At 41.8% G+C, this 123,566-nt stretch overlaps 9 protein-coding genes across 9 annotated transcripts; 2 read left to right on the top strand and 7 right to left on the bottom strand.

Annotated features, from left to right (window-relative positions):
* Positions 1–47,651: 47,651 nt before the first annotated feature.
* On the bottom strand, positions 47,652–54,886 carry api5 (apoptosis inhibitor 5). Its single transcript, XM_083916041.1, has 14 exons — positions 54,597–54,886; positions 53,157–53,318; positions 52,881–52,974; positions 52,695–52,760; positions 52,265–52,416; positions 51,581–51,787; positions 51,319–51,423; positions 50,407–50,496; positions 49,642–49,823; positions 49,381–49,474; positions 49,193–49,249; positions 48,669–48,748; positions 48,420–48,562; positions 47,652–47,900 (listed from the first exon to the last, which is right to left on the bottom strand). The coding sequence occupies exons 1-14, from the start codon at positions 54,666–54,668 to the stop codon at positions 47,821–47,823; spliced, it is 1,584 nt and encodes a 527-aa protein (XP_083772167.1). The 5' UTR covers positions 54,669–54,886; the 3' UTR covers positions 47,652–47,820.
* Positions 54,887–56,508: 1,622 nt separating this feature from the next.
* samm50 (SAMM50 sorting and assembly machinery component) lies at positions 56,509–64,941 on the bottom strand. Its single transcript, XM_083916211.1, has 15 exons — positions 64,803–64,941; positions 63,400–63,510; positions 63,064–63,165; positions 62,889–62,976; positions 62,637–62,743; positions 61,881–62,011; positions 61,100–61,187; positions 60,655–60,783; positions 59,988–60,059; positions 59,815–59,901; positions 58,633–58,703; positions 58,296–58,363; positions 58,057–58,203; positions 57,683–57,824; positions 56,509–56,655 (listed from the first exon to the last, which is right to left on the bottom strand). Exons 1-15 carry the CDS (start codon positions 64,821–64,823, stop codon positions 56,610–56,612), a joined length of 1,410 nt encoding a protein of 469 aa, XP_083772337.1. The 5' UTR covers positions 64,824–64,941; the 3' UTR covers positions 56,509–56,609.
* Positions 64,942–65,919: 978 nt separating this feature from the next.
* efcab10 (EF-hand calcium binding domain 10) lies at positions 65,920–68,095 on the bottom strand (the record flags this gene model as incomplete). The annotated part of the gene is made up of 4 exons (XM_083917393.1): positions 65,920–65,959; positions 66,069–66,159; positions 66,343–66,507; positions 67,993–68,095. The coding sequence occupies 4 exons, from the start codon at positions 68,093–68,095 to the stop codon at positions 65,920–65,922; spliced, it is 399 nt and encodes a 132-aa protein (XP_083773519.1).
* Positions 68,096–69,473: 1,378 nt separating this feature from the next.
* Positions 69,474–72,231, bottom strand: uqcc6 (ubiquinol-cytochrome c reductase complex assembly factor 6). The gene is made up of 3 exons (XM_083917529.1): positions 72,119–72,231; positions 70,448–70,567; positions 69,474–69,972 (listed from the first exon to the last, which is right to left on the bottom strand). The coding sequence occupies exons 2-3, from the start codon at positions 70,553–70,555 to the stop codon at positions 69,850–69,852; spliced, it is 231 nt and encodes a 76-aa protein (XP_083773655.1). The 5' UTR covers positions 70,556–70,567; positions 72,119–72,231; the 3' UTR covers positions 69,474–69,849.
* A 1,603-nt stretch (positions 72,232–73,834) lies between these two features.
* On the top strand, positions 73,835–86,449 carry LOC310949063 (uncharacterized protein). Its single transcript, XM_083916396.1, has 19 exons — positions 73,835–74,222; positions 75,233–75,558; positions 75,644–75,843; positions 76,035–76,104; positions 77,031–77,166; positions 77,707–77,789; positions 77,894–77,988; positions 78,066–78,237; positions 78,333–78,423; positions 82,217–82,288; positions 83,273–83,439; positions 83,769–84,097; positions 84,192–84,261; positions 84,420–84,555; positions 84,783–84,865; positions 84,963–85,057; positions 85,357–85,528; positions 85,710–85,862; positions 86,300–86,449. The coding sequence occupies exons 1-19, from the start codon at positions 74,113–74,115 to the stop codon at positions 86,422–86,424; spliced, it is 2,685 nt and encodes an 894-aa protein (XP_083772522.1). The 5' UTR covers positions 73,835–74,112; the 3' UTR covers positions 86,425–86,449.
* A 2,692-nt stretch (positions 86,450–89,141) lies between these two features.
* Positions 89,142–94,562, bottom strand: LOC310949915 (patatin-like phospholipase domain-containing protein 2). The gene is made up of 9 exons (XM_083917528.1): positions 94,268–94,562; positions 91,988–92,220; positions 91,787–91,852; positions 90,837–91,046; positions 90,094–90,154; positions 89,804–90,007; positions 89,574–89,688; positions 89,416–89,473; positions 89,142–89,279 (listed from the first exon to the last, which is right to left on the bottom strand). Exons 1-9 carry the CDS (start codon positions 94,473–94,475, stop codon positions 89,241–89,243), a joined length of 1,194 nt encoding a protein of 397 aa, XP_083773654.1. The 5' UTR covers positions 94,476–94,562; the 3' UTR covers positions 89,142–89,240.
* A 1,033-nt stretch (positions 94,563–95,595) lies between these two features.
* On the bottom strand, positions 95,596–101,894 carry LOC310949062 (patatin-like phospholipase domain-containing protein 2; the record flags this gene model as incomplete). The annotated part of the gene is made up of 9 exons (XM_083916395.1): positions 95,596–95,947; positions 96,154–96,234; positions 96,371–96,494; positions 96,603–96,773; positions 96,853–96,913; positions 98,022–98,231; positions 99,328–99,393; positions 99,610–99,842; positions 101,708–101,894. The coding sequence occupies 9 exons, from the start codon at positions 101,892–101,894 to the stop codon at positions 95,596–95,598; spliced, it is 1,485 nt and encodes a 494-aa protein (XP_083772521.1).
* Positions 101,895–103,150: 1,256 nt separating this feature from the next.
* LOC310949819 (uncharacterized protein) lies at positions 103,151–110,889 on the top strand. The gene is made up of 7 exons (XM_083917379.1): positions 103,151–103,311; positions 105,003–105,127; positions 105,199–105,265; positions 105,403–105,550; positions 108,803–108,945; positions 109,078–109,188; positions 109,760–110,889. Exons 1-7 carry the CDS (start codon positions 103,159–103,161, stop codon positions 109,937–109,939), a joined length of 927 nt encoding a protein of 308 aa, XP_083773505.1. The 5' UTR covers positions 103,151–103,158; the 3' UTR covers positions 109,940–110,889.
* Positions 110,890–110,958: 69 nt separating this feature from the next.
* On the bottom strand, positions 110,959–120,834 carry LOC310949677 (nucleobindin-2-like). Its single transcript, XM_083917187.1, has 13 exons — positions 120,732–120,834; positions 119,827–119,964; positions 118,674–118,781; positions 118,452–118,584; positions 117,473–117,576; positions 116,303–116,488; positions 115,829–115,919; positions 114,858–114,916; positions 114,675–114,767; positions 113,637–113,726; positions 113,285–113,455; positions 112,375–112,414; positions 110,959–111,801 (listed from the first exon to the last, which is right to left on the bottom strand). Exons 2-13 carry the CDS (start codon positions 119,962–119,964, stop codon positions 111,689–111,691), a joined length of 1,326 nt encoding a protein of 441 aa, XP_083773313.1. The 5' UTR covers positions 120,732–120,834; the 3' UTR covers positions 110,959–111,688.
* Between the last annotated feature and the right edge of the window lie 2,732 nt (positions 120,835–123,566).

The raw sequence follows: 123,566 nt of genomic DNA, 5'->3' as shown, positions 1-123,566 counted from the left end.
GAAGGCATGTTTGGGGAAAGTTTGAACGAGATTGTGTTGATTAACAACTGAACCGTGTGTGGTGTGTGTGTGGTGTGTGTGTGTGTGTGTGTGTGTGCGTGTGTGTGTGTGTGTGTGTGTGTGTGCGACAGTCAGTAAAGAGAGATCAAAGAAAAGAAAAAGTGTGAGTGTGAGTCAGTAAGTGTCAGCAAGAGTGCGTCAGCATACAAGTGAGAATTTACTTGTGAAAGTGTGTATTCCTGACATATGCAAGTGTTTGTGAGATTCTCTCTCTATCTCTCTCTATACTCAATATATATGTGTGTGTGTGTGTGTGTGTGTGTTTGTGTGTGTGTGTGTGTGTGTGTGTGTGTGTGTGTGTGTGTGTGTGTGCGTGCTTGTATGTGTGTGTGTGTCTGTGTGAGTCAATTACCTGTAAAGACAACGTGAGAAGTTTGTAATCACTTTGGATTTAACCCGTTCATGAAAGGCTCTTGTTGTTAAAAAAAAATTAAAAATAAAGGAAAAAAGAAGAGAAATGCTAATGGACTAATTCAATGAATGTGTAACAAATTGTTAGTTTTTCTTAATAGTTGGAATTAAAAATCAACCTAATTCAAAACTGTTTTGTGCCAACGACATTTCAGAAGTCCGTGAACTTGAAGTAACAGCCGAAGAAACTATTATTAGTCCCACATGTACTTGTGCACGTGCATGTATGTGTGCCTGTGTGTGTGTGTGTGTGTGTGTGTGTGTGTGTGTGTGTGTGTGTGTGTGTGTGTGTGTGTGTGTGTGTGTGTGTGTGTGTCTGTGTTTATATGTGTATTCATGTGAGCCTGTCTGTTGATGTTTTGACCAAAAGGAAATAAATTTAAAAACCGGACATGTGTGCGCAAATATGATGAATGTGAAAATATTGTCTATTTATATGCATTTGTGAGTGTGTGTGTGTGTGTGTGTGTGTGTGTGTGTGTGTGTGTGTGTGTGTGTGTGTGTGTGTGTGCTAAATGGACTGTATGCTGTGATGCTTCATTCACCTACGTCTACGGAGCCGCAGAGGCAGCTCTCACAGCAGTGATGACGTCCGGACATGCACTGCTGTCTGTGTTTTTGTCTGTGTAAGTGTGTCTGTGTGTGTGTGTGTGTGTGTGTGTGTCTGTGTGTGTGTGTGTGTGTATCTGTGTGTGTGTTCCTACATAAGGGGCCACAGTGTTACCTCTTAATTCACTTCCCTCCTTCCAACTTTGCTGAATCATTTTCCACCACCACCTATGGGATGAGCCGGCTGCTTTCTTTTGACTCACACACCTAAAAAGTGTGTGTGTGGGTGGGTGTGTGTGTGTGTGTGTGTGTGTGTGTGTGCGTTTTCGTTTGTGTGTGTCGCTTAGAGATCAAATGACAGGTACAAGGGTCAGATTCAAAGTCATATACTGCATCTGGGGTGAAAGTACGGAGAGATGCTGCTATAACCAGGAGGGTGGAGCCAGCTACAGGACATCCTGGCAGAGAACAGGAACCCCGGATCCAAACTGACATGGCATTTTACCCTCGGTAGCAGCACACACACACACACACTGCACACACACACACACACACACACACACACACTGCACCACACTTCCGTCTGTAAATGTGCCCCCACCCCGCCACACCACACCTCTTTATATTTTGGTGCATAGCTTAAAAAGATAACAGGTATGTCTGTTTACACGCTACATTTTAAAATATCAAAACAAACCAAAATAACATAAAAGATAAGCATCACTTCCTGAATCTGAATCAATAATTAAAGCTGCAATTGTCAAAAAAAGATATTATATCCACCATAATAATAATAATAATAATAATACAGTTTAGATAACTTTATCTAGTGCGGTTACTGTTATAGTGTATTTGTTCATTAATACTTTGGGGTGTTAAGAAAAACATTTTTTACAGCAAGTGTCCCAGAAGGAAAAACATTGTTTGCATGAACATCAGGGTCGGGCGATACGGCTAAAATCTTCTATCACGATAACGGTCATTTCACATCCCCATACGTCACAATATAGCATTAAGTTTAATAGTATATAGTTTTCTGGTAACTCAACAAATAAAGAGTCTCTTTGAAATAACCAAACACTAAATCCTATGTTGTATACTCCTGTGTGAATTCAACATAATGTCATCAACAGGTTTGTATGAAGTCTTATGCAAAGTTATGCACAAAAATTGTCAAATAAGATATAATATCCACCACAATGATAATAATAATACAGTTTAGATAACTGTATCCAGTGCGGTTAATTGTCAAAGTTAATATCATGCCACGGTAGTTCAGGAAAATTCTGAACGGAAAGATTTGAGTTGTATTAATATGGAAACTGAAGAGTTTGGGTAATCGATGAAAACTTCCAATTCAGAGTGTAGACTTCTTGAATTCAGCATTATTGATGTAAACGAACAGAATCAGAAAATATTAGTAAACCGGATTTATGCTCATACACCAGAAGACTTTGAAAAGACCAAACTCTTGAACCCTCTAGAGATAATGTGAGTATTTTGAAACAGTGGTTCTCAAACGTACCACCTCAGAAAATATCAGGCTCTCTCAAGTCCCACCACTAAGACCAATGTTCAAACACAGCAGCGTAGGCCGACACTATTCAGATACAGACAGGAAATGGTTAAAACATACATATTATTGCCTTCACCGTGCTTCCCCGAGCTAATCAGTGTTAGCCACATCAGGCTGTTAGCGACTCTCCTGGATTTCTCTGTTTATAGTTGTTACATGAAAAAAACTGTCTTGATGAATTATTTGATGTGTGTACGTGCCGAAGAAGACCCTGGGATGATGCGTGGGAATTACACTTTAATGCCTGCTTTAGTTGTCTGCCATTTCCTGTGTTAAAACACCTGTCAGTCAGCTTCAGAGGGTCAAATGTTAAGTTGTGATTTTTTGCGATTAACATGTGGATTCTGCAACTTGTATTAGGGGTAGGGGGGATATCTCCACAAAACTGCTTCACATGAGCAGCAACTGTGCAGAGCAATACCTGAGAATATGGATCTGCACTGTTTCCTGCACTGCAACGTAAAGAGTATTCACAGTAACTGGAAACTAATTCATAAAAGAGCTTCTGGATGTGAGCATGACAGTATTTGGGACTTCATTTGTTCTTTTCCACTCATAAGAAACCATAAAACAGAGAGGCACCCAACTACCAAACCAAATGGCAGTTCAGCAATATCAGACTAAAACAATATAGAAAAAATGTTTACAATAGATTTATTTTATATTGATTTGATGATATTTATCTGGGACCCGACTTTGGGATATGATTCATTGTTCAGATGATATTCCCTCAGGTATTTCAGATAACATTTTCTGAGAAGTTTGAGTTGATGTGCTAGTAATCAAAGTAACTGTTAATAACAATCAACAATCTCTCGATATATGATTTCATCACGATACGATTCCACTGAAAGACGATAAATGATCATATCGACTTATCGCCCGACCCTACGAAGACAATATTTTGTTACCTGCCATTTAAGCTTCTAACTCATGGTTGCGCATGAAACTCTCTTAGCTGAAGAAGAAGAAACACGGAGCACCTGAATTTAAAACATGTGATTAATTGATAAAAAGTCACCGGTCCGGGAGAAGAAACATTAGGTGAGATCTAATGCATGTCCCAAAGCAGCTGTGCAGTAGGAAACACAGTTACGACTGAATACCGTGCATTCAGCAGTCTAATGTATTTTCTGATTATCAATCGATTTTGCTGCAAGAAGGATTTTGAATATGTTACAACGACTAATGAGGCTCAGAGGTATTGCATTTTTGAGTACAGTGATGTGGGGTTTTCTTTTTTAAATCAGATTGGATCATCTATAGGAGACTCCCATCCTTCTGTGATGAGTAGCATTGCGTTTTTTTCTTAAAAGTAGTCGTTGTAAAAGAAAATTAGCAGTCTTCGCCCTGTTTGTTACTGCGTTGATGACTACATATTGGTGTTTCCTGTCATACATGTAGCTCCACTGTCATCATAGATCTGTTGGGCTAGGAAGCTCATTTCTATTTTTGTTGTAAGTTATAAAGAAGGATAAGGGGTGGGAGTCTGTAAGTTTAACTTCTTCTCACTCCTTATTGATATTTATTTCATGCTGAATGCGATTACTGTTGTAGATATGTATTCGCATACATGTGTATGTACATATATGTTTGTATTATTATTCTTTAGGAGAAATATTTGAAATAAACGCAACAAGCAAACAAACAATACCTGCAGTCATGGTATAAACAGACCACTAAGCGCAGCCGTTGCTTCAGTGCTGTGGGGTTGCACACACCGAGTCCTAAAACAAACAAAAACATAAGGAATTAAATGAAAATGTGGAAATAATTAAGCTATTTTTGCTTGATTGAAATGTCTAATTTCCTGTACATATTATCAACTCCTACCAATTTTAAAATCCTTTTTTTTTTTTTTTTTTTGCAGAATGGTAAATGGACTTTTTCTCTGTCTTCTTACTATTTAAAGCATTTTGACACAACTCATCCCATTTCATACGCTGGTGAAGCCAAGGGCGAGATGTCTTGACATGTTTTCTTGTCTTGGTTTCGTTTGCAGTTGTGACGTTTTGTGTTTTTGTGATTCATCGTCTGCTTTACGTGTAACTGAGAGTCCTTTCACAAAGTTGCCAATGCTTTGCTATAGCAGTGCAGACACATTCAACCTTTATATTCAGCGCCCCCCAGTTTGGGAACCTCTGATCTAATCAAACTAATCATTCAAACCACATTCACACACCCATGCACAACACGGGGAGGCCAAAGACACTTCCACAGGAGGACCGGAGGACAGGAGGAGGCTTATTTCCTTATTATTCTGGCTTAAAAATGGTCTCACACCTATTGTAAATAATCAAGGAATGCCATAATAAATAAGTCAGAATTCAGTCAGAATCGAACATGCAGCTGCATATCTACTTATTTTCCATTAGTGTGACAAAATGAACCTCTTAGTGTTTGTTTGGGCAGGAACTGGACATGGACACAGAGAAAATTAAGCTAAGTGTCTTTTGAATGGTTAAATCTCCATAGGGTCGTGTGTGTACATGTGGGTCACTAAATAAAGACGCACTGAGACCGGGTCTATCTGCCCAGCTCAACGTGCTTCAGTAACACAGAAGAGTTCAATCACAGCGTGAGCGTCAGTGAAACGTGCTGCTGATGTTTGTGAATAAAACAGATTAACGAGGGGATGAGCCAACTCACGAGAACATAGATCTTTGTATTCATTTGCTATAGTTACTTCCTAAAGTGGAAAAACTGCCAACTCCATTTCATGAAACACAGTATTTTTAAAATCATCCTGCTTAAATACATTATATATGTTTTACTTTAAAATATATAATGCCTACTAAAGACATGCAGCATATCTACTTAAAGAGAGGAAACCCACAAATTGAAAGATGCCACTCAGACACAAAGGACCAAAATCTGACCAGGTCTGCTCGACCTGAAACCCCGAACCTGCTCAACAAGTATTGGATTCGTCTCATAAGTGTCTGACGAGTCAAATGAAGAAGTTTGTCTCTAAAATAAGACACAACGCTAATTCTTACAAATAAATTAAGACCACATTTTAGATCTAAGATTAAAAAAAAGACATTTTAAAAGCTGTCTTTAAAAAAAAAAACCTGCAAAAGCCTGGTGTAAACACACACTAACAACACAACAACAAGTCACATAAATAAAATAATAGTAATTCCCACATGGTGAAAAAATAGGGCTCTAGTGTACTAAAGTCACACCATCTCAATTTAACACTTGAGGTAGTTTAGTCACCTGCATCAGCCCTCTGAGTGAAGACAAAACTCCCTGTTTTACACGTGTTAAATACTAAAACACTACATTTGTTGTTCTGAAAGTGTCCATGTATTTTCTGACTATATGAAAAAAGTCCTGGCGGGGCCTGACAGTGTCAGCGACCCGTGGCATGCAACTGTTGCCAGCTTGCTTCCTCAGCACACAGCACTTATGTGTCCATTTATTTAACCTCCATTCAGTCCTCACCGTCGAGTACCTGGTGCTCCTTTGAAGGAGCTGCTTTTGTGTAGTGTGTTTTTATGTAAATGTGATGTGATGTGTTTTAATGTACCCTTTTTAAAAGCAGATTTTGCACATGCAAACCGAAGACAAAATTCTACCATTTGCACGCAGAAACATAACAAATAAAAGCAATTTTATATTCTTTTCTTTGAGCAAAGTTCATATAATTTCATGCACGTCTTTACAAAGCCGTCATTCCACTGTCTTTAATGCTGCGTCTGTTGGTTGTGTGTTTTTTCATCGCCCCAATTTTGCTTTTAACATCTTTGTGACTCTTTTCTGGCTAAATTGTTCTATGAAACAAAATGTGTTGGTTTTTTTGAAGTTTAATTAAAGGTATATGTGGTTACCAAAGCTATATGATTCTTTATGATGCTTTTACTTAAAAGATAGAACTAAAAGTGTTTGTGTCACATTTGGTCAGCCACGTCACGTGCATGTCTAAGTGTGGATGTACCTTAATCCAACAGCATGAGCGGGGGAGATTGAGAGGGAGACAATGCACAGGTTGGAGAGAAGGAGAAGGGGATGAAGAAGAAGAAGGGGATGAAGAAGAAGAAGAAGAAGAAGAAGAAGAAGAAGAAGAAGAAGAAGAAGAAGAAGAAGAAGAAGACAGAGAAGGTGCTCAAGCTGGAGAGAAGGAAGGGGCACACACTGAAGAAGGAGGAGGAAGAGAAAAACTCATCAGCCGGGTTTCAGTCAGTCAGGATTTCCCCTCTGTCAATCCTCACCTCAGGCCCCTGAGAGAGACTGAGTGAACGAGAGAGGAGGATAAAGACAGAGAGACAGAGAGAGAGAGAGGGGGGGTAGAATCACAAGTGAGACAGGAAAAAAGACAAGGGACGAGGAGGAAAATGCACAAATAATTAGGGGGAAAAGAACGAAAGAAAGCATTTAAAAGCAGGGAAGATGGTGATGAACATAAATGGAACAGATGCACGATGTAGTTTGTGTTAGATGAGAGATCTTCTTCTACATCATCCCGTCAGCTCTTTGCATGTTACATGTTTCTGCAATAGCCATTCAATATATTTGCATTCTCTACGTCCCAATAAAGTAGTTTTTATGGTAGTGGCGGAGTCCTGCATTCACACACGAGATACTGATTATCTGTAAACAAGGGAATCACAGGAAGGAAGGAAGTGCAGCTGACGTGTATCTCACTGATCTCAACCTCCTGATCACTCTTCACAGCATGTCAGAGCTTACTTAACTAATCATTTAATATGATTTAATATTATTTTATTTATTGTTTATTGTTTTTACTTTACTTTCAAGTAGGGCTGCAGCTATCAAATCTTTTTGTAATGGACTATTCTACCGATTATTCCATCGATCAATTGAGTAATATTAAAAAAATCAATTGCATAAAAATGTATTATAATTTGTGTTATTTTGAAAAAAAAACCCAACATATTATGTCTGGGGTAGGCCTCTTTGGTGTGGTTACCTAACAGGGGTGTGTGTGCGTGTGTGTGTGTGTGTGTGTGTGTGTGTGTGTGTGTGTGTGTGTGTGTGTGTGTGTGTGTGTGTGTGTGTGTGTGTGTGTGTGTGTGTGTGTGTGTGTGTGTGTGTGTGTGTGTGTGTGTGTTGAAGGCAATACACTCCCAGTTTACCATGATTAAGTTACTATTTAAACAATTCAAAGTGGTGCATAAAATTCTCTGTGACGCACGTGTGTTTACTCAAACAGGTTTCAAAGACAAAGAGATTTAATTAGAAGATGAATTAGAGATAGATCTTATCAGGAAGAGCGGGTCGCTCTCTTCCTGTTTACTGTAACAACAAGCAACAAACAAAACTCCACTGACACATTTACTCAAACAAAACTCTAAAGACTGATCCTGTACGTGACGTTGTGTTGAACATTCATGAAAAACATTCACGAGGACAGCTAACGGCAGAGATTTTGCCTCAACACATGTTTGTAATCGAGTCTCAAGTTACTCGAGTAATTGTTTCAGCCCTACTTTCAAGCGAAACAAAATGGTGGTATTTGTCAACGCACCCTCATACAATGGTTCATTCTGCATTATCTTATGAATGTCCAGCAAAACAGGTCATCAGTGCGCCTGTGCAAGCCCACAGTAAAGAAGCACTTTGTGTTGAAAAGATTGTGGTTTGAAGAAGAAGAAGAATTCCTTTATTAGTCCTGCAACGGGGAAATTCAATTTTTTCACTCTATTTTTGTTATTCACGCTGACCTGGGAACGCCTCGGGATCCCCCAGTTAGAGCTGGTTAATGTGGCCCGGGAAAGGGAAGTTTGGGGTCCCCTGCTAAAGCTGCTGTCCCCGCGACCCGACCCCGGATAAGAGGCTGAAGATGAGATGAGAGATGAGAGATGAGATGAGATGTTACACACACACAGGCCCGAAATACACACACATGCACAAACAGGACCTATATACATGCAATTAATGGTTACTGCCCCGTTTGGATTAAAGTAAGTTTGTTTGTGTAACGTACTCACAGTACGCAATGTTAGTTAATCATTTGCATCATTTGTATATCAACTACACATGACATGTGACCTTGAGCTCTTGCAGAAAAATTGCTTTAAGTCATATTATTCGATTTTTATATTTTAAATTGTAAACTGTACGTTCCTGTAAATAAATACAAATATTTCGTGCATAAAAAATCCACCTGAATGCAGGAAACTTAGGTGTTGATAAGAAATCTGCGCCCTTGAATCCGACATGAACTAAACATGAGTAACTAGTTGAAGTAAAGTGATTTGCTGCGTGGTTTCAAAACGCACAAAAACTATTTGACCACAACAAGTGACTTGGTGATTTTTTTTAAATTGAGGAGAGTCTGAACCGTTCTGCGTAGCACATTTTATTTCGATGACGGCTCAGATCAAACAAACACATGCTTGATTTAAACAACTGAAAAAAACAGGTGTGAATTTGCAAATATAATCTTTAAATTTGAGCAGGTTAATGACAAAATTCTGAACTGGTCTGCGCCTCTTTACACAAGCTTCAGATAGCTCGGCAGGGTGTCCCATTTCACATATCTTCATTATGATCGTACTTGTATTTCAACGGTTTTATGGATAATTGTGGATAAAAGTATGGACACAGCCTAAAGCCCACTAAGCACTAATTTGGTGATCTACAGATCAAACATTATTTAGAAATCTACTGCTACTCTTATAATCTATCACCTTAGCTGTGCTTGTTTCTACTATTCTGCTGTATTAACCGCCATAACATATGAGTCATATTCACATTACTATAGATATTATTATAGCTACTGGAAGTGCGTCTCTCTCTGTCCATCTGTCCGTCTTTTCGCTCTTTCTCTCTCCTTTTCTTCCTCTCTCCGGTGCAGACAGATGTGCGTCCTCCACAGAGCTTGGTCTGTCTGACGTTCCTGTCTCTGTAAATCATAAATAAGTCATAAAGTGTGGTCTTTACCTACTCTGTAAAGTGTCCTGAGATAACTGTTGTTATGATTTGGCACTGTAAATAAAATTGAATTGAACTACTGTAGCTCTCATATGACAGTTGTTGTTTATTTATTTAATGACTGTATTTCAATGTGAAGCCAAAAAAAATAATCCTGGTTTTAACCGAGACATGAATACCTCTAACCTGCAAACCACCAAATTGTATCCTTACCACCAGCAGCAGCCTACGACTTCAATCGGAAAAAATGCTTCGGTCTTTTCAGTCTTTTAGTTTGTTCCTTACTTGAAGTCACATTCATGTAATTCACTTCAGCTCTTTGCACGTTGGGCCCTGACAACTTAAAAATACCTTTAAAGCAAAACTGCAAATACTCATCACCAAATATTATCCTGTGTCAACCAAACTCCAGTGTCTGAAACAGTTGAAATAAGTCAGTAAACGCCTCATCTTCATATCTGCAGACAACGCAAAGAGACACACACACACACACACACACACACACACACACACACACATACAGTGACAAAAAAATGTGAACATGGGTGTGTATGACGGAAAAAGTGTATTTGATTGCAATGACTGACGACCAAAAACTGTATAAAAGAAATAAGAGCGTGTGGACGAACAGAAGTCTGTTCTGCATCGTGTGAGCGTGCGTGTGTGTGTGTGTGTGTGTGTGTGTGTGTGTGTGTGTGTGTGTGTGTGTGTGTGTGTGTGTGTGTGTGTGTGTGTGTGTGTGTGTGTGTGTGCGTGCGTGCGTGCGTGCATGTGAGTGTGTGTGTGTGTGTGTGTGTGTGTCATCTAGTGCCGGGCCTACAGTTCGGGCATGTAAAACGTTGCTCAGCTAAAAATAAATAAAGGGCTCAGGAGAGGAGCGAAAAGCATTGTGCACTGTGAGTCACGACCAGGAGTGGTGGTAACGATACACCCCTCCACCACCACCACCACCACACACACACTCACACTCACACCTTCTCCTCCCCATTCAAATGGTGACAGGGAGAGTACCGGTTCTCAACACCAAGAGATCAAGACCTCCAGGAACTCCAAAAGACTCACATGACAAACAGTAAACCAAGAAATATATTTATAATGTCTTTTGATTTTTAACATCTGAATTTACAGAAAATCATTTCTTCCTGTGTTTCCCCCTGTAAATTAAATCTTACACCGCTTTAATGCTACTTAACATGATTTAAAACATACTTTTTAAATCACACAGATATATATACCAGGCAAAATAACTGTATAAACTCTATTCATTAATATGTGTCTGCTCTCCACGACATGTCTGTGTTCTCCCTGTTTACAGGCAGACTTGACTCATGCCCAAAATTATTAGAAAATACAAATTATATTACTCCTACAAAGGGATGAGTCATATTCAATGCATCCATCTACTGCAAGACAATATATGCTTTCAAACTAAACGTGCAATTATTCGGATATATATTGCAATTCACAGCGTTGTCATTAAAGATATATTCCACCACGTTTTTTTTTTTACATTTTTTTAATCAATTACTGTTTTTAATTCAACTTGTCTCTATTGCCAATTAATATAACGCTGTATTGGTTGCTGATAGCCAGTTAATGAGTCATTTTACATCAACAGACAGGTACGTCTTTCCTGGGACAAGCATCACAACATAATATGAAAAAGGGACAAACCGCCAACACACAGATTATGCTCCGTGGACAAGACCAAGTGTGAAGAAGTGAATTGAACACTTCCTTACATGGCTTGATACTTTCAGGCTGGAGAAGTGAACCTGTTTGGTTATGGTTATTATTTAGTCACAACTGCTCGGGCTGGGTATTGTTGGAAAATTACAATAACAGACCCCTTAAAGTGATACCAATGCAGCACATAATTAAATACCTTTTTTCTACCTTCATAGTGTTACTCATATTCAAAGTCTCGTCATCACCAGACGAATCCAAATGCATTTAAGTCTGAGCCCTCGCAATGCTTCTGGGTGTAATTGGATACACCTACAACCAATCTGCACCATGAAACATGACCTACAACTAATCAGAGCAACGTAACGTGACCTACAACCAATCACAGCAACGTAACGTGACCTACAACCAATCACAGAAACGTAACGTGACCTACAACCGATCACAGAAACGTAACGTGACCTACAACCAATCAGAGCAATGTAACGTAACCTACAACCAATCACAGCAACGAAACGTGACCTACAACCAATCAGAGCAATGAAATGTAAACTAAAACCAATCAGAGCGAAGAAACATGACCTACAACCAATCAGAGCAAAGAAACATGACCAACAACCAATCACAGCAACATAACGAAGTCTACAACCAATCACAGCAACGAAACGTAAACTACAACCACTCACAGCAACGAAACGTCAACTACAACCAATCAGAGCAACGAAATGTAAACTACAACCAATCACAGCAACCGAAAGTAAACTACAACCAATCACAGCAACTAAACATAACCTACAACCAATCAGAGCAACGTAACGTCAACTACAACCAGTCACAGCAACGAAATGTAAACTAAAACCAATCAGAGCGAAGAAACATGACCTACAACCAATCACAGCAAAGTAACATGACCTACAACCAATCAGAGCAACGAAACGTCAACTACAACCAATCACAGCAACGAAACGTAAACTACAACCAATCAGAGCAACGAAACGTCAACTACAACCAATCACAGCAACAAAATGTAAACTACAACTAATCACAGTAACGAAACGTAAACTACAACCAATCACAGCAACGAAACGTAAACTACAACTAATCACAGTAACGAAACGTAAACTACAACTAATCACAGCAACGTAACGTGACCTACAACCAATCACAGCAACATAACGTGACTTACAACCAATCACAGCAACGTAACGTGACCTACAACCAATCACAGCAACGAAACGTAAACTACAACCGATCAGAGCAACGAAACGTAAACTACAACCAGTCACAGCAACGAAACGTGACCTACAACCAGTCACAGAAACGTAACATGACCTACAACCAATCACAGCAACGAAACGTAAACTACAACCAATCACAGCAACAAAACGTAACTTAGAACCAATCAGAGCATTAAAATGTAAACTACAACCAATCAGGGCAACGAAACGTCAACTACAACCAATCACAGCAACGAAATATAATATAAATCCAATCACAGCAACGTAACGTGACCTACAACTAATCACAGCAACGTAACAGCGGTGTTTGCGGCAGGTGGGTCGCACATGCTTTCAAACTACAGCTACACAGCACATTAAAATGTGTTTTCTGAAGACATTTTATGCGAGAAGGCAACACAGTGACTCATATTTGATCAGAAATATATATTTTCTTAAGCCTGAAAAAAGACGCTGTCAGTCATCACGAGATAAATGGTTGGGATTGGTCCGTTCAATGTCAAGGCGCGGGAAATCTACTCGTATGGGAGAAGAGACAGAACAAATGCAACATGAGCAGACTTGTCTCTTTTTCAGGTATTTATTCCCAGTTTTTCCTGAAATAATCCTTCCATATTTTATGCATGTATTTGTATAAGACATCACAGACGTGCGTCACATAGCCAAACTTTACGGCATTACGGCAAACTGACCAGACGACTCCGTTGAATGCACCGCGCTCAACTTCACCACGCCTCAGACTGTACGGACAGTAGCAGCTGAGGCAGTGGGCCAATCACACCTCACATTAAATCAAAGAACTAGGGGCGACACGGTGATGTAGTGGTTAGCATTGTCGCCGTTCTCTGGTTTCCTCCCACAATCCAAAGACATGCCCGTGTTCGGTTCATTGATGACTCTACAATCACCCGTAGGTGTGAATGGTTGTCTGTCTCTGTTTGTCTCTATGTGCCCTGTGATAGACTGGCGTCCTGTCCAGGGTGGACACCGCCTAACGCCCAATGTCAGCTGGGATCGGCTCCAGCCCCCCGCGACCCCTACAGGGACAAGCGGTTGAAGATGAATGAATGAATGAATGAATGAATGAACTCTCGCAGTGATTGGCTGCAACAAAACTATACAAACAGTCGTTTTCTTTGAGCTTTGGGTACAAAAAGAAACAAATGCAGGTATCGTCTGACTGGAGAAGTTTCGATAACACTTGGTACTGGGTGATTTTGGTTGACACAAGCCCTGATGACTGCACAAGGAAAATGTTTGATAATGAGAACTTCAGCAGAGCAATAGCGTCTGTTCCCTCTGCTCCTAGTAGTGAACTGTATCCTGTATCTTTACCTTAAGCCAGAAAGCCATGTAGGGGAGAGCTGCCATTTTGTTTTTCCCCTGTTTCCTCCTGTTTTACTACTGGTAGGCTTAGACTTAGTATGTTTCTTTTTGTGTGTCAGATGGATATTTGTTCATAATTAGGGGTGGTTTTTGGTTGTTCTGTTGGTCTGTGTTTCTCCCTGAAGATAAATGAAACTTCCAAGACTTGAAATAAACATACATAACTGGACCACGTGACTCCTGCCATTTCTAACCTGTTTTAAGTCACTCCCTTTCATACTTGACCGATTTGGGGACGTAACACAATGTGATGGTTTTGGGGATGTAAACGCACCTTACTTACTTTCCATCAATATTTTTAAAAGTGAGGCATTTGTGTATTTTTTAAACATTTAACGAGAACAATCAGGTGATGTTGCGTTACTCCCTGGAAAGAGAGAACTTGCTGTTACCTCGACTGACTAAAATCTCTATTTGCCCCGGGTTTGGTTAATGTCAGACTCATGAAAAAATGTCAAGCTCTGTGACTAAAACCCTCCACTCCAGAGCTTGTCCTTCTCCAGTTTTCAAAGTACTCATTCTGTGATTTTATAGGGAAATACCACTTGCATGAAGAACTCATTTATTACTCAGTTATCCCCGTGCTCTCGGACAGATAAATCTATATTTTTCAGCGTGCACATCTCAAAACCAGAAAACACCAGTGTGATCAGGACTTTTTGCTTTTTCATTTTTCATCCTTTAATGTAATTTATCCCAATTTCTGCACGCGTGTAAACATTTTTAATGTCAGTTTGGGGAAACCACTTGAATCTTCTGCAGTATCTCTGTTATTCTCTCCAAAATAAAACTTTGAACGCCAACGACTAAACTAAAAAAAGAAGCCTCCACCCGCTACAGTCTGACAAAATACACACTCACTTAAAATTTCAATCAAACACTAAACACAAACAACACCTCTAGTATATGTCTGTTAAATTCAACAAAGCACTGACTACATTGCAACTAAAGTGATGTTTACACCTATATAGAAACAATTTTTTATCTTCTCAAAGGTGCCATTTTTATTCAGTTTTCACTTGACTTTACTCACAAAAAACAACACTCTTTCTCTTCTTGCCAAATAACTTTTGTTACAAACTGAATTTAATTAGTTCAACTGAATGAATTCTAGGACTGTTCACATTCTGACATGGCCGACATCAGCACCCTGTCCAATTCGAAGGACACAAATCTGCTGAGTGGTGGATTTTCAGTCCAACAGCTTAATGAGGTAGCCAATCAGGAGTGAGTCCAGATGTGATGCATTCACAACTGCTACAGCCCCAACACACGGAGACAATCTCACAAAAAATAACAGAAAATCATGCCAACAAATCGCAAACACCCAGAGTCCCGTATGTTCTGTACCTGCGAAACCCAATCTAGAAAATCTAAAAAGACAAACACATGTACAAGCAGATTGTCAACCCAAGGCTGCACAGATGAAACAACAGAGAAGAAAGTGTGTGTTTAGTGATTTGGTTGTATTTTACCTATTTTGTGTACCACAGACTTTTTCTATTTGCCTTGGTAGTTTTTTTTTTTTAATGCTAGTCGTGTATCTGTTTCATTTAACTTTATATATGTAAGGAGGCTGCACTGCTGAGAGTTCAGTTGTGTGTAGACTTGCAAAAAAAACATCAGTTTGTCAAAGTCAGTCATATTTTTCATTTACGTTTGGCGTGCGACTTTGACAGAAACGCTGCATTAAAAAAAACATTGAGTAGTTTTGATATTTTCTTTAAAAAGGTAAAGGATTGAGTTCCTACACTATGGACCCTTTGTGTGTTTTATGAGTCTTTTAAGTTCATCAAAGGTCATTCACAATAATAAGAATATATTCTCCTTTGCTCCTGTTATAATTGCTACTGCTGTTAAAGAGTTTTATCATTTAAAACATATGTGTTTATGTGTTTTGGGACACTTGCTGAACGACTGATGCTGTCCTTCTTAGGATCGTCTTGATGTAACAGCATGAACCTCAGCATAAGTTAACCCCTGCTGGTAAACCTTTGTCTTGTGATAACAAACGCATGTTTCAGAGCTGACACAGTTGACACCGGTGCTCAGGCCAGCACTGGAAGTTTGCATCAGTGTGAGGGGATGCGGCCATTACAGTTACAGCTGAAAAAATGGCAAAGTAAGGTTTCATCCAAATCTTGAACTCTTTCACAACTGATTGGATAAATGCACCACCTTACCAGCTGTCACTGGACTATGATCTAAACACTCCCCATATGGTGTCAGGAGGATGGTTGCTAGACTAAAACGTAGACGCTGTGAGATCATACCGTAGACTTATGAGGCTAAAGCCCCTTTCCCACATGCGCAGCAAACCTTAAATAGTCAAGACATTACCCGTAGAAGCTGTATGTGAGAACGCAAATGTAAGAATCAGTTGGACCGGACAGTAAACAGACTTTACTCTGCAAGCTCCCGAGCACACAGTCCGTGTCATGTCTGATTAAGCCCATGCGTGAACAAGGCAGCTCATTGTGGAGAGAATTTACAGTGTGAGTGTTGATGACGTTTCTATCATGCCGCTCACCAGAACTGGAAGAAAACAAATATCCAAGGGGGAAGAAGAAGGGTCATTTACACAAAGACGCCAACGAAAATGTCTAAGTGGAGCGACAACGAGATTCAGGAACTTCTGTCTGTTAGGACCAACGCTGAAATCATCAGACAAATTCAATGAACGGCAAGAGACTCGGTTATTTATGATTAAATTGCAGCTCGACCACGTGACCACGGTCCTGCCTCCAGCACTCTCTACACTTGTGCAACGCAAAGTGAGAACACGTCTGGCATGGACAATAGCCTGTTGTGTGCCTGCGAGAAAACGGTTTAAGATAAAGTAAAGCAGTTCAGTCTGCATATATCAAAAAGGCAGACCTCTACATCTGTAAAAAAGAGACCTGATCTCAGGGGAAATTCATACTTATTATTGTTTTTAACCAAAATAAAGTTTTTTTTCTGCGACTAAGTGTCTAAAATAATGACAGCTTAAACCATAACCAAAGTGATTTTAACTGAACCCTTTCACCTACGTCAGTGAGTGAACACTCACTGCAGTAGTTTGGCTTTTAGTCAGTAAAGTAAATAAGGTTGATACAAAAGGTACGGTGGTCACTTTCTGTGGGTTTATGATATAGATTTGGGACGATTTGGGTCTTTTGTAGAAAATGTACAAACCAGAGTTAATGTAAGAATACGTTGGAAAATAAAGCATCATGTGTCAGGGAAAATTAAATACATTATACTCCGATTTTTGACTGTGAAAAGTAGGAATACACCTAAAAAGGGATATATATTATTTATATCATGATACATGTGTTACTTCATGGTCATTTTAAGATTCTTAAAGAACAAAGATTTGCATTTTCTTCTTCCGTGGAAAGACCAAATCCAACAGTGAGTTTTTGGCTCTCAGCATCAAACCGTTGGCTCCAACTGAAGACGTAAATCTTCAAATCTTAAAAAACAGGTTACAGATATATAGTTTCATTTTTCTCAAGGCTGAGTCATTAACTAAAACAATTGGGCATTGTTGATCTTTTTAATTAAATGTTACTCAAACGGGGTGAGTAGTGTATTTGCTGGAACCTGTTTTGAGCCACATCTCTTAGGAATATGATACATCAAGCCATACTTGTCCGTAGGAGTCATTGTTGGTTTTGGTCTTTTTATTGTATATGTAAACAGTAAAACAACTGTAGAATTTCACTTATTCTTATTCTTAAAAAACACATTCTTAGGCACCTAAAACAATCTGGAAAAAAACGTGTTCTGCTCTCCTGGTGTAGAAGCCCAACCGTGGGTTCAAGATGCTTCTCGGTGACCGGAACACAAGTGAACAGTCGAGACACATCGCCATGCACACCTGTGTCTGTCATGCATCTGCAGCTGACCACTGGCTACCAGCCCCGACAGCAACGCTATTGTTTTCACCTTGTGAGTGTGTGAGTGTGTGTTATCAGGGCAAAATGTGGTCCTCGAGACAACTACTGTAGCAACCACAAAGGCGGTTTTGAGTATTTTGTCGCCGCAATGCCGTCCCAACCGTGCAAGATAAAAGCGTGTAACTTGTACAGATGTGTTATGAAGATCAAAATGATGATCGCGGTCAAACGTGGGTGTGGTCCGAGCAAGGGCGCCTGAAGTAGGAGGGTAGGAAGTAGGGAGGGGGCCTGGGACCCCTGAATTAACGCCAATGGCCCGATAACCCTACAAGATGCAGTCACTGCCCTTAACGGGTGTGTCGTGGAGATCAAAATAAAGGTCAAGTTCAAAGATGGGTGTGGTCAGGTTCCACTACAATTGCTCACAGTTATTACCTCCAAACTCTCATCAGTCACGTCAGCGGTTGTGTCAGTACAGCTGGAGATGTCAGCAGAAAACAACACAATATCTTCCACAGGGTAAATCGATGGACGGTGACGCAACACTTCGTCCAACTCGACGTAAAAACGTGCAAGTTAGGGAGCGATGCTGTGCTGTAACTAAAACAACCACCACTTCCTGTAATGATGACGTATTTTCCTGTTGTTGTGGACTCAGGATGCATTAGTGTTCACCTATTTTATACAGTCAATGACGCTAACACTACAAAAGATATGTGGTCAAATGTGCGGTGTGGTTTGAGTGATTGGATCACACGTGTTGGTGGTCATTTACACTCATATTTATCGCTGTTCACTTGTGATCTGATCGCTGAAGATGCATTTTAAATGTGTAAACAGGGTCTGGACGATGGACTGTAATGGTGGGTGCCATTATGACTACCCACACCAAACACACTGGTCTCCTCCTATAGCACAAAGATCTAATATAAATAAAACAAATGACAAAAACAATTAATGTTCAAATGTGACATTAACTAGATTAAGCACATGTGTTGTCATAAATTGTGCTTGTGAATGAAACTGATCAGTTAAACAGGAAGTGGATGTGGGATTTTTTTTCTGTGCATGTTAGTGAGGCAATACCCCTGCTGGAAAAAAATAATTGTTTAGCAGATAAATAACGTAAAATGTTCCATGATTATAATTTGTGTTTATGGAAAATGGACTAATTTATTCCAAGAGCATTACAATTTAGCATCTCTCTCACACACACACACACACACACACACACACTCACACACACAGCAAGCTACCATGCAAGGTGCTGGTCGACTATCAGAAGCAACTTGGTGTTCAGCGTCTTGCCCAAAGACACGTGGTCAGGAAGGAGCATGGATTGAACCGCAGAACCGGTGAGAATTGTATATTGGTTGCATCGGTCACTTTACCCAAAAAGATACATTTAAGGAGTCAAACGTGAATGAACTGGCATCCGTGTAAAGCCACACTATGACTTTTCTCATCTAAAAACAAATCAATGCAGCTCTCCATGGGATAATGTGCAAAGATACATGCAGAAATAAATATTGTCTATTCATGATGACGTGTTATAATTCTGCACATGCTGTGCGTTGTGTTGATAGGACCCAGATTTGCCTTTTTGGAGCCTACGTCTTCAAAGCCCCTTGGTCTCCGTTTTAACCGTGATGTCATCCCCCCAAATATAGCTTCGCAGTGCTCGTATTAAACAACACAACGAGATCGTCAGTGGATATTTAGGAACAGGCCGTGATTTATCACACACTGGAGGGGTTGACGTCAGGACAGAAGTGCTCACTTTACACTTAAAAGGTAAAATATACTTCCTGACACTTATGACGGTATGTAGGCTTTTAAAAAGTCCCATCAGGGTGTAATTCACAGTAATTATTTATAAAGTATATTTAGAGCTGCAGAGCACGTAAATAGTGAGACGTCATGAGTCATTATGGATACTTAGAATTAGATTATGGGCATATCCTGGAACACAGTGGTACTGTATTTTGACCTGGATCAGTCTATCTGCAGTGTTTAAAATGTACAAGTTATTAAGTATACTTTACACAACACTGTGTGATGATTTGATGATTTAAATGATGCCACAGCGTTGCCACGTCACCACTAGTTTGATTAATAGGATAGAAAACACACACCAAAAAGATCCCACTAGTTGATGGTTGACCATTTTCCCACTTGAATCATTTGGTGTATGGTTATTCTGAGGAAGGACTAAAATTACATTTAAGGACGTGGAAGTGGTACACGAGAAGGAATCATTTCTATAAATAGCTCACTGACAAAATGGTGTTAGTTTTCACAACAACAAAAAAAATCAACCCAATTCCAAACAAACATATTTTCTCACTTAGGCTTCCTCTTGTGATATCTAGCCATGCAGATCGTCTTTGTCCAAGTTTTGAGATTTGTCTCTGAGATTTCTGCCACCCCCACCCCCCCCACCCCCCCTGATAAAACCACTGGAAAATTACATTTGAAATGTAACAGCAACGTCTCTTTCTAGAGCCGGTGTCCATGTTGAACACACTGGATAATAAACAGACCTCGAGCTGTCAGCGGTTTCCTTTGGAACGACTGAAGATGTGGTCCCAGAGGAAGCTGTTGACAGTGTGGTTTGTAGATTATCCAGATAAATGAGAACAAATATATGTAAATATATATTTTTTCAATGCTGCAATCACCACAAACAAATTTGCATTCGCCCCCATTATTTTAGGGTGGAGGCAAAAATACCAAGAGATGGACATGGTGCAGATATTTTGTACTGGTTTGGGGGCTACAGGAAGTACCATTAGATATACATGGGTGAATACATTTTTTGGTAATGACTCTTTAAATAAATCTAAGACTACCTAACATAAAGAAAATAATAATTTACCCCAACTTCAGCCATGATCATTTACAAAACACAGAGAAATTACTCAAACCTGCTGTCATACAATTTTATACTACAGCAGGCTATTTATTCAAAATGCATATTAGTAAGCAATGATGTACTACTTCAAAAATACTTATACTCCAAAAATCATGTTTTTTTTATAATACAATATATGAGCTTATAGCATATATGAGTTTTTATTCGCACACACACGCCAAAAGATCTACAGCATCCGTTTCCTTGCAAGAGCATATGATTATCAAACCTACTGTGATTACCACTTACTGTCTTAGAAGCAGCTTTACGAGAAGCACCTGAATGCACCATCACATGTCACAGGGATGCAAAATAGCTGTCATGAAACGTCTCAAAGAGCCTGCAAGGACAGGTGCGAGCCTGTTGACGCCTATATCCATAAACATGATCATATCTGTCACGAATCCATGATTTTATCTCACTCTTTGAATTACAGTGGACGTTTTTAATTACTACAATTGTACAAGTGTAACTGAACAGGGAGGAACTTTACTTTTTAGTAGAATACAGTGAAATATTTGCCTGAGTTGCTGCACCAGCTCAGTCGCGTTTCCCCGCTGCTCGTATGGCAACTACAGCGTTATTACAAGGGCAAGTAAATCTAAGGTGACGTGAAGGTGTTGCCTGAACTGTCGACGATGTGATGACGCACACTGAGAGGTGACATAGCAGGTATTTGGGAGGGGACTTTACAGCTCCGTGGTGCCAAAAACAGAAAGTCCAAAGCAGACACAGTGACTGTTACCGTCAGTCTATACGTGGTCTACACGCACCTGCTCAGATATCACCTATAAACGTTTATAATCACTGGATGACTTTGGTCAACACATTTTTACACCCAACACGGACACGAATACAGCTGAATGACCAGTGTGAACGTGCCCAAACAGAAAAAGTATCCCCCAAGTTGGATGACCGAACAATTACAACAGCAGACTAAATGGCACGTGGTGGGCCTTTGTATGTTTCTGACTCATTATCAATAAAAACGTATAATTATCATATATTCAAATTATGTTATGTTGAAGATCCAGAGCAACAGCAAAGCACGATTTCAAATTCCGGATGACAAGACACGCAAATGTCTCATACAGCACAACAATGCTGATACATGATGCTACTTTTACGCATCACGTTTTACTGTTTGGCTACGGTGTCAATCAGAAGAACAAAAACGCATCTACCTCTGGGACAGTAATTCAGAATACAGTCGACAGAAACACTTCTTAGCAGGTACAGTGATCAGGCCTGTAATGCGCTGATATAGAAGAATAAGAGAAGGAAATCAAGCACCATGAAGCCCCTGCGCAGACACAACTCCTGCTCTCAGAGCACCGAGCAGTCATAACGAGCCACACGCAAAATGCAATTTAAAGGGTGATTTGGGTTTGACGTCATCCTCATCCTCTAACACATCTCAGGCCGTGCTATTACCTTTCTCGGGGTGAGGAAGAAGGGGAGGACAAGGATGAAGAGGAAGGTCGGTCTGTGTCTCTGCGCTCCTCGGTGAAAACATCCAAAACGTGGGTCCCCTTTTTTTTTCTCCGGCGCACAGCTGGAGGCTCCCACAGCAGCGGCAGGGTCCTCCCGAGCACACAAGTCACCTCATCTCCATCTTCGCTCTTGTTGTCATTGTACTCCCCTGCAAGACAGAAAGACATAACGCGCACTGTGAGATTTAACAGTCTATAAAGTTACATCTGCGCGTGGGCCTACACGGGCAGAGATGTGATGTCGCTACACCGGGAGTTGGAGAGAGGTGGGGGAAACTTTATGACCTGCAGTCGGTGGATGTCAGACCGCACCACGCAGCCATAAACGTACATTATTTCAGAAAAGTCCCCGTTTTAACGCACAGGATTGATACAAACCCATTTAGTAAAACCTAACAATTACGTCACCCTTAAGAGCTGCACGGTTGAGTTTAGCTTCTGTAACATCCCCACCCAGAAAAGCAGATAATCAGCCTCCCGTGTCTTGCACAAAACTGTGGCTTTTGTCATTGAGCGTGGGCCACTGAGAGGGAGCGAGAGACGCACAGCGACTCCAGAGGTCAGAGGTCACGTCGTTTCCCTTTATAGAGAATAACGTCATATTTCTGTTTTGTGTTTGCTTTGTCTCGGCAGAGTTCACGAATCTCTAACAAATGTTTCAAGTCGCGTAGGCAACCTGTAAAAAAGTGTTTTTCGGAGGCACGGACGCATCAGCATCTTCTCAGTGTTTTGCTCATGAGTTGGGTCACGCGCCACTCTCGCCTGCTGGGTTTATTTTTGTAAGGTGTGTTCATGTACGTCAGGAACCTTCTCTTGAACTTTTCCTTTTCTTGTGACTCTACGTCGTGGCCCAAAAAAAGAAAAACACAGAGAGCAGCCATGTGAACTGTTTCATTTTCAATTACGTCACTTTCTGCTCTCTGACGTGCGCTTTTTCGACCCTGACAACATATTTTCTTTCCAAGCTTTACGCCTGTAACTTGCTGGTCTTGCAGCGTAAAAAGGGGCTCAATATTTCATAGTACACGTCATTTATGACTTGGCCAAAACTTCATCTACCTTCAGACTGCACTTGGCTGCTATTTGGCCTTATGTTGCAAATATATACTTTAGCATGGATGAGGATTATTCACACTGACGCTCCCTTCAATGGTGACGCGACAGCAGAGCAAAAGCTGAGCACAACGTTGCATGTGCTTTTCTTCTCGAGTCTAAATTCAATTGCACCTCTTTTGGTTGTTTTTACTCTATCTTTTCATAAAGGGAAAACTAATCTCTGGCTTTTATTTTCATCGATGTGATCACTTTTGTGCACACATCACTCAGAATTCACATATAGCCAGATAGGAGGCCACTGTGCTCCCCAAGCACATCGATCGAGTTCGTTGAGCTGCAGAAATTTGGGGTTGTTTTGTTTTTTGTTTTGAATCTGCTGGGTCAGGCTGAAAGGACGTGGTCGTGTCCGGTTCTCCGTGTGCTCTTTGTGGGGAACGTTTACAGGGAACAGTGGTGGGCGATGCTTGAGGTGGATTAACTACTATTCACAAAACTGTGAGGAGGGAGACACGTGTGCGTTTCCACAGTGTGTGTTAAAAGGGAGGCTGCTTGGAGAGAGGGGGGGGGGAGAGAGAGACAGAGAGAGAGAGAGAGAGATGATCACGGTCAGTGTGTGAGGCAACGATTGCAGATGTTCCTTGTTCCTCTCCATGTGCCAATCTGGGATTCTACCAATGTTAGGAAGGCCTTGTTGGGGAATCCCTGCATGTGCACTTTGCTTACAGGTGTGTGTGTGTGTGTGTGTGTGTGTGTGTGTGTGTGTGTGTGTGTGTGTGTGTGTGTGTGTGTGTGTGTGTGTGTGTGTGTGTGTGTGTGTGTGTGTGTGTGTGTGTGTGTGTGTGTGTGTGTGTGTGTGTGTGTGTGTGTGTGTGTGTTTCCCACATTATTATTTCTTGAAGGGGGTGGGGGGGTTCAGTGACGTGCAAGGGAAGTGGCACCCCACCCTCCAAAAAAAACACACACACACACACACACACACACCCACAGTCACACACACACACACACTTCACTTCACTTCACTGTTTTGCCCACGTGCAACTTGTTCATTGCAAGGGTCTCCCCGTGTTTACACTCTGCTCTGCTGGGGGCCACTGTCACTTGTTCAGTGTGGGACGGGGGTCGGGGGGGGGTGTGTTTGGCTGAAATGACTCAATCTTGCATGGCTCAAAGTTTTGGGTCCGACGAGATGTTTGTTGACATGAAAACCAGAATAATCGTGTTTTTTTTTTTATTCTGGACGCTGATGCACGCAAGAGTTTGAGGGGAAACTTGGGTGCGACGTGGCTGCAGAGCTTCGCCACAATTTCTAACAAAGAAGAAAAACTGTTGACTAGAAAAAAAAAATGACACACGTACAGGGCTGCAAAAGCAACGAAGACAAAAACGCCACTGGTGTGGCAATGACGAAAATAACAAGAGCAAATAAGGACAACAATAAAGCGAAAAGGAAATTCGAGCAGAAAAAAAGAAACAAGCCCTTTAAAAAATAAAAAATAAAGATTGTAAAATTCCACGAGTGGAGCCGTCTTTCGATGTCGATGTCTCGGCGTGGCGAATGCGCCCTCCGCAAATGCTTTTTGGGGTAAGGGCTTCCCAGATTAATAGTTATGAACAGCAAGCCCAGACCGCAAAAAGATTTGTGAAGGACATTATCTGCTGCTGCTGCTGCTGCTGCTTCTGCTTCTGCCGTCCGACGGAGACTCCGTGACACCCGGGGAGTCTGCTCTCTCTCTCTTCGCTTCCGTGAATGTATCTCCCATCCCGGCTCGGTCGATTGTATCTCCAGCCATCGGCAACCCGAGGCGAGTGTGTCCCTCCAACACACACACATACACAAGGAGGGGGGGAAGGATGGATGGAGAGAAAGAGAGAAAAAAGGGGGGTCTCCAGATGCCAAGGCTGCTGCTGCAACTGAGAGCTGTCCAAGGTCCTTTCGCTTTGATTCCCCACTCCTTCTCCAGTTTGAATTCTCCTCTATCTCCCCTCTCGTCTCTCCTCCCTCATCCATTCCTTTCTCCTCTCCCCTTCCTCTCTATCCGTCTCTCCCTCACATTTCCCTTTCCTCTCTTTTCTCTTTCTTTTTTTTTTTTTTTATCCAAACGCTCCGATGTGCAAAGCCCGTGTGATCACTGGGAGCTGTGCATCGATGCGTTTTGTTGCCAGTGCTCTCTCTCTCTCTCTCTCTCTCTCTTTCTCTGTATTATATTCCCTGGTCCGTGGTGTGTCTCCGTGTAGTGAAGCGCTGGCTCTGTGCAGCCGCTCCAGAGCTCTGGGTGAGGAGAGAGCAAGGCTGTAAACTGCTGGCAATAAATAGAGAGCAGGGAGGGATCTCATTGGAGAAACCAAACCTCGTCATCAACCAATCGGTGTCTCGCTCATACAGGGACCCCCCTTTTTGAAAAAAATAGACAGGACTAACCAAATTGTGATCCATACCAGAGAAAGAGTATACTTATATGCGTTGATGTAGGGATATGAGCATTTGATGCGGATGTTTGTTAATGTGCATTTGCTTTTTCTCTGATTTTTGGCATCTGTGGGGCGTCTACAGGCTGCGAGACTGATCGTCGATCCATAACGTGAAACTTAACACTGAATTATGATGATAATAATAATAATAAATAAGATATGTGCCAGCAAGGATGGGCCATTTTCACCTGATCACAAATAACGCCCAACTCTCCTACTTTTGTTCTGTCTGCAAGCACATCAAATAATGGGAAATCATAAGATACCGAGCAAAAAAAAAAACACAAAAATGAAAATAAACAGTTGCATGTCGACAAAACGTGGGAAGCTTCGCACACACATTGCATCATAACATCAGCAAGAAGCATCTGAGGCGACTCGTGGTCACCTATAGAGTTCACCGGAGGGTACCACTGCAAAAAACGACACGGGGGTCTAAGTACTGAATTCAGCCCGGAGCCGCGATGGTTCAGTCATTTACAGCGATTTAGTTTTTTAAAGGTTGGAATTTAAAAAAACAGGATAACCAACACATCACCGCTAAGATACAGTGTAACTTGGCAAAGACAACACATCGCTGAGCATCACATCAAGAGTGAATCACGACCATGAACCACTCATTCTCACACACAGTCTTTAATGGGGGGGCTTGCGTTGGTCGAAAAGTAATAATCAAAGAGAATAACTTACCTGTTCTCCTGCAACAGTGCCATTAGATTTTCAGAACCCATAATATCTCGTGCAAGTTACTGAACTGAGGAGGAGGCCGGGTCACGATCTGGATCCAGACCCCCTCCCACCCCTCTCTTGTTTGTACCCGGTTAGATCCCGAACCAAATATACCCCCCCTTCTTTCTCCCTCCCTCCCTCTCTCTCTCTCTCACTCTCTCTTCTCCTCCCCCCTCCTCCTCTTCCTCTCTCTCCATCCACACCGCCCCACTATCACTGATGAAACTCGTCTGCATTCAAGTTGGCTGCCAGCATGCCAGCAAAGAGCAGGGCTCACACTAAAAACAAGCTTTGGGGAGAGAGGGGAAATGGGGGGGGGGGGGGGGGGTATGTGGCATGGTTAGGGATATGGTTAGTGCCTTTCCTTCACCCCCCCCCCCCCCCTTCCATGGTGTGGGTATTTTTTTATTTTTTTATTGGGTGGTCTTTTCATTTGCAACACAGTCAGTCACGATTCTCCCCCACCGTCTGCACTGCACAGTGACTGCCTCTCCTGACGCAGCCAACGCGCACATTACTCACTTTAGCAGTCACGACTCGGGAATCCGTGTTGTTTCCACCGAAATTACACGCTCGGTATTGAATTATTGAGCAACATATGTCCCCTCGAGTCGGTATTTGCGAGTTTTGACCGACGAAGAATTACAGACTTGTTGTATTTTCGGTGTTTTGGGGAGGTGGAGGAATGTTTCGCAGGTGAAGAAGTACAGTCGGGATTTTTTTTGCATGACAAAGACAGGTGATCGATGTCTTTTCCCCCCTTTTGATGCACGATAGCCTGTATTCAAAATACCGGGAAAATTGGCCAAAGTCGTGCACAGACTGGGATTGGGAGATGCGCGCGGTTCTTGTGTCCCAGTCGTGCCGTAGAACTGTACAGACGCCTGTAGCCTCATCATCACCATCATCATCCAGCTCGCTAATTCAACACTGATACCTACATTGAAAGGGTGATTCCTTTCAAACTCTCTCTCTCGGAGTGTCGAGGCGATAATCGCGACGCTGCCTTCGCCTCTTGCGCGCCCTCCTGGTCGCTAGGACGCAAAGTTACTGAGATGCGAGCCTATTAAACCAAAAACACATAACAGCATTGAAGTTAGACGCGTCTGTCTGAACTCAAAACACAGAATAACGTGACTATTTCTGCTACTTTTTAAAAACATTTTTGCACTGCGAACTTGACACTGGCTACGCATGTTGTTTTAACTCTAAAACGAGTTGCGTCACTTAAAAAAAGGCAAAGAAATCAGATGAGTTGGTCAAACACGGGAGGGAATGACAGAAGGAGAAGATCCAGGTCGGTCCGGCTGCAGGCTCCCTCTCTGTCTGTGTGTCTGTCTGCCTGCCTATGGCGTCCGATGAGGGCGTTCAAACTATACAGGCGGGAAAAGCTCTGTTATAACATCTTCTCGAGCCAAATGTCTTCCCTCGGTTAGCGCAGGCAATTTACAGGAGGCGTTGGTGCGTCAGTAGACTATTTCTCCTCCAACGACGCTCAAGGAAAGCTGTTTCTCTCAGAATAAACGCTGCTGCTTTCCAAACAGGAGTAAATAAAGCTTTTGGCTCGCGCACACACACGCGCAAACACACACACACACACAAACACATACGCACACACACACATAGACACACACACATACACACACACACACACACACACACACACACACAGAGGCAAACACACCACCGCCAGCAACAGCCCACTACCGCCACTTGGTGTGGTCTCAGCACCATTGCTGCTGGACAGCTCCCGGGTTTCCCCATGCAGTGCGCCTGGTCTCTGCTGCAGCAACAGCTCCTTCACTTCACTCCCTCCTCTCCTCTCCTCTCCTCCTCCTCCTCTTCCTCCTCCACCGCCGCTTCTCTTTTCAGTAAGACTCCTCTTAAAAACAAAGAATACGGAGGGGGAAAGGCGTCCTTAAGCGCTCATCAGAGAAGGGTTCCCCTCGCGTTCGCGGTTAAGCAGGGAGATGGGAGGGAAAAAAATAAATATGTCATAGAGACTCAACAGCGCCAACAGACAAAGGGAGTTTTTGCACTTGCTTATTTACCAAAAGGGGTGATTCCTACTCTGCGGGAAGGGTTGCTCTATATGCTTCGGCTTCTATAGCCAAACACGGCTCGCAAATCATGCCAATAAAATCCATGCCTACCACCGGGAGTCAAGTGTCTTCTTTGCGTGCAAGAAACAAGAGGAGGAGGCAAAATTGTGAAACACCACAGGCACTCGGGGAGCATGCACTACCAAATACGCAAAAGTGCAGGGAATTAAACATCGCATGTGTCTCACTCACCGTGGTGCAGGCGCGTCCTTATTCTAAATTGGAGAAAGAGAAACAGAGAAAGATTGAGATGTTTTTTAGTGAGAATCCGCAACAAGAGTCTGTGAGAAATGCAACAGATTAAGTCCTCCATTTGTTATTATGTAGGCTTACAGTGGCACGTCCAAGTTTGCTCAGGATCGCCTCCCTTTTTATACAAGTGATACCCGTCTGTCTATTTCTGGCGCACGATCAAAACTATGATGCTATTTTTAGGTCACAGTACGAGGAAGGGAAAAAAAAACACTCACAAAGGCATCGCTTAGGAACGTTACGTGAAGTGCATGTAATGTAAATTAATTTTGCCTCTCCAACTCTGCACAGGAGCCACGATTCCCCTCCGTTGCATCATTGCAGTGATTTTTTTTTTTTTAGGAACCCAATATGCCTTGAACCACACCACCACCACCTCCATCTCCATCTCCATCTCCATCTCATCCTTAAAACACACTACTTTCACCCTCTGCAACTACAATCTGGAACTCGTCGTCGCTGCCAATATCATCGACAATATCTGATGCCTTGCGCCCTCTTTAGAAGCTTCTCGTCCCAGTGTCACTTCAGCAGCTCAAACTCATGAACGCAGAATAAGGTCCAAATGTGATAAACGCGGATTACCCAACGCTCCCTGCGGAATTCTCTCTTTTTTTTCTTTTAGTCGACGGAGCACTGTAAAATTTAGTAATCAAGCTTTGCTGACGAGAAGCAGGAAAAAAATAATAAATAAAAAGCCTCTTTTTTTTTTGTTGAAGGGCTGCGTCAGTTACTAGGCATTGACGTCACGTTTAGATTCTCTCACTTTACAGCCCGGAGAGTCTGATTAAAGACACTGCCGCTCTGTGATCAGATCTTCGCGAAATGTGCCATGGAAAAAAAACGAGTGACAAAAAGGGAAAATATTACAGGTGGATAATGTGGTGAGGACTGTGGAAACTGCAGCTTTGTAGAAGGTTATTTCCTGGATAATAAAAAAAACAAAAACCCTCCTCTAATGCTGGAGCATCTGGGTTTCCATCCAACCTCCCTCCCTCCCTCCCTCCCTCATCCTCCTCTCTCCCTCCCTTGTCTCTATATATCCCCCCACCAAGCGTTGGTGCTGTTTTGGTCTTGGAGAATTTTTTTTTATCCCAGCATCCAGTGCATTTGGCGGGCAAAACACTGAGTCTCCGAGCCGAAGGAGAGGAAAACACAGCGCGCTGAGCCGCTGCTTCCTCCATCCTCTATATTCACTGGCCGTGCCCACGCACCAGACCCCGCTCACCCACGGATTAGACCCACGGGGAGCGCGCACTTATCCATGCAAAGGCACACAAACAAACCTCCCTCCACAGTATGTTCTGTCTCTCACCCCACCTCCCCTTGAATATCTTTAACACCTTTACTGTAAGACCCTCTCCACACACCCCACGCCGTCCATCTGCACTCGTGCCGCGTGGAGATTCACGAGACTTAACGGGATGGGATGGGACGGGGTGGGCTGAGGTGGATAGTGTTGGGGGGTTTAGAGAAGGGGGTGGTGAGTATCCACTGAGTGGTAGCTACCTAGAAAAGTCGGCTCTGCGAAGGGAAAAGGGCTGCGCCCGTCGCATCGGTTTGTGCTATTTTTATCCCTGCCTGTAGGCCAACTGTTTGCCCGTGACTGCTGGCGAGTGCATGTATAGGGACAGACACAGAGCGGATCTAGACCTGGCCTCTACACTAAGAAGAACAGCAGAAGGAATCACAGGATAATAAAGAAACAAAGAATATGGTCAGTTTTAATGCTCTGGGTTTGGCATCTGTTAGTGTCTGGCACTGTTTTTCACAAAAGTAGAAAAGAAGAGTCAATAGTATCTTTTATGCCTCTCTCTCTCACACACACACAGAGGGGAGAGTGAGTGTGTGAGAGAGAGAGAGAGAGAGAGAGAGAGAGAGAGAGAGAGAGAGAGAGAGAGAGAGAGAGAGAGAGAGAGAGAGAGAGAGAGAGAGAGAGAGAGAGAGAGAGAGAGAGAGAGAGAGACATGCACACACACAATTCCCTGTAGTCCACAATCATTCAATCAAAGAGGGAGCAGTATCAATGGGAGTTGCAGCCGAGGTTCCTCAGTGCAGTGCGCCAGGATCACCGCCTGGTGTCGACAAACTCAGCCAGAGACCCTCCTTATTCTACCCCACCCCACACCCATACCCCCACCTGCCCCTTTAAAAAAGCATGCACTCCTGACTCCTGCAAGCAGACTTTTAGTTTATTTTGTGAAGCCTTTGTCCGACTTTATTTCACGACACGACACGACACGACATGACACGAAACGACGCGACACGACACGACACAACACGCCTAATTGATTACAGTGGGCTCTCCTCGCTTTAAGACAACCGCACCCGGCCGGCATCAAAAAGTTAAAGTCACGCTCTTTACAGTGCACTTTATTGAGGCGTTTCCTAACGTCCCTCACCACCACAGCACTGTTTCTAAGTTAACCACTGTCTCTGGTGCTGATGGTAGTGTGTGTGCACTGGAGATCTAGCCGCTGTCCATGGTGCTGAACAGCTCAGTCCGTCTGTCGTGTCTACAGCCTCCCTGCTGCCAACAAAGCAGCCGTCAACACAGTCAGTTGAAATTGATGCAACCTCATGTTGCTTCAGCGAATGCAAGTATGCATTTAGAGAACATTCAGGATTTGCAAAGGCAATAAAAAGGCTGTCACGAAGAAGAAGAAGAAGAAGAAGAAGAAGAAGAAGAAGAAGAAGAAGAAGAAGAAGAAGAAGTAAGTCTTAAGTGGATGGGACTAACGCAAGTCCGCTGCGGAAAGTTGTTGACAAGTGCAAGTACTAAACCTCTAAGATGAGCTTTGTCTATAACAAAAATTAGTGTCTCTCTCTCTCCCTCCTCACATTTGCTTCATTGACACGACATGGCAGAACTCATGGTGAAATATATCACAGTATATAGAAACAGGGGCAGGGAAATAATATTTTCCTTAAAGTTTATCCCTCTCTCTCTCTCTCTCTCTCTCTCTCTCGCCGTCGCTCTCTCTCTCAGTTGTTACTAGGCATCTCAGCAGAGCAGGCAGCCTAAAGCAGAGGATCCCAAACACTTGAATACTCCTACGCAATACCGCAGCCCGCTGTCTTTGAGTGTCTGCAAAATCCCCTCCGCTGACAACACGCATGCACACACAAAAGCTCAAAAAAAGAAAAGCTCTCCTGAATACAGTTTCCCGTTGCTGTGTTTATATCGTACTCTGCCCGTTGATAGCAACGCTTGCAAACACCGGGATGTCCTGCGATGAACCTAAACACAAGTCGCCTCGGATGCCTCATGTGCAGCACATATGAAAGATGATTGGTTCAGAGATGCAGTTGGATTCGTCTATAAGGCAAGAATCCACAATTATAGCATGGGTATTAAACAATTTCCCTCTGGGATTATTAAAGTATTTCTAATTCTGAAGAAAATGTTCACACTAACACATGCATGTGGGCTGAGCCCCCCTTACAAAACCGACATCCTCGCAAAATTTAGATCATTGTGTCAAATAGATGCATTCAGACTAGGTACCGGTGGGGAAGAACTTTGTGTGGCGTTCCCCACCACAGCATTCCTGCTCGTGAGAGTGCCCTCCCGTCCTCAGACCAACCGGTAATCACCATGATCCTAAATATCTACGCATGGTCTGACTGCAAACTTCCCTCACTGGTGCAGCACATTCTGTGGGTCGGGATTCGCGCCAATCTACAAAAGAAAGCACTTACCTTTTTGATTGATATTTTGTTCTCTTTTAAAACTCTTTTCTAAGGAAGGGCTTTGTGCAGGCTGAGACAGAAAGAGGAGACACAGAGGGTAAAACGCAGGGCAGCCTATACAGTCTCTCCTCCTGCGTCAGGACGGAGAAAGCAGGTCAGTTCGATGCGCGTCGTCTCCCTGCTCTGTCGGAGACTAAAATATTTGGTGTTGCCATTCAGGATTCAGGGAGCCAGCTCAAACGAAAAGTGGGTTGGTAGGGTGGTGGTGGTGGTGGTGGTGGTGTTGGGAGGGGAGAAGGGTTTAGGAGTGGAAAGGTTTGGAGAGGAGAGGGAGAGTACTAGTTACAAATGTGAGCCAGCTGATAGAAAGAGCCCGCCAAATCAGGGGGACTTTACGCAATTGGGGAGGCGCGCCACACGATTCACCTCACTGCATAGACTCTCTTTCTCTCTCACTGTCTATGCGCGCCCGTGTGTGTGTGTGTGTGTGTGTGTGTCTATGTGTGCGTGATTGACTTCCAGACAGAGACGAAAAGCATGAATGGGGCAGGAGAAGCGCGACTGAGAGTCCGCGCGCTATTATCGGCGCTAACCCGCCAGGAAGGAATAAATCGGGCGTATTTAAAGATTCAAATAAAAATAAAATAAAAAATCACGAAGAAGAGGGAAAAATCAGGGAAGGGACTGTATGAGAGAACCATTCATATCACAACACAGGGAAGGGCTTTGGAAGTGTCTCGGCGACGAAACCTGCAAACCTCTCTTTCTCTCTCTGTCTCTCTGTCTGTCTCTGTCTGTCTCTCTCTGTGTGTGTGTGTGTGTGTGTGTGTGTGTGTGTGTGTGTGTGTGTGTGTGTGTGTGTGTGTGTGTGTGTGTGTGTGTGTGTGTGTGTGTGTGTGTGTGTGTGTGTGTGTGTGTGTGTGTGTGTGTGTGTGTGTGTGTGTGTGTGTGTGTGTGTGTGTGTGTGTGTGTGTGTCGCTCTCTCTCTCTCTCTCGCTCTCTCGATGTGTGCTATTGACCTGCATTGACGTCATTGCGTCATTAGGTTTCCCTTAGAAACACTGACTTTCAAAAATAGTATCAAATTAATTCAGCTGGCAAGGAGAGAGGGGTGGGGCTTGTGAGTGTTTGGGGCTGGGGGGGGGGGGGGGTGAGGGTAGGTATGGGTGAGGAGGAGCGTGGAGGGGGGACATCGTGTTTTATTCCCCCCTTCAACAAGCTTCACATCTTCCCTGCACCATCACCATTTCCAAGCCGACTGGGGTGGAGAGCTGGACCAGACACATCGATATCTGAAGCCTAAAAACCCCAGTGCTCAATGTAGAGTCCCACTGGGAACAATACAAAAATAGCTCAAATTTAAATCCACATATGCATATAGGTCATTGTTGTCAAATCAAATATTTAAACACATAGACTATGGAAATAGCATAAATAAACCAAACACTGATTAAGATAATGATAATAAAAGCTTTAGCAAACAGGTCAAAATAGGTTCGTCTCTCTGGTTCTGTCTGGCTCTTGCAGTCTAAAAATATCCTTCATCGTCCAGCTGACCATGTTGAAAACCTTTTCTTCATTTAAGCTGCAGCTATGGAGCCAATAACACCACACCGACAGCCAGACAGGGAAGCAGACAGACAGGAGGCAAGGAGACAGACAGGAGGCAAGGAGACAGACAGGAGGCAAGGGGCAAGGGGAGAGACAGGAGGCAAGGAGACAGACAGGAGGCAAGGGGACAGACAGGAGGCAAGGAGACAGACAGGAGGCAAGGAGACAGACAGGAGGCAAGGAGACAGACAGGAGGCAAGGGGACAGACAGGAGGCAAGGGGACAGACAGGAGGCAAGGAGACAGACAGGAGGTAAGGAGACAGACAGGAGGCAAGGAGACAGACAGGAGGTAAGGGGACAGACAGGAGGCAAGGGGACAGACAGGAGGCAAGGAGACAGACAGGAGGCAAGGAGACAGACAGGAGGCAAGGAGACAGACAGGAGGCAAGGGGACAGACAGGAGGCAAGGAGACAGACAGGAGGCAAGGAGACAGACAGGAGGCAAGGAGACAGACAGGAGGCAAGGGGACAGACAGGAGGCAAGGGGACAGACAGGAGGCAAGGAGACAGACAGGAGGCAAGGGGACAGACAGGAGGCAAGGAAACAGACAGGAGGCAAGGAGACAGACAGGAGGCAAGGGGACAGACAGGAGGCAAGGAGACAGACAGGAGGCAAGGGGACAGACAGGAGGCAAGGATACAGACAGGTGGCAAGGGGACAGACAGGAGGCAAGGAGACAGACAGGAGGCAAGGAGACAGACAGGAGGCAAGGGGACAGACAGGAGGCAAGGGGACAGACAGGAGGCAAGGAGACAGACAGGAGGCAAGGGGACAGACAGGAGGCAAGGATACAGACAGGTGGCAAGGGGACAGACAGGAGGCAAGGAGACAGACAGGAGGCAAGGAGACAGACAGGAGGCAAGGAAACAGACAGGAGGCAAGGGGACAGACAGGAGGCAAGGGGACAGACAGGAGGCAAGGAGACAGACAGGAGGCAAGGAGACAGACAGGAGGTAAGGGGACAGACAGGAGGCAAGGGGACAGACAGGAGGCAAGGAGACAGACAGGAGGCAAGGAGACAGACAGGAGGCAAGGAGACAGACAGGAGGCAAGGGGACAGACAGGAGGCAAGGAGACAGACAGGAGGCAAGGAGACAGACAGGAGGCAAGGAGACAGACAGGAGGCAAGGAGACAGACAGGAGGCAAGGGGACAGACAGGAGGCAAGGAGACAGACAGGAGGCAAGGGGACAGACAGGAGGCAAGGAAACAGACAGGAGGCAAGGAGACAGACAGGAGGCAAGGGGACAGACAGGAGGCAAGGAGACAGACAGGAGGCAAGGGGACAGACAGGAGGCAAGGATACAGACAGGTGGCAAGGGGACAGACAGGAGGCAAGGAGACAGACAGGAGGCAAGGAGACAGACAGGAGGCAAGGGGACAGACAGGAGGCAAGGGGACAGACAGGAGGCAAGGAGACAGACAGGAGGCAAGGGGACAGACAGGAGGCAAGGATACAGACAGGAGGCAAGGAGGCAGACAGGAGGCAAGGGGACAGACAGGAGGCAAGGGGACAGACAGGAGGCAAGGAGACAGACAGGAGGCAAGGGGACAGACAGGAGGCAAGGGGACAGACAGGAGGCAAGGGGACAGACAGGAGGCAAGGAGACAGACAGGAGGCAATGAGACAGACAGGAGGCAAGGGGACAGACAGGAGGCAAGGGGACAGACAGGAGGCAATGAGACAGACAGGAGGCAAGGGGACAGACAGGAGGCAAGGGGACAGACAGGAGGCAAGGAGACAGACAGGAGGCAAGGAGACAGACAGGAGGCAAGGGGACAGACAGGAGGCAAGGGGACAGACAGGAGGCAAGGAGACAGACAGGAGGCAAGGAGACAGACAGGTTGTTGGGATGCTGGGTCTTTTAAGGATTTTCAGTTAGAATAACAGACCTGTAATGACACCACCAAAAGCAAAAAGGTTCCTGCCAATACACAGAAATCAGTTGTACCTGAAGATATGTTATCGGTGCTGCTTTGGAGCTCGTTTTCACGATGAAAACGGTAAAACGATCCGTGCCTCAGAGGACTGGACTATGCCATGAGCATGGGAAGCAATGGTGTAAATCAAGTGGAGAGTTATTCTGTTCAGGTGTCGCTCTGAAGAGGATGAATACACAGGGAAGTGGTGGTTTTAGCTTCAAGTAATACAGGAAAGTTGTATTTGGACTTAGAAAAAGAGTTCCCAGGAGTGTATTGGGGTTTGCATCTAGGAGCTGTCCGCGGTGCTGAAATCTCACTACAAGCTGGAAAACCCTTATGATTTTACTGTTAAACTCAATTTTTTTGTCCATGTTTTTGCTACTTTATCCAGTGTTGCTGTAAAGCACCTTCTTGAAAACTCTTCAGAGGAGTGGCCTCCATAAAACAGCATTACTGATATTATTTTGACGAGCCTCTGACTCATCTGCAGCCCAGGAAAATATCGTGACTGATAATTGATAATGGGCTGATGAAGGAAAGTGGCAAAACACTCACCAGAACTGCAATTTCATGTCTTATTCACGAGCTATGGCAGATTATGTGGACATTTTACAATGAAAACCCTGTATCTCTAAATGAGCTGATTTTCTTTGAAGGCAGTGAAAGTAAAGAAGCAACTGTCTAAGTGGTGGAAAGACTCCCTGCTTTAAGTGTTTCAGTATCCATCAACGTTCAAAAACTAATGTGCATTATATAAAGAAATAAATGCCTAAGAAGAGTGTAAATTAATGTTGTCCAGACAGTACCACAGTGGAGATTATAGTTAACCACAATGACAGCTTATTTATTTCAGTGATGAGTGCTTTGGTACACACAGTCAGCACTTACCCATCGTCTCAATGTGTTTTCACTGAAGGACCTGGAGCTCGAGGGAATGGCCTCCCATGTCCTGACACTGACCTTTGACCTGCCTGTAGAGTTAAGAAAAGGCAAAAAACTGAATTTTACAGTGAGAACCAGCATAAAAAACACTTTATACTTGGTAATCTCCTGTTTTCTTTTGTAGCCAGTTATTTCCAGGGTTCCTACACATTTTCCAAAGTCAAATTTTAGTCTTTTTCAAGTATTTCAAGGGGCATTTTCAAGCTTTTCCAGCACTTTACAGCTGTGGTTAACTACATATATGTATACAATACATAAAGTGCACTGATATTTGCACTTCACAACACATTCAAATAGATGTAATTGTGCAATAAACAACCAAAATGATATTTCTTGACATCATTCTACAGACGGGTCGTGTTTGTTAATGGAAATTTCATTTCATTTTAAAATCAAAGCACTTTTTAAACCTTGGAAACACTTAAATTATTGGCTGTTATCTTTACATCCACAGTGTATGAGCAACATCTGTATTTTCCGTATTAAATCTAATACGGCTAAGGGACATGTTGTTTTGGAAAAAGGCTACCTGCACACATCACACATCACTGATGCACGCATGGCTGCAAAACACACAAACACACGGATGTTATGATACTGATTTGTAACGTGCCCACCTCTTTTGTGAATTTTTAGACTGCCTCCTTTGAAAAGTTGCCCAACTACTTTAGTCACTGGGTTGTCATTTGTTTTTTTCCCCTGGGTGTGTCTCTATGTGTGATGTATGAGGAGGGAAGGAAAAAGAAAAGAGTGAAGTAGATACACACAGAGAGGGAGGGCGGGAGGCAAGCAGAGAGACTGTGACAAAAATACTTCACCATTAGGACTGAATTAGGCCTTATGATTCATCCCCTTCAATTGAGACATAGTACATTTCAAATGTCGTAGGATGTTCCATCCTGCGTCTGGAAGCCATTTAGCACTACACCTTTCAGGTTTTTTCTGTGGCGAGAACGGTGCACACTAAAAAAAGGGGTGTGAGTGCTGTTTGGGAGGAGGAAGTGGAGTGTGTGATCAACAACTGAAGGGAAAAGATGCTTCATCTACGCCCGGAAACATGAAGGTACCACTAAACTGTGCGGAAAGAGGCGGTACGTTAAAGCAGTGGGTGTCCGGCCTGCTGAAGCCCCCCTCAAAGGAAGTCCTGGAGCTTTGCGTAGGCTCTGTAGTTGCTGCTGCTGCTGACCTCTCCGTAAATGGAGTTAAAATGGGTATCACAATAAATGAGAAAATAGGTTGTTGCTGCAGGTACGCGCTTTGTGGGACTGTGTGATCGCAGTAGCAGGCAAAGGGACCCACACGGGGAGAAATGTATCATAGAAGACGTCATCGGCACCAATGGAAGTCACGCAGCATTCAGGGGTCAGTGCCAGAGAGAGAGAGAGAGAGAGAGAGAGAGAGAGAGAGAGAGAGAGAGATAGATCCTGGGTGTGACTAAGACACTCTGACCATGGAAAAACAGTGCTGTCCTCCTTTCCTCCTCCATAATAACATAAACACACGAGTCAGTCAGCCTGTTTGAGCGGAAATGTTAGTCTTGATAACAAAATGAAAATGTCGCTCCCTCTATACGGCCTGTTGAGCTTCAACCCTCCGCCTCTGTCCTTTTTTCTTTTTTTTAAAGCATGTCAATACAATAATAATACCTTCCAAAACATTTGCCTTGGGTGTATGATGGCCCCCGCCTTTTCCACTTGGATCTCTGCCTGTGTGTATGTGTCCGGTGTATACACACAGGTCCTTTTAATTTGTTTGATGTCCCCTCCCATCTGCCTTGTGGCTTTCCATTCCGACTCATAGGCTGCGTCTTTCTAGGAAACAGTGGGTGTTTTGGTCTGATGTTTACTATGGGGCCCCACTGGATGAGAGCAAGCACACACACACACACGCACACACCCAAAAGAAGGGATATAAGGGATCCTTTGACAGGGTAATGTAACGTACTGAGCCGCTGAGACTGACAAGAGAAACCTCAGAGGAGGGTACAATGACAGGGTTGTATCCCATCCCCCTAAAGCTTGTTTCATAATTCTATTATTATTGTAACTGCTATTACTCATATCATTATCCACCGCCATCATCATTATTAGTCATTATTCTATTATTATCATAGTTGTTCATGTTATTATTGTGGTTGCTGGGCATCTCTCTCTCTCTCTTTCTGTCCATCTCTGTGTCACATACGGTGAAGACAGGCGGCCGTCCACCATAGAGCCTAAAAGGGAGGTTTTCCTATTATTATTATTTTATTTCCGTTTTGCTCATGGTTGACCCAATTGTCAGGTCTCTGTTAATCCTAAATAAACCATAGGGTGTGGTCTCGACCTCCTCTGTATGGACCTCAGACTTTTATTACAATTCCACACTATATAGATACAACTGAATTTGGTTTACGTGTTAATTTAAAGGACATAAAGAAAATAAATAAACCTAAATATAAAAAGAACTTGAAACATTAATTTAAGACTTTTTATTGGCCAACTTGTTTTCTGGTTTAGCTTCTCAACATATATGATGAAGTCAAGAAGAACCATGGGCAGGTTTACTATGTAGGACAGAGTTTGTTGAGAGTGTGTACAGAGGGATGGCTGGCCAGGTTTTGTTTGAATTTCAAGCCCAGATTAAGGAACCCTGCGCCCTCTCCTCCCTCCCCTCCCTCCCCCTATTTATTTTTCCATCTCTCATGCCTAAATGATGTCAATGGAAGCAGAGCTACAGTGCTATTTATAGAACACCCCCCCCCCTACACACACACACACACACACACGCACACGCACACACACAGCATCCTTAGCATCACATGCTTGGTTGGGAGCTCCGCTGCACACAATAAACCACCTCAAGAGAAGAATCCGCATGAATCGAGCCGCTGAATATTTATGAACGGCTTTGTCACATGTGCGCACACGTATGCGCGCACGCCCACCCGGCCACATCACCCCACCTCGACCCCCCTTTAATGTGTGTGTGTGTGTGTGTGTGTGTGTGTGTGTGTGTGTGTGTGTGTGTGTGTGTGTGTGTGTGTGTGTGTGTGTGTGTGTGTGTGTGTGTGTGTGTGTGTGTGTGTGTGTGTGTGTGTGTGTGTGTGCTCTCCATGCTTGGTTAATGCCCGTGCAGCCGAACTTCCCTCTGCGGGGGAATAAAAATAAATAAATAGGAAAAAGGAAACCCATTGAGAGGGACAGATCTTCTTCTTCTTCTTCTGCTGTTGCTGCTGCTCTTCATTCACTCATTTCGTGCAGTCATTCATTCATTCATTCATTCATCACTTTCCCCACTCATTCATTCACACAATTCCTCCCGCAGAGTCTGTGAATGGGCGCACAAATGGGATGAACGCGGGGAGCCACCTGTTCTCTTGGTGCACTATTTGTTCTAGTTTGCACACAGTTGGAACCAACTTGTGCGCGTGTGTGCGTGCGTGCGAGGAGGGGGGGTCTAACACGCCATGTCTCAAGGGACACCAGAGTACACAGTGTTCCCTGGGTATGAGTTTTGGGAGCTTTATGCATAGATCATCTCTCTCTCTCTCGCTCTCTCTCTCGACATTCACATGCTACATTACGTAACACAGTGGTGGTGGTGGTGGTGGTGGTGTGTGTGTGTGTGTGTGTGTGTGTGTGTGGGGGGGGGGGGGGTGAAGTCTCCTTCCATCACAAATAAATACACGGTTTGCTGCACAAGCGTCTTCGATTGAGGAGAACTCATGAGGTCTGTTTTTTTAGACTGCCTTCTATTTCTGAAAGGCGGCCGTGATAAAAATAAACTCCCTCCCCTCCCCCCTCCCAATATCCACCCCCATTCACTCTTAGATTCAGAAAAGATGGATTTCAATCCCGTCCTTCATCAACGGACTCGTGCAAATGTACATCAGGAGAACGGCGGATGCTGCGGCTTGATCCGCAACACGGGTTACCGGTGATTTCAGCAGGTCTAAGGGGGCAGAACACGCCACAAACCCGTGTAATCACCGTTTTTTGATTCTCTGAATACCTTACTTTAGAGCTATTATTAACAGATGAGGGGATTTGTCTATAATAGGCCTATAGATCGTTGCTTCTCTTCAAACATGTTACATTGTTCTTTATTAAAAGTGCTTATAATGCGTCTCCGTTTGGAATTAAAGCGGCTCGGTGTGCATATGATAGGGCAGCAGATAGAAAGGCTGGCTGGTATTTATAGCAATAGTGTGCACATGCCGCTTCCCTGCACTCCTGCTGAAGTTGACATGTTAACACTCACTGGCTGCTATATTTAGCCCAGCCTCACAGTGCTGTTACTATTCCCAGCATTGTACATGAGGGGACGGACGCATTGATATATATATCTATACATACAGTATAGATATATAAGGGTGAATAAATCCCCTTTTCACAACTGATTTCTTTTTCCCCTTCCCATCCCAGCCCTCTATCTGTCACTGACACCTCCCTTTTCAGGGACACTTTAGTTAAAGACCATCACGATTCAAAGGATGAAGGATGGTTGGTTTTGATTGGTGATAAATGAAGCTGATAGTGATGGATGCAGAAGGTCCTTGAGCAAAATACTGATGGTGTGAAGCTGACCTTGACCTCTGAGTACAGCGAGAGGCCAGAAAAAAATAGGCTTTCCTCACATTATGGATCTTATCAAACTCTACATAAATATGTTTTAAAGATGTCTAATGCAAGAAACAATATACTCTTAAACACACTGCATACACACATATACGCTTACACACATATAAGTTCAAATCTGCACTGGTTAAACTGGCCAATGCAAGTCGAGTGTGATTTCAGCACCATGGACAGACACACACACACGCACACACGCGCACACGCGCGCACACGCGCGCACGCGCGCACACGCGCACACGCGCACACGCGCACACGCACACGCACACGCACACGCACACACACACACACACACACACACACACACACACACACACACACACACACACACACACACACACACACACACACACACACACACACACACACACACACACACACACACACACACACACACACACACACACACAGCTTCAGAGTCATGGACAGCTCTGAAACATAACGCATCCTACATTTCTATGGCTCAGAAGCTGTTCTTTCCCTTTCCTGGAAACTTTTCCTGGACATTAAAGGAAAGCATCATGAGGTCAAGTACGGATGTAAAGCAGCATATTCTAATAAAAAATAGCTGTAACATGATTTGTTTAAGAGTTCAGAAGAGTTTTAAGTTCAGAGAAACAGTGATTTGGGGGAATGTTAGTGTTTTTATAGGGTACGGTACTAATAAGTGCCTTAGGACATGTCTTTTTATGTATTTGATGTAGGCTGAGGTTATGTCAAACAGCAATATTGGGCGATTTTGGCTAACGAAATATACAAACTAAAGGGGGTTGAGGGGGTGCTCTTTTCCTAGCTTTGTCAGAGGGAAGGCCTGCAGTCTCAGACTTTGAAAACTCCTGTTCTGGACGGAAGATGGGAATAAAGAGGTATAGTTTTGCAGCACATAGTGAGTTTGAGCACTTACGGGTTTTAGCGTGTTATTCTTATAACTGTTCAGTGGTCAGTATAGAGACCGTGGGTCAAAGTGTGACACCCTGATGACCGTGGCAGAGAGGAGGGTAAACTAAACAATGCCTCCCTAGGAGAGTCTGTCACCCCCTCTCTGTAATACGGACTCAGTCATAAACAGTCTGTTCTTTGCTCATTTTTACGGTACTTGGTACATTACTACAGTACTTTTGATCCGTATAGTAAGGATGCCCCCTGGGCGCCTCCCTAGGGAGGTGTTCCAGGCACGTCCAGCTGGGAGGAGGCCTCGGGGAAGACCCAGGACCAGGTGGAGAGATTATATCTCCACACTGGCCTGGGAACGCCTCAGGATCCCACAGTTAGAGCTGGTTAATGTGGCCCGGGAAAGGGAAGTTTGGGGTCCCCTGCTAAAGCTGCTGTCCCCGCGACCCGACCCCGGATATGCAGTTGAAGATGAGATGAAATGAGATGTATATATTACTATTGTTAATGTGATATTTTCTATACTGTATATATAGCTATATATACTGTACATAGTGTTTTGTATTTCTGTTTTTACAAATATATGTTATCTGTATAATATTGTTGTTAAATGTGTTGTTTGTATAGCTGGAGTTTGAAACAAAAACAATTTCCCCCTGGGATTATTAAAGTATTTCTGATTCTGATATTTTCTGTTAAGAAGCACCCAGGAGGTCAATTCTTCTTCTCTGCTTGTACATAAAGAGAGGTTATTAATATGGATCATTTATGATCTGAAACTAACTGATGACAAGTCTTCCAATTTGGAGAATCCTTTTCAGTTCGATTGATTACACGCATCTAAGGACAATACCCAGTCCGACCATCACAAGTGCAGCTAACCAAGACTTAAAACTTTATTCCGGAGCTCTCTGATGGATCAGAAAACTACATTTCAATGAAAGTTCTCTTTAAAAGTCGGGCATTGAAGTTGGCGAAAGTTTCGTAAGCTGCACTAGAAGTTGTGTTGTGAAACTGAGTACACTGAGCACATTTTATTAGGAAAACAGGAACTATAGGTTGAATGTCTACAGCATTCAACACACTGTAAATTGCAGGCGACAGGTCAAACGTATGAAAACAGGAAGGTAGTAGTTTTGCATTTATCTACCATAGCATGTAACTATTAAATTTGCACTTTATCATAAGTTACATCTTTTCAGGACACAAATCTTGGATTAATGGTGTTTAAAGTTTCTTCCCCAACACAATAGGAGCACTGAACGCAACACACTACAAACAAGAGTGGGCTAACAGGTGAAAGCCCAATCCTCAGACCCTTTCTGAGACTTAAATCTCTACAATACTGGCACCAAGAGCATGAAAAATTTAATTAAAGACCTTTGAATTGTTGCAGGAAAAACAGCACCCATGCGTGCGTGGTGTAGTTTTTGCCTCATGCTGGTGGACAGTATGAAGGCCTGGTTTTATCACCACCAACACCCCCTCCCAAAGGTTGGTAATAAAGTGAGGAAACCCATTAAGTTCCACCAAGTGCTTCAGGACTATTGATTTACCTTCACTTCTACTCTCACATGGACTGGTACAGTCGCTCCTTCCTTCTCTCTTTCTCTCTCCGAGGGTCGTCTTGGCTTCCTCTCCCGCTGCTGCCGCCCACTCCTCCTCCACCACTTGATTATTTTCAGCTCCGCCGTGTGTATGCGTGTGTGCAAACGCATGTGCCAGGCTTTGGCTGGCTGGCTGGATGGCTGACTGGCTGGTTGGTTGGTTGGTTTGGGAAATACCTGGTCACGATCAATGAGGAGAGGGTTTATCTTGGTTGCGTAGCGCCCCCTAGTGTCCTGAAAGGAGAACTTAAACTTAGACCTTAAACGCACCATGGTGAACGCTCCAAAATACATACAGTATATCTGCAAAAAACATATTTACAGCCTGCAGCACAGGGAGTATTGGAAGATCAGATTAGTAAATAACTGGAGAAGAAATTGATGCATTGTAAAGAAATGTGTACAAAATGAAGTTCAACAATAGATTATGCATGTACACACATATATTGCATTAAATTTAACCACATAATGGGGATTTTTGAAGCTTTTTCCACAAAGCAGCCTTATTTCATTTCAGCTGATTGAGCACAGTACTTGACCAGTAATTGACAAATACACCAGGCTATTCATCAGTAAATATTCTCATCCTGGGTCATGATGAAGAGCAGGATGTTGATCCAGAGTCTTTTCTCTCTCTCTCTCTCTCTCTCTCCTCTGCATCCCGTCTCTCCGTGCGCCTCAACAGGAGCAGAAATACAAAGAGAGACAAAAAGACATCATGAAAGCTTTAAGTGACTCGTTGGGTTGGGGATAAAAATAGATCTGGTTGCTCTGCGAGGAAAACCCCGGTCTGGATCGCCCTCCAGAGGGGAGACTCTGCAACGACAAGAGATAGTTGGTGGATGCACAACCTTCTTCTGTTACATGTTCTGCAATAAAAGGTTGTGGCTGTGAGGCAACAACCACCTTTATTTCCAGTAGAATTATGTAATGGATCGGTTTTATTTGTGCAAATACCACATTTTTATACACTGAGGCATGCTTATCCTATTTACACTGCAATTTGTTTCATGTGTGTTTAACATACTGCATTAACAAGAAACACTGGTACACTTCTTACAGCATGGACGACAAAGTCAGTTTGTGGTTCATATCAATGCACATCCCAGTGCATGCCGAAACGTACTCATTCAATAGTTTTTTGTACTGTTTTGATCACTTTGGTGTGTGAAACTTTTCTATAAATGGTTTGCAGGGTTTGGTTTTCTGAAATTAAAACTGTTCAGTTGCCTTTCTGTAAAACACTTCCACAGTCGATTCAGAAAATTGAGTTTGAGCGCCCTCCCCCCTCCTCCTCCTTCTCTAAAACATCCACCTACACACACAGGTGTCTTCACATGCAGACCTGTAGCACCACCGAGAGCGCTCTCTCTCTCTGTGTGTGTGTGTGTGTGTGTGTGTGTGTGTGTGTGTGTGTGTGTGTGTGTGTGTGTGTGTGTGTGTGTGTGTGTGTGTGTGTGTGTGTGTGTGTGTGTGTGTGTGTGTGTGTGTGTGTGTGTGTGTGTGTGTGTGTGTGTGTGTGTGTGTGTGTGTGTGTGTGTGTGTGTGTGTGTGTGTGTGTGTGTGTGTGTGTGTGTGTGTGTGTGTGTGTGTGGTTATGAGAACCAGTTTTGGACAGTGCACGTGGACATGATGCTTGTTAGGAATTAGACTATCGGTTTGTCCTATAAGAAAGGTTATGGACTAAAAGTTGGTTTAAGTTAGGATTTGGGCGGGGTTATGTAGGTTCAGTTTAGTTCAAGCTTGGGTTAGACAGACTAAAGTTACAACTGGGTGAGTGGGGAATACAACACGTTTGACATCTTTCACATCCAGTTACTGTGTTCCCCAGACAATTCAGTTTAAGACCCAGAATAAAACATACAAGCGTTACTACTAAAACATCAAAAGACAAAACTGTATGTATGAAATGTTAACATTTACCTTTTAAAACTTGCAATAAGTAAACTTTAATTTAGGCCCAGGCTCCAGGTTAAGTACAGACCTATTGGAAATTACAGCAAGTATTAAAGGAGTATTTCAATTACCCACCCTGTTACCTTGAATTCTTGAAGAAAAAATGATTTTTCTCACATGCCTCCACAGTGAACAAAGAATCTTTACGTTCTTTGACTTTTATTGTTCACCATTGAGTAGTGGTGTAACGATATAGTGATTCTATGACCAATGATGCATTATCATTAATGCAAAGTGCAAATATTGATACATTTCCTGTTTAAGATGTGCTTTTACTTTTAAATTTCCACCTTATATTTTCTTTATTAAATCATATTTTAGTTGCTTTTTGTGAGTTGATATAAATGTAACTGGGTTAAATGAGCAGATGATAGTCTCAGCCATGAATTAAATCAAATTGAAACATGTCAGACTTTGGGATATACAAGAAGATATATCGTTATTCACAGAATCGATATATCGTATTGTGATGAAACTAGGGATATACACCCCTACCGAGAAGGCCGACACTGACACAAAATCATTTTGAGGGTGAAATGTTAAATTTTGCTCCGATTGCTAAAACTATCAGCTTTCTGATGAAGCTCATCAAGAGTTACATGCAGTTGGTTCGAAACAACAGTCAAGATTAGGGCTTTGACATAAGGTTCAAGTTCACTTAAGGTTAATGAACGTAGCGGACCAATGTCAACACAAGTATTATAGCGTAAAGGTGTTTGTGTGGGAGAAAACGTGCACAAAGCGAGCAGAGCCGCCACCACCACCAGTGTGTATAAGTGTGTTCTAAACATGGCAGCAACTATTTATAGGCCGTTCAATTATTGAGAGCCCGATTCTACTGTTTTCTACTTCAAAGCTGACACACACACACACACACACACCCACACACACTTACTGGGCTGAGGGGAGGGAGGATTGGGGAGGCACTGTGTTGATGCAGACATGTAGACAGCCGAGAAGGCAGTTTGTGTATTCTAAATGTAGACGCCAGATCATGGGCTAAAATTACTGTCTCCTCACTCTGCTTTGGTACAGATATGGGCGAGTACAAACAGAATGAAGAGGGAAGAGGAAAGACACGAGGTTGGCACGGATAAATGGGATGAATGAGTGGGTGAGAGTGAATGGATCGTCGCAGTACAGAATGGGAGGAGAAAGGCAAGTTTGGAGAAGGTTTTGAACATGCAAGCCGAGTTCTGCACCGTGAAAAAAGAAGCAAGATGCATCTTCGTCTTGATACTGGACGAGTTTGCAGCTCAACTACTGAAAACTTCTACATAAAGACGAGTAAAAAGACAAAAAGTTCATACTTCCATCCAAGTTTATGATAAAAATCCAATGAAACAACATCATTGATTCATACAAAGTAGCATAGTCAGCCAATTCAACTCAAACTCTAATAAAAAAAGAAGATTAAATAAAATAAAAAAGGTAGAAAGAAATGCATTCATCAACATGTTCCAAACAAGAGGATCTTTATCTTTTTCCTACAACAATCTGACAAAAATATTTATCGGTTACAACTTGGCAGTCTTTGATCCACAAAAATACACAGAATACTTTAAAAATGAAGGGGAAAAACATTTAGATTTACTTTAACTATTGCCTTGGCCAAGAGTAAATGTTATAGGGAGTAAATGCTTAAAGGTCTGAGCCAGTTGTCTGATATTCTGAGGACAGGACAGGACTCCCCCACCCCTCCCCCCACCCCTCCAAAAACAACACAATAAAACGGGATGTGCAAGTTGGAAAGTGAAAAAGACGTCTAGACCAGTTAAAAAAAAAGTGGGTGACAAATAGTCCGTCTTGGTGCGGAAAAGATCCTGATGTGATGCAGTTCAATGAGCAATATGTACTGTATGTGTGTGTGTCTCAGTAGAGCCGGCCTCGGCTCCTGTTGCCTCTGCCTCCGAAGCCTCGTCCTCGGCCGCCCCTGAAGCCGCCGCGCTGCTCTGGAGTGTAAAAAAAACAACAAAAAACACAGAAACAACAGGTCAGTACGGACAGATTATGAGGCAGATGCATATGTGAGAATAAAATAAAGTTAATGTATAAATGGATGCATTTTCATAAGCATACGTTTGATTTGACTGTTACATGTACTGAGCAGGACAGTTAATCAAAGAATCATCAGTGCTCTGGTGGTAAACCATGTCGTAATGACAAGGTTTCTAAATTACCTCAAACACTGGTTAAAGCACATGCCATGCAACAACTTGGGCTCACTTCCTGCCTTAAGACCAGGGTCCAAAAGTAGCACCCGCCGCTCGTCAAATGCAAGTAAAAATCTACGTTGGCTAATAAAATAAGTCAGGTCAGCCGCCATTGGCAGGTTCCTTAAACAGGCCTACTTCACTACTTAATTTCTAACTTACTAAATACAAAATGTGTCAAAGGTTCAGTATAAAATAAAGTAAAACATTGAACATGCTGCACAACAGGGTTTACAAAAAAATAAAAGTGCTCCTCACCATAGGTAAAATTGCCAATGGTGGCACTGTACTTGCCGCTGGGGGGATTGTAGATTTGTCGCGCGTCCCTCCGGGGCAGAGGAGTGACGTGCTTCTTTGTGCTGGCACCGGAGGCCATCTCCTCACCCGACGGGCGCTTGGGCCTACAGACACAAAAGACAAGAAGATGATGACCTAAGGGGCAACAAGGACACACTGTGCTGCTGTTTATAGGGCTTCTGATCGCCAAATCATCGGGAGCAGACTTACGCTACTGCCTCGGACTTCTGGACAGGTTTCCAGGACAGAGTGACTGTGCTCTTGAACGATGGAGGGTTGTGGAAGAGATCCTGGAAAGAAAATAAGACTTTTCATAAAAAGAACTACTGGTTCCAGAAACACACAAATACTATGCAACAGTTTTATTATAAATACCTCCCCCATACTAAACCATCTTATTAAAAACATTCAGACTAATTCAACATATTCCCACATTTTTAACTGTTCGTATTATAACTTACATACAAATTCAAGTCATCATTGCAGCGTAGCGTCAGGTATTGAGTACTCATCACTCACACCGCAATTTCATAGAAATGTCCTTCTCTAGTTCTTAGTTATTTTTGACACGATGTCAGAAAGCTGCTGTTTACTTTTGTGTTGTTGCAGTGGATCACACTGTTATTGTGAGGCGTTTCTGCTTCTATTTTAATGAATTTGGTGAAAACCACATTTAAACATATTGCAGCCCAGTCTAACAACGCCATCAAGTATAGCCCGAAAAAACACTTTACCTTAATGAGGACGTTGATGTTGTTTGTGATCTTGAGGGCCACCACTTTGATCTTATTCTGATGACAGAGAGGGGACAGGTTAGTTCGAGATATTTTACAGTAGGAGTAAAAACAACTTTTTTTTGACTGCATGCATGAAGTTTCTACTTAAGCTAAGCAATCAAACTTAAGTTGACAGCAGTCATTACCTCATCTGTCTTCAGAGCATCTCCTGTCTTGCCTTGCAGTGCTACTCGCAGCTGTCTGATGTAAACCTGCAGACCTCTGGCAAAATACTGTAACCTGTTGAAACACAAAGCAATTTTTCAGTCCGTATGAAAAGTGTCCATTTTGGGATAAAACAACAAAAGGTGAGCTAAATCATCAGACACCCCTGACATGCTCGAAATCACACTTCATTCTTTTTACCAGTTGTGTTCTGTGATACTCTTTGAGCGTCACTCCCTCACCTGATCTTGAAGTCTTTGAGGCGCTCGGCATCCACTTTGTCGATGAGGAAGTCTGGCAGCTTCTTCCCCAGCTGGTGAAAGCCGAAGAGAAGACACTCCACGTAGCTGAATTGCAGTTTGGGCTCCTCGCTCGCTGAGTTCTCTCCGTTCTCCGCCTCTTCTGGTGGCAGAGGCATGAACTCCTGCACAAACAGAAAAAACATCAAAAATCATGACCGGAACCTTTTTGTTAGCCTTACTTTATAACTTCCAAAAGAAGTGGACCATTAGGGTTTACTAAAACAAAAAGGAGAGTTTATTATTCTACTTGTTATGTTGCAGCCTGCACTAAAACTACCTCTTAAATAAATCATTACTATTAGGGCCACTATTCTAAAGTTCCCCAAGTCGATTAATACTGTTTGCATTTTATATATAAGCCTATAAAAAGGACATGTTTTAATACATTCTCTCGTACTTTGATTTCAACAACTAGGCTTTCAGAAAATAATGTATTTGGTTCAAAATACCAAAAATGGGATGGGACAATCTGATCCAGGAAAGGGAATAAGTCCCGCTCTAAAATGTCCAGTTGGCCAGGGGCCCACAGGAAGAAGCTGACAGAGGATAAACAACAATATGAATGTACAGCAGGGAAATGCTAAAAAGAGCATAAGCTAGTCAGAATGGATCAGGGGAGAAAACGCCAGTGTGTATTTTGATTTGTACGTATGTTTCCACTTGTATCCCTCCATGCCCAACAACAACAGGACAATCAGTTCTCACCACCAGCTTGGTAAACAGCATGTTGAGGTTGGGCTCCAGCTTATCCATGTCTCCACAGAACGGACTCATCTCAGCCAGCAGCTTCAGCACCTACACACACACACACACACACACAAACACAGCTTAGCAGATCCCCTTACAAAGTGCAATGTGCATTGCTAATGAGAAACAGTGTTGCGTGGTGCAGACTAATGACCCCTTAACAACATGCAGTTGGCTGACACCTCTGACAGGTGGCTGCCACGCTGACTTTGTTTACTACTACAACCGCTCACCAAATGTCAGACATTAGGAGTATCAACCTCGCACCAGTGGTCATATTTCGCCAGGCCTTTCACGAATGGCAATGCTGATTCAGTGCAGAATAAATGCAGGTCAAGAAACCTTTTGTCTAACTGTCTCCTGGATATAGTAACAACTCTTTAGGTTTATGTTATGGCCACCAGTGTTTAAAATTGCACGTTGTCTCAGAGTAACCATGTTTGTCAGTCATTTCGGCACGGCAGACGGGTCTAAATACTTTAGTACCCATTAGCCTCGGTACGGAGAAGAGGCACAGACAGAGGTGCAATTCATGGCGGTGGAAATTTTCTGAATGCTTTGTTGTTATAGTTGAGAACAAAACACGACAGCATAGTTGCTGAATTCACCCACAGTAGAACCATAATTTAAAAATCAATTGGTTTAAGATGCAGATTTGAAAAACACAGTTGCAACCTATCCCTTTCGCACTTAAATACAACATGAGATATAAAAAAAGCCAGTGCCTCAAAGATGATGATTATGGTGAACGGTTATCCTTGGTACAGACATGACATTTTAATTCACTTCAGGACCCAGGGAGTCTACTTTGAAATCTCTCTTTGCATGTGGAAAGGGTCTGATCGATAAATATAAAAAGCAAGAACTCACCTCCAACTGAATGTCCAGCTCAGCCACAGGACTTGTCAGGGCGCTGAGGTTGGGCAGGACGTGTTCACAGAAGTAGGTTACAAAACGTGTGGAATGGACATTTTTCTACAAGACAGAGGAAAACTATGATTAAACCATGATAACTTGTCATAAAAGTAGGCATATGAGATGATTAAAAGTAAAAACAGACTATATGTGCTGTGCGTAAAGCTGCAACTATTTGATTTAGTCAATGAACATGGTTGACATTGGATGTACTCACAGAGAAGAGGGGCAAGGCCTGACGAGTGCACTGCAGCAGGCGGTCAACCGTGTCTGGGTCGGCTGGGTTGAGAGCCTGTTCAAGGAAAGCCTGCTCCACCACCAGCTCCACCAGCTGCTGCCGTCCGTTCACTGTCTGCAGCACCCGCAGGCCAGACACAACACGCATCAAGAGCACAAACTCCTCTCCCGTCACATCCTCCAGCACCTACGGAGGCAGCAGGGAAGAGACAAAAGAAACGTAATCAACACATGTGCTTGTCTTGTTTTACACACATTACCAACAGCCTCCAAACATTGAAATCATTGTTTAAACTCCACCTGACAGTATAAGAACTTTTCCCCCATAGCGGAAGCAATAAGGGAGCGGAATTAAAGCCAAAGTAACACAAGACAAAAGCTCATCTGCAACTATTAAATTACCTTTAAATCAGATCTATTACACAACATAGGTAAGTTTCATGTAAGTTTTATTAGAAAAAAGCAATGAATAAGTTTCAGATTTCAGTCAGCAAAATTACCAGCTACATCCAAGCAGCAGTTTTAACACTATCATATGGTCCATGATAGCGTGGTCCATCATATGGCGTGATGTATCTTGATGTAAAGGACCATTGTTACTTTCAGAATGACAGAAAAAGTGAACCCAAGTAGGATTCAGATCAAATCCACATTATATGCTAACCTTCTTTGTCTCTGCAAAGACAAAATCCTCCACCTCCTTTGTCATGACATCCTCTGGTAGAGTCTTCAGTTTGGTGGACAGAAACTTGATGGCCCTTTCCCGCACTATGTCCTCTCCCTGCAGGATCTGAGAGAAGAGGCCTCCGAGAGTACCTGCACAACAGAAGACAGCAGGAGATGGGATTGTGTCAAAGCAAGTGAATAATTACAAACTCAATTGGATCACAACCCCAATCTGACCTGGGGATGCAACGATCATGAGATACTGTCCACAGCCAGTGGACTGATTGATATTTCATGTTTATGACAGCACAGTCTGAGCATATGTGTAGACATACAGGATTATATAATCTCATGATCCTCTGAACTGTGCAGAATAATTGACAAGCATATAAGACAACATTTTAACTGTGGCGTAAAGCAACACTTACCCTTAGCATCTATCTTGAAGATTGAAACAAGGGATCCATTCACTTGGTTGAACTCTGCTGTATCGTCTGAAAGCGCAAAAAAATACAGATTCTTCATTAAGCCATGCAAATAAAACAACATGTCTGTTTAGAATATAAACATAATTGAGATTCTTTGAAAAAAATAAAAAATAATTAATCCAATACCTGTCTGAAGGAGCTGGGTGAGAATATCTGCAACTCTGAGGATGTTCTCGCCCGTTGCAAACCGCGGAAGCTCCTTGATGGCCTGCCGTCGGATCTGGACAAAGACAAGCATGTGTGCACACAGAGGGGATCATTATGGTGGATTAAAAATGTCTATTGTGAATGTATATAGTCAAGGGACCCCACAGCAACTTTAGAAAAAACATACAGGATTTGTAATTTTAACCTCAAGTTAATTTTAGGTAGCCATGCACACAGGTGTCCTTTAATACTCACCGACACATCCTCGTCTTCACAAAGATCAAGCTGGGCATTAATGGCTGAATCGGCCAGTTCCGGAAAGCTGCTGAAGAACTTGGGAATAAACTGGGCTGCCAGGCGCTTCTCCTTCGGGCCGCCCTTCACACCATCCAAGATTACTTGGTAGGCATCTTTGTGCTGCAAAATAAAAGAGTAATCAATAAACAACATACACAAAAGATATACAACGATCGGTTCAGTGTGAATTGTGATATGCCTCACACTTTAACATGATGTAGGTTCCAGGTTGAAAGTGACCTTGGTCCAAAGCTCACTGGAGCAGTGGTGCATAAAGCTGAACATTATTATAGTGGGGGTTGCTGTTACGGTTTACCTGGTTATGTAAAAATTGAATGTATGTGCTTTTTTTAAATCAGTCTCTTGCAGGTAGGATTTCTATATGCATGTAGACTGGGTAGTTTCTGTTACAAAACAAAGAAACAATTACACCGGTGTGCCTGTTATAAAAGGGAACAACCCTTGTAGCTTGTAAAAGTGGTACACAAAACCTGCATGTGTACTAACAAGGTGAAGGTTGGCTATAGGCTTGGTTTGTTTTTATAAAGGATGCCCATTAGTTATCACCTTAGTGACTATTCTTCCTGGTGGGCAACACAAGACAAATGTATACAAATATTGTAAAGCGCCATACATATTGTTGTATCAGATAAATACAAAAAAGTAGCATTTTATAACACAAAGGGTATAGTAGCATGGTTTCAATGTTAAAAAACAAAAAACAGTGACATGAAATCAATTAAATTATAAAAAAGGGCACAAATCAAACATGTTTTAACCTAATATCCTTACAGATAACTGTTTTTTTTTATTTCTTTGAGTCTTAAAATATTCACATATTTACAATACATCACATATTGAATGTGCTATGAATTGAAACTCAGATGTGAGGCGAAGTAAATGATTTTACCCAAATGTGTTTCTATCTAACAAATGCACAAGTCAAAAAGTTCATACAAGCACCCAGAGAAAACTGAATGAAGTTGACTTTGCTTCAGTTTAAATCTAAAATGGGCTCACTGGTGGTCAAATGACTTAAAAATAATGAATATTGAGTCAATACCGAAAGGGTGGGAAAGACCTTTTTCAAAGTTATAAACATTTTAAATGTGTCCTAGTTGATTTCATGTTGCAGTGTATGTGAATGACATAAGCTAACAGGAAGCTAGCAAGAACCACGGCTGTTGCCTAGCAAAGGAAATCCATTGAAAAGGTCTAAAGCGAGGCCATTAGCGTTAGCACGGTCACTACGTTAGCTAGCTACAGTTAGCCTAGCCGTGCGTATGTAGGTTACAACAAAGTTAACAAATATGGACGTAAATTGAGGCACAGCAGCAAAGCAACAAAGCTCAAGTTCAATTATGTTTTAAAAATGAAACAAGCTGGTATTTAAATTACCGGGCTGAGGTTGTCCTTAGCATCAGCAAGGACCCCGTAGCTCCGGTAGAGATCCTCGATAGTGACCGCCATCAGCGTGCGTAGGCTGCCTGCCGCTCACAGAGAAGACCGCCGATAAAAAACACACAACAAACCCCCTTTTGCTCGCTTTTACTCCGTTTCAGACGACCGTGGCACAAATGACGCCGTTTAATCGGGATATATTATCCGTAAAAAGGGGACGGGGAGATGAAATTTCTAGAAAAACCCGTGAATGGACAACCCCCCAACTGTCTGTCTTCCCGCTAGGCTAAAATGCTACGGAACAATGCGTACAGCGCATGCGCATATTTAGCGAATCGGGTGGCGCGTCACAACCTTTGGACAACACGAGTGGCCGTGAGTGTGCGCAGAAATGGTGCGCAGTAAAAAGAACAGTATAAACCTCTATGGTAGTGATTCTCAAAGCAGCTCAGTAAATATCAGGCTCTCTGCAGATCCACCACTAAGAGCAATGTTCAGATACAGCAGCGTAGACCTAAGATATGCAGGATTAAAGATTCAAGAAGCTTTATTCATCCAGAGGGAAATTATTGTGCAACAGTTTCAATACAAAGATGGGGAAAGATCAGAGTGACAATAAGCATAAAAACATTAATCAAATCAAAAGAAAGCTAACATAAAATAAATCAAACAATAACAAATGTGACAGAGTGCAACAGACATTGTGGTTAAACGTAGGTTTATACAATATACAACAAAACGCACTGTGCAGTTTAGCAGCAGATTGAAATAAAATAAGTACAAACTAAATAAGTGATAAGGAGTAATAAGTAATAACAGTGTTAAAAGTGTAGCAGCATTTCTTACTGAACTAAGTTACAGAACAACTCAATAAAGTGATGCAGTGATGATATAAAGTGATATAAAGTGAGACAGGAAGGTTTATTCCTAATCAGAAGATTATTTATTATTGACTGTCTTCATCCACAGACCTGATGTAGGAACATCAGCACTCATGTCAGTGTTTTCAAACATATCATTTTACCTGTTTACCATCTTGCCAACACAGTTTTAGCTCGTAACTCTGCTTTAATTACACGACTGAACCATTTTATCAAACATACCAAGAGGGTCTGCTGAACTAAGGGAGTGAATCTGAAATTCTTAAATAATCAAATAGTTTTTGCCAATTAATTATTTTGAAGTTTTAGGTTTGTGTATACATTTGTATTCCTCTTTTTATTTTACAGTGTTCCCATGTTTATGTATTGATTTGTTAGTATTGTAAGGTTAATAAGATGACAAATGTTTATAATTTTCTAAAACGTATAGGCTCAGGTAATAATGTTTATATGAAACTTGTATCATACCCATGTTTTAATGCGAGGGTGACCCCTGTAGTACTTCATTTTAGTAGGATGTGCTTGTTTCCACCTACATGACAAATTTACAGGTTTTGATTTTATCTTTGTTGAAAAAACGAAACTTTCAACAACTTGGGCGTCTCAAAATTCAGGTTTGCTAATCAAGCAAAAGAGTTTTTTAATGCATAACAGTGATAACTATACGTCCACCTTCTGGCAGACTCAGATTCATTCACTTGACGTATGATATAAACCAAACTGATCCAGAAAAGGGCCGTGTGGCTGCAGGTTTTCATTCCAACCAATCAAAAACACACCTGGTCCAACAAATCAACTGTGTGAAGACAGTTCAGGACAGAGTAAGTCGAGTCAGGTGTGTTTTGGATTGGTTGGAATGAAAACCTGCAGCCACACGGCCCTTTACTGGATCAGTTTAACACTCATGTTATAAACAGTAAAATTGGACTATGAGTACCATATTTGACCTGTGATCGCAAATGATAAAAAAAACTACATTAAAACACAAAGTGAGTGCAAACACTTTTATTGAACTATTTAGTCGCAGCAACAACAATTCTGTACAAGCAATTTCCTCTTCCAAATAAATGTTTCTGGCATAAAAGTAAAGTTGAAACAAAAGGAAGTTCCAGATCCAGGAAATGTGGTTTTAAAGGAACCTGATCCCTGCTCCGAACTGGACCCCGTCACATATCCTGCAAGGAACGGAGAAATCATGAACCAAGAATCAGATGATCTCCGGTGCACGTGGAGGACACTTTTATATGCATGGGACATGTCGCTTGAAAGAGTACTCTTACCATGTGTATGTAATGCTGTCATGTTTGTACAGAAAAAGGTTGACATTTACTTCCTTTTGGATTGCATTTGGTAATAGACTTTAATGGACTTTACTATGAGAGGAGTTGGTACAGGGGCCAGTAGGTAAGTCTTTAAAACACTCTTTAAATAAACTCTGGGTTCACTAACTGCGTTGTTGGTGCTTTGTTTTATGTGTAGGGACTCTTCTCATGCTACTGCAGAGGTTTGGTGTTAACTTGAGCAGTGTTAGTGGTTAAAAAACCTGTTTTAATGCCTTCACCGTAGCATTAGCATAGCGTTGCCCCGAGCTAATCAGTGTTAGCCGCATTCGGCTGTTAGCGCCTATTAGCGGCTCTCCTGGATATCTCTGTTAATAGTCGCTACATGAAAAAAAATTGATGGCTTTTTTGATGAGGGTATTTGCCAAAGAAGACCCTGGGATGATTTTACGCCAGAATTTCACTTTAAGTATATGTCACACGTAATCAGATGTGAGAGTTACACTGCATGAGGTAAAGAGACCCACTTGTCCAGGCAGTTTCAATGTAAATGTTTGGTCCCATTATGAATCAGGTCCGGAGACAGCCAGGAGTTTCTCTTTCACACGAGCAGCACACAACTGGAGATTCTCTGTCGCAGGCGTGTTCTCACTTACTGGAAATACTGGTTTGGTTAAGGTTTTGGTTTGTACTGAGAGGGAGCTGGCAGGGTAAACTCTGTTTGAGGCCCGGTCCGACTGAATCAGATATTTCCATTCTCACATACAGCCCTGTTTGTTAATGTCTAGATCATTTCAGGTTTGCAGTGCGTGTGTGAAAGGGACCTATCATTCATTGTCTGTTCGGGCATCAAGTTTACCATGTGTACCATAAATGTCTTCAAAGGAAATCATCTTAAACTAGCTAACATTACCAGCCTTACCTGTCTCCACTCTGAACTCCCATGGGAATGCAGTAATTCAGCTCCAGCCGGGCAATGTTCCCCAAACGCAGCACAATACCCAGTCCGTATGACCAACGGATGCATTCTGCTAATTTTTTCAAATGAGCTTTTGGCCCCTCACCTGAGTAAAAACAAACATACAACCTCAGCCGGACAGAGAACAAGGGCATCTCATAAATCATCAAGGAAAACCTCTGTCCACACATGAACTGGATAAGACTAAGATACAAATCCAACAAAATGACCCAATCCTTCCATATAAAATTCACTCATAAATGTCACAGTGTGGTCCATAAACCATGAACCTTTAAACAGTCATTAAAGAGGTGTTTGTTGCCTTTCCAGCTACTCACCATAGTTGAGGTTACAAAGGTTTCCAGCATTGAGGAAGAAGTGAGTTCTGAAGAGGTCACCTAAGCCCCCCCTGCCTGGTCTGAAGGGTAGAGGGGTGTAGAGGTGCAGGCCTCCAGCCCAGTAGGCCTCTCCTCCCATGTAGTCACCTGCCATATCAGTAATTCCAGCACACAATCTTTCAATTAACCCTTAAATCTCAGTCTGATTACAAAGCATCTTAGCCAAGTTTATGACTCACCTTCACTCTGTGGGCCCATACTGTACATACTGAATCCCCTGATGCTGGTGGGGCCACCTAGATAGAACCTAGGAGGTCAACAAAGACACGCAAAGGTACAATATGTAATGCAGTTAAGGTGTTTTTGCGATTACAGATAAACCCTACACTTAATTAAGTTGTTTAGTTTTCCCAATTGCAGCAACTCACTCAAATATGAACACACATTCAGGTACATTCTTCAGTATCAAAGTAATCCAATGGTAGTTGTTTCATCCATGGGTACATTGCAAACAGGAACTGCTAATAGCTTACTTTATTATTTTGTCAAGACTTGTGGACAATGACGTTTCTGTACCTGTCTGCTATGCTTGTTGGCTTGTCACCGATGGGTAGGAGCAAACCGCCCCACATGGAGGCAGAAAGGACCTGGAGGAAAAAGTCAAAAAGGTTTAGTAAAGTACACAGAATGAAAGAAAAAACAAACTAACCAAAGATGCACGTGAAGTAGTTGTTGTCTTTTTATGCCTGTGTGTATACCTGGCTAAAAAAAGGATTACACTGTCAGGATCCCAGTTCTGGAAGCCTCTCCCTTTCCTTTTATGCTTGTGTTTGTCTCTCTTTGTCTGTGTTTCCCTGTATGTGTCTCCCCTCTCTGTGTTTGTCTGTTTGGAGACGGGAGGCGTGGTTCGAGACACGCTTATTCCAATTCCACTAATCACCTCCCCAACAGTAGAAGAAGCTGGATTTTGGACACGTCCGGCGCCAGATCGTTTCATCAACTACTCTGTATCGTGTCTAGTTCGTTGGCTCCACGTTGTATTTAAGAAAGATAGTTTGTTCCATGTTTTCGGTGTGTGTTGTTTCTTTGTTTCTTTTTGTTTTAGCTTCCCGTGATCCTATTCCCCTGTCTGCATCCCTGCCAGCTCGCCTTCCACCCGTTCCTGTTTTTCCCGTGATCACCTCGTCGTTGTTTCTTCACCTGCACCTGGACCTCACTCCTTTTTCCCCCCACTCTCTGGACACTTTTGTACACAGCTGTTTTATTAAATCTGTTAAAACTGACTCCTGTGTTCGTGTCTGCATTTGGGTCAAATTCTTTGTGTTTTCCCCGTCATCGTTCATGACATACGCCAAATTTTTTTTTAAATTAGTCTGTGGGTCATTTATTTAATTTTTTTTCTGCGAACAGACCATTCTCACAAAAGTATATTACTTGGGGCGGCCGGCAGACACAGTGGCTAGAGCAGTCGCCCCAGGTAAAGAGGCTGAGGGTCCTCGAGGCAGCGGCCGCGGATTCAACTCCCACTTGTAGCCCTTTGCTGCATGTCTCCTCCTCTCTCTCTCACCCCATTTCATGTCTGCTATATAATAAAGGCTTGGAAACTGCCAAAAAATAACCTTAAAAAAAGTATATTACTCATTATTATTATTAGGAACTTGTACTTATTCACTAGGAACTTGTACTTTTGCCGAGTGGAATTGTTTTAAGTGCCTTTAGATGAGATAATTTGCTAAAAGGCCAGAAGAAGAATCTCACCGAGTCCCAAAAGAGTGTTTTGTTGAGCTGGATCTCAAAGTCCTCCTTCAGGAAACTGGCGTCTCCCCCAGTGAAACCAGCAAGTTCCTACACAACCAAAGCAGAAACGTCAACCAGGTCTGTCAAATTGTTTTCATACTGCGTTTGAAAAAAAAAGCTGTTAAACAACAAACCTGATGAATCTTCAACAGGCCACCATTCCTGGGAAGGATGGAGGAGTTCCTGGTGTCGATGGCCATAGAATGCTGAAACACAAAATGGGACCAAAAATGTGGCTTATCAACACTTACAGCTGCCAACACTCAAAGATAAGCCTGTTGTGTTGCTTTGATGTTATGATAAAATGTTATGTTGTGATGTTGTATTTTGTCTTAATTGCATAGTAAGTGTTTGCACATGTATTTTGTATTATATTGTACATGTATTGTGTGCTTTTTTCTTTTTTAAATTGTCATTTTTATTGCCTTTTCACATCATGGCCAGGGGACTACAGATGAAAACTAGCCTTCTGGATAATTCTGGCTATTGTGTAATCATGTGTTTTATGAAATTGCCCTGTCCCCTATAAATAAACTAATACCTAAAACCTAATACCAACACAAAACTACTGTTAAATGCTCGTTTATAACTACAGTGTCTTATTGGATATTCAGTCTTTTCCCACTATTCAACATAATTCATATCAACCGTTCACTCCCCACCACGTAACGTTATTGGAATATCTTTGAAGTGTCTTAAAAACCCTGATTTAAAGTACATTTAATAAATTTTCAGACTTTAAAAAACTCCACGGCTACTTCAGAGCCTGTGGCTAAAATCTTCAGAATAAGAGACAAATACCGAAAGTGAGGACTTGAGGGAATGGCCGCTCTCCTCCCGGACGGCAAACGAGGCGGTGCGAGCCAGACAGCCCAGCTCCCTCCACACTCCCTCCCACTTCAGGGTTTGGTTTGTCTTCCACAAAGGGAACTGCGGGAGGTAAAATGGTAAAAAAGACAGTTTATTGCTTTTATTTGTGCAGATGTAGTAAATACAGCATGCATGCAGCGTTGTTTGTTTGTGTGGCTCTGTGAAAGGCTTCTGTTGGTAGGCCTTTTTTTAATTATCCATCCATAAATGATCTGTTAACGTGAGTTAAGTCTAAAACAAAGTCCACATTTTTTGTTTCTCAGGAACAAAACTACAGCCCAGTAGTGGACTTTACGGGCCCAACATTTTGCACACCATTCTTGCATGGCGGCAAACAAACATTTATAACTGCACATCGACAGAAACAAGTATTTACGCTCAGTTCTCCGGAGATTCCTCGATCCGTCTCCCTCAGTGAACTCCATGGAAATTGACCTGTTACTTTGTACATGTTGAGTGAGATACTGGAAGTGAAGAAAAAGAGAAAAGAAGACATGTCATTACCCTGCTAGGATTCCTTTGTGATAACAAAATACAGTATATCCACCTATGGTTACTGCTTAGACCGCTCACGCCTTCACCTCCACACAGATGGACCCACAATCTAATGCTACATCCACACTGTTAGGTTTTCATTTACGCCTCACGTCCACGCTCTTCCAGCGTTTGAGCTCCTAAAAGTGAGACGTTTGAAAACACTGCGGAACCTGCTTAATTTTAAAACACTCCAATGTTGCGTATAAGTCCGGACAGAAACGGAGACCTTTGGAAACATAGACGCAGACACGCGCGTCAGTCAGGCTTATCAGTTAGGTAGGCTGACAAACCAAACGCACCTCCAGTGTATATCTATGGTCACGTTATATGCGCTTTTAGGCATGTTAATATGGAAAGAGATTATTTCTGATACAGAGCTAAAACGCTGGCATAAACGGTAGGTAGTTTTGGTTTTGAAACTCCATTTTAGAATGAAAACGTAGTAGAGTGGATGAAGGCTAAATGTAGCCTTATCTGCATAATGTCCGATGACAACGCTAATGAAGGCACTAATATGAACTGCAGAACTTATAGAAAAAGAGTCTTTCTGCAGATACAATAGACACACATGTAAACCATGTACCAAGAGTAGACCTTAAAACAAGCTGCTCATAACTTACTTGCGTTCAAAGTTTCCTGGTTGGGGCTTAAAGAAGGACAGGCCGTAGGATGTCTCTTTAGTGCCGTAAGAGAACTGGAAGGTCATTTTCTCTGCCCGACCTAATACATTGGGTAACTTCAGGCCCAGCACCTGAAATCAAATCGGATGAGGTGATTATGGTTTCCATTGTGTATTTAGAAGCAGAATCAAATGTAATGTATGCAATGTAAAATCTTAAAGATAGAAAGATTTGGACCAAGGTGAAACAACTTTCTAATGATCGAAAGAAAGAGGTCGCGGTACAAGCGGCTGAAATGTGTTTTCCCAGGAGGGTGGCTGGAGTCTCCCTTAGAGAGAGGGGGAGAAGTTCATCCATCCGTGAGGAACTCGGAGTAGAGCCGCTGCTCCTTTGCGTTGAAAGGAGCCAGTCGAGGTGGTTCAGGCATCTAGTAAGGATGAACCCTGGGCGCCTCCCTAGGGAGGTGTTCCAGGCACGTCCAGCTGGGAGGAGGCCTCGGGGAAGACCCAGGGCCAGGTGGAGAGATTATATCTCCACACTGGCCTGGGAACGCCTCGGGATCCCCCAGTTAGAGCTGGTTAATGTGGCCCGGGCAAGGGAAGTTTGGGGGCCCCTGCTAGAGCTGCTGCCCCTGCGACCCGACCCCGGAAACCAGTGTCATGAAGCCATTGCAGTATGAGACTATGATTGGATCCAAAAACAGTATGTGGCTTTTCAGTAAGTAGATGGTGACATGAGCCATCATAGCGCGCTCACCATGCTTCCTTCATTGTTTCCAACCATGGTATTGTAGCTGCCTGTCATCCGCCTCAGCTCGGTGACTTCAAAGGTCACATCGAGGCCGTTCGGAAGAGCATCCTCGCCTAAAGACAAGAGGAAACACAGAGGAGTCAGATGATGTATTTTACGGCCTCATTTCATTATTCATACATAAAATCCTTATCATTTGTACATTTGTTTGAAACGTGCCTTTGTGTAATCATGAGACGACGCAGGGATGGACCGTACCTCGTGAGGTGTCAATAACAACTTCGACCTTTCTGAAGATGCCGAGGCGCAGCAGCTTCTGTCGGGCTTCGTGGGATTTCCGCATCACCTGCACGACAAATTGAACCACGCGTTGATAACAGTAAACGACCACTCACATGCGTTGATCAGTACAGCTGTGTTAACGTGCACCTACATCGATCAAGTTCTTTGCCCGGAAAACTCCTGCGATTTCATAAGTCAACAGGTCCTCCTTGGTTCTTCCGAGCCCATCTATGTTCACTCGTTGAACTACAACCTGAAAAAGAGAAGACGAAGACAGCATTAGGAAAATTAAGGACCCCCAAAAACAAGAGACAGGTCTGGCAATGTGAGGGAGAGAGGGGGAGAGAGAGAGAGAGAGAGAGAGAGAGAGAGAGAGAGAGAGAGAGAGGGAGAGAGAGAGAGAGAGAGAGAGGGAGAGAGAGAGAGAGAGACAGAGACAGAGACAGAGACGGAGACAGAGAGAGTCTGGAACAAAAACAAATCTTACATCCTTGTTTTCGAGAACTTCTTGTTTTGGCTCGTGCTCAATCTCCAGTGCGTCGATGTCGTCGGGTTGAACTCCGAGCTCTGGCCCTCGCATGGGCAGAGGGTCCAGGCTCTGCAACACAAAGTAGGAGGAAAAATATATATAATCGCAATTATTTTTGCTATTAACTATAGTTTTTACTCTATTTTGTTTCGTTGTACCTTAATTATCTACTTGTTATCTGTTATTTAATTACCTGTGACCACGTCTGACACATGTTGTTGGGAGGGATAGTGGGATTTATGTTGTTTTGTTTTTTGTTTTTCACTTTAAGGCAGACGAGTTGATGCACTATACAACTGTTGTTCTTTTTCTTGTCTGCAAAATTCAATTTAAAAAATTGGGGGAAAAAATACAAAGTTTTATAGTATTTGCTTTTTATTAAATTTAAGATATTGATGGATTTTAATAATTAAATTTGATCATATATTGACTTTAAATTGAAAAGTATATTGAGATATCATGATACACAATTGCGTCGTCTAAATTGACAACAAGCACAATTTTCAACCTTGAAATTATTCAGTATTTTTCATTTGTTACTTATTAATTTAAACAGGTATAAAAAACAGGCTATTTATATAGATACTTTATTGAATCACCAGAAATATCAATAATTATCCAGATATAAAATGTCATACTGATACATTTAATCAGTTTATTTGCTTCATATATGACCTCAGTATTTCTAAAAACCATGGAAACAGCCCTGCAGACATGAATGTATAAGAATAATTAAAGGTAAACATAAACAATAATGTGGTAAACACAAGCTGTTTCCACCGGTGTGCTGACTGGAGTTTACAGTGAATGAATGAATGCTTTATTTATTTACATGTGAAAAATAAATGACACTTGAAGCACGAGTCATTAAAACCCTGTGTATGTTTGAAAAGGAGCAGGAAGAAGCATTAGCTTATTAATTCCTACCCCTTCTCCACTTTGATTACCTAGTACTGTAGGTTCTCTTACTTCCTGTGTATCCTGTATTTTTTAATATGCTCAAATAAACAATAACCAACAAACAACACAATAACCGCTTGTGTGAAAATAAATAAATAACAAGTATGGCAAAATGTGAGAACCCTAGTGTTTGCCATACAGTGAGTCCTTATTCTCATTTCTGTGCATTTAGGCCTAAAATACAACGCGCACACTGAGTCTGTGGGTTTATTTGTAAAGTTTAAAAACTAACTATCAGAGAGTTAAACCACAGAGCTGCAGCCCTGGCTCTGTTTGGACCTTGTTGCATGGACAGTATGGGCCTTTTCTTGCAGCACAGCAGCCGCTCTGTCTGGAAACTATGACTGAACACACGGAGAGGTCAAAGTCCCGGGTAACACGTGTACCGGGCTGGTCCTTACCCTGGCGTGGACGGTGCCCATGCCGAGCTCCGCAGGGCGCTGTCCCGGTAAATATGAGCGAAACTTAGCGGTGGAAAAACACGAACTACTTTAACCTACAAGCAACCGGAGGAAGGCGACGATGCTCCGTATAAGGAGGCGGCCATGTCACTTCCCGAACACGCCCTCTGCTGCTGCTGCCGCCGCTGCTGCTGCGCGTTCAACGCACCAACGCTGCAAAACGTCAAAATATAACTTACGATTAAATGTATTTTACCACTGTTTACTAATAATATTACTGTGATAAGTCTGTGTTTTATCAAAATTAAAATATGGTAAAATTATTCTAGATAATATCATATTTTTTAATAAATTTATTACCATTAAATCCTACAAAAGATGATAATAACAAAGTAAATAATGTACAATTAAAAGTACACTATCACTGTTTGTACTGCTGTTATTGTGATAAATCTATTGTTATTCAAATAAAAGACAATTAAAATTGTACCACATTATATCGTATTTTTTTAATTAAATGTGTTACCATTAAATTCTACGAAAGATAAGTACACGTTTTTGTAAATGGAAAACAACTCAAAACAATTACATAAATTAATATAAATAATGTACAATTAAAAGTCCACTATCACTGTATGTACTAATGCTATTACTGTGTTAAGTCTGCGTTTATTAAAATTACTACATTATATCGTATTTTTATTAGAAGATGATATAACATGTTTTTGTAAATAAAAAACAACTCAACATACAATACAATCAGCATCAACAATATCTGATGATGTTTATTGAGAGAGAACAGGGCAACAGAGAACAACAGGTATTAATCATCCCTGCTTTGCATCCCAGTTGTCAGTAATTTAAAGAAAACAGCGATAGATTTTAGAAGAAATTCCACAAACTACAACTGTTGACTTTAGTGTAAAAGGCTGCTGGATATTTGAGTGAAAATTCCCTTAATAAGAATACATGTTAACATTAGAAATGTAATAAGTATCAGTAGTTACAAAACACAGTTTCACATAAGGCCCAGTCCCGATGACAACACCCAAAGGCACGTCCACATTATATCACGGTGGAAATAACTGCTGAGTGGACGAAAACATCAAGTTCACAGTTATTCATATGTTGCCGAGCATCTCTGCAGGCCTTGAATCCTGTAACAACAAAATGAGACAAATATGACCTTAATAATATGGTGCATTTTTAAATTACTGGTGAATAGCGTCTTTGTCAAGCTGTTTAGATTTTACAAGTTTCTCTTACGCTTCTGTTTTGAAGGTGGCGTGGGATATTCTGTCTTCATTTACACCTTCGGGACATTCATTGATGTCTTTTATGCCCAGTGTGCTCAGAGCTGTGAGGGAAAAGGCTCTCTGAGTATTTGTTTAAGTGTCATTTACGTATTGATAGATGATTTATAGATGACCAAATAAATATGCAATATTACAAGTTTAATTATTGGTTCTGTGTGAAAAGTGTGTGCAGCGTCAGTGTCTCTGCCCAAGAAACGCCTACAGTGTCTGTGTCCTGTGCTTACCGTGCTTGTATTGGGCAAAAGTGATGTGTTGTTGATTAGAGGGGTCCAGTATCCCGAAAACTGCATCCAGGTTAGTGTTGTTGAACAGATTCGGCCCTTTTACACCAGTCTGCTGAGAAATCTTCAGCTGCTTCAGCTGCTCGACAAGAAACTCTCTGGGTTTATCTGAATGAATCACAATAAATCTCTTATGGTGCACATATTCTGTTTCTGGTAATAAATGTCATTATTGAACATTTTATACACACTACGGAACGTGTGCAACAGAATAAAACTGAACAATAACTAGTAAAACAAAAATAATTAAAAAAGGATATTTTCTCTCAATGCATTTAAACCATATCAGAACCTGTGTAGGTGTGCTCACAGAAACAGTGACGTTATAGTGCTGTGTTAACAGATCAGGCAGAAGGAAGCAATCCTGATGCAGCACGGAAATAGTTGAAACTAACAAAAAACTCTTTATTTTTATTACCTGTAGCATGTGTGTTATCATTTGAGTTCCCCTGTTGTGACGATTGTTTCCATTGGAATTTTTTAATGTTCAAATGAGGTTGTTTTTTTAATATATAACAGTTAATTTATTATTTTAAACATCTGTACAGTATATTGTTTAGCTCTATTTTTATATGTATTGTTTACACACTGGTCTTATTGTATGAATATCTATTTTTGCTGCTTTTTAATCTGAAATATTAAATAAAGATCTTTTTTCTTAATCTGAAATAAAGATTTCCAAATTGGAAAAAATAATAATAATTTAAGTTAGCTAGCTTGTTAGCTATGGCAAAATGTTTTTATTTTACTTTTTTATTTATTAATTTTATTTATTGATTTTTATAGCAAAAACCAAGCTAGCTAATCAATGTTAAAGATTGAAAATGTAGAATTTTTATTAAAAGCTATATTTAAAAAAATTAAAATACACCGATGCACGGGGTGTTTTGAGGGGCACAGGGTGAAAGTATTGCTTTTCCATAAAAAAATACATTTAGTCTGAATAAATATTCTAAAAATAATTTGAGGGGTTTGACAATGACTTGTAAGTCTGACGTAAAACCCTTTCAAAATACGATTTCCGGGTCCAAAGGCTCCGTTGAAACGAACATGTGTCAGTTAGACACCTTTCCCATATATAAAAAAGATGTAAAATGATAATTACATTGTTTTTTTAAATTCAAATCAGTTCAAACAAACACGGCACTGCTGCCTTGTAGAAATACGAAGCTTGGAGCTGAAATCATATTTTGAATGGGCGTTACCTCAGGTCTCAACAGCCGAATAGCAGCTGGCGATGCGGGTTGCCAGGGTTGTCTGTTGTTCAGCTACAGAAACATTTTAAATTAGAGCTAGCTAGCTAATCAATGACACACCACTCAAAGAAAGACTTCCAGCTTAAGACTGAATGTTAAATACTAATGTGAAATTAATTGATTAGTCCAAATTAGTCGTTACCGTGTATGATTCACTACTCGGCAACGAACCTGGCAACCCGACTGCTGGAATTATTCTTTGTTGTTGCGACTACGCTCTCTGGACACAAGATGGCGGTGTTCTGCTCATTCTCCATATTCAACCGTTAGTGTTTTTTAATGGCGGAGGGTGTTAGGGCTGTTGTGTCTACAGATGAAACGCAAAAACCACTCTTACCTGGTCTGTGAAAGAAGAGCATGCTGGTCAGGTTGTCCATGAGCTCCGTAATTTTGTGTTTCTTGAGATAATCCGCGGCGTCTTTCTCTCGCTGCGTCGCCATTTTGTCCACAAGTTGTGTAAACACTTGTTGCTATGATACGCCAACATCAACGGTTGAGGCGCGCGCACACACGTTCATACTTTTGTTTTTGTTTTTTTTGCCCGATATTTATTTATTTATTTCTTATTAAACATTTAATTTATACAAAAAGTGTCAAACACTAACATAAAACACAACATTTAAAAGCTTTTTACATTAAATAAATAAATAAATAAAAATCTACTTAAAGGATCTCATAAAATAGAAAATCAATAAATACATAAATAAACATTGTCATGTAAATACATAGATAATAAGAATAACACACGTTCATACTTGTTACATACATGTTACACTAAGCTAGTCTACCCCTGTCCATCACCTAAAACCATTATATGTATCAATAACTTCATAATGTTTGATTAAATTAAGTAAATTTGCAATAAATTATATTAATTTGATAGGAATATATGAGAAATAAATTGTATTTTGTAAGATAACTGTTAAGGAAAGTTTAAAAAATCAGGTTGAGGTCGGAAAAAAATATAATAATCAAAATAAATAAATAATAATAAATGTATGAAAGAGGAAGCTGTTAGTAAATAACAATTAATAATGGAGAAGTGATGGGATTAAATACTTCTTTCCACTCCTTTTTCAAACATGTCAAAAAGAAAAATCAAGTATTTCTTATTCATGTATCTCTACGCTTCCATTACATGTTTTAAAAATGATACCTAATTGATAATTAATGCTTTCAATGATCAATGCTCAAATGTCATTTTAATAAATTTTAATAATTTTACTTGAATGTCTTTTTATAAATGTCATTTTATGCGTTTCTTTCCAATGCTTTAAATGTTTTATGTAAAGCACTTCTAATTACCTTGTTGTTGAATTGTGCTATATAAATAAACTTGCCTTTCTAGTTGTGTATTATTATTTCCTGTGTCTTTTGTTTTCTTTTTTAGGTGTTTGAAATAAATTGATATAAAATTTAAATGAAATCCACCTAAAAACTAAAACACAGTTGAAGTTACAGTATCACAGATTTCAAATCTGGTGACAAATAATGATCTATTCTTCATTAGGGCTTCATTATTGATCAATTGTTTAATCTTTTTGTGAATAACTGATAAGTCGTTTATGCGATAAATACTTTAAAATGTACACCACAAGTTCCTCAAATCTAAAGGTGATGTTTTGATGTTGCTTCTTTTGTCTGACCGGTCCAATACGATGTAGAGAAAAACACAACGTCTCACACTTTTCAGAAGATGGAAAACAATAAGCCTTCTGCATGTTTGTCAGTATTTCCATATAAAGCACTAATGACAAAGCTTTAATATGATAGTTTTTATTTCAAATGAATGTTGTCTGCTTGAGTTAACACAATAAAAATGTGTTGAACATCATTATTTCATGACCCATGTGTTCCTCTCATTAACATATATTATGTATATATATATGTATATATATATATATATATATATATATATATATATATACATATATGTATTAGATGCAAAGACATTCAAAGAGGATAGAGATGTCTTAACAAATCATCTTGTTCCAGAGAAGATCCTGCAGCAAGACGCCAACAGCGTGATATTTAATCCACACTAGTTTTCTCCATTAGAAGAAACCATCAAACACAGACAATATCCATTTGCAGATGTCCCAGAAACAGATGTTACTCCCACGTAGCGGTCTCAAAAGTGGGACATAGTCAGTCTGATTGAGTGTACTTCACACAGAAGGAGTGTAGCTCCATGTCAGTCCACCTTCTGGTGTGCTTTAAGGTGCTGTAACGCAGCTGCAGCAGCTTCTTCTCTGACTTTGTGGCCCAGCAGCTCTGTCCTTAGCTCCCCAGGCTTAGGTGGGGTATCTGGTATAGTCTGAAAGAGAAAACACCAGTGAGCATTGTTCACACACACTTAAACATTGGACCTGTTTGGTTGGGTGATGCATTTTTTAATACCCATGTAGGCCTGCTACTATAACTACTTTTGCTGGGTGATAAACTGTCCCAGAATTTATTGCGAGAAGCGATAATATTGCCGGATTGAGACCATTTTCCACTGATAAAATGAGAATGGCATAATAATGCAAGTACACCCTTTCAAATATCATTCATTCATTCATTCATCTTTAACCCCTTGTCCCTGTCGTGTCGCAGGTGGCTGGAGCCGTTCCCAGCTGACATCGGGCGTGAGGCTTTCGCTTTCAGCCTCGATTTAAATAACTAGTGAAAGATTTTTTGTGTTCATAACCCTGAAAATTATCATAATAATTGCTTGAATGCTTCCTGACATGTTGCATAGTACATAACAGGCAGGTCCCTGTGAACTAAAGGATAATTCAGTCCCTCACCAGATCAGGTAGGTAATACTGGTGGACGACTTGTGCTCCTGCAAACATGGACAGGATACTGGCGGTCAGCATCCTCACGTACCGAGACCAAGACACACCGGCCGGCATCCTCGCAGACTTCTGAGAAAGAAAAGAGAGGAAAGAAATCATCAACTGGAATCTACATCAAATAAAATCACAGCTTAAAACACGTCTCAACACAGAACTTCCACCATATCCACCTTGAGTTTATTGACCTACGAGTTGAACACCTTAATTTTTACTATTTATACATTTGTTGTGTTGCTATTATCTATGTTTTTGTTCATTTTGGTGTCTTTCAAGGTGCCAACTGATAAAATGTATTATTATTATTACTATAATGATTTTTGTCTGCTCTACTTTTTCCATTTGGTGGTCAAAAATGACTTTAAAACATTTTCTTGCTTTATAAAAACTGCTTTTGTCTGTTCAAAATGTACAAGAATGCCTCATTATTAGACAGTACATGATAACTAGAGGCAAATCAAAGAGAGGCATGTGATAGAGAGTTTAAAGCTGATCTCCATTGGTTTGCATTATTAAAAATATGGAAAAAGCTGAATATATTAAAATGTGTGAAAGGCAGAAAAAAGTTGAAGGTGAGCATTAATGAGCTGAAGGAGCTGCACATTTAGTTGAATGTTTTTATAGCTGAAAGTATAAAGCAGCAACAGACGACTGAAAAATGTAAAGAAAAAGTAGGAATAATAATAATAATAATAATAATAATAAAGACACGAGTAACATATGCTTTGAAAGCATTTCCACCAATGATTACTCTGTGAACACTGTGATGGTTTTATCTGCAGTGTGTGTGTGTGTGTGTGTGTGTGTGTGTGTGTGTGTGTGTGTGTGTGTGTGTGTGTGTATGTGTGTGTGTATGCGTGTGTGTGTGTGTGTTAATGTTATAGTTTTAAAGCTTAAGTAAAGTTGACTATTTTAATTTCATTAAAATAAGAATCAGAATCAGAAATACTAAAAATATAATAATAATAGTGGGAAATAATTTTTGCTACAAAACTCCAGATATACAAACAATATATACAAATAGTATTATTAATAATAATATGATATTAACATATATGAGAAAAAACGCGAATATAAATATATAAAACTATATGAAATATTAGATTTAAATCTACAGAAATGAATATTTAAAGTAGTAAAATATAAACAAGATCAAAAATACCACACTGAATGATAATGACCTCAAACTCTATGTATTTAGTTTTGACATGAATATATTAACATATTTTGTTTGACTGCAGTATTACAACACAACATGTTCTCATTTTATACCTTTTAATACATTATCCTACATTTATGGTGCATTCACCCCCTCAGTGCAGCCTTTCCTTTAAACACATGATCTAATTGATGCACTTTTTATATTTTTACATCTTTATATTCACTGAAGATATTTTAGCACGCATACTAACACGTTTCGTTATCCTTGTGTGATAATAAAGTCTTATATCTATATATGTATATATATATTACATGCAGGCTTCTGTATATAACTGAACCTGCACAGGAACCTTCAGCCTGGTCCTGATGTAACAGCTACCAGAGCTAAAACCATGAAAAACAGCCCATTGTGACACAAACACAAACACAAATTAACGCACGCTGACGCCGGTGAGACCTTACCTTGTCTATTTCACTGTGACTTCAACAGAATAACGCAATATGAAGCTAATATCCACCATTATAAACCAAAGTGACGCTGCGTGTCATTGGGGAAACACAGGCAGGTCATGCTGTGGAGCTGACACAGAGATGATGTGTGAGCGCACAGAGCTCTCCCTCTGCCTGTGTTTACTGATACCAACAACAATAACGTCGTCTCTGTGCTTTTAAGGCTCTGCTTTTGTAAATGTATTGTTTGAGGTGGGTTGTAATTGCTTCATAAGCTTTAAATTAACTTTATATTCCACCATTTTGAGGCTGTTTCGTAAAATAGCCTCTCTACCTCACATCTAACATGAGTAGGTCTTTGTTGAACCTTAGACACAAACTTTGTGCTACAAAGTCTTTTTTTAACTTCTATTGTTGTCAAAGTTTAAGACACGTACATTAGGGAAGATGAAAAAAAACATAATAATGCGCTGAATAATCGGGGAGGTTCATATATTGACTTTTCACCACTTGTGGTCCTTTTTTAAATAGTGGAGTGATGCGTCTTACTAACAATGCTATCTTTGGCTGCTACCTTCGTCTACAGTGTAAATTCGTGCTGGTGTTTTCATACAAGCGAGATCTACAGCCATCTAGCGGTGGTTTGATGAAAAACGTATTAAAACAGATGCAAAATCACTAAAAACAGATGCCAAATCACTATAAATAGATGCAAAATGACTAAAACAGATACAAAATGTATGAAAACAGATGCAAAATCACTATAATAAGATGCAAAATGACTAAAAACAGATGCCAAATCACAATGAATAGATGCAAAATGACTAAAACAGATACAAAATGTATGAACACAGATGCAAAATGACTTTAAACCGATGCCAAATCATTATAAATAGATGCAAAATGACTTAAACAGATACAAAATGTATGAACACAGATGCAAAATCAATTCAATACGATTTTATTTATAGTGCCAAATCATAACAATAGCTATCTCAGGACACTTTACAGAGTAGGTAAAGACCACACTCTACATCACTGTACATGATTCAAAATTATGAAAGCAGATGCAAAATGTATGAAAACCGATGCAAATGACTAAAACAGATGCAAAACGTATGAAAACAGATGCAAATGACTGAAAACAGATACAAAATCACTAATAATAGAGGCAAAATGACTAAAAAAAGACGCAAAATGTATGAAATCAGATGCAAAATGACTACAAATAGATGCAAATTGACAAAAACGGATGTAAAATGACTAAAAACAGATGGAAAATGAATAACACAGATGGAAAATGACTAAAACAGATGTAAAAGGACTAAAAACAGATGCAAAATGTATGAAAACAGATGCAAAATGACTATAAATAGATGCAAAATCACTCCAAATAGATGCGAAATGACTAAAAACAGACGAAGAATGACTAAAAATAGATGTAGAATGACTTAAAAAAGCTGCAAAATGACTCAAACAGATGCAAAATGCATAAAGACAGGCGCAAAATGACTATAAACCGATGCAGAGCATGCATAATCTCTTGACCAAATATACTGTTTTAATTAATAGTTAAATCTGTACTTTATTGATCGTTGTGCAGTGTGAACAAAACATCCTAAATGATTAATTAGTTGGACCCGTGCAGTGAAACCTCCCCGCCAGCAGGGGGCGGTACATTTTCACTGAGCCTGCGCAAAAAAAAAAAAAAAAAAAAAGAAAGGAAATGTTGAGCGTTTTAAATGGTCTTTGTTTTGGGTGGACTCCCAGCCCCCCGTCTGATTATTTGAGAACTAAAGAACAAAAATGTACGACAGGTACGTTAGTCTGCTCACGCACCTTTACGTCTGGTTAGTGTAAAAGGTCCCTCGCGGTTTCCAGGCGGCGGTAGGACTGCGTAATGTCTTCCATCTTCCTGTAGCAGCGAGCGTCCGTCTTCTTTTGTGCCAGCCAATGCACCGTGTGTGCTCCCGTCTCCACACAGCCCGCATCTCCACTGTGCATTGATGCATTTGGCAGCAGAGCGAATGTTAATGTATTCAGATAAGTCAACAGTTAAGATGGAAGAAAACCAGTATACATCATTGACGATTCCCACGGATTATTTTCAGCAGTGGTGAGTTGGAGGTTGGATGTTGGAGGTGGAGGTTGGAGGTGGAGGTGGTGGCAGGTCACGGGGAAACTTCTCATGTTCTCTCCTCTTCATTGTCATGCATGAGATGGAGATCAGCAAGCAGCATCTGACACCTGACATCATGCATACCTGTGTACTTTACATTTGGGCTGACAGCAAGTGATAGTTGAATTATTAATGATAATAACCATGTGATTAAAAACGCGTCATTTAAGTGGGACAGTGATTAACAGCTTTAATCAGAAGTAACCTGAGTTATTATTCATGTTTGTAACAATACATGCAATTAACTGACACATGCAATCACCACTGAATTACACATGTATAATGTTATTGCATTATTTGTAGTCTGTAATTGATTTGACCAGTTTTAAAAGTGATATTTCTACAATGTTTATCGTGTTCCTACTTTATCCAGCAGTTATTACGCCATCACTTGCGACAGGCTTCCTAAATACACCTGCAGTGGCTCTTACTCAGCACATTTGCCAGCTGTAGGATCACGAACACGGCCGTCAAAAGAAACCCTACCACACGTTCGACCTGTAGTTGGCTTCAGATCAGTCTAGTCGCAATGTTTTTTGCGAGTCTTCTCACTTGTTTGTGTATCTTCATTCCATTCTAGCGAGCCGTGTTACCTGAGCGCGCAACAAAAAGGTGTCAAAAGACCCGTTATTGTTCTAGGATAGATCTGCAAAACCAACCAAACTTGGAGCTTGACTTACAAACTCTACACTGAATGAAATGCAGAGAATACAGACAGGTGTATATCAGCGCATGTGTGTTTGTATTTATTGTGTGTTGTAAGTTCGCCTCACCCACCTCTTCACGCACCCCATCGAGCACCAGACATAATTTGTCCTTTCTTGCCGCGTCTGGGTCCTTTTTTTTTGTTTTCTTCTTTTGTTCACCAACCTTTTCTTCTTCTCTTTAACCCCTTTCTTCCTCCTCTTCCTCCTCTCTTCTTCTCTCGTGCATCCCCACTTTTCTAGGTACCAGTCCAGCCAGCAGCACCCGGAGGCGCAGTATGTGATGCCGTATCACAACACGGGCCATTACGCAGAAGGTCCCAGAGATGATCTGGTCATGGCTGAGCTGTCCGTCCACCGGGAACCGTCTGCGCACCAGGAACCTTTTTACCAGAACTATAACCCGCCAGCTCAAAATCACTACCAGGAGCTGACCTGCCAGCCCAGCGTCAGGGAGCAGCAGCAGCAGCAGCATCCCGCACACCTGCCCCACCCTCAGCATCAACACACAATACAGCAGCAGGAGTCGAGTGTTCAGCACCAACCTCAACCTGCTGGTCCGCCTCAAGGTATGAATGAAGGTGTTGATCAAAGTAATTCTCTTCCACACCCCAACAGTTTGTTTAAGGAGCTTTTATCTCCTCTTTTTGCTAGCTGCGACGCCGGTGAAGAAGAAGAGAGGCCGGCCTCCTAAGCATCAGGCGGAGGAGGGGAAGTCGCAGGAGGAGGAGAATGAGATCGAGGCCGCCAAAAAAGCCAAGAGGGCTCTCAACCGCTTCAACGGCATGTCAGTGGCTGATGTCATGGCCAAAACCCTACCAGACGTTATTACCTACAATCTTGACATTTTGATAGTGAGTTATTTACCGGAGGATTATTAACCATTTATGTTTTACTTGTGAATAAGTAATGCTGCCAACCGTACAAAAAAAAAAAGATTTTTTCACACAGACACAATGTGTCTTTGTTGCAGGGTTTCAGTCACACGAAAAACTGTAATTTTCACGTCTGTTGCCATGGTAACACATTCATGTTTCTCCCTCAGATTGGAATTAACCCAGGACTATTGTCAGCCTTCAAAGGACGCCATTACCCAAACCCAGGGAACCATTTCTGTATGTTGGAATCACTTTCATTACTCACTACAGGGAACGCGCATATTTCACTCTTAACGGCTTCTACCCCGTTGGACCCACCCTGGGACCGTCGTTACAAAAACTCGTTATGCAACTCGAAATTGTTCAAACTGGTGATTTAAAATGCAAGTAAAGATCCCAAAAGGCATCACACTGAACTACAAAGATATTTTGTCAGATTAATGTAACTTTTGTTTTGTGTGCAGCCTAAAAAATGGTGTCTTGGGTTTGAATATTTCACTCAGTACAGATGTAATGTAGCTTCAGCCATTTACTGCAACAAGCAGACAACAGAGTGGGACACACACGTACATCTTTCATGAATCTAAGAATATTTGTTATCACACTGTTTCTAAACTATAGTAGGCACACAATTGTTGTTCTGCTAATGCAGCCAAACACATTTGATACTAGTGCTGTCATTCACTTTACCTGAACCTCCGCAGGTCCAGTATCAGCAAAGCACATACTTTTAAAACCTAAAGAAGAAAATGCTTAAAAACAAATTGGTGTCAGGATGAAATACATATTTAAATATATATACAGCTATGAGGGTTGTGGGGTTTTTGTGAGTTACTTGCTGACTAACCGGCTGAACATTTAGAGAAAGGCTTTTAAATTGTGAGTTTCATTATTTATAACTGACACCATTTGACAATTTCAACTTTAATTTAAAGCGTGTTAAAGATTTAGAGAGTATGATATTGTCAAAGTTGTGATTTTCTTTGAAAGAAGAGGTGATGTATTTACTTGCATACTGGGAGACTGTACTTTTTATGAGATCATCAATCACATTTCAAGACAATGACGAAGTAGCAATACCTTTTACTGTGTCCTGTAGATAAAGTGCAGCTACGGTAACTGTGAATGTCCTTGATTCTATGAAAAACTTTGTTCCTTTCCAGGGAAATGTCTGTTTCTTGCTGGTCTAACTGACGAGCAGCTAAACTACATGCACGACCAAAGCCTGCCGGAGAAATATAGCATCGGCTTCACCAACATGGTAGAGAGGACCACACCTGGCAGCAAGGACCTCTCCAGGTGAATTAGAAAAACTCATTGATCTCACACTGTCCGTCCGTACCGTGCCCCGTGCTTTAGGGTACTTGTCCGACCTTTTTCTATGTCCGAACAGGTGCACATGAAATGATGTCACAACAGCCGTAGGCCTCGTGCTCGTACACATGCGCATGCTCATGCATGTACATGTGCAAAACGTGCTTTACAAAAGCCCACCTCTCCCAAACGGGCTGTGGCCGGCAAGTGTACCACACCTAGACGCACTCACACTGGTCAAACGAACCAGACTTTAGCCGTGAAACGTGCTTGGTCACCGTACGGATGGACAGTGTGAGTGCGCCCTTAAGTTCATAGAAATACTGTTTAACTTTGAAAGTGTTATCTACACTCACACAATAGTAATTCTAGTCGGTGTTTCTATACAGAAAGTTTCAGTGCAACAGCAGACTAAGATTGACTTTATCTAACAAGTGAGGGCTTTCTGGGTAAAAATCACCTGATGTATTCCAGTGTGAAACAAACATCGATAACAGTTATTCTGGTTTTATGTTTTTATCCCAGTAAGGAGATCCGCGAAGGAGGTCGACAGTTACTTGACAAGCTGCAGAAGTACAAACCATTAATAGCAGCTTTTAATGGAAAAGGTACAGTTATTAAAACACTGAAACTCCTTAACTGTAAGTCTATAAATGGCTTATTCATAAAGACACTGTGTAAGTTTAACAGTAACAGTGTTGTTCATGTTCAGGTATTTATGAAATCTTCTGCAAAGAGACCTTTGGAGTGAAGGCAAAGAACCTCGACTTTGGCCTACAGCCTTACAAGATCCCAGAAACCGAGACGGTACGTTGAGCCGGATTACTCTTAAAATATACTCCACAACACAGAAGACAATCCTCATAGCATATTTCCTGTCATAGGTGTGCTACTTGATGCCGTCATCAAGTCCCCGCTGCGCCCAGTTTCCCCGTGCGCAGGATAAGGTACATTTCTACATCAAGCTGAAGGAACTGCGAGACCAGATGAAAGGCCTGGCACCCAAGCAGGAGGTGGAAGAGACGCAGTACTTGTTTGATCTACAGCTAGCTAAAGGTAAACATTACATTTTCCTCCAGCTGTATATTTTTATACACATATTTATGTCTCAGATAAAGATCTAACTCCTCGATGTTGCCTTTGTTCCGCAGAGGACGCTAAGAGGATGGCAATCAAAGAAGAGCAGGTGGATCCAGAGTACGAGAGCTGTAGTGGGCATGGTGACGTGAGGCAAAGCAGCAAGTCCTCCAACTAAAAGAGGCTGAGAAGAGGAGAAAGAAACAGGCCTGTCTGCAGTAGCACACAGGTAGTGTCACGACCATGTAGTTCTAATCATGTTTAGTTGGAACTAGATGGAATTGGACTTAGCTGCAGGTGCATTTACTGCAGCTGTACATAATTACTCCAAACCACTGTGACTGATTATATATCTAAAGCAATTTTGACGTCTGATGATTTTCATACAACTATGACATGAAATAAACCAATGACCTCATCCATCCCGGGAGTAAAGATAGATTTGTCAGTCTAAATAACACTTTTATGCACACAGAATGCAAACATCACCTTTGTTTGTTTACAAAAACACTACACAGGGCACCTCTAAGTTTACATAATCCGCAGTAAATGACAGAAAACAATAAAACGTTGACAATGTCAAGAAAAATATATTTTGGGGGATTTCTAAAACATTAAATAAATCGCTGAGGTATTGCCCTCGTATATTGGTTAATGGTTTATAAATGCCCTCTGCAAGCAGCACAATCAATCTCTTTGGTTTGTACTGTGGTATCTTGCAGAACTGGACATAGTAGGCCAGTCAGCGGACACCAAGACACGGACCCACTGCAGCTGGAGACGGTCGCTCCACAGATACCAGATATCAGCTGTACTAGTAGCATAATGCATCATTGAGGGTAAGATACCCTCTAATGACACCACGAGAAAAGAGGACTCACACAGTTTCCTGAGGCCTCGCAATGTGACGCACAAGGGAGAAAGTGCCCACAACGGTTACATTTTCTAACTCTCAAGCAGACTGTGCATGTTTTTGGTGTTATTTTCTATCACTATTTATTGCATTTTGTATGGTACGTGTGTCCAGTGACTTATTTTTGTATTTTGAAAGAATGACATTTTATGATTTATCAGCTGTATAAATAGGTAATTGTACTCTGGAGTTTCTAACCTGTAATTACAGAGTTATTAAATCACTTCTAAAGCTGGTGCTTTTATCGTCTCATTATTTAAAGCATTCATGTGAAACTGTAATACATAACCTATGACGCAAGAAAGCAGAAAGAATGATTAATGATTCTTCTTGAGTGTCAAGTCAGGTTTTAAGAACTCCTCGACAAAAGCAGGAAAGTGTGCTTATTGTGATGGTTCACTCGCTTATTGACATGTTTTCTTTCCCAGCAGCTGTATATTAAATACAAAGATGCATGGTTTAAATTAAGTGTATAGCTGCAGACAAGTGCTAGAAAGAAATCCTGGCATCAAAATCTCAGTGACACATGGTTTTTAAATCATTCCATTTTACAATGGGGCGGCAGTAGCTCAGTCCGTAGGTGACTTGGCTGGGAATCAGTGGGTCGCCGGTTCGAGTGTGTGGACCATGAGTGGAGCGTGGACTGGTTTGCCGGAGAGGCACCGAACCCTCAACTGCTCGGGGCACTGCACACTGGCAGCCCCCTCACTCCAACATCCCTCCATTAATTGCATGTATATAGGTCCTGTCTGTGCATGTGTGTATAACATGAATAACAATAATAGAGTGGAAAAATCGAATTTCCCCGTTGCAGGACTAATAAAGGAATTCTTCTTCTAATATGTACAGGGAAACTGTTTTGTTGAATACAACCATTTATGAACCTTGGCTACATTAAAACATATTATTTAGATGCTTGAACACAGTACAATATGGAAATAATTTAGGCCTTTAAAAACAACTATACATCTGATTTTAAAAAGCTCAGTTTAGTAAGTTGTGTCCTCATATTTTCTGCTTTAAAAGAAAACTACAAACACCAGTGATGTCTTATCAGGTTGTATTCATTTATTTTTGCACAACCCTGTTTGTAACACGGGTTAAGTCCTCAAAGAGGAAATACAAATCAATAAAGTTGGGAACCTTTGGGCTGTGTAAGGAAACAAAAATGTTGAAAGTCTGAAACCAACTCCATAAGTGGAATAAATGTTATCAAGAGATATTTATTGTCATTGTTTTTCAGGACAACGAAACACAGTTTTAAGTACTGGCAATATAAATAGCGAAATTTAAAATAGTAAGATAATAAAATCAAGATAAATATATGTATATACCTGTATATATACATGTATATTATAGTATACACAATGAGGTGTTACAAATGCTACTATGTAATGTATAATTATTTTCCTTACTTCGTCCTGTTAAAGGCAAAAACAAAACACTGAAATAACCCTGTGATCTGCGTAATTTTTTAATTATTTTGCATTATAGTGCAGTAGTATTTATACTTATGTGGTGTGCAGTAGTCTGCAATACTAATAACTGCACCAAGCTGCAAACAGGACCCTTTAAACAGCGTCATAGCCGCTCAGCCAATAGAAAACAAGGCTCACAGAGTTTAAAAGTCGAGCAGCGCATACCAACGCTGAAATAGGGGCGTACCGTTTTGTTTGTTTATCGATTTTATTTTGTAGATCACACTACAAACTCCACATTTAAACATGTTCATTTAATAAAAGACAATGATATTTAAATAATCTAATATGTGTCCCCTTGAGTCATTTTTCTTCTTGAAAGTCAAAACTTTTTCTTTCATTTTGCACCCATGCGTTTTTGACTTGGTATCGCCCGGTGTCAAAGTTGACCCGGCAGGGCTGTCATGTCTTTGTTGCCTCTGCTGAACCTCCTGATGTTGTGAATAGAAGACCGGGACTAATGGAAAAATAACAATTATACGTTCAAAAAATCGCTATTTGAAACCTTACCCATAAAAGGTACGTGTACGCTTTTAAATACTGGTGAATTGTGTGTAATTTCTTTGCGAGGAACGTCAGTAGAAGCGAAATCATTCATCCATGCTAAGTTAGCTCAACAGCTAGCCGTGGGCTAGCATTAGCTGCACTTGTGGCACTCATACTACTGGATTGATTTTAACAATAACATCCACACTGACCCGGAATATGAAACAAATACGATAGAAATTAGATATGTGCGAACTCGTACCTTTACCCTTTAGCAGTTTGTCCTAAAAGAGTATTTAATAACTGTCATAACTTGGTTTGCATTCGGGTTTAGCTTGTAAGTTAGCATCACGTTAGCCAGGGAAGAAGGTGCAGGTGTTCCTGGTAGATTGGTGTTTAGAGCAGAGATCTTCAACAGGGGATCCTCAGAGTTACTGCAGTTTGATAATATTTTCTAATAAATACATTTACACAACCTTGATGAAAGGCTTACTGGCTTAAAGACGAGTTAGCCACTAAGGTAGGCATGCACATATGCAACTGAGCTGCAGGATTCAGTGTGCCTTCCAAATGTATGTTTAACATCAACATTTGATGTATGAATATGTTAATAATGATCATGGAAATATCTTAGTATTGTATGTGCCATAAAAAGCTGTGTGCATAAGCTTTAGGCAGCTCTAGCTGTTAGGCCCAATTTAATATGCAACTCAATTAAATACAGTATTTGTAGTAGGGGGTGCTTCGTCTCTGTTTCAGCTCAGGGATCTTTGGCCTAAAACGTTAAAGACTCCTGGTCTATGTTATCTACTGTTGTTACAGCACTACTGCTCGCAAAAAAGGGCCTGCATAGAGTGTTTAAAATGTGTTTCATTGTGTAATGCTCCATTTAAGTTATCCCTTTGTTGGTATTGTTTATGTCATGGTTTATCTTTTGTTGCCAACTCCACAGTTTGTCATCAATGCCCTGGCACATGCATTCAGTTTCATACACTGCCAGACTCTTAATTAATATGCTTAAACCTCATGTGCACCACCTAGCTGTGTTTCCTCAATATTGATATTGATTTATTTGATAAAGTCAAACCACCCAAAAGATGGAAGACAAGCTGAATGGATTCCCTGTTGTCTCCCCGGAGTATCTTCAACAGTGGTGAGTCTCCCTCCTCACCACAATGTGGCCTCACATGAATCAGATTAGATCTGCAAACCTCTGAATGGCAAAGTGGGATGAAAATGAAATGAAGCATGTGCGCCCCTTTTGACTTTTGTTTTATCATTGTTTTCATAATGTACCATTGGGTTTTGAACCGTGAATGATGGGTTACAGTGCTGCTGGGTGTATTGTTTTGTTATAGCTTGATGGCAGTTTACTTTGGTTTAATACAAAGAGAACAAAGGTGGAATGATATTTTCCCTTAATATGACGTAAAGCTTTGTTAAAGTCTCTTTTTGATTCAATAACCTTTTGTTGATCAGGAACTAACAATCTGGGTTTCCCATGTGGTGTGCGTAGAATTAGGTGAAGGTATTTCATTCCTAGACATGCACAGTTCCACATTTTCAGAACTGATATACACTCAAGCTAATTAGGTCCACCTTGCTAAAATTGATGCATACTTACAACAGATGTGCAATAAATTCTACCTCCATTAATGTTTGTTTTTTAGTTGAAACTGTTTTAAAGAGGTGTTGCGTAAACTTTATGGTCATTTTGAAGGTTGTTATTTGGGAGACGAAGAAGTGTTTCCAGTCTGTAGTTCACCCTCATGGACATAAAGCTCCATTAACATCTCTCTAAAATGCCTCCGGCTAAATGTACTTGCCGGTTTATTAAGAGTTATAATGAGGGAAGATATCCTACATGAGTATTAACTGACTCTTAACACTTGTAGGAGAGTGCATCAGTTATGTTTATTCAGTTATCAAACTTAATTATGCATCATGACTGTGTAACACTCAAATACAGAAAAGAAACTCCACAAAAAAGCACACATTTCCTAAACTGTGCGGTTACATTACACACTGGTCGAACTCAGCTTCAAACCTGCAGCACACGCTCCTGCCATTTCAGTTGTTGTGTTAAACCCCCCCCTCCCCTCCTTTTTTTGTCTTTATAAATGATTCTTCCTCATAGGGTTCAGTCTGCACAGCAGTTTCAAGCTCTCCAGGCCCAATATTCAGGCAACAACCACTACCACCAGTCTCACTACCCGGAGGGGCCGGCAGGAGAGCCAGCCATGGCAAACATGGCTTATCCAGAACCCATGATGGAGCAGCAGGAACCAGCCGACCTGCAAAAACGTACTATGATCCCCCTTTAACAACATAACTGTATATAGATCAGCTGGTTCTGGGTCAGCTCCCAGATTTATTTTTCTAAGTGTTGACTCAGTGTGCCAACATTAGGTCTGCATAAATGATAAGATCTGAGGAAAGTTTTGTAATACTGCATGACATTAGCTGAATTATTTGAGTAGTATCGTGGTTTGATATGCTTCAGGGACTTTAAATGGATCAATCTTCAGGCCCAGTAAGATATAGAGGGAGTCTGTCAGCAGTTCAAAAAGGTAAAAGGGCCCGGTGAAGGTTCAGGCAGTTTCTGATGTCACCTCTCTGAACTTCTCTTGTAGCCCCGGCAAAAAAGAGAGGCAGAGCAGCTCAACCCAAGGAACCCAAGGCTCCCAAACCACCCAAAGTGCCCAAGGCACCAAAGGCACCAAAGGCTCCAAAGCCGCCAAAGGCTCCAAAGCCACCTAAGGACCCAAATGCACCTAAAGCCAAACCTGGTCCTAAGCCCAAGAAGGCCGCTGAGGCTCAAGCAGATGGCAAGCAAGAGAAGATCGACGAGAGCTTCAAGAAGGTGAAGAGGAAAATTGACCGCTTCAAGGGAATGTCTGAGGAGGAAGTCATGAAAAAAACTCTACCAGACCTGCTGGATTACAACCTGGACTATGTCATTGTAAGATTGCCCTTCAACTGTTTAAAGAGTGGAGCCAAACAACAAGCAGGAATGAGTTTGGGTTTGTTAGCTTTAAAAACATGTTTCTTTCCAGATTGGTATCAATCCAGGACTTATGGCAGCTTTCATCGGGCGGTGGTTTCCAGGTCCTGGAAATCATTTTTGTAAGTTGTCTGATAAAAATGATTTTGATCCTGTGATCCTGAACTATCTTTGCAAGACCCTGCTTAAGTGTTAGACCGTGAGAGTGAGGACTAAGCAGGGTGCAGTAAAGTTTCAGTTATCCAGAGAGACGAATGACTTGGTGTCTTTAACATTTCAGGGAAATGCCTGTTTCTGTCTGGATTTACCGAGGAGCAACTCAACCACATGAGTGACACCACTCTGCCTACCAAGTACAAAATGGGCTTCACCAACATGGTGGCCAGAGCAACACCAGGGAGCAAAGACCTCTCAACGTAAGCCTATAGTCTGTTGGAAAAAACATGTATGACACATCAGTGGCATCGCTCACCAACAGGATTGATGAAAATCGACATTTGGGGCAAAGAGGGGCATCTGGAGTTGTGTTGGATGAGTGAACAGGAATCAGAATGGCTGTCTGTGTTCGGCTTTGCTTTGAGAGCAACATTTTATTGTAACACTGTTTCGTAACCTATTTTTTCTTTTGTTTTCGTCTCAACAGTAAAGAGTTACGTGAAGGAGGCAAAATTCTTGTAGAGAAGCTGAAGAAGTTCAAGCCTCTTATCGCTGTTTTTAATGGAAAATGTAAGCGCTCTTCCACTACAGGGCAGTACACTTGCAATCAAATTACTTGTTTAAGTGAATTAAAGTAATGTTTTTGTTTTTCTCCCCCTCCCTCAAGGCATCTATGAAATGTTCTGCAGAGAGATGTTCGGTAAAAAACCAAAGAAACTTGATTTTGGTTTGCAGCCACACAAGATCCCTGAATGTGACGTGGTGAGCACCCGGCTGCTTTGTTAGCCTTGTTTTACAAATTAATACCTCAAAATGTATTTATTTTCTACATTTTTGGGTCAAGTCTGATCTGTTTAGTAAAACGAATACATCAGTACTTGATACCAGTTGTATTGGGCACCGATGGGGTGAAAATGGCCTCTCCAAAGGGCTGATTGCTCGTCATCTAAAGTATTTGCTGTTCTTTAGATTTGAAGCAGTTTCATAAACAAAGTGAGTTAAGAAAGCCATTCTTTAAATGGTACCACAATACCTGTCTGACAATTGTCCCCCCTCCACAGGCTCTGTATCTTATGCCCTCATCCAGCGCTCGTTGTGCTCAGTTCCCTCGCGCTCAGGACAAAGTCCACTTCTACATCAAACTGAGGGAGCTCAGAGATCAGCTGAAGGGCATCCAAAAAAGCACTGAGATTGAGGAGGTTCAGTACTCATTTGACCTGGGTCTGGCGAAGGGTAAGCATGGAAAAAATCAAAGTTACCCATTTTTAACCACTAAGTGGCAGTTCAAATATTTTTCAATAACAATACTAGGAAGTAGTAGCATCATTGGCTTGATACCCTGTGCATTTTAGAACATCTTTAGTACAGTCTTTAGTTTGATATCGACTTCTATTTTATTTTTTTACATCAACAGAGGATGCCAAGAGGATGGCGATAAAGGAGGAGGCTTACGATCCTGGTTATGAAGATGCCTACGGTGGAGCGTACGCAGAGAGAGGACCTGAAGAGGGTCCAGCTGAAAGCCAGACCAACGGTCACTGTACATTCTCAACTGCAGAAAACACAGGTAAAACAAACACAAGTGTATTCCACTCTTCACATTTGATTAAATCCATGATAAAAGTTTAATAATAAAACACTAAATTGTAGTAATACAATGTTTATTGGGCATCATCCTCGCATTGATGCACCCATTTGAAGCATATATAACCAGCCAAAAGGCTACTTGTTCAAATTTTACCAGCCACTCAATAGATCACCATTGTCTCTTTGGCTCATAAGAGAAGCAAAACTACCAGGTCCAGGTCACGGTCATGCCCGTGAGACACGAGTCTGCGTGGAGCCATGCAGACTGCTGCTTAGATTAAAATGAGAGCGTGTGATGTGAGATTAAAAAATGAGTCTGACACTCGTGGTCTTGAAACAGGCTGTTACTGTATCCTCGCTCTAGAGGTGCTATTATCCTCAGCACAGGGCTTGAGTCTGCGTGTTGTCTCTCCGCAGAAGGAGCACAAGAGGCGACCACGTCACAAATACCAGGCCAGCTACCCGACGGACAGTGGATGACCCAGTCTTTTGCAGATCAGATCCCAGACATCAGCGGCGGACCAAAGGAGGCCGGCGTATAAGGAAAAGACTCCTGTTGTCAGGTTTTAGATAGTTTCTTTTTCCTTTTTATTAGTGTCCGATTGGAATATACACAAATAGATGGACTTTTTTTTTAGAGAATTGGCAGAATATACTTTCTGCACGACTTATTTTGTTTGTGGTCTTGTATTCATGTATGATCATCTTCAAGGCAGTCTTTTTAAATATGTGAAATCAGGGACTTGACAATGACGCTCGACTGTCCTCGGAGAAGGTCAGATATTTAAACGTTTGTTTTGCCTTTGTACTGTACTGTACCTTACTGCACTGTGATGCAGTAAGTGTGGACATCCATGTCTACTGTTCTGACAGTAGATAAAACCCCGGGTGGTTGTTTTATAAGCATGATTGATCAGCCTATACGATCCTCTATGTGGACTGAGGATTTCGCTAGCATTAATGTTTTACAATCACGGTGCTATGAACTGACCACGATGCAAAGTGATCACTCGTCATGTATGTTAGAGATTCCACAGAGGGAATCCCTGGCACGCCTTTCAATATACTGTTACAGGTCATATTTGAATCTTTTATCATCACTTTTATTGCTTTAGGACTTTTAGAATTATGTTTTGTATGTTTATGAAAATGTCATTCACAAGGAATTTTATGAAGCGTTCGACCATTAAAATGTCTTGATGATGCTTTTCCTACATTATTGGATGACCTTTAAGTCATTTTAAGTGTCAAACAGCCTCATGGGTCAACTTAGAGTACAGTGCTCAGTACTCAGACAGAGACTAGTACATCCCAAAGACAGAACACCACACACCCACAAAAGCAATCTGGTTTAGGCTGTCCAATGCAACGAGGAATGCAAAGATCTTTACATTGGAGAAACAAAACAACCACTGCATAAACGCACGGCCCAACACAGGAGAGCTAACTCCTTAGGCCTGGACTCCGCTGTCCACTTACATCTCAAGGAGAAAGCCCACTCCTTTGAGGACAACAATGTCCAAATCCTGGACAGAGAGGACAGATGGTCAGATGCGTACATGAACTGATGGAGCCTCTTGGATGAGAGGTGAAACATCCTCCTAGACAAATAACCAAGTCCAGTTGCTTTTGACTGAAATTTCTTTGAGGAGAGTACCGTGATGTGATTAATTTTCTAGAGAATATATAATAGAAAACAGTAGAAAATGGTGACCAACACAGGATTTCACAGTAACATGGTTCTCACCTTTGACCACCAAGGTGCTTTAGCGGAGGTAATTAACATGTTTGACAATGTTAAACACAATTTCACTATCTTTATCTTATCTTATGACCAAACTACCTGACTATACATATATTTAATGAGACACTTTGCTCTATTTCATGGGGCTGGAGTGCTTTTAAACACAAATTCGTAGAATCCCTGATCAGATCACTGCACTCGCAGACTTGCATGACTTCATGGCCGTGTTCCTGGAAAGTCTGCGAGTGCTGAGGGTTGTCCAAATCCACAATTCGTCCAGTCCACAAGGGGCCTAAAGTGGACTTTGGAGTCTACTCAGGGTTGCAGACTTTACTGATTTAATTCCCCATAATTTAATGTAATACGGACATGATGTTTTTCCAGTTGACAACTACGAAAGAATAACCTAAGTTTACTTGAATCAATTAGAAATAATTTCCACCACAACATGGTACAGGAATATGTACAGGAACAGGCTATAGAGATAATCAAAATGCATTTAATATTGCAGCATGCCCTTTAAAGGCTGTGCAGTGTAATGCCTAATATATCGGCTCAGAAAAATCCCCGACAACAGGTAAGTTCTGCAGTTTCCACAGCAAAGGGTAAAACTTGACTTGAGGCCCATCTATTAGCGACTCTACCATTTCTTGCCCTCGCAGACTTGACGTAATGACAGTGAACACAACGTCACAGTACGTACACGTGAAGTCCACGAGGGCTCAGTCTGCATCTTTGACGGTGGACATTTGGAGTGAGCCTTCCTGCTTCTGGTCCTCATCAATGAGGTCAAAGTCAGCAGCAAGTGAAGATTTCTGTGCCTCAAGAACTCTCCGGCAGCATCACATAAGAGCTTCTTACTGCCCTGCTATACAACAGACAGAACTGTACACTTGCAACTCAGATACGAGCTGGATAAAAAAACAACAACATTCAAATCCAAATCTAAACATAAATGAAATATTGCAAAAGCTTGTATGACATCCTAATAAACTCACATCCTCCTGTGAAAATGTTCCTGTAACAGACCACAGAGGAGCCATATCACTGAATGCAGAGTTCAGTTTGGATGAAACCAAATATTTGCAATGAAATAGCTGCATTTATCACTTAACCATGGAACTTTGCTTTGGTTTTCTTGTCAACTCCTGACCAAATGATGTCTCTGAAACAATTTATGCACTGCCTTCAAAATACTGTTCATTCCACACCATTTAGGCCTGTTAACTTTGACTAAGGTCAGGGTTCATTACTTTTTATCAGTATGATAACTTGGGAAATTAGATCAAGCTTTGGTCAGTCCAAACAAGTATTTCTTCTCCTACACTGTAGTGTTAAGGGATCATAAATAAATATTAATTTAGCTTCTCTTATGGCTGATTGTTGTAACATTTTTCGGCCTGGTTTATGGTTGATGAAGTGTCCGTTTACTCCTGTGATTTAAAGGAACCCTAACGTGCATTGTGTGTGTATTGGAGGTGCAGAAGTTGGATGTGCAGAAAAAGGTGCGGTCCAGGTTACCGTCACTGTCCCAATGAAGAGTCTTTTGAGTTTAGGATGATTGTCGAGGTCAGAGGTTTAAAGTCTTAGTTTCCTCCCGTCTGGGTTCTGAGGTTAGACGACCTGCTGCTGCAGCGCTGCTCTTGAAACGCACTGGAGAATGCAAAAATGAGAAAAGAATAGCATTCGGATAAGTAGGGATCTTGCAATTGCATTATCTATTCTATCTAAAAATAATAATTAATTACCATATCAGATTAAAATGATCTGTTTGATAAACTGCACACACCTGTTGCGGTCCTTGCCTCCACTCTTCTGCCGTCGACGTCCAGAGTAAAAATATCACGCTGTCACAAAAGAGCACCAGAGCATGAGTGTAAAAAAAATCTAAGGGATACCACTAACTGTTGTTGGTCCAAAGTTCATTGCACGATCAAACCACTTTACCTCTTGGTGAGTAAGAAGGTCAGCAGGTACACAACCGCTTTCACTGAAAGGAGCCTGGTGAGCAGAGACCACCGGGAGTCGCCGTCATTACGGTCCCTGCATGCCTCACACAGCACTGACACACACGCACGCACACATACACACACACACAGCTGATCTTGTGAGCATGACTTTTTGTCTCATCTGCTTATTGTTAAAATCGTCTCTGTATCTGTTTATCTATCTCTTACCTCTCTTGATGCCAGCTGGAAGGTTCTTTATGACTTCGAGGTCCAGCCACCAATGATCTCCCTGAGGACAGTTTTGTCTATTCAGCAGGGTCTTTTCTGTCTCTTCTGCTCGAGCCACGTCCGCCATCGGCTCACAGCAAGTGGGTTTGACTGTGTCCATCTCCACCATCAGACTAGGGGGAAGACACCGTGGTCCCAGCAGATCTATAACAGACAGATTTAGTCTTCACTACATTGTGTGAACCAGAAAAACTCAAAGTCATGTGGAGGATGAAGGTGGCGGCGCTCACCTCTCTCTCTGAGGAAATGAAGAGCGTCCATGTAGCCGTTGTGACAGATCTCAGCCAGCTTCTGTCAAGAACAAAAGAGAGAGAACGACTTAGGCATCTGAAGATTTATTTTTCTTTTACACTGAGTACATTCATTTTGGTCTGACAGAGATATCGTTCCTCTTAAAAACATGTTAAGGGGAACAGTGGTTGGAGCAGTCGCCCCATGTAAAGAGGCTGAAGGTCCTCGAGGCAGCTGCCGCGGGTTCGACTTCGACCTGGGATCTTGCTGCTTGTCTCCCCCTCTCTGTCTCACCCCATTTCCTGTCTATCCTACGAATCTAAAAAAACTTCCCAAAAAAACATGCTTTAGAATTACCACCTTGTGGTTGTTCCTCCGCCAAAAAGTCTAGTTTACAGTTTACATCCAAACTGTCCAGACATAACATTTGCAGTGAAGACCTTAAAGGAAGTGAATGAAAATGTCATTTTATTAAACGTATTGAAACCAATTCAGTGTCCAACCTAATGTCTCCCCTTCTGTTCTTGGGTTATGGCGCTGAATATTGGACAGAAACATTGTGACGTCACGGTAAAGTTGACCTTTTGGATATAAAGTGTCATCAGTTCATCGCTCTATCCCAGCGTAGGAATTCTTAAGTCATGCGTTTGTGAGGTCACAGTGACCTTTGACCTCAAAGATGTACGGACGGACAGATGTATGTACGGACGGTCAACCCGAGAACATAATAAACACCACGTACCTCCAGTCTGGGAGGGAGGAAGGACGTACAGACCCGATGCACGTTGCCCGTGTTGACCTGGATGCTTACGTTGCCGTAGTGCACCTCGAAGAAGTTGAACGTGCCCTCTCTGGGGCAGATGTCGCTCTCGCCGGAGAACGGGGCCACGGTGACGGTGTTTCTCTGCTCAAACAGAGGCATGTTGTTGCTCAGGGCTCCGTCCATATAGTGCTGAGGAGAAAGAGAAAGGATTGAATGTAGACGGCAGTCAAACTCCGTCCCCTCCCTGCTGAACGCATACAAGAGGCATGTTTAGTGCTACAATGGACATGGATAGTAAAGACCTATTTGTTCAGTGCATATTACTTAATTTTTAGTGTGATTTCCTCTATCCCTGTGTATTTTCCATTTAACTATGACTTTAAAGCTTCAGTAGGGAGAAAAATAACAGTAAGAAAAAAGCTTGGGCTGTCCCATTGGCTCTTCTCATCTCATCATATTTGATTTCTCCTCCGTCCTCCTGTCTGTGACCCGGAAATTGTTCTCCACCATGTTGAAGGATTGCTAAAATGCATCTTGCTCCTCAAGAGGGGGCTTCCTGGAGGAGCTATGAACGAGGATGCACAGGTGTGTGGCACCCGTGATGTACGTACAGGAAAAAAAGGCAAACCACGGCAGCCGGGCAACACATTATTTTTAACTGGCGTTGCTTTAAAGAAGGGGCAGCTCTTTCATCCTGTTAATGCTACAAAAATGTTCATACCCCACTGTGGCCGTGTTGTAAAAATGCCCAGAAGTTTCCTTCTCCGTGCACCGTGAAGCAGGTAAAGCTGTACCAGAAATCCCTACTGAGATTTTTTACAGTGAAGTATTAAAAAAAAAAATCTGATTAAAGGGGCTTTAAAGTAAAATCATATTGTATAACCATTTCCTTCTAATCCTCTCACAAAAACTTCAGCATATCTACTCACCACTCCACGGTAGGAAGGTGGAATGAAACCACAGTAAACAGGGAAGAAACAGCTGCACATCAGAGCCTGCGGAAGGTGGAGAACGCAGAACAAACCTTCAGATATAAGACCCTCAGCTCAACGGCAGTGACAGATGATGTGAAACGAGACCAGGCTTCAGGCTTCATAACCATTTCAGTCCGTCTCTCTCCTCCGTTCTACCTGAATGAGCTCCTCTCTGCTGTCAAACTCCGACACCAAAACGTTCCTCCCATCAGCCAGTCTGGTGAGGGACACGCAGAGTTTTCCAGAGGCGCGAAGGTGGGCGTCCGCGGGGAGCTTCTCCAGCAGGGACTCCTGGACTGTCCGCTGCAGGCTGAAGGTCGGGTGGAAAACACCCAGAGTGTGTTTTCTGGCCTCTTTCGCCACGGTCAAAACATCCGCACACATCTGCTCTGAGGAGGACAATGAAGCAAAAACAGTGTTATTTTCTTTATTTTCTTTATTATTAACATTTAACATTTAACAGAATTACATGGTGGAGTGGTGGTTAGCCCTGTTGCCTCACAGCAAGAGGGTTCCTGGTTTGAATCCCGGCTGGGACCCTTCTGTGTGGAGTTTGCATGTTCTCTCCGTGTCTGCGTGGGTTCTCTCCGGGTTCTCCGGCTATGTGCCCTGCGATAGACTGTACCCCACCTCACGCCCGATGTCAGCTGGGATCGGCTCCAGCTGCCCCGCGACCCCGACAGGGACAAGCGGTTGAAGGTGAATGAATGAATGAATGTTGTCTTGATGAGCTGCAAAATGCATTCTGGGTAATGTAGGAGATCAATGACTCTTTGAGACATTGGTTTCTTATCTCACCAGTCTTTCCTTGTTGTTGCTTTATTTCTGTCTACTTACAATGTAGGGTTGTTGTTCATTCATCATTCATCTTCAACCGCTTGTCCCAATCGGGGTCGCGGGGGGCTACACCCTGCACAGGACGCCAGTCTATCGCAGGGCACATAGAGACGAACAGAGACAGACAACCATTCACACCTACGGGCAATTTTAGAGTCATCAATGATCCGAACACATACATGTCTTTGGACCTTGGGAGGAAACCGGAGAACCCGGAGAAAACCCACGCAGACACGGGGAGAACATGCAAACTCCACACAGAAGGGCCCCAGCCGGGATTCAAACCAGGAACCCTCTCGCTGTGAGGCGACAGTGCTAACCACCACCCCACCGTGTCGCCCACAGGTTGTTGTTACATTATCAAAATAGGTGGGAAATAAAAATTAAATACATGCTGTTTTTTGCTCTTACTTTTAAAGTTGTGTGTGTGTTTGTGAGACTTTGACTTAGACTTTATTGATCCCTTCGGTATGATTCCCGCAAAGAATTTGGATTTCCAGCAGCTTACAAAAACACTTGTGTAAAAAATAAGGAGGTATAAAAAAATACAGTAAAAGATAAACAATAAACCTAGATAAATATGGAAAGTAAACACTACACAGTAAACAATAAACTCTGATAAATAAAGATAACATATACAGGACTGTGGTTGGCATTGTGTTATATATAGTGGATGAAAGACATTAGGAGAAATTAGCAGTTCAATTCAATTATTGCACTTAAGTAGTGGATTAAGTTGTTGCATGAAACAAAGGAAGAAGGGTATCCAGGTGTGTATGAGCAGTTTATTAATTGCACAGTGAGTGAATGAGTGTAACAGGTGTTTTTCTTTGCTTTTAACCTCTGTGTGACCTCTGGAATTTGCTCTCCCTATTGCCTGTGTGTGCGTGTGTGTGTGTGTGTGTGTGTGTGTGTGTGTGTGTGTGTGTGTGTGTGTGTGTGTGTGTGTGTGTGTGTGTGTGTGTGTGTGTGTGTGTGTGTGTGTGTGTGTGTGTGTGTGTGTGTGTGTGTGTGTGTGTGTGTGTGTGTGTGTGTGTGTGTGTATGTGTGTGTGTGTGTGTGTGTGTGTGTGTCATGAACCTGCTGCCAAGTATGATGTTTACTCCGAGCATCAATAACAGCACTCGCTCTCAGATAACATATCCCTGAACTTTCTGAATGGCCCAGTTACTACGGGAAGAGAGTTCATGACATACTAGAGCAGAGAACAATGAACTGTGACCTCAAAGTGTATAGTAAGTTATTGATAATACACTGAATTACAGTTGATACATTATCATTATTGTTATTCATCATTCATTCATTCATTATTATTATTAGCAATGTTACTAAAAGTAATAATAATGATTATTATTATAATTAATGATGAAATCCAGTTAAGTATCCTAATTATCCAAATCAATCATTATCCAAATTATTCTTATTCTTCCTTTCTTTGTTAGTGTAATTGACCTGATCTCATTGTAAATAAGGTTTCCCCTCAAAGACCTTGAGTATAACGGTTAAATGCATTAATCTAGAGATCTAATCATCAGGATACCCAATAAAAGTCATGAACCATGTCCATTTGAGTGCGTTTGCAGTGTAAAGTAAACTCACCGATGGGAATCCCAACAGTCAGAGCTGCAGCCACGAGACAACCGGACGACGCTCCGCAGATCTTGGAGGCTCCATGAACCAGCTGCGGGACCAGCTCCAGGATACAGCTCAGCGCTCCCAGGTAGTAAATACTCCTGAATCCACAGCCTGCAAAAGAGATGTTCCACTCCTCGTCCCAGTTAAACATCTTCTTCTGTGAGGTCTCCATCAGCTCCAAACTCCAGAGTTCATCTGGTGCATTTGGATTCCTTTCAGTGTTCACTACGATGTAAACACTGTCTTATCTCCATTACACGCACAGGTGAAACGGGCAGCGCTGTGGTCGCTATTGCACAACTTACAAGGCTCGAATGTCACATGCTTCAAAACAGAAAACAAGTGGCTATCACCTCACTTCCCAAGTGTAATTATAGGTCAGCTGCAGGACATGTGATGCTGTTTCCATAACTTACTTTCATAACCAACAACACTAACAGGGTGTTCATTACAGGAGGGGGAAAAGGAGGGACAGCATTCTGATTCAGAGCGATTTCTCACTGTTTTGATAACTGATTATTCATTTTGAGTCATTTCTTTAAGAAATTCTCTGATTCCAGCATCTTAAATGTGATTATTTTGTGGTTTCTTTCCTCCTCTGTGACAGTAAACTGAATATCTTTGAGGTGTAGGAAGAACAACACATTTGAGGACGACATCTTGAGGTTTGGGGAAACACTGATCGACATTTTTCGCTATTTTTCGGACGTTTCCGAGACCAAACAACTTATTGATTAACCGAGTAAATGCTCTGCAAAATAATAATAGTTAGTTGCAGCCCTTGTTTTCACATTGACTTTTGTTTATTTTGTAGGATGATTGGTGCATTACATTATGAGTATATTAGTAGAAGTTGATAAATATAACTTGCCTGATCTCATCTCATCTCATCTCATCTTCAACCTCTTATCCGGGGTCAGGTCACGGGCGCAGCAGCTTTAGCAGGGGACCCCAAACTTCCCTTTCCTGGGCCACATTAACCAGCTCTAACTGGGGGATCCCGAGGCGTTCCCAGGACCAGGTGGAGATATAATCTCTCCACCTGGTCCTGGGTCTTCCCCGAGGCCTCCTCCCAGCTGGACGTGCCTGGAACACCTCCCTAGGGAGGCGCCCAGGGGGCATCCTTACTAGATGCCCGAACCACCTAGAATTGTGGAGCCCAGTTGCGTACCTGATAGAAATTTAATTTACAGGAACCCACTGATATATTCTTTGATAGTGACTCTACAAAACAAAGGATGACTTTGCATTCATTTATTCAATTTCCTCTTGCAGTGCAATATAAAACACATTTACTTAAATGCAGGAAATGACACGGGATCATCAGTTTTCTTGAGGTTTGAAGTTTGCTCGGCTGAAATATTCTGGAGCCACCCCAGGGCTCGGCCCAAACCCCAGCTTCTACCTGCGCTTTTAGGCGACTCTGTTGCGGTTTCACCAAACCCAGAGGAGGAGCCAACGATGGGTGTCAAGGGTGGAGTCAGAGGCATGTGGTCCAACTCCCTGTGTGTGTTCCAGCTGAGGGTAGAGCTGGAGGTGGGAGTGGCTGCTGGGGTCATCGGGAGAGCGTTTACATCTTGGTTGCTCTGACTCCACAGGTTCAGGCCTAACGGCAGGCTTGTGCATCTGCGCAGTGACGACTCACTGGAAAAAAGCACAGAGCGGAGACATGGGATTGTCTTAAAAAGGAGGAATAGCAGGTGTTGGTGTGTCGGTCTGCCACTTTTTCCACTTGCATAACTCTTATGTTCACAACAAAGTTAGCATATTGCTTAAAGCACAGCTCAGTACATTTGCACAACCCTGTTTGTGCTTTTATGATAGAGAGAAATTACGATTACACTGCATACCTGTCTTTCTTCTTGTCCTTCCAAGCCATGCTGTAGAGCCAGCTCATGTCCCTTGGTACATCTGGGATCCAGTGCACAAGCCTAAAAAGGAAGATCCTAAAATAAGTAACAAAGTTTTGTAAATAATGAAAGGTCTCATGTGAAGAACAGACACAGAAATAGGTAAAAAGAAAAGTGTTGGTTTTGTAACAGGTCGAACCCACGTTAATAGCTGTACCTCTGGGCGAGTGAGCAGGCCGACTCTACGGGCAGGTAAGACGTCACCTTCTTTGGAAGGTACTCAGACACGTGGGACAACAGACCACCAGCAGTGTGCGTCTCTCTACAGGCCTCACACAATGCTGACACAATCACAGTTAAAAAAACAAACATTGCATATTTAGTTTTATAGCACTGCTTCTTTAGTTTGTGGTGTTTTTCCCCTGCAATTCATAAAGTCTTGTCCTCACCCTTTTTGAGGTTAACTGGGAGGTTTTCTATGAGCTGTGGATCCAGCCACCAGTGCTCCTCCTGATGTGGCTTTAGTCCATGCTGCTGTGTGTTCACCTTTCGCTCACAGCAAACAGGTTTGGGTGCGTCCGTCTCCAAACTCCTCAGAGGACACTCGCTGCTGATCAGATCTGTGATGATGGCCACTTAAATTTGAGATTTTCGTCCCCACTCGTCTACAACAATATTCAACAGCAATGATGTCCTTACTGTTCTCTCGTAGGAAGCGCAGAGCATCTCGGTATCCATTCTGGCAGACTTCCGCCATCGCCTGTAAGATTTAGATGCAGGCTAAATCTGCTTAATCTATGCAATATACAGGCGTTCATGGCCCACTGGTTATTTTTGTGTGCTGCCAATTTCTGAGCAGCAGAGGGCATAAGAGACATTTCAGAGTCCTTATCTCTCTGCAGGAGCATGTGTGGATATTAGTTAGTGTAGAGAATCAGCAAATAGCATCTCAAATTCATTTTTATTTAGCCTTTGTGTGACGCACTCACACTGTCCATCCGTACTGTGCCCAAACATGTTTCATGGCTAACTCTAGTTCGTTTGACCAGTGTGAGTGCAACCGTACCGCTCCTAGTCACGGCCCGTTTGGGAGAGGTGGGCTTTAGTAAAGCACGTTTGCACATGTACGAGCATGAGCGTGCGCACGTGTACGAGCACGAGCGCGAGGCCTACGGCGGTTCTGACGTCAGTTTATGTGCGTCTGTTGGGACATAGAAAAAAAGAAGGAGGGACCATGCGTGGACATTTCAAACAATGGTGGCGGAAGGTTCACGTTGGTGTGATGCGGAGGTGGAGTGTTTACTGCAGATTTGGTCGATGAAAAGATTCAAAAACAGTCGACAAGACGCACAAAAACTCTGAGGTCTATGGAAAGATTTGTAAACAAAGCGACGCATCGCCATGACGTCAATCAATGAGTGTGACGTGTTACGCCGTGATGACGTATGGACAGCGAGAAGCATTCGCGCTGAGGCCCAGGCAGTGTGAGTACAAACAGGCCTGGGGCGCGGGGGGAGAGGGGGGGGACAAGTACCCTAAAGCACGGGGCACGGTACGGAAGGACAGTGTGAGTGCGCCCAAAAAAGGATTCCTGTACTGCTTTGACTCCTTCTCTGCATCACCTGCTGAACCTTCATGGCTTTTTTACACTCATAGATGTCACACATAAACAAAATAGGTGCATGAACTTCTAAATCTGTGGAAGTTGTTTGTCATGCCAAACTGAAAAGAAAGGAAACCAGCAGAAGAAATAGGAAAACAATGGGTGCTTGAAAAGGGAAAATACGTTGTTCCTTGTGTGAATCGAGGGTCTAGAGATGGAGCTGGATGTACGCTTTCGTAAAGATTGTAAATTTCCTGCGCCTCACCTCAGGCTGCGGGGGGAAGAAGGTGCGGGTCACTCTGTACATGTTCTCTGAGTTGACCTGGATGCTGAGGTTGTTGAAGCGCACCTCGTGGAAGTTGAGCGTGCTGGCTCGAGGGCAGAGATCGCTCTCACCGGCGTATGCAGAGAAGGTGACCGTGTTTTTCACGTGACACTGAGGCAGGTTGTCACTGGCGGCACCGTCCACGTAATGCTGATTGGAGAAGGAGGATGTTGATCAGTGAATACAAACAGAAATGTAGTCAGGCACATTATGTCATAACTTTGGTAAATATGGAGAAGATAAAGGGGGATACAAACACTTTCAGACCGTATTTTCTGCTACTTTCAGTCACTAAATGTATCCCCTCTCTAAAACACACAGAATATATCCCATCAAGTGTTTAATTTTGCACATATTTCTGATCATAACTAGTAACATTAGTAAATATGAAGAAGTTTATTCTTTCCCAGCAAAAGTTATGGGGACACACATTCTTTCAGACTGTATTTTCTGCAACTTTTGGTCTAATACAAAATGCATCCCCTTCCTAAAACGCATGGATGATGTCCTACGATTAAGTGTTTAAGTTTGCACATATTTAAGATCATAACTAGTAAGTCTGGTAAATATGAAATTTGACTTAAATAAAACCCCTGTATATTAGAATGCAATCATATAGTCTTGTACAAATACAACTACGTGACACGTGTTGTTGACACTGTGTCACAGAGAGAGTGTTTCTATCAAAGAAGGGCTAGTGGCTACAGTTCAGAGAACTTGAGAGTAAGAAATGTATGCATCACATCTGATTCAAGAGCAGTTCATGTCTTGCCTCAATTTAGAGGCTGCATTCATTAGAAGAATAAGGAGAAGAAGAATTACTTTGAATTGAATTTTTTCACTCTTATTATTGTACATGTTACACACACAGGCCCGAAATACACACATGCACAAACAGGACCTATATACATGCAATTAATGGAGAGATGTTAGAGCGAGGGGGCTGCTAGTGACCGGCGCCCCGAGCAGTTGGGGGTTCGGTGCCTTGCTCAACAGCACCTCGGCAGTGCCCAGGAGATGAACTGGCACCTCTCCAGCCACCAGTCAACGCTCCATACATGGTCCACACAGGGACTTAAACCAGCTACCCTACGGTTCCCAGCCAAGTCACCTATGGACTGAGCTACTGCCACCCCAAAATTTAAGTAAGCTGTCCACTGTAACAGGTACTACCTGATGCTGAGTTGTAACTAGTTGTTGTCTTGAGACAAAACTTTGCATGTCCTTAGCTCGTTGATTCACTCACCACTCCACGGTAAGTAGGTGGAATCACACCGCAGTACAGAGGGACGAAGCAGCTGCATACCAGGACCTGAAAAGGCGGACAGGACTGCACATTATTTACAGGAACACAAACTCCCTGTGCCCCCACATATCCCTCACATCTCTTTAAATTACAATTACATCTGTCATTCTTTCACAATCTTAAAACAGAACAAACAACAATGATGACCAATCCCATCAACTCTTTTTCTTTGGCTATCCTTCACGTTGGCAATTAAGAGACTGAACGAATTTTAAAATGTACCTCAATGAGCTCCTCTCTGCTGTCAAACTCCGACACCAGTACGTTCTTCCCATCAGACACTCTGGTAAGGGACACACACAGCTTCCCAGAGGCTCGGACGTGGGCGTCTTCAGGAAGGCTCCGCTGCAGAGAGTCCTGAACTATCTGCACCAGGTTGTAAGCCGGGTGCAGGGGCCCCAGTTTGTGCTTCCTGCCCTCTTTGGCCATGAACATCAAATCAGCACAGCATTTCTCTGCTCAGAGGAACACAGTAATTACAGTGCATGCATGGTTGAAATGCTAGAAACCAGGATTTTTGCCCCCAAAATAAAATTATATTAAGGATCTGGTCAATTGTACCATGTCTACATGCTTAGAGAAGAGATAGAGTGTCACAAAACTCTACAGATGCACTTTAAAAAATGATTAGAGAAGCAAATCTGTAAAAGAATATGTAACCCGAAAAGAAAAAACATACAAAGTTGTAATTTAAAAAGAATCCGCATTAGAAGGAGGTACTTAATTAATCCCACAAGGCAAAAATTCAACACACAATGCACAAACAGAACCTATACACCTGCACTGTGTATGGAGAAATGTCAGAGCGAGGAGGCTGCCTAACAGTATGGCACCCTGGGCACTTGGGCCTTTGGTGCCTTGCTCAAGGGCACCTTGACAGTGCCCAGGAGGTGAACTAGCACCTCTCCAGAAACCAGTCCACACTCTGTACAAGCCAAGTCCCCACAAAGGGTAAGCTAGTGCCAGATTTACTATGTATTAAGCCCGTTATTTCCTTTTTTCATAATTTAGTGTTTCCCATCTTACATCCACAATTGTGTGCGTGCTTCACTTGTATTTCATACAGTGAATCAGAGTCAGGACTGAACACGGGACAGGTCTGCTCTGTGTCCCCAGAGTCAGGACTAAACATGGGACAGGTCTGCTCTGTGTCCCCAGAGTCAGGACTAAACATGGGACAGGTCTGCTCTGTGTCCCCAGAGTCAGGACTAAACATGGGACAGGTCTGCTCTGTGTCCCCAGAGTCAGGACTAAACATGGGACAGGTCTGCTCTGTGTCCCCAGAGTCAGGACTAAACATGGGACAGGTCTGCTCTGTGTCCCCAGAGTCAGGACTAAACATGGGACAGGTCTGCTCTGTGTCCCCAGAGTCAGGACTAAACATGGGACAGGTCTGCTCTGTGTCCCCAGAGTCAGGACTAAACATGGGACAGGTCTGCTCCGTGTACTGCACTGGAACTTCCATTGCATGTCCTGAATATGATACTTAATGGACAAGTAATGCTTTCAAATAACTTTTACTTATATTACTCAAATGTAATTTTATATTTTTTCCAAAACTTTTCTTAAATGTTAATAATTGTACTTGTCTGTTTTTAAATTTCCTTTTATATGCGTTTCTTTATAAAAGAATGCTTTTAAAGTTTTATGTGAAGCACTTTGAATGACCTTGTTGTTGAATTGTGCCTTAAAATGTGTCATTCTTTCCTTCTTTGTTCTGCAAAGTACCACTTACATCAAATTAAACTATTGGAAACTGTTAAAAGTATTTCTACATATTGATGTCAGGCTGTTCACCTGACTGAAACTCTGTGCCGAGGTCATCAAGTTGTAAAAAACTAAACAAATCATAACTGTGTGCAAAGGTTAGATTTGATGCAACCACAGCAACAGTTGCACCCACCAACATGTCTGCAGGTTTCCTTGTCTATGGGGAGAATAATGTGGGTACAAGCAGTATATATTTTATATATATATATCCTATAAAGTGGATACAACGAATCTGTCATGGAAGAGACAGAGGAAACACTGAAAACACAGCTGCTAAACCAACTTCTTATAGTGATGAAAGGAAAACAAACTTGGAGAATTAAAAAGTACTGCTCTGTTGACAGTGGGAGTGAAAATGGGGATTTGCCAAAATGCAGTTACGTTTGGTGCATTATATCTATGCCGAATTATAGCATTATGTGTATTGATATGATGACATGTGGAATATTGTTGCATCTAACCCAGCGCGTATGCTTAATTACCAGCGTAGCGTTAAAATGGCCTATTTATGAATGGAGTCTGGTCCGTGGAGAGGGGCCCTACAGCTCACCGAGGGGGACTCCGACAGCGAGCACAGCGGCCATCAAAGCCCCTGAGGACGCTCCGTAGATTTTAGAGGCGCCTTGTATGAAGCGAGGGAGCCGTTCAAGGATGCAGCTGCTGGCTCCAACATAATAGATCCCCATGAAACCGCACCCTGCAAAGGAGATGCTCCACTCCTTCTTTAAGTCAAACATCTTCTCAGATGCACCTGCACCACAGAAACTAAAGAGTGGGGACTCTGAACTTCACTGTGGGCCCAGAACAACTGTCACCTCCACTGCACCTGCACACACACATTTAGTTTGATTAGGCATTCGTTTGCTATTGGCTGCAAAAGGTCACATGACAACAGACTGAAGACGCAGCAGCAACTTTATAAAAACACCTGTGCTGATGTAAACTGTGATATGCGCAAGTCTCGCGAGATGGTCCAGGTTTAACCTAATATAGTAGTCTCATTAAAGAATTAAAAAAACAAAAAAACAATGAATAAATGTATAAGTTAATTCAGAAATACAAAAATAAATGCTGAAATAAAGGAATAAATCAATAAATACATGAATAAATGTATAGATAAATAAATAAATAAGGAATAAACATGCATTTATTCATTTCATTATTGATCGATTTATAGATGCATTTATTATTTATTCCTGTATTTATTCATTTATTTATTGCTGTATTTATCTATACACTTAATAATGAATATATTGATTTGTTCCTGTATATTTATCCATTTATTGATGCATTTATTTATTGATGTATTTGATTATTTATTCACTTATTTATACATTTATTAATGCTTCATTTATTTATTCCTGTATTTATTTAAACATTTATTGATGCATCTATTTATTTATTTACTTAGACATTTATTAATGCATTTATTTATTTATTACTGTATTTTTTTAAACATTTATTAATGCATTTATTTATTTACTACTGTCATTTTTTTTACATTTATTAATGCATTTATTTATTTATTACTGTATTTATTTAAACATTTATTAATGCATTTATTTATTTACTACTGTAATTTTTTTTACATTTATTCATGCGTTTATTTATTTAAACATTTATTAATGCATTTATTTATTTACTACTGTAATTTTTTTTACATTTATTCATGCGTTTATTTTTTTAAACATTTATTGATGTATTTATTTATTTATTCCTGTATTTTTTATAATACATTTAGTGATTTATTTAAACACTTATTGATGCATCTATTAATTGTATGTCCTCCATAATATGGTTAACGGTTAGGCATTGACATAACGCTAAAGCTCAGTTAAGGTGGTCGGGAATCAAGTCTCGCGAGAGTTGTTTTTTGCAAATCCAGGGTTGCAAATCCCCACACACAATGTGGACTGTGTTTAGCACATTACCCGCAGACAGTGTGTTGATGTAGTTCTCCCCACGTTGACATCCTTTGTTTTTATTCTTTTGTATTTTAACATGAGCATCCCGGTGGTGGACTTCGGCGCGTGCAGCCTCAGTGAGGAGCACGTGACTGAGGAGAACCTGCGACTTTTGAGCAAAGAGCTGCAAAAGGCTTTTACAGAAGTTGGGTTTGTGTTCCTGCACAACACTGGGATCACTCAGGAGGAGGTGAGGCAACCGGGCACAGGCACAGGCGGGGTGCTCTGATGCACCTTTGGGGGAAGAACACACAACTTTTAATGTTTAACTTTTAATGTTTAATGTATACATTTTAATCTATACAATATAATGGCTTATTTTTATGACAACTTTATTTGTAAATTCTCACAAACATCACAAACAAACTATTGTAGAGTATTTCGGCAGCAATCTTTTAATAATAATATATTTAAATTAAATATACATAAGGCTGACATCATAATCACATAAGTACATCTAAGGTAAACGAATGAAAGCACATAAATGAAGTAAAAGGTAGGCTGTATAATCACATTTCCTCTTGTAGCTTCTTAAAATCTTGTAGCATAGCATCTGTATTAATACTTTAACTATTATAATTTTGACAGACTAATGGATAATTCTAAATTCAATGTTAAAGGGATTCAAAGTTGGCCGAGATTTGGGTAATTTAGTTTAATGGATGTCAAATTTTATCTTGTAGAATGACTAAGTTAACATTCCAATGTGTTGTTTTTGTTGACATTTTTTTTAATGTAATAGCAACAGAAACCAGGGAGAAGTCACACCTGACACCCTAGTGCTCCCACTACCACCCTTATCCTTACTGTTGTCATAGCAACCTATTTATTTTTTTACATTTTTCATTCATTTTTTAAGTCACTTCTCTGATAAATAATTTAATAAAGCAACATATTTATAGACTGTCACAAGAATGTATTTGAAAAGCTTCCTTAAAGTCGTAAACGTAACTTTACTTTATCCTCTTTTTATTCTTATTTTGTAGTGATTTAGCCCTTTTGTGGCCTGATTAACTTTGGGGCCTATTACAAATAAATATATATCTACAATATGAATTTATTTGCATCCCTAATTTACCTCTCTACATTTATTTATTTAATTTTCTTGTTTTTATCTTTTTAGAATAAGAAAAAGTCAGTGTGTTTATTTATACACATCTTGAATAAATGTGTATATATACTTTGTGTGGTTTATTTTTTTTTTTAAATTGTTTTTGTCTGTCTGACTTTGATTGTAATTTATGAATAATAATAATAATAATAAATAAAAAAAACTACAATTTAAATCATTTAAAACAGTTTGCTCCATCTGAATGAGGTGTTAGACTGAATATGAGGCTTGTTGTTAAACATTTTTTCAACATGGTAAAAAATTGTGCTTGGTGGGTGAAAAGGAAAAAGAGTGCATAGAATAAATCAAACAGACTATTTTCTATAGAATCTTAAAATGAGTGACTGTTACTGTTAACATAAATAAGAAATTGTTGAAATCTCATCTCATCTCATCTTCAGCCTCTTATCCGGGGTCGGGTCGTGGGGACAGCAGCTTTAGCAGGGGACCCCAAACTTCCCTTTCCCGGGCCACATTAACCAGCTCTAACTGGGGGATCCTGAGGCGTTCCCAGGCCAGTGTGGAGATCTAATCTCTCCACCTGGTCCTGGGTCTTCCCCGAGGCCTCCTCCCAGCTGGACGTGCCTGGAACACCTCCCTAGGGAGGCACCCAGGGGTCATCCTTACTAGATGCCCGAAATAAAATATAACACTGAACCCTGACTCCAATCCCCACAATATTGTACAGTTAGTTTTGGCTTGACCTTGAATCTGTAGTTCTCCAGTGCATGTAAAGTAAAGTAAAGTAAAGTGTGAGTGTGTCTGCATAGGTGGACGGGGTTTTGGCCGTATCCAAGACACTCTTCCTGCAGCCAGAGGAGGTGAAACAACCCTTCAGCAGGAAAAGCTTTGCCAACTGTCCGAACCACGGCTGGGTGTCTCTGGAGACGGAGAGGTAGGAATCATAAAACATGGACACAACACACTCCTTATCTGCACAGTTTGCTCATTTGAACTGTTTTACAGGTTGAATCCACGTCGACCGGGAGACCTAAAGGAGGCGTTCAACATTGCTTCACTTCACCCGGACATTGTTAGGATTCACTGTTGAAGTTTGACACACTTTGATCACATTACAGAGTTTGGAGGTCAAAGTACAAGTTAAACTATAACTGTTTGATTGCACCAGAGAGAGTTAGGCTCTGATTCACTTTTCCTCTTGTGCCGTAGAAATGGCCGGCTGTGGAGGGCTTCCAGGAGATCCAGACGTCTTTCTTCCAGCGCTGCAAAGAGCTGAGTCTGCGGGTGATGAGGGTGATGGCCATCAGTCTGGGTCTGGACCCGGACGTGTTCCTGAGTGCACACAGTTTAATAGGAAGTATGCAAACACTGTTGTTGTTGTTATTGAGACCAGAGAAGCAATATAAATTAGAAATAATACCTCCTGGGGCCGTATTCACAAAACATCTTAAGGCTAAGAGTAGGCCCTGACCTAACCTTGGTCTCACTCCAGGTAGGGAATGAGTCCTGACCCCAATTGGAGGAGTTCAAGTACCTCAGGATCATGTTCACGAGTGAGGGGAAGATGGAGCGTGAGTTTGGCCGGAGAATCGGAGCAGCGGGGGCGGAGCTGCAGTCACTCTACCGCACCGTTGTGACGAAAAGAGAGCTGAGGAAGGCAAAGCACTCGATCTACCGGTCAATCTTGGTTCCTACCCTCACCTATGGTCATGAAAGCTGGGTCATGACCGAAAGAACGAGGTCGCAGGTACAAGCGGCCAAAATGGGTTTTCTCAGGAGGGGGGCTGGAATCTCCCTTAGAGAGAGGGGGAGAAGTTCAGACATCCGTGAGGAACTCGGAGTAGAGCCGCTGCTCCTTTGCGTTGAAAGGAGCCAGTTGAGGTGGTTCAGGATCATCTAGTAAGGATGAACCCTGGGCGCCTCCCTAGGGAGGTGTTCCAGGCACGTCCAGCTGGGAGGAGGCCTCGGGGAAGACCCAGGACCAGGTGGAGAGATTATATCTCCACACTGGCCTGGGAACGCCTCAGGATCCCCCAGTTAGAGCTGGTTAATGTGGCCCGGGAAAGGGAAGTTTGGGGTCCCCTGCTAAAGCTGCTGCCCCCGAGACCCGACCCCGGATAAGAGGCTGAAGATGAGATGAGATGAGATGAGATAACTCCTAATTTTTGAGATAAGTGTAATTCACAAAGCATTTTTAGCGCCAAAAGTAGCTCAACAATCTATAAAAACGTAGGAGTCCTCTAAGAGTAAATGAGGAAGGACATAACATGGCTGCTGCAGTCAACGTTTTGGAGAGATTAAATGATGGAGAGCATTTAAAAAGGTATCGCTCAGGGATGCCACCACATCACCAACCAATAAAAACCACCCAATATCATTTAATCAAAGATTAAAGTGAATACAACTCCACGCTATTTGCCCTGTCCAGACCCCACAAAGTGCAGCAGTTCATTCACTTCCCCATTGAAGTGTTTCTGTCATAAATTCACTCTTAGGGACTCATTCCCTCTCAGCCCATCCCCCACAGAACTGCCGCTAACTGGATCTTTCCTCTCTTTGGGACCCTTCTCTGTAAACCCTACAGATGGTTGTGCGTGAAAATCCCAGTAGATCAGCAGTTTCTGAAATACTGAGAGCAGCCCGTCTGGCACCAACAACCACGACACGTTCAAAGTCACTTCACTCACATTTCTTCCCCGTTCTGATGCTCGGTTTGAACTGCAGCACATCCTCTTCACCATGTCTACATGCGTACATGCACTGAGTTGCTGCCATGTGATTGGCTGATTAGAAATTTGCGTTAACAAGCAGTTACACCTAATAAAGTGTCCGGTGAGTGTATGTTTGTAATTTTGGTTTTAGCAAGATATATTTTAACCATTTAGTAGCTTTCCTCTGATTGTGTTCATGCTGCACGATCAATTATTACTACACTTATATACAGTATTTCCTAATTCAGCTTCCTTTAAAAACAGCATGAACCTCTGCAGCCCGTGAGGAAAAGTGTGATTGACAAATATAAAAATCCTTCTTGTTGACGCTGTTATCTGACATATTGAGCAAACGTTTCCAAAGTCTAATAAGTTCACATTTATTGCTGTATCGATCCAGGAGTAATCCCTTATCTCCTGAGTGTAGATAGCTGATATGTGTTGACACTGTGAAGCTTATGTTTGTCTGCCTGGAGTCTCCTGAGCACGAGTGTGAACACCCTTCATTTGCAAAGTAGATCTGCTCAGGGATGCAGTGGAGATGGTTTCTAAGGAAGTGTGTAGTGTTGTCCACCCGTTTCCTAACTGCTCTGGTGATTCAGACTTTCCTTGCTCTTGAAAAAACCCACTCACCCTCTTGTCACACGCGCAGCCTACAGAGCAGTCTTCTCATTCAGCAGCAGTGTTTTGCTTCCACACCATCAGGACGCCATGTTTAGTCCTGACTCTGGGGACACAGAGCAGACCTGTCCCATGTTTAGTCCTGACTCTGGGGACACAGAGCAGACCTGTCCCATCTTTAGTCCTGACTCTGGGGACAAAGAGCAGACCTGTCCCATGTTTAGTCCTGACTCTGGGGACACAGAGCGGACCTGTCCCATGTTTAGTCCTGACTCTGGGGACACAGAGCAGACCTGTCCCATGTTTAGTCCTGACTCTGGGGACACGGAGCAGACCTGTCGCATGTTTAGTCCTGACTCTGGGGACACAGAGCAGACCTGTCCCATGTTTAGTCCTGACTCTTGGGACACAGAGCAGACCTGTCCCATGTTTAGTCCTGACTCTGGGGACACAGAGCAGACCTGTCCCGTGTTTAGTCCTGACTCTGGGGACACAGAGCAGACCTGTCCCATGTTTAGTCCTGACTCTGGGGACACAGAGCAGACCTATCCCATCTTTACTCCTGACTCTGGGGACACAGAGCAGACCTGTCCCATCTTTAGTCCTGACTCTGGGGACACAGAGCAGACCTGTCCCATCTTTAGTCCTGACTCTGGGGACACAGAGCAGACCTGTCCCATGTTTAGTCCTGACTCTGGGGACACAGAGCAGACCTGTCCCATGTTTAGTCCTGACTCTGGGGACACAGAGCAGACCTGTCCCATGTTTAGTCCTGACTCTGGGGACACAGAGCAGACCTGTCCCATGTTTAGTCCTGACTCTGGGGACACAGAGCAGACCTGTCCCATGTTTAGTCCTGACTCTGGGGACACAGAGCAGACCTGTCCCCTGTTTAGTCCTGACTCTGGGGACACAGAGCAGACCTGTCCCATGTTTAGTCCTGACTCTGGGGACACAGAGCAGACCTGTCCCATGTTTAGTCCTGACTCTGGGGACACAGAGCAGACCTGTCCCATGTTTCAACCACCTCCTCTGCAGCTACCAGTCCACGCTCTACACGCGATCCATGAACTGGCCAAGCCAAGTCTCACTGGACTGAGCTGCTGCTGCCCCCCAACAGCACCTCCTTTAAAATATGTCCTCAGACCGCCTTAAAGTACCTTGTTGTTCTTTTACCACAGCCGCGAACACTTTAACTCACAGTGTAGTGCTGCGTCTTTGGCCCGCTGTGAAGTCTTGTGATACTAAAATACCAGTTGTGGTTGTGTCTCCTCCAGCTGATGAGAACGGCACAACGCTGCGGACTCTGTACTACCCACCAGTAAACCACGGGAAAGTGAAGGAGGGTCAGCTGCGATGTGGAGAACATTCAGACTACGGCAGCATCACCCTGTTGTTCTCAAGCTCTGATGGGCTGCAGGTAACACCGCTGACATCTCCACCTCCACCTCCACCTCTACCTGTCTGGATGCAGCACATTTGCCACTTTGTCTTCAGAATCAGTGATTACCAAAACTGAAAATGTATTTTCCACACTTCTTCTTATCTTCAGGTGCGTAAACGTTCAGGTGAATTCATCAGTGCTCCCACCATCCCCGGAACGGTCCTCATCAATGTCGCTGACCTGATGCAGCGCTGGACCAGCGATCACTTTGTCTCTGTGGTGAGTCGAGGGGACAATCAGGCACATATGTCACATGTTTGGGGGATTCAGATTCTTGTTATACAGCGATACGATCGAAACTTCCATCAACAACAGCTCAAAACTTTTTTATGATTTTTGCATTTAATGAATTGCACCTTCCTACATATTTGTTACTATTTATTTGATTTATTTCGTCCTCATCCTTATTTTATGGCTTTTGTTCTTAGTTTTTTTTTATCATTATCAAATGTTTATTATTAGTATTATGCTATTTTTTGCTTCTTGAGTCTCCTGTTTTTAATACCTGCGTAATTGTTTGCTGTATAAAGTGTATAATTATATAAGAATAATAATTATAAATAGGACACAAGTATGTACAGCGGGCTTAACAGGGCATTTTCCAGGTCTAACTGATCCAGAAGACGTCTTGTTTTCTGCTTTACCCTGATAAGAAAGGTTAAGATGATACAAATCCCATTATAGCTACAACTATTAAAGGAGTAATCAAAGTCAGAAATGTCAATATGACGTGAAATGACACAAAAAAAGAATTTACAGTATATAATTGCAGTTTTTTCTTCTCCCTCAGCTCCACAGAGTTTTGCTGCCCCCGGCTGGAGACTCCAGCACCCGTCAGTCTCTGGCTTTCTTCGTCCAGCCGGACGACGAGGCTATGATCACCTGCTGCGACGGCTCCAACAAATACCCTCCGATTAAATCAGGCGTTTACCTCAACGAGCGCTTCAGTGAATCGTACGGACAAAACTGAACCTCTACTCTACTACGATCGATCTCACACTGTTTTTTAGATAATCAGGGAGCCAAAGAAGAGACTCAAACCTGCGAGTTCATTCATTTTAATGTCCACAGTCACACCTCGAACAACAGTTTCATGACTTCCTCACAGGACACTGTATATCAAACCCACAGGACGTAATATCAACGGGTCTATGGTACTTCATTTGCTCAAAAGATGAATCCTCTTCGAGTGCTTATTCTATCTCTGATCTGTTGTGTTTAATATCTAATCGACACAGTTTTGATCCTGTGATTCTTTTTAGAGTTGAATTTAAAACTTCCATCTCTAATGATAAGAGACGAGGTCAAATTCAACCTGCCGCGGTTTAATTTACAGTGGTGTCCGTAGAGAATAAATACCTTAAAAATGACTCTATAGCATGGAAAATGACTCAAACTCACAGACGCACAAACTCACCGTACACATACAGCCACTTAAGAATCCACACAGTCGTCACTCTAACACCACAATTATATTAAAAGATTTAAATATCTAATGTACGTAACTTCATCTGTAAACTAAACAGGTTCTTCAATCATCTGGTCCAAAGCATATACGCATCTTATGCAGGTAAAGGACATTTTTAGCTGTGTGCATAGATGAGCTTCAAAGCTAAAGGTCTGAAAAAAACGGGAAGTGTCACAGTTTTCCTAAGAGCTTATTTAAAATGGTTAAGACGCATTAGAGAACAATTATGAAATGTTGTTTGACAGAATACATTTTTAAATTAAACCATTCATTCATTCATCCATTCATCTTCAACCGCTTATCCCGGGTCGGAGTCGCGGGGGGTGCTGGAGCCGATCCCAGCTGACATTGGGCGTGAGGCGGGGTACAGCACGCCAGTCTATCACAGGACACATAGAGACGAACAGAGACAGACAACCATTCACACCTACGGGCAATTTTAGAGTCATCAATGAACCAAACACGTGCACGTCTTTTGGACTGTGGGAGGAAACCGGAGTACCCGGAGAAAACCCACGCAGACACGGAGAGAACATGCAAACTCCACACAGAAAGGCCCAGGACGGGGTGCGAACCTGGAACCTTCTTGCTGTGAGGCGACAGTGCTAACCACCACACCACCGTGTCGCTTAAATGAACCCATTAAACTGAAAATGAACATGATGAAATGCAAGTTATTAAAGAACTAAACACATTTGTATGGATCCAGAATGGTTGCTCTTCTGTGTGTAAATGTATTTATATAATACTACATGAAACAAAAAGGACCGTTTCATTCTTTAGTCAGCAGCACAACATAAACTCTAAGGTTCTCACATTCATTTTTATGTAATAATGCGCTCTCTTTAATGGAATAAATAAATAACCTTCAAAGTGTTTCCTCTAAAGAGACAGTGACGAACTACAGTGTGCACTAAACAAAACATTCACTCCAAAAGCACTTCCCATGGAGAACAGAGTCCTTACCGTGATAAACAAACAAAAACGAGAAAAACAAAAGGGTCGATTGTTCACGACTGGACCGGCTCCACGTTTCTGATTTATGCAGCGCGGTCGGGCATTAAAGGGCACCGGGACCATATCTGAAACCTGAAATCAGATTTTCTCAAGTGCTTTTAATATCTAGGCAGATTTCTTTCAAGTGGTGTTTTGAAAATCCTACACAAAAATTGAAAATTGGAATCATAAATCAAACACACACACGCGCGCACTCTCACTGGCACCCATACAGCACACAGAGGATTGAGGCTGCTAAGAGTGTCCTGGCACTGGTACATCTTGCTGCTGGTGAGCCGGGGCCAGTGGTTGACTGTTTCCTGGTACAACTGGTGCTGGTTCGCCTTCAGCTACAGCAGCGCCCGGCTCTGCAACAGAGAGTCATGGTGGAGATTTATTTATCATTTACATGATCGTGAAGCTAATAATGACATTTTAGATATTTCTGTTAATGCTAGAAGAGTTTTTGAGTCTTTTCTGAAGGCTGCTGCTGCTGCATGCACAGAAGCTGAAAATGTTTTAAACCTGCACCTTTAAAGGAGCGTTTAAAGCAAGACTTACCTTTCTGGCATTTAACACTTTTATTTTGTAATCTTAAAATGCTCCTCATAAGTGTATGGCTTCTCTTCTGTTAGTTGTGTTCTTGTGAATGTTTTTAGGCCTCTCTTGAAAAAGATCTTAATCTCAACAAGACTGCTTTATTAAATAAAGATTAAATAAATAAATAATAATAAAACAGATGCCAGATTAAAGACGAATCAGTCGATTGGTGGAGTGGACAGATTAAAGGTCTGGACCCAGGCAACCAACTGTATAAAAGTGCAATAATAGATGTCAGGAGCGGCCGTTTAGCTGCGTGTGTACTGTAAGAATCTGAGTCAACGCTCCTTGGTTGAGTCGAGTTTAGACAACAGTCTTTGCGATGTGATAGAGATACTTACGTTTGATGTCAGATTTTATCCTTTCCATTTCTTCTACCGCCTGAGAAGAAAAAACAAGATGGAAAATGTCAGAGCATCATACAATACGTGGGAACCTCTGCTTAGATTATTCATGGAAATACAACAGTATCATATCGGCACATTACATTACACTTGGACGTGCCTTTAAATCCCCTGAGCCATGATAAAAAAATAGCTGAATAGGTCTTGGTTCCTTTAACGTGTCCACTGGGTCACTAACTTGGCATCAGTAAGTAGTGGTGTATGTGCACAGGATCGTTTGGGTGCGGCTCAACAGCGCTGCTACAGAAAAGTACCACCATTCAGTCAATTAGAAATAACCTAACGTTTGAAATAGGGATTACTGTGTGGAGATGATGACATCCACTGCAGCTGTCAAGCGACTGCAGACTATAAAGGGGAAGAATTTCTGCTACTTATTTGTATTTCACCTCATGAAAGCTGGGTCATGACCGAAAGAACGAGGTCGCGGGTACAAGCGACCGAAATGTGTTTTCTCAGGAGGGGGGCTGAAGTCTCCCTTAGAGAGAGGGGGAGAAGTTCAGCCATCCGTGAGGAACTCGGAGTAGAGCCGCTGCTCCTTTGCGTTGAAAGGAGCCAGTTGAGGTGGTTCAGGATCATCTGGTAAGGATGAACCCTGGGCGCCTCCCTAGGGAGGTGTTCCAGGCACGTCCAGCTGGGAGGAGGCCTCGGGGAAGACCCAGGACCAGGTGGAGAGATTAGATCACCACACTGGCCTGGGAACGCCTCAGGATCCCCCAGTTAGAGCTGGTTAATGTGGCCCGGGAAAGGGAAGTTTGGGGTCCCCTGCTAAAGCTGGTGCCCCCGCGACCCGACCCCGGATAAGAGAGTGAAGATGAGATGAGATGTTTTGCTTTTTTTAGCTCACCTGCTGTAGCCCCACTTTTTGAGCATTAAGTTCTTCCTGTTTCCTTTCCAGCTCCTCCCGCTGTTTCTGCAGCTCCACCGACTTCTGGTGGATGACGTTCTCCTCGTTGACCAGATGCTGTTCAAACTCTCTCATCTCCTCCTCGGTGTAAAGAGGGTTTTGATCTAGAGTCTGCGGAGGGCAGGCGGTTATGGGATGTACTGAGCTGAATAAATAACAGTTGGTCTTAAATTAGCCTGCATTTGTACCTCTTTTGTTTTATCAGTTTACCAGCCAACTGGACTTGATCATATTTTGACTGAACTCAATAAACCTCATATTACTGACTTTTCTATAAAAATCGATCTCTTACCTCCCACTCGTCTTTTTCCCTGAACTCCTCCCTCTTAGTGGCCGTGATGAACTCGTCCATAGACACGAGTCTGTCTTTATTGGTGTCCACCTGAACGTCAACACATGAGGCTGCTTTAATCAATGTGAGGGTCAATAAATGGATTTCAAGGTTCATTGTTGGACGGAGGAAAGCCTCGACCTTTTAACTCTTTGAAGAACACGGTTTAGTTTACTGTTACTGTTTAACACATTAAAAAGGTTTGTGTAAATTTTGTCCATTTCTCCATCTGACACACTGCTGTTCTGATTGGGTACTGGTTATGGCAGCGTTTGGATGGATAGTGAATTTTTGCAGTGTAATTTAGTTGATGGATTAAATAGGGGTGCTATAAGTGAAGATTAGAACCTATCAAATATTAATACTGCACTTTAACAAAACACGGAGGGACAGTACGCTTGGAACTACGTTCTGGTGCAATATAGTCAAACATCCAAAGGAAGAAGGTTTGAATCTTTTTACTTCTGCTGTGCAATAATTTAATATGATCATTTATCGTCTTTCAGTGAAACTGTATCGTGATGAAATCCTGTATCACAATATCGTGATACACAATTACATCATCTACATTGATAATAACAAAGACTTACTACAAACTAATTTCAAATTTCTCAGAAAATTTCATGAAACATTTTCAGGGACTGTCATTTTTAGATTGTGGTTTTGTTTTTACATCATACTATTTGTGTGCCTACTTGTAAACATAGCGTGTGTAGCTAGATATATATATATATTTTAATAAATATAATTTAGTTTAGTCTAAAGTTCTTAATAAAATAAGAAAATACTCAAAACTTTTCGTTTGTCAAATATTTAACTCACACAGGAGTATCCATAAATATACATATCGACTATTTATTTATGACATTTGCAGAAAACATGCTATATCGTGATACATATATATAGTTATGGAGATGAATTTAATTAATTAATTAATTAATTAAATGAACTATATTATGATAGAAGTGTATATCCAGATTTGTTGTTGTGGTGGCTCACCTCGTTCATAACATGCTCTCTCATACGAAGTCTCTCTTCCTCCATCTCAACCATGTCGTCTTCTTCGTTTTCACGGTTGTACACTTTCTCCAGCTTGAGGACACAAAAAGATGCCAATTTAACTTTGGAGGCTTCGTCATTTATATATTATATTATCCTAAAACGTGTATTTAGACAAAATACCTCTTTAGTGAAGAGAGCTTCGAGCTCGTTCTCGTCAAAGAAACCATCTCCATTGCTGTCTGCAACACAAAGCAAATGACTGTAATGAAGCATCATTTCATCCATAGTGTTTTCACAGGCGTATCAGATTATGTCAACAGTGTTTTAAGCCTACATGGTGCGCATTAGTCAACTAATCTACCACACTATTTATTAACCACAAAAGGCGCACTCACAATGTCCATCCGTAACGTGCCCAAGCACGCTTCTAGTTTGTTTGACCAGTGTGATCAGTGTGACCGTACCGCATCCAGGAGCGGTACGGTTGCCAGTCACGGCCCGTTTGGGAGAGGTGGGCTTTTGTAAAGCACGTTTGCAAATGTACGAGCACGAGCGTGCGCACGTGTACGAGCACGAGCACAAGCACGAGCAAGAGCAAGAGGCCTACGGCATGTGTGTCTGTTCGGACATAGAAAAAAGAAGGAGGGACCACGCGAAGACATTTAAAACAATGGCGGCGAAAGGTTCACGTTGGTGTGATGCGGAGGTGTTTACTGCAGATTTGGTCGGATGAAAATATTCAAAAACAGTCGACAAGACGCACAAAAACTCTGAGGTCTACGGAAAGATTTGTAAAACAAAGCGATGCATCGCGATGACGTCATCAATGCGTGTGACGTGTTACAGCGTGATGACGTATAGGCAGCAAGAAGCATTCGCGCCAAGGCCCAGGTAGTGTGAGTACAAACGGGTCTGGGGCACAGGGAGAGAGGGAGGGGGGGACAAGTACCCTAAAGCACAGGGCACGGTACGGACGGACAGTGTGAGTGCACCCAAAGATCCTTTTTTTAAGAGGGAAGACTTTTGTCACTAGATTGTAGAACGACAATTCAGTGCCAGATACAAAACTGGTCGTATAGCTAAGACAGACCGAGAGCTCAGACAGTCCTTAGTTGTTGTTGGCTCTATAGACACATGTGATCTCTGATTACCGTGCATTTTGAAGAAGGTCTTGGGATCAAAGTTCTCTGGGTCCATACCGTCTGACTCCTGCCACACCTCCTTCAGCTGGTCTTCACTGCCCTACACAAACACACACACACACACCTTCTTCATTTCATCTTCAAGGACCTAGTACGTACGTAGTAAGTAAAATGTATGTATCAAGCACATTTACCATAGTTCACACGGACCAAAGTGCTGTACATAGTGCATTCGGAAGGTAACATTTAAGTAAAAATAACAATGGTAAATAAAATACACATAAAACGTGTTTTGAGCCTTGATCTATAGGGACGAATTGGAGGGGACATTGCGTATGTGTCCTTACCTCACACGCGTATGTCTCCTTCAGGATTTCTCTTTTTAATCAACCCTCCCATGACCTGCTCAACTGACTCCTGTACTCCATATGTAATGAGTTTTCATCTCTGTTTGCATAAATGTCATCACAGCAGGAGTCTCACCGGGTGGTTGACTTTGGGATGCTCCTGGTGTTTCTTTCTCAGCTCCTCGTAGTGCTGCTCCTCCTTCTTGCGGTCCTCCTCATTCATGGTCTTCAGATGTTCCCTCCTCTTGTACTCCTTCGTCATCTCGTACCTCTTGAACTCATCGTGGCGGTTCTTGTCAAAGTTCTCCAGGTCTTTTGTCGCCTACAAAAGAAATGAAAAAAAAGGTTGAGGACAGGAAATACTGCTATGCTCACTTTTCTGGAAGTGATTCAAACAAAAGTGGTGCAATCAGAGTTCTCCTGGTACGATCACTTCGCTGAATACATTTATGTCTCACAGCAGACTGAGGGTGCATTTAATGAAGTGATGTCTCAGGCAGGATCTATCAAATATGGTCCTCGAGTTTAGCCCACGCAGGGCAAATTACAGAAACTGTTCAGTGCTTATATACATGTATCGTAGTATATAATAGGGGCTAATCATGTGCAAACATACACCTCTGTTCTGCCCTACAAAGCCACTCAGCAGCATTACACAGTTTATGCGAGAAGAGTCCTTTATGTCTTGACACACTATACTGCTGACCCCTGTGAACCTGAATTGCTCTTAAACTCTCCCCAACAAAAGGACATGAAGCTGTGAATGCCTCCAAGTTATTTGTAATCTTATAACGCCGGACCAGTTAGTAGGTCCTGAGAAACACGACACCTGTAATTCTCTTAAGGTTCATCCATCCTAATTATAGTAATAAAATGAGGCAAGGTGTTCCTTCCTGTGATTACAGTTATGGCTGGGATATACAAGCAGCAGCACTACAGTACCCACAAACAGTGTAGAGGGACAGGGTCAGTGTAAGCTTATAAAACGTCAAAGAAATCACTTTGCGGACATCAGGTAGCCTGAGGGTTTGTGTGTTAGTTTGTGGTTGTGCTTCAACTTTCAGCTGTTTGTGACAGTTCAACAGTCAATATGCTCTGGGGCAACAGTGAGTCATTTCTTTATTTTGGCTCTGTTTCAACACCAGAAAATTTCCTCATTTTGGTACGCTATCATGTCCCTCTCAGTCAGCTCTCCTATGAATGAGGAGCCACAATTACAGCAGCTGAGTGAAAATTCTTTCTGAGAAAAGTCTATTTAGACTAAACAATGAAGTGTTGAGGTGTTTTTTTTAATCACTTCTTTTACCGATTGTATGAGGCGGTCCAGGTCTTCCACCTCGAACGTGTTTGGGTTCAGGTGGTTCAGGTGGTCAAACTGTTTCAAGAGGGCGTGGTGGTCCACTGTCCGGCCTGCAAGGAAGGGAATAATTAAGGGTTGTTAAAGATCATCATGTGTTTTCTTGATCTTAAAATATAAAAGCGATCTACAGAACGTATTTTAGATGGCACTCACTGAAACAGGGATTGAGAGATTGTGTCCCCTGTGCTTCCAAAAGACATTTTGTGCTTCAGTAGCTCTGTACCAAATAACTGACACACAGCGAGGCAAGTACCGGCTTTGTTTACTTAAGTTTTACAGCTCAAACACTGGAAAAGAGTCACGGAAGCGTTAATAAATGTAAATGTTTTTCTAAGCCCAACAGCAAATGGTTTCTGTGTTTATATTTAATATAATACTATAATGTTTGTAAAAGGTGACTTCAACCTGTTCTACGTTGCATAATTTTCTTTATGCAGTTTTCCTTTTATTTAATCTTATTTTGCTTGGGAAGGATGGAACAGGCATCACTGTTTTCACTGTTTTGCTTTAAGGTTTAGTTTCTCATTGAGGCAGTTCATTGTCCCTGGTCCAACGGGCCATTGTGTGGTTGGTCAGAGCACCTGTTAGGCTTATTTTCACCAGCACATCTGGCCCTTTTTGTTGTTTTGGTCCAGGTTTAGTTCTTTTTGTCCAGGAACAATGAATCATTTTTGCATTTGAACCTGGTTTTGTCTTATGTTATTGGCCTTTGACTTGGTGCCGGTAACATCTTCTTTAACTACATGTAATCTAATATCTAATACCTTTCACACAGAAGTTCACAATAGCCAGCGTTAGTCACTGTTAGATGTGGTAGATACAGTATTACATCATGTTCCTGTTCCTATATTCAATGACCCAACTGCTGATGTGTATCGATTACAAAACTACAGGAAGCACGGATGATAAAATGCAGGACACTTACCATTCTCCCCCTGGATGTCATGTTTGACTTTGATGAGCATCCGCAGCCTGTTCATCTCCTCCCTCTTCAGCTCGTCGAGCTTGGTCCGAAAATTGTGGTGTACAAAGTCCAGCTCTTTGGAAAGTTTGCCCAGCTGCAAGAAGAAAATCAACAGTTCAATACAAAATGCTCATGTCAACCAAGAGCTTGCAAAATAATGGCATGTTTAGTGAGCGGACGTACCTTGATGTCATCCATGTTGGCATTTTTGAGCTTTTCTTTAAAGTGGGGGTCTTTCTCGAGGTACTCAATGACTTCCCTGAGGTAGCGGTCGTAGTGCAGCCCAGTCTCCTGAAGACACATCAGTGTTTTTTTTAATAGAGAACTAAAATTCTACATTTAACTTGTTGATATCTAACTTGACTTAGAGGCATGGTAAAGAAAAAATGTATGTGTCACTAATGTGTGTTGGCTCCTAATTTAACCTGATGTTGCTCTTGTTTGTTTTGAGCAAATACTTTTAGATTAGATTAAATTAGAAGTTTATTGAGCAGGGACACAAACATGCATTATTTCATATAAACTATAAAATAGATGCTATGCATACAGGTTTCTAGTTGAGACTAATTTGCAGCCCCTGTCCCGGGTTAGGCCTTTACTAAAAGTTACACAAGCAAAGTTAAAAACAATACACACGTTAGAATACAGAACATCAAACACAACAGACATAATGACAAAAACAAGGACAACAATGTGTGTGTGTTTGTGTGTGTGTGTGTGTGTGTGGACGTGCGTGTGTGCGTGTGTGCACTTTCCCTGTGTGTGAGGGTCACTGTTCACAGGTGTTTTTCAGTTTTAACCATTGTTTTAATTGTTTGTTAAAAACCTTAAGCTCTGTCAGTGTTTTGATGTCCGGTGGTAATGGACTCCACAGTTTGGGGCCCAACACCGTGAAGGACGATTGTCCGAATGTTGTTCTACGTTTCGCTATTCTACAATTTCCACTTGTTGCACCCCTAGTTCTGATGCTACTGCTCTGTTTGTTTACAAGTTGGCAGAGCATTTCTGGAGCAAGGTTGTTCACACACTTGAAGTTTTAAAAATGAAAAGCTTACAAAGCTTTCAAAACCCAGTAAATTATGTTTCCTGAGGATTTGGCAGTGGTGCCATCTAACAGGTTCCAGATCCATTACTTTAAGTGCCTGTTTGTATAATGATTTTATTACTTAAACACACCAAATGTAATTTCCCACTCAACCTTTTAGACACAAGCTGTCTGAGGTAAGCCCAAATGATTCCCCTTCTTTGGATGACTGACATGTATTTGGTGCGATTCGCTGTAAGACCCAGATTTAAGTGTGATATTGCCTCATACGACACTGTCCATCTGACTCACAGCACTCTCCGGTGGCCCCAGTTCCTCCACTTGAGGCTTTTCTTTGCTCTTGTCCACACTGATGGGCACGGACTGGATACACAGCCACAGACTCAGCAGAACCAGCCCACAACGGACCATGGCTTTAGCCCTCACCATCTGGTTAGATACATACAGTAAATCAATAAAAAATGTATGTGATGTAACATGAATATGGGACATATCTCATTGAGCTTGCGTCTAACCAGTGCAGTGTTGGCAGGTGCTTTATCTTTACACACACAAAAAAGCAACACCCTCAGTTTCTCAATCATTGCAAAAGGAGAACAAACTGCAGCTTCACCCAAAGACAATATGAAATGATGTTATGCAAGACTCCAGGCTCAACATACATTGTTTTTTTTACTGCCATTTTGTATTTGGCACTGTTATTTTACCTTACTACCTGTTCTGTTGGATTCTGTCCTGCTGTTGTTGTTCTTTATCTTTTTTATTTGTATTTTTTATATATATACACATGGATGCCAGGGGACAACAGGTAAAAATGATCCTTTTGGCTGATTCTGGCCATTTCAACCCATGTATGATCGTGTGTTTTATTCATTTCCACTGTCCCCTTCTTTAATAAACTGAATTGAACTGAACTGAAGTTAGTCTTAATCTCAAAAGCAACAGAGCAAATGACTGTGCAACACACGTGTGTAGTGGATAAAGACACAGGGAGCTTATTAAAAAGAAACAACTCCTCTACCACAGCCTTACAACTCACATTTCAAGACAAACACACAATTAGCAGGCGGTTAAGTGAAGACGGTTGCTAGTTAATTCATTATCCCGTAGCTGCATAAAAGCTACAAAACAACCCTTAGCGTACAGTTAAATGACATTTAATGTTAAATAACAGTAACTTATAAGCTGACACTTACTTTAAGGTGCTCTTTTTGTTACTCTTTAGCGCGTTTGTACCGTTTAGAGGTCCTCCGGAGCTTGTTTACAGCTGTCATCCACCACCAACACACAAACCTCCTGTGGACTCAACCTACAGAAGGGGGAGAGAAAAAAAAAGCTGTGGTTACCATAGCAACGCCCCGCCCCTAACCTCTCCTGATTGGTCAGAGAAGTAGGCTTTCTTTGTAAAACTGTCGCGTTGAGAGCTGATTGGACGGTCGACGTGTCAATCAAAGTGTATCTAAGCGTCAGCCCCGTGGCTTAAGGTGCGTTGAGACAAACTGTACGTGGCGTTCAATAGCGACGAGGGCGGAGTTAGTGTTTGGCGTAACATTAAATATTATTTATATTTTTAATACTAGACCACACATAATTATATGTTAGGAGTGAATCAACTGACATGGAAAATATGTCGGGTTTTTAGTTTAATTCAATGTCTTTATTGTCATTGTTTTTTTAGCAGCTTTCAAGAAAAAATGGAAAAAATATAAAATAGTAAAATATAAATTAGTAAAATAAAATATTAGAATCAAAATATACATATATATACACATGCACATGAGATGTATTTGTGTGATGCGATTACAGTGCCTATAGAAAGGCATGATACCCTTTTGAAATAGTCACTTTTTTGTTTTACATAAATGATAATACATTATATACACACACACACACACACACACACACACACACACACACACACACACACACACACACACACACACATATATATAAGCCCAGTGGCGAATTAAGGAGGTCAGGGGCCCCTAGGCTACTGTTTATTTTATTTATTATTAATCATCCTTTATCATAAAAAACCCAACTAGAACAGAAGAAGAGTCCGCAACCTTGAAAAATCCTGTCAATCTAGGAATTTTCTTTAGTAGATCTTGGTCCTGTTGTTCTTTCAGTCCTTGTGATTTTAATTTCATTCATTCACGTCTCATCAATGCATGTTACTAATTCAACTTCTTCCCCGGAGTTGTTTGTGCTTTGTCGTCTCGCAGTTCTCTGCTGCTGTAGTCCTGCATGACGCTTCCTGCTGCTATTATGACTAAAAACTAGAAGCAGCAGTGTTGGAAAAGTGATGAGTCTCTTTAGAATAACCATTATAAACATTCTCAGGTTTAACCAGTCACCTTTCAGATAACACACCAAGTTAATTTGCCTCCACCTGACATCAGCTGTGGTGTTTTTTATTTTTATGTCAGAATAAAATCAGCTGTTCCTTGAGGATTCATCTCCTCATGGTAACACAAATACTTCACCATGGTTGGAAAGATGCTTTCAAAAGCGCTCCGGGATAAAGTTGTGGATAGGCACAAGTTAGGAGAAGGATCTAAAAAGATTTCAAAGGCTTTAACTCTCCCTCTTAACTGGAACAGTTCTGCAGGAAGAATGGGGACTTATTTCCTAATCCATGTGCACAAAGCTGGTAGAGACAGATCCAAACAGACTGATGCTGTAATTAAAGCAAAAGGTGCCTCCACAAAGTTTTAAATCTGGGGACTCATCACTTTTCCAACCCTGCTATTCTACTTTTTCATTATAATTTTCATAATTTTGATAAAAACTATTTCACTGTAATGTTGCAAGGCAAAATGTGTAAATCACACTGGAAAAATATATATTTTTATGTATTATCATTTCAGGCTGTAAAACAAAAAAAGGATATCATGACTTTAAATGATTACTGTATCTTGTTGTTGTGTGTGCACCTGTTTTACATACTGCTGCGAAACAGAGAAACGGTCCAAAAGTCCATATACAAATCTATATTTATCTGTATTTAGTCTTGATTAATGCATCATTATGGAACCTTTCATAAACATAAACAATCATGTATGCTTTGTAGGTACAGTCTAGCTGTGCATGGTTAGAGTATGCCTGTACAAAACACACGTGGCATTGAGAAATTTTATTATTTATCATGTTTGCCACCATAATTATTATCATTGTCATAATCTATAACCTTAGCTGTGCTTGTTTCTACTATTCTGCTGTATTAACTGCCATAACATAACATATAAGTCACATTCACATTACTATAGATATTATTATAGTTACTGGAAGTGTGTCTGTCTCTGTCTTTGTGTCTGTCTTTGTCTCTCTCTGTCCATCTGTCCGTCTTTTCTCTCTTTCTCTCTCCTTTTCTTCCTCTCTCCGGTGCAGACAGATGTCCGTCCTCCACAGAGCTGGGTCTGTCTGATGTTCCTGTCTGTTATAGGGAAGGTTTTCGTTGCCACCGAACTCTACGGGGGAATTGTTTGGTCTATGTAAATCCTAAATAAGTCATAGAGTGTGGTCTTTACCTACTCTATAAAGTGTCCTGAGATATCTTTTGTTATGATTTGGCACTATAAATAAAATTTCATTGAATTGAAATGTAATTATTTTTCATGCTCCGCTGTCACATTTCCGATCTGTCTAGTAACAGTGAGTGACGTATCATTGACAACCCAGTCCCAACCTGGTCAGATGCGTACATGAACTGATGAAGCCTCTTGGATGAGAGGTGAAACGTCTTCCTAGACAAATAACCAAGTCCAGTTGCTTTTGACTGAAATTGCTTTGAGGATAACGACGACCTGGACACATGAGAATATTCACAGGCTCAACATTGACAACAAAACTGATGGCAGCTGATTGAGTAAATGTGTCCCATATTTATCCAATCAGGACTTCATTTTTGAATTTAACAAGAATTATTACTTTATCAATCCTGCAAGGGGAAATTCAATTCTTTCACTCTGTTATTATTCATGTTACACACACACAGGCCCGAAATTCACACACATGCACCAACAGGACCT

Source organism: Echiichthys vipera (genome assembly GCF_963691815.1).
Source record: "Echiichthys vipera genome assembly, chromosome: 7".
Lineage (NCBI taxonomy): Eukaryota > Metazoa > Chordata > Actinopteri > Perciformes > Trachinidae > Echiichthys > Echiichthys vipera.
This window is presented reverse-complemented; position numbering and strand designations above follow the sequence as displayed.

What these genes read in the sequence shown, in the direction of transcription:
- api5 (XM_083916041.1), bottom strand. Translation starts at nt 54,668, where the DNA reads ATGGCGGTCACTATCGAGGATCTCTACCGGAGCTACGGGGTCCTTGCT. An exon ending in CTAAGGACAACCTCAGCCCG is followed by an intron (nt 53,319 to 54,596) that starts GTAATTTAAATA and finishes TTTATTTTGCAG; the next exon opens with CACAAAGATGCCTACCAAGT. An exon ending in CATTGGCAATTTTACCTATG is followed by an intron (nt 47,901 to 48,419) that starts GTGAGGAGCACT and finishes TTTACACTCCAG; the next exon opens with AGCAGCGCGGCGGCTTCAGG.
- samm50 (XM_083916211.1), bottom strand. Translation starts at nt 64,823, where the DNA reads ATGGGCACCGTCCACGCCAGG. An exon ending in TGTTATTGACACCTCACGAG is followed by an intron (nt 62,744 to 62,888) that starts GTACGGTCCATC and finishes TCTTGTCTTTAG; the next exon opens with GCGAGGATGCTCTTCCGAAC. An exon ending in CCCTCAAGTCCTCACTTTCG is followed by an intron (nt 60,060 to 60,654) that starts GTATTTGTCTCT and finishes TTTGTGTTTCAG; the next exon opens with CATTCTATGGCCATCGACAC.
- LOC310949063 (XM_083916396.1), top strand. Translation starts at nt 74,113, where the DNA reads ATGCATTTGGCAGCAGAGCGAATGTTAATGTATTCAGATAAGTCAACA. An exon ending in ACCTGCTGGTCCGCCTCAAG is followed by an intron (nt 75,559 to 75,643) that starts GTATGAATGAAG and finishes TCTTTTTGCTAG; the next exon opens with CTGCGACGCCGGTGAAGAAG. An exon ending in TGATCTACAGCTAGCTAAAG is followed by an intron (nt 78,238 to 78,332) that starts GTAAACATTACA and finishes TTTGTTCCGCAG; the next exon opens with AGGACGCTAAGAGGATGGCA.
- LOC310949915 (XM_083917528.1), bottom strand. Translation starts at nt 94,475, where the DNA reads ATGGAGACCTCACAGAAGAAGATGTTTAACTGGGACGAGGAGTGGAAC. An exon ending in CACCTTCCTACCGTGGAGTG is followed by an intron (nt 91,047 to 91,786) that starts GTGAGTAGATAT and finishes CTTTCTCCTCAG; the next exon opens with CACTATATGGACGGAGCCCT. An exon ending in TCCTCCCTCCCAGACTGGAG is followed by an intron (nt 90,155 to 90,836) that starts GTACGTGGTGTT and finishes TGTTCTTGACAG; the next exon opens with AAGCTGGCTGAGATCTGTCA.
- LOC310949677 (XM_083917187.1), bottom strand. Translation starts at nt 119,964, where the DNA reads ATGGTGAGGGCTAAAGCCATGGTCCGTTGTGGGCTGGTTCTGCTGAGT. An exon ending in CCAACATGGATGACATCAAG is followed by an intron (nt 118,585 to 118,673) that starts GTACGTCCGCTC and finishes TTCTTCTTGCAG; the next exon opens with CTGGGCAAACTTTCCAAAGA. An exon ending in GATAAAATCTGACATCAAAC is followed by an intron (nt 111,802 to 112,374) that starts GTAAGTATCTCT and finishes TCTCTGTTGCAG; the next exon opens with AGCCGGGCGCTGCTGTAGCT.
- LOC310949819 (XM_083917379.1), top strand. Translation starts at nt 103,159, where the DNA reads ATGAGCATCCCGGTGGTGGACTTCGGCGCGTGCAGCCTCAGTGAGGAG. An exon ending in GTGTCTCTGGAGACGGAGAG is followed by an intron (nt 105,128 to 105,198) that starts GTAGGAATCATA and finishes ACTGTTTTACAG; the next exon opens with GTTGAATCCACGTCGACCGG. An exon ending in CAAGCTCTGATGGGCTGCAG is followed by an intron (nt 108,946 to 109,077) that starts GTAACACCGCTG and finishes TCTTATCTTCAG; the next exon opens with GTGCGTAAACGTTCAGGTGA.
- uqcc6 (XM_083917529.1), bottom strand. Translation starts at nt 70,555, where the DNA reads ATGCCGGCCGGTGTGTCTTGGTCTCGGTACGTGAGGATGCTGACCGCC. An exon ending in AGTATTACCTACCTGATCTG is followed by an intron (nt 69,973 to 70,447) that starts GTGAGGGACTGA and finishes TTTCTCTTTCAG; the next exon opens with ACTATACCAGATACCCCACC.